The following is a 144179-nucleotide window of genomic DNA, read 5'->3' on the forward strand; positions in this document are numbered from 1 at the left end:
GGGATAATAATACTTATGTTGCAGGGATTTTGTAAAAGATTAAATGAGATAATATATACTTGGCACATGAAAGCTTGATAAAGATTGGTTGAACCTGAATCCCAGAATGTAAACACTGTAGGAGCTGAGGTGTAGCTTAGTGGTAGAGTGTATGTTTATCACGGGCAATATATATATATAATATATATATATATATATATATATATATATATATATATATAGAGAGAGAGAGAGAGAGAGAGAGAGAGAGAGAGTTTTAAAGTTTCTCCTTACCTTATATTTTTTTCTATTTCCTCCAATTCCTAGTACCCATAAGAATGGAAACATATAATAAATGCCAATGGCCCTGGCATAGTGTACACACCTGGAATCCCAACCAGCAGGGAGGCTGAGGCAGAAGGATCACACCTCAGAGATCAGCCTTGGCAATGAAGCCAGACCCTGTCACAAAAATAAAAAGTAAAAAGGATTGGGGAGGTAGCTTAGAGGTAGAGCACCCCTGGTTCAATCCCCAGTGACACACACACGGAAAAAAAAAAGAAAAAAAAAAACAATCCACATGCTTTCATTTTTAGTATATCTTTTTGGGTCAGAAATCCTTAGCAAATAGGTAATTTGGGGCATTAACAACTTACAATGACAATGGCATAACATCATTTGATAATCTAGCCTTCCTATGACCCTCAGAGGTTGGGAGGGGAAGTGGGAGCCACCTTCAGTGGCACTTCAGGGCCAAGGCAAGCAAAGGAACACATTGGGATGCTCTTCTGTTCTTACTCAGCTGACATTCCACTAGTTAATTCCTTTGGTGGTGTTAAGGAATAAAGATGTGTGATAAGGTGAGAGCTGATAATAACACAAGGGCCAGTCTAACTTGTTTAACCAGGCCTCTTGTCACACCTGCAAAGTGGCCTCCCAGAGATGAAATCCTGCTTCCATTTGAAAGAAAGGTTTTATGTGGGACCAGAAAGGAGCAAGGCGGGCTGGGACCTGCTCAGTGGTAGGGTGTGTGCTCAGCATGTGTGAGGACTTGGGTTCAATCCTCTGCACCAAAAAGGAAAAAAGAAAGCAGTGAGAGAGAGGCAATGCTGCCCACCATTAAGGTCAGTGAGACACAGAATGAGGTTTCTTGAGTGGAGTGGTAGGCAAGACATCACCTCCTAACCCTGCCCCTTCAGGTCCTTACTGACATCTCTTAATCTGTTGCTGGGAGACCAAACCACAGGGACTCAGTCTATGAACGTCTCACAGATTCCCATTCACCTCACTTCTTGGCACTTCTAGAAGGGAAAACTTCAGAAATCTGACCCTTCAGCTAGGTACAGTGTTACACACCTGTAATCTTGTAATCCCAGCTATTTCAGAGGCTAAAACAGGAGGATCACAAATTCAGGCCAACCTGAGCCATTTAGTGAGACCCTGTCACAAAAATAAAAAAGGGCTGGAGTTGAAGCTCAGTGGTAGAGCATCCCTGGGTTTGGTCCCCAGTAATGAGAAAGAAAGAAGGTAAGGAAAGAAAGAAGGAAGGAAGGAAGGAAGGGAGGGAGGGAGGGAGGGAGGAAAGGGAGGGGAGAAGGAAGGAAAGAGAAAGAAGTAGAAGAGCCAAGGCTGTCCTGGAAAAGCCGTTCTCCACTATATACAAGTTGCTCCAGCAAATCCAGCCTTACCAAATCTTTTCAACTTCAGGCACTGATGCCTTCAATTCAAAAGCCTGACTCCATTCCATTCCTATACCTGCAGATTGAATTAAGCAAGAGAGAAACTAGAGATCTTTCTATCCTAGTCTTGGAAGCAAGGCCCTAGGCAACCAGGTAACCCCAAATCTGCAAACTCCCTTCCTCCTTTTCCTTGCCTAAAAGGACCAAGCATTTTCCTCCTTGGTACACCAGTTCTCCTTCTGGGGTGGCACCCATTGTAAAGCCTCACTTTTTGGTGGGGCCTCAATCACAGTACCTCTTGCTAGATCCTTCTCCAGTGGAATTGGCCTCTGCTCTCACTATCCCTGGCCACTTGCTGAGATCCTGATTCAACCATTCCTGTCCCCGGAGTAACTCTAAATTCTTGATGTCTATCATCCCTACCGTGCCTCCGTAGCCTGTCTCAGTCTAATGCTTGGTTCAGCTTGGAGTCTTCCCCACAGCCCTTATCCCTAGTTGGACTGTGGGCCCTTCTAGCAGGCCACAGTGCTGTATGGGTTTCTGTTGTCTGCTTGCTCACGACCATTTACATCACACCGACTATGGTAGCTCCATTTGAAGTACGTTGCTGCTCAAGACCAACTCCTATCCCCACCCTATGGTCTTGGCGATTCAGTCGGACTTTTCATGTCTAACTGCGCAAATCTGGAAATCTTCCTAATTTTTTCCATCCTATGTGCACCTTGGTTCTTCTCTCCAACTTGTGGCGACATCACCCATCTGTTTGATGTTCCTATCATTTCAGGAGAAGGATCCCTGCTGCACTTCCTAGAACTTCAGAAATCCTCATTCCTTCCCCTGGCCAGCTCTCGTCGTGTCTCAGTCAGTCTGCCATCTCTCCATTGCAACTCTGCTTGACACTATGGTATGATGTCTGAATAGGTCCCTTAACTAACTAGGATGGAAAAAAGGACACCTTCAATCTTGGCCTTATCTTTGTCCAATTTCCTCATCCTCCCTTATAGCTAAGGCTTTGGTTGACTCTTTTTGTTGGTAGTTTGTTTTGGTGCTGGGGATTGAATCCAGGGCCTAGTGCATTTGAATCATGTGCTGACTATTTTAAAAACTGTAGCAAGCATGCAATCTTATATTCTGTTGTGTGTATATTAAAAAAAAAATCAGTCCTAAGCTTAATTATTTATTTGCCATGCCTTAAACTTTGAGTTTTGGTTGAGAAAAGTTCATCACTGCCAGTGTGCTGAGACTGTACTCACTAAATATCTCATATATCCCTCCCCACCATTTCCAAGTACCCCCTTGCAGTTATAGAAGGAATATGAGTGAGTTCTGGTTAATAAACTGTGAATGAAAATGTCTTCTTTCTACCCCCACAGTGACCTTGATAACTGCAAGTTGAGATGGATCCCTGACCCAACAGATGAAAGAACGTCCTTACTAGCACACACTGGACTTTATATGAATAAGAAATACGCCTTTGATGTGTTAAGTCACTGAGTTTTTAGGTTTAGCATAACTTGACATTAATACAATATAGAAACCTTAACCAAGTGTGTGGGCTTCTCTCACCACTCAAGAATTGGTTTTTAAAGAACTTAAAATTTATACAAATCAAATGTGTTTATTACACAAAATTATAAAATATAGAGGCGGGGGTGTAGCTCAGTGGTAGAGCACTTGCCAAACATGAGCAAGGCCCTGGGTTCAATCCCTAGCACCACAAATGAAATAAAAAACGAAGGAAGTAAAAATCACCTATAATTCTCTTGGTCAGAGATAAATATTGTTAATATTTTGATATCTATACTTTATATTCTTTCTACAATATAGAAATAGAAATATATATGCATGTATATATACAAACACATATATACATACAGTTATATTTACATATGGTCCTGGAGCATAATTTTTTCTTTGACAAAATATCCTGTCCATTTTCCCAAAGCAATAAATATTATTCTAGAACACAATCCGTAATTATTGTGTAACATTGCATTATTATGGTATAATAATTTATATACTGTTGGACAGTACTATATTCCTCCACCTAAATTGCTTCAATAATATTTTTCTCCTTTTCGACATATTTTATCACTGGCTTCCTCTCCCACTCACAGACTGACTCTTAATCATGTACATTCATAGAATGCAAATGAGATAATCCAAAAATAATAAAAGCAGGCATGAAATTCACAATGTGATATTTTGGGATGGGAAAGGAAGAAGCAAAGTTTTTGCAATACATTCTTCTTCTTCTTCTTCTTCTTCTTCTTCTTCTTCTTCTTCTTCTTCTTCTTCTTCTTTATTGTTATTATTCTGATTTGCTTGGTACATCTTAATTTTTATTCTCTGAGTAGTAATAAATGACTTGGAAAAGCAAAGGATATGGCAGAGTAGGAGGCAACAGGAAGCTGTTTGAGTTATAATTACGCATGATTGCAACAAACAAAAAGTAATAACAAACTCAGAACAATGGCTTAAACAAGATAGATGCTTATGTCACTTTCACATAAATGTCTAGAGGCAGGCATTCCCACATTGCACTGCATCAAGTGAGTAGCAGGGTCCCAGGATTCTTCTGCATATTCCCCTGAGCACTTTTTCCATTCCCAAGGTCATCTCAAGAGGTTTCAAATGATTACTTTAATTCTAGCTCTCACATTAATATTCCACCAAGAAGAGAGGATGCAAAGGAAAGAGAAGAAAATATTATTATTTTGGGAGGTGGGCACTGGGGATTGAACCGGGGCACTTTCCCACTGAGCTACACCTTTTTTATTTTTTATTTTGAGACAGGGTCTCACTAAATTTCTGAGTCTGGCCTTGAACTTAAGATCCTCATGCCTCAGTCTCCCCAGTCATTGGAATTATAGCTGTGTGCCACCACACATAGTGAAAATATCGTTCTTTTAAAATGAATTTTTTGGGGGAGTTGAATATACCAAGTCTACTTAGTCACTTTATCTCTTTATTCTGAGTGACCATGTACTCACATAAAAAATTCAGAGATGTTACTGCTTTAGAAGAAAGAATGGATACCAGGGGACAAGCAGCTATGGCTGCTGGAAGAACTACCAGGAGATTTATCATTTTCAAAAGTAAACAATCCAGCCCTTGATTGAGGAGGAGCCAATGAAAGGAAAATATCTATTACATCAACAATAAAATGTAATCACACTCTGGCAATGAACAGATGGGCTAAATAAACACATGTTCCATTCCTAATCCCTGCTGGATTTCTGAAATCAGCCAACTTCTTTGGAGTGAACATGTGCTAAAGGAAAGAATGACTGACTAGTAATCCCTGGAGCATCTTACTGCACACCTGGCTTCATCAGAAGCTGACCACAGTAGTTTCTACTGCACATCTAGGTTCAATCCCTAAGACCCTCAAATAAAGAATGTGAGAATAGTGGAGTTTTTGTAGGGAAAACCAGTCACTGTCACGTTCCTGAGGCTTTGCTTTGGTTCCTTCAGCTGCCTAGAATCCTTCATCCCTTCTCCATGTGAAGAAATGCTGCTCTTCTTTCTCATTCCTCAAGGTACTACTCAAATCTTGTTCTTTCACCATTTAGTTTGGTCATCTATTCATTCATCAAGCCCTGACAGTCTATCATGTACCAGGCACTGTGTTGCATTATAGAGCTGGGCATTGCCAAACTGGATGAGGATGTGCCCTCAGATTACAAATTACACTGATTAGGTTGACTGGTATAACATTTTCCCCAATGTGCTACACTGTCTGACTGTAAAAGAAAAGAGCTTCCAGAGGGTTTACACCTGATATTTTAATTAGCAAATACTTATAGAGTTCCTGCTATGAGCCAAGCACTGTTCTGTTCTTGTGCATTGAGTGTATTGATTCTTCTAAATTTTATGACAACCCCATGAGTATGTATTTACTGTCACCCTTTTTATACAAATGACTAAACTGAAGCATGAAGAAGTTAAGTAACTTGCCCAATGTCAAACAGCTAGTAAGTAGTGGAGTTAAAATGGAATCCAGGGAAATAGGCTATGGAGTGCATGCTTAGCTAAAATACTACACTGTCTTATTATTCACTCTATTCTATATCTGTAGTGTTTAATAGGACACCTAGAATGTAGTAAGTCCTCAATAAATGTGTGTTGAGTGGATCTGAGCTAGCTGCTTAACACTGAGCAAGTTATCTTTTTTGAGCCACAGTTTCTACAAAGATAAAAAGAAGTGGGACTGTAAGTACCCTAAGAGCCTGGATTAGGTAAAGATCCTTTTAGTTTATCAAGCCCTTTACGATAGTCCACCTTTTGGGGACCAAGGAATAGAAGATTCACTTTTTTTTTTTTTTTCTGTACTAGATATTAAACCCATGGGCACTTAACCACTGAGCCACATCCCCAGCCCTTTTTTGTCTCAGTGAGTTGCTTAGTGCCTTGCTAAGTTGCTGAGGCTGGCTTTGAACTGTAGTACTCTTTCCTCAACCTCCTGAGCTGCTGGGATTACAGGGGTGCGCCACCACACCTGGCTTCACAGATTTTTTTTTTTTCAGTTGTAGCTAAACACAATACTTTTATTTTATTTATTGATTTTTATGTGGTACTGAGGATCAAACCCAGCGCCTCGCATGTGCTAGGCCAGTGCTCTACCACTGAGCCACAACCCCAGCCCCATGGCTTCACAGATTTTTAAGAAAGGGACACCCAAAAAGTTCTTTCATGAAGTGGGAAGAGAAAGTGCTTTCTTTTTGCTGGGTGCAGTAAGGTACACCTATAATCCCAGAGATTCTGGAGGCTGAGGGAGAAGAATTTCAAGTTTGAGGCCAGTCTCAGCAAATCAGGGAGACCCTGTCCCAAAATAAAAATGAAAAAGGGCTGGAGGTGTAGCTCCGTGATAGAATACCCCTGGGTTTAATCCCTAGTACTGCAAGAAAAAAAAAGTGCTTTCTTCTTGTATAGAAGTTTCATAACAAAGAAATCTTGATACATTTCAATTTAATATTAGACCTCAGATTAGCTGCTCCTATATTTGTAATAGGACACTATAACACTTCTCAGACTTCTGTCCTTTGAAAATTTGGCTACAATATATTATCCCCCAAAGATTTCTCTAAATTACTCTTTCAGATTATACTATAATATGACATTGTTTCCCAAAAGCTGAAGTGTACACAGCACCAGACCTTTGATCAAAGGCCAGTGAAATCTGCAGGATCTGACCAAATGCCAGTTTAGGTCATTATGCTTTGGCCAGTCTCCTGTTCCCTGCCGTGTCAGTTGGCTACGTTTGTCTTCATCACCCAGCTCATGCTGCCTGGTAATCAGTGAACTGGCAGGACTGAAGGATGGCTTCCCTGGTGAGCAATGGCCAGAAAAGGATGTTGAGTCGGGCTAAGACTAACATAAGGGAGAGCACTAGTGGTAATGAGTTTCCCTAACCTGAAATCAACAGATTTATTATTTTCTCTGTGATACGACTGTGCACCCTTGTATTTTAGGATTTGACTACTGTATGTGCTTTTGAATATTTGCTTGACTCTGAAAGTCCACGATGGAATGATTTATCATTTTGCTGAAGCAGGAATTGAACAAAAGACTATGAGAGAGGTGTGAAGCTCACAGTGAGTCACCTCACCAGCCAGTGAGCTCAGCCACTCACCCAAGCATCTGGGTATGACTCCATTTGGGTATCTCATTTGTGATCTTTAATTTTCCTGACAGGCCAGTCAGATTTTACTTATTATCCCCATTTACCCACGACAGAAGTATACGTCCTAGTGTTGTTCATACTTTTAAAAATATTAAGAGATCTAACAATGTTTTCTTTCCCTCAAAGTTTGGTTTTGTGGGGAGCAGGGCTGGGGACAAACTTTAGGTATGGAGAGTAAGTTCATAACACATACATTGTCATTAGTATTCGAAGGCTTCTCTATGGACTGATGAATCAATTTTTTCCTTCATCCTCAAATTCTACTTTCACTCCTTTCTCTGCAAATTCTTTTAAATATAGTCTCCTATGTCTATGTGTTTTAATTTACATAAATTATATTATATTTATATCTCATCTCTGTCTCAGTCTCTTTTTTTTCTGTGCTGGGGATTCAGTCAGGGTCTTGTCCCTACTAGGGAAGCACTTTATCACTGAGCTACACCTTCTGTCCTTTTCTTTATTCTTAAACTCAAAACTATATTTTAATATCAATTCAGGCCACCAAATGTATATCTTTTTCATTGCTTTAAGCTTTAAGCTGCAACATATTCCATAGTATGTATTTTTTTTAAAAATGTATATGATATTATTGGTGCATAATTACACATAATAGTGGGATTCATTGTTAGATATTCATATGTGCACACAATATAAAAATATAATGTGGTCAATATCACTCTCCAGTCCTTTCCCTTCTCTCCTCCATTGTCCTGATCCTCCTCCTTTACTCTACTGGTATCCCTTCTATTTCATGAGATCCTCACATACTTTTCCCCCCTTTTATCTCTCTAGCTTCCATATGAGAGAAAATACATAGTTGTTACTTATCCATTCCCCTTTTTATAGACAACAGAACAATTAATACACACACATATACATATGTATAACACATACACACGTATATATATATGATTACTATTATGTGAACATATGTGTTATATTACCTTTTCTATATATGTGAAAATTGATGTGTCATACCAGTTTACTAAGTAGTGCCAGATGGCTTTCCAAATGGTTCTACCTGTTTATATTCCCACCAGCAATGCATACTAGTCTTGATATTATTCATCAAAGTTTTAGTTGATTTGAATTTTTGTATAGTTGGACAATTAATTAAAAATATTAACAAAAAGAAAGGAGAGTTAGGTGACTTAGACTCTCCTGGTCCCCTCACTGATAATTTACCTCTCCTGTCCTATGTTCTATATTCCCTTCAGGTTATTCCAGTCCTTGCTAGAGGAAATTTTTCTTCTGAAACTTCTCCCCAAGTTACTTCCTTCCTTTCATCAGAGTTTTACCATACTTTAATAGAATGTTCATCTTGTTCTCTGTTCTCAGCATCCATGTTTTCCCCATTTTGTGAGTTTTGATTTACGATCTGGTTCCTCCACGAATCCCTCTCTAATTGCTCTAGCCTATGCTTGACACCTCTCACTTTGACTATATTTCTCAGACTTGGGGGACTTGTTTATATCCAATTTAACTTTATTTTATGTTCTATGTTGTTTCAAAATGAGATCATCCCAATGGAATGTGTAAGATTTGCTCAACCTCATCATTCTAGCAGGTCAGTAGTTTTGAACCACAGCCTCATTTGACCCTTACTTTCCCATCTTCTGTGGAAAAATCAGATATATGGACTAGGCAGTGTTACCTACCACCTAGAGCTAATCTTCCATAGACTTATAGAGAGATTTCACTAGTAGAAGAAATATAAAACAAACATTATATCTGCAAAGTATGTATCCAGGCAGTCTTGCAAAATCCCTCTCTCACTGAGTTACATCTTTATTGACTCAGAGTTCATGGAGCTAACAAGTATGAGCAGGATCTCAGGAGCATCTGTGGAACTCTCTATTGAGCTTTGCCTGTTCCTGGCAGGTGCTGTCATCATTGATCTTTCAACAACTACCTGCTAATTTCTTGAACAACCATCCATCAAAATGAAATGAACTGGGAAACCAGGTGCGGTGACACATGCCTATAATCCCAGTGGCTTGGGAGGCTGAGGCAGGAGGATTGTGAGTTCAAAGCCAGTCTCAACAATTTAGCGAGGCAATAAGCAACTCAGTGAGACCCTGTCTCTAAGTAAAGTGGCTGGGGATGTGGCTCAGTGGTTAAGTGCCCCTGGGGGTCCAATCCCCAGTATCAAAAAAAAAGAAAAGAAATGAACAGGGGAAAGTGCCCTTTCCCACTACTGTCTCCTTATACTATTTTGCATTCTGCATTTTCACATAAAAGCCCCACTTTGTAACAAAAGTATCTAGTTGCTTGACCAAAATTCTTTTTTTTTCTTTCTTATAATCAGAACTTTGACATAATTCAGAATGGCATTGGTCTAGCTGTAAAACTACATTTCTCAAAGTATTTGGCAGTTGGAGATTAATATGACAGTTATTGCCATTAAAATGAAAGACAAAGGTAGTGTGTGACACTTTCAGGAATGATCGTAAAAGGGAAATAACTCAGTTGGCATCCACTGATGCCCTTGTCCTTTGTTCTTCTTTCTGCCTGCAATGTAGCCATGATGCCTGAGGGTGGGGGTAGAACAGGTGCCACTTTGGTATCACAAAGATTCAGACAACATGCTCTAAGGGTGGCCCAATAGAGTCTGAGTCCCTGATGACCTCACAGAGCTACCATCACCATCCTGGACTGAATGATCTTCTAGGTGGTTTGTAATGTAAAAAAGAAAAGAGAGAATTAAAAAAAAAAAAAAAGACAAAACCCTTAAGATTAGTTCAACCACTGTTTTTGCATTTTTGTTATTTATTGAATGCTTGTAAACTCAAATCCTGATTGGTGTTTGTTTACTTTTGCCAAATATCTTCTCCCTAAGAATCTTGCACTGGTTTGAAGTCAGCCTGACAGGAAAACCATCTTAGTACGGTTTAAGAGAGCCTGATGTCGCTTCTAGTCAGAGCCCTTTTAAGAGAGCCTGATGTCACTTCTGGTCAGTGTCCACTTATCAAGCTTGAGCATTCTGCTGCTTTCCTATCTTATGAGCCTTCTGTAGGTGACAGAGGATACATGGCTTAGGGATTTGTGGTTTAGAGCTTTGTGGCAGGCCAACTCTTTCTTCCTTGCTCCTGGAGACTTCCTAGCAGGATAGATAGAAAGTGCCACATGCTTATTTTCCTACTCTCCTGAGCAGTGAAGATATGAACATGTGACCTAATTCTCTCCAAAGAGACCTGAAGGGAAAACCAACTGGGAAGACTTTATAATTAAAAAAGACAAATGGAAACAAATGTCCTTTTGTCTTCCTTGTAAATGATGCCTAGAAATGCTGAGTCATCTTGTGGTCAATGATGTGGTAAGGATGGCAGAACATGGATGAGCAGCTCCTAGGTCCTTGGCATTTCTCCTAGTCACATCACCAACCCTGGATGCTAACAGCCTTTACACATCTGGTTATTATTTATAACTTTTTTTTTAATTTTTTCTTTCTTTTTTTTTTTTTTGATACTGGGGATTGAATCCAGGGGCACTCTACTACTGAAATACATTCCCAGCCCTTTTTATTTTTTAGTTTGAAACGTGGTCTTGCTAAATTGCTGAGGCTGGCCTCCAACTGTGATCCCTCTGAATCAGCCTCCCAAGTCTCTGGGAACACAAGCATACACCACTGTACCCAGCAAAAAAAAAAAAAAATTAATTTTCAATTGACATTCAAAAATCATATATATTTATGTGATGTTTCAATACACTGTATAATGTTCAAATCAGATTAGACAGATTTATGTGAAAACATTCAAAAACTTTTTTTCCAGTTGTTTGTACCATTTTGGATGATATTATGTTATTGGCACTTGAAAGAACTCTAACTGGTGTAGTGATGACAGAATATCTCTGGTCACTCACTCCAGCTTCTAGGTCTCTTTTGATCCGATTCCTCAGTTCCTTAGCCAAGGAGATCTCTGAACAAACTAATTGGCTGGCCATTCCAACATGTCCAGACAGGTCTGAATCCACAAAGTGAACCTTCAGGTTTTGTACTGAGACTCCTGCTTTACAGGCCTGATGGAATCCTCATTTAGTGTTGCAAACTTCAGTACAGTAACCACTGTGTGGTATGATGTTATTTTCTTAAGTAGTAAAACAGATTTTATGCCAAATGGAAAATATTTATAAGGAAAATATGATTTTTTAAAAAAATAAGTACTATATATTTGGGGGGGAGGTACTAGGGATCAAACGCATGGCACTCAACCACTGAGCCACATCCCCAGCCCTATTTTGTGTTTATTTAGAGACAGGGTCTCACTGAATTGCTTTGAGCCTTGCTTTGGATGAGGCTGGCTTTGAACTTGCAATCCTCCTGCCTCAGCCTCCCAAGCTGCTGAAATTACAGGCATGTGCCACTGCACCTGGCACTATACATTTGAAAATTTCATAAACGTCAATTCATATAGATGGAAGCAAACATAACCCTAAACCTTTTTTTTTTTTTTTTTTGAGGCAGGGTACCAGGATTGAACTCAGGGGCACTCTCCCATTGAGCCACATTCCCAGTGGTATTTTATATTTTACTTACAGACAGGGTCTCACTGAGTTGCTTAATGTCCCTCTTTTTGCTGAGGCTGGCTTTGAATTTGCAATCCTCCTGTCTCAGCCTCCCAAGCCACTGGGATTACAGGTATACACCACCACCCCTGGCAATCCTAAACTTTTTATTAATTAAAATATTTTAAAATAGCTTGCAGAGTTTTTAGGTACAACCAATAGCAAAGAAGATGCCAATTCGATAGATATTTTACTTGTTACAAATAAGTATTGTATTTCCATTGACACACCCTAGTACATCTCCAGATGCCATCAAGCCCTCTGTATCCCCAGGTTCTGCACCTGCATACTCAAAAACTACAGATAGAAAATATACAGGAAAAAAAATTATATCTGTATTGAATGTGTACAGACTTTTTCTTTGAATATTCCCTTACAACACAATGTAGCAACTATTTGCATCACATTGCCATTGTACTAGGTGTTATAAATCAGTATATATGTACACTATACATAAGTATAAGTATAGAGGAGAATGTGCACAGGCTATATGCAAATGCTATGCCATCATCATTTTACATTAGGGACTTGACCACCCACAAATTCTGGTATCAGTGAAGCTCTTAGACCAAACTCCCACAGATACTGAGGAATGACTGTATTGGCTCCTACTTAATCTGGTGGTGTTAATTTGTGTTGTAGATCAGATGGAGATTACAGGACAAACAGGCTGAGTATTTAATATTTCCATCCAAACCCTCAAGATGCATGTCAATTTTAAATTGTTCTTCCACTTATTTTCACTCTGTGATGGCAAAAGTGTTGCTTAGATGGTCAACTCTAAAATTGCTTTATCCAACTCACACAAAATACTCGAATGAAAAGTGAAATTTTCAGTCAATCATCCAAATGTTTTCAGACTCACACGCAAAGAATTGGAATGATTACTTTTAAAAAACTTTTCATAGAGATTTGGGCAACATTGAGAAACATTATTTGTTTTTTTGTTCTCCCCCCAACCCCCGAAGATGACACCAAATGACCAAGATAAAATCTCTGACTTGTTATAATTAAGAGGAAAAAAAAAACCTACACATTTGTTTATTACAACCATACACTGTTATAGAAGATGCTAAATTTCCTGAATGATGAAGTTGTATCCCAAGACTGCTAGATATAGATTCTGGAACTGTCTTTTAGAAGTGATAACCAGTTTAGTAAAAAACAGTGGGTTGGACTGGGGTTCTTCTCCTATCTAAATAAGAATTAGGGGGGCTGGAGTTGTAGCTCAGTGGTAGAGCACTTGCCTTGCAAGCGTGAGGCCCTGAGTTCTATCCTCAGCACCACATAAAAATAAATAAACATATTTAAAAAATAAATGAATAAAAATTAGACAAATTCTTAGTGAAGCTATTATTAGAAAGCTAATGTTACCAATGCTCATGGAGTTCTTTCACTCAATTAGAGATAGAAATCATGAAGAGTACAGCTTTTTTTTGATGTTACCACTTCATTTTGGTATTACTAGCTCTTCGAGTCACTGATTCATATGAGACCTTTGTGCAATTCGAGATAGAAATCACGTAGAGGCGAGCAATACCAGCCAAATGAGGCTTTATTGGGGCTCGTAATGGAACATGAGGGAGACAGGGCCTGAGGTAAGGTTCCTGGGCTGCTGGCTGAGGGTAGGAGGAGCAGAACCTACATAGACACAAAGGGCAGGTTTGTGCAGATGTACAGTAAACTACTGCACACAATTTCAGGGTTTCTACTCACATCTTGTCAGTTCCTAGCTCTCAGCATCGGGGGTGTGTGTTGGGTTGGGCTACACTAGGCTTAGGAAATATGATAAAGGTGCTCACTACCCCCACCTCCTGAAGATCACATATGGGTCAAGTTAGGGCCTATTATACATGAGGGTGTTGCTGGAAAACTTGGGGGAGGGGTCAGCATCTCCTAAATCTGGTCATTGATGGAAATGAGTCTTTGAAAAGCCTTGTATTTGGTGGGAAACCTTAGTGGGGGAATCAGGGTCCTTCCTGCTCTCACTTGGATCCCTATTCAAAAACTCTTGATTTTTTTTTTTTAATTCTGTTAGCAAGAACCCTAAGGTGGGGATGAGTAATTAGTACCCTTGACCAGACCCCAACAGTGACATTGCCATTGTTAAAGTCCAAGAGGTATAGGAGAAAGAACTTCTAAGAATATCAGTACTGTTCAGACCATAGGGGAATATGCAATTGACAAACAATAGTCATAGAACCAGAGCAGAAAGGAATTCCAAGAGTCACATCATCTTAAATTTTACAAGTGAGAAAAAGCGTACTTTTTTTTTCTTTGCAGTACCAGGTACCAGGGATGGAACCCATGCCATCGCACATGCTAGGTAAGCATTCTATTACTGAGCTATATCCCCAGCCCTGCAGTCTTATGTTTATTGAAGATTCTATATGAAATTTGAGAAATATCTTCTATTTTTTCATCTCAGTGCTTTTCCAGCATACCATTTGGCCAAATGGCTCCTAAGAAAATGAAGGGAGGGAGGAGGAGATGTTGGATTTTTGTGTATCTATGATGTGTATAAATTTATTTCTATGACTAAAGGAAAATAAGAAGAAATTTGCTACAGGTACTTAAATCTCAGAAAAGACTTCACCCAAAATGCTAAAATATTCTCCAAAATAAAAGTATCACTTGGATGAGAAAGACAACTACAAACATCATGATCCCTGTAAGAAATGTCATTCACTTGTCCCCAACTTCAGGGTTCTGGCAGATAGCAAATAAAGACAAAGAACTGGGCCAAAAGGGAATCAAAGGATAAGCATTGTTAGAAATTTAGTGGTGGTTGGATTGGAAAGGTTTGGGCTGGGTGTACTGGAAGGGGCAAAAAGGAGAGCCACTCAGCAATTCGGAGACAGAGTGAAAGAGGGGGGGGGGGAGGGAGGAAGGGGAGGGGCTCAAGGAAGCATGCATTGACCAGGCTTTGAAGCAAGGACAGCTGGTAGAAATGGATGTCACTGTCACTGATCTCCCTAGGAAGGTAAGTCATGCCTCCTGTTTATTTTATGCCTTGTTTAAATATAAAGCAAATTGCCCTTCCCTTCTGTTTTATTTTGTTTTTACCCTGTTACCCACAAGTTTATTTTTTCAATAAACTTTAGAATTTTCAGAAAATTATCCAACTCCTGGAAAAAAGACAAAAGTGGGTGACACTTCCTTTTAAATGCTATATGGGACCACTTTAGAATTTAGGGGAAATATACTTGATTTAAGGTACCAGACTTAGTGACATTACTTCGTAAGTTGTAGATCTGAAGTTGTTAGAGATGTAAACAATTTCTGTTATTGAAGTAGATCATCTCAAACATTTATGGCCTTGTTGGGCATAAGTCAACTTTTAAAAAAATCAAACTTGGCAATTTACATTGACATTTCTTGTTAGATTGATTATATATACTGAATTTTTGAAATGCTTTCTGAGACAGTCATAACATCTATTGTTTATTAATTAATGAGTTAAATAAAATCTTTGACATGAGGTCCTTTTTTTTCAGTGTGTGTGGTACTGAGGATTAAACCCAGTGGGATTCCACTATTGTGCTATATCGCCAGCCCTTTTTTACTTTTTTATTTTGAGACTGGGCCTTGCTAAGTTGCTCAGGCTGGCCTTGAACTTGCAATCCTCTTGCCTTAGCTTTACAGGTAGCTGGGATTGTAGGCATGTATTTATGTGGGCTCCTTTAATATTCGCTGCATAGTCATGGTGTTACCTTTTTGAAAATCATCCTTTAAGCCACATTTTTTTCTTTCTAGTACTACATCCAAAAAATAGCTTATTGGAATTTTGGTTGGAATTTTTGCCAATTTTTGATTCATTTGGAGAAGAATTTACATTCTTACCATACTGAGATTACTACCCAGGAAGTAGTCTCCTCCCACCTTTCCAAAGAATTTTAGTTTCCTTCATTTGGATACTGCATATTTTTTGTTCAGCTCATTCTTGGCTAGTTTATATTTTTTTGTGATTGTTAATGGGAATTGTTTTAATTTTATTTTCTAACTAGTTATTTTTTTAGAATATAAGAAAGGTTTTTGGGGTGTACATTTATTCTATAGTCTACCATCTTACTGAATTCTCATATTACTTCCTTTTTTTTTACCTTTTTAATTTTTTTAGATGTTGATGAACCTGTATTTTATTCATTTACTTATATATGGTGCTGAGAATTGAACCAAGTACCTCACACATGCTAGGCAAGCGCTCTACCATTGAGCCCCAGCCCCAGCTCCCCTTTTTAATTTTTTTATTTAATTAGTTATATGTGACAGTAGAATGCATTTATACACTTTTATATATCATACATAGATGGAATTTACTTTCTCATTTTCTGTGTGTACATGTTGTAATAGTTTAAAAATTTTATTGCAGATATACAATAATTTTATAGCCCAATGAAGATAATTTTGCTGCCCTTTTGGCAATATTTATAGTTCTTATCTTCATGAAACACCTTTAGAACAGTGTTGAATCAGGCAATGGTAAGCATCATTTTTTTGCGCTACATTATCATAATTCCTATTCTGTGAGGGCTTGGGGGTGTGGCTTGGTGGTAAAGTATTTGCTGGCATGCAGGAGGTCCTGGGTTCTAAACCTCAGCACTTCAGAATATGAAAGAAAAAGTGAAAAGGTGAAATTCCTGAAAAGCCTTTAGAGGAAAAGCACAAATTTAACACATAAGGAAGTTATTATTAGTGCAACCTGTCTTGTCACACATTTCCCTTCTGCCAATATACCTGAAGCCTGGCTTTCTCTCCTATTGAAGGCAGGAAGGAAATTCTGTTTGAGACTAACGTGTTGTTTAGTTATCTTTATGCTAATATTTCCACAGATAGCAACTGTTAATGTTTTCTGAATTTACCTGGCATCTCAAAACAAAACAAAACAAAACAAACAAACAAACAAAAAAACAAAGACAAAAACTGCTGTTTGAGGGGTGAAAGATGTTTTTTAAAGTTCGAAGTGAACTTGGAGGAGGTGGTTGGACAGGATGCCCCTCTCCTGCAGCACTTCCCACTAGTATGCTGTGGCTGTCCAGGTAAAGGGAAGGGGCCAAACAAGCAGCATTTCTGTTCCTGCCAAATGGCCCTGGTCACTTGTTTTGGATTTGCCAAAGGCAGGGCCCCCACCATAGACTGTGTGGAGCTGAAAGCTGAATACAGAACACTTTTCTGTGCCTCTTGCCTGTGGAGCAGGCTTGTCTGCCCCAGATCACACTTGAGTAGATGAAAAGAATCCATTTTTTGCCTTGGCCCAAGGCCTGCAGTGGAGGCCACAAAGGCGCTTACAGACAAACTGGAGTGGAAGAGCAGCAAAGAAAGTGCAGAGAAGACTTAGGAAAGTGTAAGAGGAAATGAACAAGAACATTTCCAGCTGATGTAGATTATCAGTTTTTCAAATAGCCCCTGTGCTCCCATTTGGAGAAATGAAATTGCAAAGCAACTAGTTCCAGCCTCCTGTGCTTTTCCTGGAATCGGGTCTCCCACTACTTTGAGGAAATCTAGGTGAAAATCTGTTAGCCCCAAAATTGGGATCCTGGAAGACAAGGAAACATCCTGAGCAAGACGGATTTCTCCCCTGAAGCTGGATTCCAGGAATTTAAGAGTTTAACCAAAAGTAAGAAAAATGCCGATTCATGCATGATAATGATGTTGGGAAATTAGCAGTGATATTTTTTTTTAAATCAGTATGATGCTTTGTTTGGTGGGAAATTGTGAAAACTGGTTCCTTTGTTTAAGAGTTGTCTTTTGGAGTAGCTGGAAAGGTAGGTCCTTAACTCTCAACTCTAGTTAGAAATGGGATTCTCACAGCTGAGAAATGACCACTTCTAATATACCTGTCCCCAGAATACATTCCCAGGGATGTTTAGGAGGGATTAGTCTTTAACTCTTATCCAGGATTGAACAAGGAATAGAATCTGTGTGGGTAAGGGAGCTGGATTCTTCTAAGTCTTGGATGGATTAACTTTTGACTGTTTCTGAACAGATATTTTTGGGAAAAAATAAGTAGACTATCAGGATTATAATAAATTATCAGGTCTATAAATATTATTTTTTAAAAAAATTTTGTGATGCTGGATATGAAACCCCGTATGCTAGGCAAATTCTCTGCCACTGAGCTACACCCCCAACCCCCAGGTCTGATTTTGATGGCAAATCCTACATTTTTTCCCTATAATTTTACTTCTACTGTCTTTTCCAATTGCTTGTTTCTCATCTTCGCTGATGTGCATGCTGCCTGGCACCAGTATCTAAGCAGTACTACTGGTACCACCAGGAACCACATCTTTAAATGCAAACCCCCAGGCCCCACCTCAAAACTACGGAATCAGAATATCGGGGAAGGAGAAGGAATGTATCTAATTCTTTTAACCTGGAGAAGACCTGGGGCTTTGAAGGCACAAAGATCTAAGTTTAAACCATAGTGTTGCAGATTCCTGTGTGATATCAGGCAAATTAATTCAACCTTTGTCTCAGCTCTCTGGGCTGGAAAGCAGGGATAATTATACCTACTTGAAACTATTGTTGCAAATATTAAGTGACATATTTATAATTAATGAGAGCAGCTTAGTATGGAACAAATGTTCCATGTATGTGAACAATTGTATTTTGTGGAACATTTCCTTTGGTCCATGCCTAGTTGTTAGAAAGCCGCAAATCAGCCTAGTTTATGCCTTACCTCTCTGTTCCTCCTTAACCCTTCAATAGCCAGTTTTTCCCACACACTCTGTTTTATAAGCAAGGAGGAGCCAGCTGTGATGAGCCATTGTCCTGAATATTTGCCCAGGAGGATCTTCCCTGTTGCTCTGGACTGCTCCCTGTGGTGTTCTCCTTGTCTATGTTCTCTGGCTTTCACTTCCTCAGCCTTCTTCAACTTGGTGGCCTCTTCAGGCTCTGTTTGCTGGCTCATGATCTTCACCTCTTTTTAATGTGCATGCTGTCTTTATTTTGACACTACCTACAATTCTCTCTAAAAGACTCTTCCTAGGGGCTGGGGATGTGGCTCAAGCGGTAGCGCGCTCACCTGGCATGCGTGCAGCCCGGGTTCGATCCTCAGCACCACATACATACAAAGATGTTGTGACCGCCAAATACTAAAAAAAAATAAATAAATATTAAAAAATTCTCTCTCTCTCTCTCTCTCTCTCTCTCTCTCTCTCTCTCTCACTCTCTCTTAAAAAAAAAAAATGACTCTTCCTAGCTGATGTGATGGTAATCCCAGCTATTTGGGAGGCTGTGGCAGGAGCATTGAAAGTTCAAAGCCAGCCTGAGCAATTTAGCAAGACCCTGTCTCAAAATAAGTACATAAAAAGGGTGGGGGATGTAGCTTGGTGGTAAATCCTCTCTGGATTCAATTTCCAGTGCCAAAAAGAAAAAAAAAAAGCAAACAGAAGATTCTTCCTCATTCCTCCCATTTCCTGTGAAACTCTCATTCTCCCAGTGGTAGTGATAAGGTTCCCAATCCCTTGCCAGGAAAGGGACCCTGACAAACTGCTTTGGAAACCCAAATTCCCTGTGAACAGACACATGCAAAGAAACAGAAAACAATTGAGGTATTTGCTTGAAAATACTGGTCTCCTGATGAGACCCTTCAGTCCTCACTCCATTTTATGAAAGCCTTTATACTTACTTTTAAACTGCATTCCACTCCTTTGCCTCTCAAGGCTGGAAAGTGGATTTGTATGAACCTTTTCTGGAAAGAAGTTGGGCTCAGTAAGGTGTGCAAAGAACAATTAAAACAGCCTTGTGAGCATGACAGTTTCCAGCTCAAGGAGTTGGTTATTAATTGCTCAACACTTGAAATGCTAAATATGTGTGAGTGGGTGGTTGTGTGTTCTCTCTCTCTCCCTCTCTCTCTCTCCCCACCTCCCCTTTCTCATATTTGTTAATTTTCAGTAATTGGGTACTGTCCCCAGGAGAGCAGTTTTGAAAGGAGACATCTCTAACATAACTAACACTCCTTAATGGTTGAGTGAACATATAAGTGATATAAAAGGTAGCCCAAATAACAACATAAACTTATTCACTCTTACACCTTAGTAACAGAAGGAGTTAGAAAATAGTATTGTCCTTGGTATTCAGGTGTGATATTGGAGAAATGAGAGTATTCAATCATTTCCCCAAGGTTGCTCTCGATGAGTCTCTGGTGGAAACCAACTTCAGTAAAAGTGCAATTAGCACTTTTGGTGGAGGTGGAGGGGTGGGGAGGTGTACTGGGGATTAAACCCAGGGGGACTTAATCACTGAGCCACAGCTTTAGTCCTTTTTTGTATTTTATTTAGAGTCAGATCTCTCTAAATTGTTTAGGGACTTGCTAAATTGCTAAGGCTGGATTTGAACTCATGATCCTCCTGCCTCAGTCTCCCGAGCCGCTGGGATTACCTTGCCTGGGTACAATTAGCACTTTTAAGTACCTGGTAGCCCTTGACATTGCTGCCCTTCAGTCCCTGGAGATGTGTACCAGTTCTTGAGAAAAATAACTTTCTCTCTCTCTCTCTCTCTCTCCCTTTCTCTCTCTCCTCTCTCTCTCTCTCTCTCTCTCTCTCTCTCTCTCTCTCTCTCACACACACACACACACACACACACACACACACACATACACACTCGCTGCATAGAAACAGGAAACTTTATTTCTTCTAGGCTCTGTTTTTCATAGCGTAACTGGTGTACTCTAATAACAAAGCTCAGAGACATATTTGTTGAGTTAAATCAAGTCCTGAATTTGTAGATAAAAAGAGCTATTCCCTGTCTATGGGGATTACAGTGTACCAACTCTGAATTCTGGGGACAATTCATCACAGTTATATTGCTTGGAAGCAAAAAATTGAGGTGTCGATATGGTTAAATCAATGACCATGCAGTCAGGAAGATAAAATATGATATAAATAGATGTATATTTACAGAAAACTAAACAAATACAATGTGTATGAAACTTTTGAGTAAGATTAATGAATATTTGGACCAGGTCCTGAAGGAATATGCTGAGAACTGAACTCGTTTCCTATAATAAACTGAATTTAGGCAGTAATTAGTACCAGACAGCATTAACTGTGTTCCCAACTGCTCAAGAATTTTAGTCAATTATAAAAGTATAACAGTCCTACAAAAACATGTGTGAACATTGGAACTTTTCTGGTTTGACCAGCCAATACCCAGGGATTAGGCCTGAGCATCAGATCAGTCTGTGAGACCCTCTGACTTCCAAAGGGAAATGGGAAATAAGTGCCAGAGAAGTTTTTAAGACACATCTCTTCTGAGCTCTCACTTTTTAACTAACCAAAATTCTTAAGCTAAATGGCTGATGTGCTAAGAATCTTGGTTATCATCCAATAGATGAAGGAAATTTATTTTGTTTTGTGGGTTTGGAGATTAAACCCTGTGAATATTAGGCAAATGCTCTACCATTGCTATATGCTGGGAGCCATCAGCCAAGTAGGTATGACAAATTCCTTGCCAGCTTACTCCCATGCTGTCTAGTGGAAGGACTTCTGAAAGGTGACCTTGCTCAAGGACCAGGGCAGATCCGTGTTTAGGGTGTTCCCCCTTTAGAATAGGGTGGTTTAGCATAATAGGAGATTAGGGTGTTCCCCCTTTAGAATAGGGCGTATCCTGCTGCCTGAGGTCCTCTTGAGTTCTTAGGGTCAGAGAGTATATTTTGGGAGACAGAAGCCCAGTGGGTGGATTTGGGCAGAGTGTGGATTTGGGCAGAGAACGTGGATTCCCCCAGAACGTGTTTGTAGACGGCCGGTGTGAGTTCGGGAATAAAGAATTGCTGTTTGAATCTACAAGCTGTGTGGTGGCCCGTGATTTGTGCCCAGCCAGAGACTGCGGCAGCTATAGCCCCAGCCTGAGGAAAGAGTTCTGATTCTCAGAAGTCTTTAATATGCACATACATTTAGCAAAAAGATGATCTACCAGCCATTGCCATAGGGTATTGGGGACTGAATTCAGGGCCTGGCATACTGGCACTTTACCACTGCGATATGTCTCTAGCCCCATAGGACTATTAAAGTATAGCCTAGCATGTGTGAGGGCCTGGATTCTATCCTCAGTGCCTAAAACAGAGAAAGAAAAGAAAAATTATGTTATGACATATGATTATATAAAAATGATGCATGGATAAATATGTATTGTCATGAAAAGCTAAATATATTAGGGGAAAAGTAGATTGCACACATTATTATTGTTATTATTTTAAATATATATTTTAGTTGTAGTTGGACACAATACCTTTATTTTATTTATTTTTATGTGGTGCTGAAGATTGAACCCAGTGCTTTGGACATGCTAGGCAAGCACTCTACCACTGAGCCACAACCTCAGCCCACACATTATTTTCAATATGATTGTGTTGGCTGTTAAAATATAAAATGTATACAGATATGTACCAAAATATTGATAGTAATTATCTCTGAATTTTGATTATGGGTTTTTCTATATACATGCCTTTTCTAATTTTTTAATGAGGAGCTTTTATTGTTTTATCTCTTTTTAAATACTATTTATTTATTTATTTACTTATTTATACATATCAGGGATTGAACCCGGGTCACTTAACCACTAAGTCGCATTCCCAGCCCTTTTTATTTTTATTTTGAGACATGGTCTCGGTAAGTCGGTAAGGGTCTTGCTAAATTGTTGAAGCTGGCCTCACACTTGTGGTTCTCCTGCCTCAGCCTCCCAAGTTGCTGGAATTACAGGCATGTCACCATTCCCAGTTCTCTTTTTAAAATCTTTACTGGTTTCCAAATTGTATAATATATGTATTCTATAGAAAATTACATACATTTCTGAGGAAAAATATTTTCATATAAAATAAACAGAAAGCCATCCTCTCTTCCACCTCCTAAAGTAAGGAGAGATTTGTGAGCAGCTTAGTAATTCATCAATCATTCATGCATCCTGTGTTTCAGGAGTTGAATATGGGAATCTAGGCTAAATAAAACCTGTCCTGCATCCTGAGTTTGTCCATAAGGAAGACGGAGGACATTTCCATAGTGCCAGGCTATCAGCAAGTATCCAGTGGAGTAGGTATTGTAGTTCTTTTTATTTCATCCTGGGAACATGTAGACTATCAAGCTATTCTTTGACATATGACAGTTCTCCTGGCATCTCTCAGGTCACTTCACTGGTTCCTGCTGTTGCTGGTCACTGGGGCTATCTATGACACTTTAAAATTAGTTACTGACACAGATTCTTAAAAGCATAGCCCAATATATAGAAGTTATTTCTGAGAAACAAAGTCAGTTCATTCTGAAGACCAAGTTTAGAGGTTGTGCACCAGCAGACAACGGTTTATGTAATAGTTTGTCTGTTCCTGGAGCCATGTGTGACCTTTCTGCTCTTTCCTGCTGACACCATCTCCAACAGAAAAATACAATCTGTTTAGCTTAATGTCCCTCCTTTCCTCCTGAGCCTTAGTAGAGAATAATAACAGCAGCTGCATGACTTTTACATAACAAAAATACTTTATTTACTTTTGTATTTAATTTATGCATCTGTCCAATGTTTGCACAGCTGTTTGATGTCTGTATGCCCCATAGATTAGTCCTTGCTGATTTCATCTCTCTTAAACTGTAGGCATTGAAAACCAGAGGTACCTTCCTGTTCACTTTTCTTTGCCCTGCCTCAAGCTGGTATGGTATCATCTGTGTGGTACCAGGCAGATGAAAATTTAATTAAGAAGGATTCTTCTGAGCTGAGGATGTAGCTTGGTGGTAATGCACTTGCTTAGCATGTGTGACGCCCTAGGTTCGATCTCCAGCATTTCCAATAAAAACGCCAAAAAGGTTTTTAATGTGTCTCAAGAAACTGTACCAGGATTAGGGAGGTGTAGGATGTGAGAGCCAGCCCAGAAACAGAGCTAGTACAATGTTTGGGATGGAAAAATGGCCCTCTTACTCAAGTTTAGCTGCCTTTCGAACACCAATAAGAACTGAGCATTTGATATGCCAATGTTTTGCCTAATCAATGCACCAGAGAGTATCTTTTTTTTTTATTTGAAGTCCTAACTTAAGAATGTGAGTTTATTTGGAAATAGGGTTATTTTAGATATAATAAGGTAATATGATGTTATATTGAAATAGGGGGCTCTTAATCCAATATGACTGGTGTCCTTTTAAGAAGATGGCCCTGTGAAGACACAGATACATGGTGAGAATGCCATATGACAATGAATGCACAGATTGGAGTTACACAGCTGCAAACCAAGAAACACCAAAGATTGCCAGTGAACGATCAGAAGCTAAGAAGAGGCAAAGAAGGAGCCCCGCCTTGGTGAGTAAGGCAAGAAACTTATTCCTCTTATAAATGAACTCTTTGACTAATATCTCCCCATTTCCTCTACCCCCAGCCCCTGGCAGCCACCATTCTATTCTTTTTTTTTTTAATTAATTTTTATTGTTGGTTGTTCAAAACATTATATAGTTCTTGATATATCATATTTCACACTTTGATTCAAGTGGGATATGAACTCCCATTTTTACCCCGTATACAGATTGCAGGTATACAAAATTACATACAAGAGGAAGTGAGGGGAAAGGGGGAAAAATATAAGGGGGAGAAATGAATTACAGTAGAGGGGGTAGAGAGAGAAGAGGGGAGGGGAGGGGGGAGGGGGGATAGTAGAGGATAGGAAAGGCAGCAGAATACAACAGACACTAGTATGGCAATATGTAAATCAACAGAGAGTATCTTTAGTTGCTGAATTTGAATATGAATTCATCTTCCATGTTGTTTTCTTGTAAGTCCTGGGAAGAGTTAGGGCCAACCGCAGCAGGTGAAAATGTTAACACAAGACCATTTGTTTTCTTCCCTCTAGGGGAAGAAAGGGAGTACAAAGGGAATGTTCTCTTTTGAGGGATTGTCTCCTTCCATGTATTGGAATGTATGGTGTGTTAATCAGCTTTCCATTTATATCCACTATCTGAGATAAATCATGAAGATAATTATAAAGGTTTGTTTTGTCTTATACTTTCTAAAGGTTCTAGTCAATGATCAATTGGTCTTGTTACTTTGGATCTGTGACAGCACATCATAGCCACAATGGGTGGTGGAACAAAACCAGTCACCTCAAGGCCAAGAACCAAAAGGAAGAGGAAGGGGCTGAGGCCCCATTATACCCTTCAAGGCACATCCCCAACGACCTAAGGACCTCCCACTTGTCCCCACTTCTTAAAGGTTCCACCATGTCTGAATAGTGCCAAACAGGAGACCAAACTTTTTAAGCACATGGGTCTTTGGGGGGATCCTTAAGATTCAAATTATACCACATGGGTAACATTATTTTTTCTTTGTTGGTACTGGGGATTTGAACCCAGGGGTACTCTACTACTGATCTATTCCCTTTCTTCCTTTCATCAGGGATTAAACTCAGGGGCACTCTATCAATGAGTTATATCTCCAGCCCTTTTTATTTTTTGAAACACTGTCTCACTAAGTTGTAGAGGCTGGCCTGGAACTTGTGATCCTCCTACCTCAGTCTCCCAGGCAGCTGGGATTATAGGTGTGCTCTACTCTGCCTGGTTATATTCTTATCCAGTTTGTGCTATCCAGCCATCAATATATATTTACCAAAAAAAAAAGTAATATGTCTTTTATTATCATAAAGCATAGACCAAATTTTAGCTGGATTTTGAATCTTTCCATGTTTCAGTCTCTGTTAAAGTCAACAGTCTTATACTTGATGAAACATTGGTCTTCTATTGAAAAATATACAGAGGTGCACTCTGAATTAACTAAATTATATTTTTTTAACTAGCTTAATTCTATTACTTCTATAGTAGTACTGTATAATGTTGCCATGAGTAAGGGGGTGTTGTTTGCTTTTTTAAAAAATCCATCAAGGACTACAGAGAAATTGAGCCCAGGGGCACCCTACTACTGAACTACGTCCCCAACCCTTTTTATTTCTTACAAGACAGGGTCTTGCTAAGTTGCCTGGGCTGGCCTCGAGTTTGTAATAGTCCTGCCTCAGCCTCCAAAATTGATGGGATTACAGATCTGTGCCACTGTGCTCAGCTCAGAGAAATAATTTTTAAATTAGACCATGATCTGAGAAAGAAGGAATGAACTAGTAAGTTTGAGTTTGCTATCAGCTCTGCTTGAGATTGACTTTTTATATCACTCTGAGGAGTAATGCTGTTTGTTTTCAACATGAAATACATAAGAGGAAAAATTGAGTGGGGAACAGGGGAATAATATTTTGATAGGGTAGTTTTATTGTTTTGTTTGATACATTATGACCCCCAGCCCCAGTATATACAGGGATCATCCATACTTAAAGTTAAATACAAAATAACTTCTCAAGATAAGTACACGTGATTTAAAAAAAAATTAATAAAATATCATATAGGATTTTCTACACAGTTCTTCTCAAGTTGCCTGGGAAACCTTATATCTACTGCATTCAGTGTTAGAAACATAGGTAAATTCTCAGCCAGTACGTATTTTGAATATAGCAGGAAAACACAGATGTTTTAGACTTTCTGAGCTACATTAAATTCTGGAAACTAGAAGCTATAAAAGACAAAATCGTGGGAGGGGAATTGCAGGGAGCACTCTGGAAAAGCAGCAGCTCCAGAGTTGAGTGACCTCTCTTTGATCTCTTGCTTTCCCAAGTCACTTTCCCATGCATTTCCTCAACATTGGCTTCAGTTCTTTAGATCTAATAAAAGGCTTTGGGGTTGGGAGCATCACCACGTGTCTGAGTAGAGTGCTGATTCAGGCCAGCTTTCAGAGAGGAGTGGAGGATTCCATGTGTTTAGAGTAAAATGTGTGTGTGTGAGGGTGTGTGTATGTGTGAGTCTGTTTTCTCATGAGCAGTAAGAACATCTCATGACTATCACAGCCAACAATAAGAGAGTTAGCTTCTTCCAAGTCACTTCAATTAAACACATACTCTAAATAAAGTAGCATGCTTCCTGGGAATAGAGTTTCAAAAAGTTCCTATACCCTACTCCTTTTCCAGACAATTTACTGCTCCTTAAAGATCTAATTATACAAATGTATTTTACTCTGTTTGTACATTAATGCTTTCTCGAACCTCCACATAATTTTGCTTGATAGGAAGCAGAATTAATGGGTCTGGGGTTGTAACTCAGTGGTTGAGCACTTGTCTCTCATGTGTGAGGCACTGGGTTTGATCTGCAATACCACATAAAAAAATAAATAAATAAAAAAATAAAGATATTGTGTCCATCTACAACTAAAAAAATTAATAATAATAAAGGAAAAGAAAAAGCAGAATTAAGCCAATTGCAACAGCACAGAGCTGTAATCCCAGCCACTTAGGAGGCTGAGGCAGAAGGACTGCAGATTCAGGGTCAGCCTCAGCAATTTAGCAAGACTCTGTGTCAAAATAAAAACTAATAAATGCTGTAGCTGTAGCTCGTGGTAGAACCCCTTGGGTTCAATCCTCAGTATGGGGATGGGGAGAAGCAGAATTCATCTTTTATGCAAATATTTACATTTTAATGCTTTTTCTTTCATTTTCTGGATCAAGTTCAAATCTGACTATAAAATGGATTGTGTGTTATTCTCATGATGCTGCAGAGTATAAAACCTCAAACAGTAGATGATATATTTAGATGACTGTACAGGTTGTTTTGTGTGTTTTTTGTCTTTTTTTTTTTTTTTTTTTGGTCTGTGTGTTAATTAGCTTTCTGTTGCTGTGACAAAATACTGGAGAATAACTACTTAAAGGAGAAAAGGTTTATTTTGGCTCACAGTTTCAATCCATGGTCAGCTGGCTCTATTGCTTTTATGCCTGTAGAAAGGCAGAAACATCATGATGAAAAGGCATGGTGGAGTATATCTGCTTATGGCAGCCAGGAAATACATAAGGAGGAAGAGACTGGGAACAAGATACAACTCAAAGGGCATACTCCCAAGGATCTACTCCCTTCAACCACCTCCCACCTCCTACAGTTTCTACCACCTCCTGATATTCATTCAGCTATGAGTCCATCAATGAGGTCAGAGCCATCATGATTCAATGACTTTCCCACAGCCTCACCTCCGAACATTTCTGTACTGGGGACATTCCAGATCCAAAACATAACAATTTGTTTTCTTTTGATATAATGAAATAACTGAGGCTGGGTAATTTATAAAGAAAAGAAGTTTATTTAGCTCATAGTTTTGGAGGCTAAAAGTCCAAATAGCATGTGCTGTCTCTAGCACCCCACCTGCAGCTGTATCATATGATGGCAGATGGCATCATGGTTAGAGCGGATACTAACAGGAGAGCCAGGGTGTGGTGACGCACGCCTATAAACAGAAGCTCAGGAGGCTGAGGCAGGAGGATTGCCAGTTCAAAGCCAGCTTCAGCAACTTAGCATTGCCCTAAGCAACTTAGCAAGACTTTGTCTCAAAATAAAAAATAAAAAAGTGTTGGTGATGTGACTCTGTGGTTAAGCACTCCTGGAGCAGGCTCACCCTCTAATAATCACTTGTGTTTAAGAGGACTAATTCAGGTTCCCATGAGAGTTATTTTAATCCCTTCTAGTATAGCACCCCCAATGACCTAACTAACTCTCCCTAGGCTTTGCCTCTTTAAATGTCTCAGTAGCCAGCTATGGTGATTTATATCTGCAGTTCCAGCTGCTTAGGAAGCTGAGGCAGGAGGTTCACTTGAGCTCACAATCTTGAGACCAGCCTGGTTGGGCAACATAGAGAGACTTCATCTAAAGAAAAAAAAAAGGGCTGGGGCTGTGGCTCAGAGGTAGAGCGCTTGCCTGCCATGCATGAGGCATTGGGTTTGATCCTCAACACCACATAAAAATAAAATGAAGATACTGGATCCACCTATAACTAAAAATAAATATTAAAAAAAAAGAAAAAAAAGTCCCATCACCTTACCTCTTTACATTTTTACACTGGGAATCAAGATTCTAATACACGAAACATTGGGAGGCACACTCAAATCATGTCCAAACTGTAGTACTTTGCTACCTAAATTTCCTAAATTTTTTTCTGATAATTTTAGAGATGCTGAATGATTTAGAAATGCTGATTTTTGCAGTGTTTAGATAAATTTTTAAAAATATTTATTTCTTGTAGCTTCTCAAAATTCTAGACAAAGAAAAAAATTGGGATAGTAGTCACTGTTAATTTCCAAATTTTATTTCTTCCAAAGAATTTTCATAATAATTAAATCATTCTACCTTTATGATACTTACTCAAGAAGAAAGAGAGAAAGCCCATTTTACAGATGAAAACACCACTTATGACTTATGCAAGTTTACATGATGGGGCAAGAAAAAACATGAAAGGGAAGTTTTGCATTTCCTAAAATTTACCATGTTCCTTTACAACATGGTGATTATTTCATTTAGGAATGAGAAGGCACTTGATATAATTTAACTTTAATTTTTTGGTCTTTACTTCTACAAATCAAGTCTAACTGCCAGGTAAGACTTTCCTATAAGCATTAAATTAACCATTTAATATGTACCTTTCTTTGCTAAATCTTGATATTTTCTTAGATTTCCAGTATAGTTTGTTTTGATTTGATTTGGAGTAAATTCCCATTTGTAATAAGTATAAAGATAGATCCATAGCAATACGAAACAGCAGATAAGAAGTGAGCAAATAAATTTTGTATTCTGGTAGTACCATTCATTCATTCATTCATTCAATGATGTGGTACAATGGGGAATAATCAAAGCTCCTGCCCTTAATGATCTTATATTTTACTAAGAGAGACAAATAATAAATATTGATTACACAACTTAATCCCATAGTTATAAGTGCTGTGGGAAGAAAAAAGCAGAGTAAGTAAGTGGACAGAGAAGGCAGAACTATTTTTGTTACAGTCAGTCAAAAGGTTAGTTTAAAAGACTGGAGGGTGAGGCCCCCCTTGCAGATTTGAGGGAAGGTAGGAGGTGGTTGTGGGTGGAGCAGAATGAATGGCAAGAGAATAAAGATTAGAGAAGTGAGCAGGACTGAAGGGACTGGAAATACCAGAAGGGACTTTGGATTTTATTTCAGTGTGATTAAAAGCTTAGAATCCTAGAGGGTTTTAAGCAGGGAGAATGATATTGTCACACTAGTGTCTTAAAAACAAATTATTCGGTGGCGGTGTTGAGAATAGGCCACAGAGAGTAACAACTGGAAACAGGGAGATCACTTAGGGACTTTTGCAGTCACACGGGAGAGTGATCATGGGGAGAGATGTGGTGTGCACAGCTAAGAGGGAGGGAAAAGATTGAGTTCAGGGTTTTTTGTTTGTTTGTTTTGGTGAGAGAGTGGATGTGTATGTGGTGGCGGCGGAGAGGGCTTTACTAGGGACTGAACCCAGATTCTAGCACATACTAGGCAAGCATGTTACCACTGAGCTACATTCCCTAGCTGTTTTTATTTTTATTTTGAGACAGGATCTCACTAAGGTGTCCAGGCTGGCCTTGAACTTGTGATCCTCCTGCCTCAGCCACCTGAGTAGCTGGGTTTATAAGCATGCTGCTTGTATTGGTTTCAGTTTTTAGGATAGAACTGGAAGGATTTGCTGCCAAAATGAATATGATGGTGGAAAGAGGTACGTTAGTTATTAGATAGGCAAGACTTGGAGGAAGCAATTTTGGGGTTATTTTGAATATGGACAGTCAAGAGCTCTGTTTTAGATACATTAAGTTTGAGTTATCCAAGTGGAAATGTCAGTGAGGCAGCTGGATATATGAGCCTGGAGCCCTGGGGAGAGGTTGGGGTTAAAAGTATACATACATCAGTGAGTGGAAGCTATTTAAAGCCTTAGGCTGGAAGAGATTCTGGCAGGATGGGAATGTAGAAAGACAATAGGAAGGGCCCAAGGTCAGAACCCCTGGGCAATCAACATTTAGAATTCTGGAAGAGGAGAAGGATCCAGAGGAGGAGCCTACAAAGGAGCTGAAGGATTCCAAAATAGGCATATAGATAGGTGGTATTACAGTTTAAAGATGGAAACAAACTCTTCATGAGAGAATAACTAAAAGTTCTAAATTATTGTGATAGAAGTTAATAAACCAAAATGTGATGGGAGAGGAAAGAAAATGGAAAGTTTATCATTTCAATGAACACAACACCGATTTGTCAAATCGCGGCAAATAGGACTACTAATGTTTCTTAAAATGCTTTCCAAGAGTAGTTTTGTTGTTGTTTTAAAGGGTTCAATGTTTAGAGAGGCTATTCCTTGGACATTGATATTAGCTAGGAGAATGCTACAGAGAGACAACATGTATTTTTCTTCAAAAACCTTTTTGGTTGTCCTGTTTTATAGGGGTGCAATATTAAGCTGTCCCCTTGGTGGGGGCAGGGAGAGGGGCATGCAGGAAGCAAAGCAATGTCAATTGTCACTTTGGAAAAATTCTTGATTAAACCTGGCCCACTCTCAGCAACTTATTTTTCTTATGCCAGCTATTGGGCATTCAGTTTGGGGATGTAAATAAGCTTCTTCTATCTCTTGCTCAGTCCCAGACTCACTGAAACTCAAGGTTAGGTAAGTGTTGCAGTCATTTGTGTAGCTTCCTTCCTGGCTGGCTTCACTTTTCTGCACCATAATGCTGCTTCAGTGCCTATAGGGAACTGCAATGCAACAGATCTGAGATGCGGGGAGTGAGTCCAGATGCCACCTCCTGGAAGATGACAGTGCCAAGGCCGAGAAAGGAGGCCAGCCTGAGGCCTCCAACACCTTCAGAGAGATGGGGAGTCTGTCTACCCTCTTTCCTGCCCCCTCACCTTGTAAATATTGAATCAAACCATAAACAGCAAATTCAGTTATTTAACATTATTTTATGGTTGAACAGATGTTTTCTTTTTGGGGGGATGTTTGTGATTTATGTATTTATGATTATTTATGTATTTATGATTTATGATTATGCAATTTTTGTGATTTATGTATTTAATCACTGAAGGTGTTATTAGGACAGAGGTAATTGATTACAAACATCTGAAACACCAAGGTCAGATGGCTGCAGAGTTGCCTAGCGATTACAACCTTGAGTTTATATGCAGGTTTAGCAGCAATAAGTACTGATTCATAGGACATTTGGATAGTTCTATCCCAGGAAAGGGAGTGCTGGCTCAGAACAGATTAAGGAGTATCAACACCCTTGAACTTGCTTAAACACCTCTGGCATTTGGAAAACATATGTGCAATACATTTGTTCTTTCTCTGAACTAGATCTAATATAAACAGGGGGATATTTACCACAATGTTTTTAGGATCTAAAGCAAAATATATGCATCATCCAATGTATATACATCATTATGGTTTGGATCATAAATGTCTCCAAAAGTCCTATATGCTGAATGTTTGTTCCCCAGCCTGTGGTGCTATTGGGAGGTGGTGGAATCTTTAGGAGGTGGGGCCTAGTGGAATGAAGTTAGGCCTTGGGGGTCTGTCCTTGAAGGAAATATCTAGACACCAGCCCTTTCTTCTCTCTCCTCTTTGTCTTTTGTTACTTCCATGAGATGTGCAGCTTTGCTTCCCGCCATGGTGTTCTACCTTGCCTCCAAAAGCAATGGAGCCAACTGACCTTGGGAACAATGAGTCAAAATAACTCTTTTTCCTCCTAAGTTAAATATCTAAGGTATTTTTTCATAGTGATAGAAAGTTGACACAGAAATTCTAGATTTTTATATATTACCTCTACCACCCAAACCCAAACCATTTAACATTCAGTAGCTGCAGCTAAATTTCAAGATTTTATGTAAAACTTCAGGATATGAATGAAGGCATTCCAAAAAGAATGCAATATCATGATCTTAACTGAGAGTAGCCAAGAGACTGCAGCCTTTGGCAGAACTTGTTTTCCATGATGATGTACTTTCTTTCCCACACAGACCTCCTCTTAGTATCACAGGATACTTGCATGTAAGTTCACCAAACCCTGGGAATGATGCAAGCTACCAAATACACACTTGTTCCTCTAAGGCAGAGATGACTCTATGGTCCAAGGGTGAATCCCATGCTGCTGCTGCAATTTGATAAAAGATAATTTTTAAACATAGTTTAAATAATTTTAAACTATGGTTTTACTTTGAAGTTCTCTAGTTTTCATTGTTTACCTTGGTGTTTCCCTATCTCTTAAGAAGTATCACAAAGACTATGCATCCCAAATGCATCTATTTTCAGTAGAGGGTTGAGATGCACTCATTGAAAGTTGGCTTCTTTATATTTTTCCCATCTGTTTGTGTCTCTGCAAACCTTTTCATTCTGTTTCTTTGGTTCTGTGCTAGAAAACATGCAGAATCTTGTTCTGTAATTTCAGTTATGCCGAAATTGGCAGAATAGGATTATTGTTCATGTTCACTCCCGAATTTGTCTCCAGAATGTGGTGAAATCCTGGTTTATGTATGCCCTTGAAATTTTGCTAATTGTAGTCAAGGCCATGTTTTATTTTCAACAACTCCCATTGAAATGACTAAATGCTGAGTGGACCCAAATCGCTGCGGTGACATTAGATGATGCAGTATTTGGCATTAATAGGCTTGAGAATAAGAGTAAATTATATAGGTTAATCACCCTTCTTCCCCCCCCCCCAACATTTTGATACAGAATGAGACATAAGGATTGAAAGATACACATATAAAAGAAAAATAAAATTGGAAAACAGTAGAATATCAAGATGTCTTTCCTGCATTCTGTCACACTGATGGTCGTTGCAGCTGGAACTGCTGCACAGTCTTTGGAGGCTGAACAAAAGGAACAAGAACCAAGGGCAGGGGGATTCCTGGAAGCTCCTTCACTTGCTTCCAAAATCTCTTTTCAGTCTAGCCATGCACCTTCAGGTTTGCTACTCTTTCACCCTTTCTTGTCTTTACTCTCCCTGGATCAGATATGCCACTTTCAATTATCTGGTCTATAACTCTGAATGAAGAAACCAACTGAAGGGAACTTTTAGGCATTTCTCCATCCCGATTCTAAATAATAAGCAGCGCGAGTTGATTGCGCACCCAAATAAGCAAGGGAGGGTGAAGGCAAAGATCTTCCACTTGCGGCAACACCCCCTCTCCTCCCCGGTGCGGCAACAGTATTCTGGGGTCAGCTGGGAGTGAAGAGGAGCCACTGCCTTAGTCTCCCAGGATGCCTTTTCCTGGTGTTGCTAGTGTTGCAGGTTTTTAATTTTTGTACGACAGCACGATGCAGAGGCCGAGGCAAAAGACCACTTTCGACCCCTGGGGCAGCATCTCATCCCCAGTCCAGTTCTCGGCTCGCTCCGCCACCCCATCCTACCCTACTCCGAGGAGGGGTTCCTGCTTCCCCTTCGCCGCGCGCCCCCGCAGCGCACGTGCGCTCCCGGGACAACAGCAGGCGAGGCCTTGGCGCGCCCCCGCCTCACGGCCCCGCGCGCGCTCCGCCCGCCCTCCCCGCGCGTGCTCGTGCCCGCGGTCGCGGAGGCGCTCCTCTTCTCCCTGCTGCGGGCGTCGCGGGTGCGGGAGGAGGCGGAGTGGAGGAGTAGGAGGCTGGGCGGGCGGCGGGCTCTGGCGGGGGTCCGCGCCGGCCGGAAGGCGTCGGTGTGAGGGGCTCTGGAGCCCGAGAACCCGCGTCCCCCGGGGCTGATCCGCCGCGGGAGGGCGAGCGTGGTGCGCGCCGGAGGACTTCGAGGCCGCGGCCGGGAGCCCGGCTCCCCCGCCCCCGAGCCTGACGGGGTGGCGAGGCGGGATGCGGCTCTGGCGCAGGGAGAGGCCGGCCGAGCCCCCGCGGCGGCCCTGGGCGGCCAGGCTGTAGGAGCGGCGGCGTCGGCGGAGGCGGGCGGAGGGCGTCCGGCCCGGCCCCGGCCCCGGCCCGCGGAGGGCAGACACGGAGCAGCGAGCGGGGCGCAGCGACGCCGCGGTGCGGCGGGGCCGCGGGGCTCGGTAAGGCGGGGGCGCGGGCGGGCCGGGGGCGCAGGTGACGTGGGCTTGCGCCGCGGGGAAGGCTGCGGGGGCCTTTCTTTCTCTTTTAGAAAAAAATCTTTTAAAAGTAGAACCTCCTGATCGAATATTATTGAGGGACCATCTCGGGTTTCTCCTGGTTCCTCCTCCCCGGGACTCTTCTCCCGGCCTCCCGGGGCGCCCGGGGCTGCGGGCCCACAGCCTCCCGCGCTCGCATCCCGCTTTTCCTCACGGCCTCAGCGAATGAGACGTTGGGATAGGTTCCTGGCCTGCTGCAGTGCTCTGCGCCCCAGACTGAAGTCAGGCAACAGCCGCGCTCCCCGGGAATGGCTTAGTGTGGGAGCCTTGGGGACCCGGGTGCTGCCACAGGAGCCCGCGCGCGAGCGTTCCTCTAGGTTGTCCACTGTCGACAGCGCAGGTCTCGGCCCCCTGTGTGTGTGTGATGTCTCCGCTCCCTGGGACTCTGGTGGAGTTTGTCCTCTTATCTTTCTAATTGGCTGAAGTTGGCGCTACATGTTGGACGATAGTGATGACTTAGTGCCTTTTCCCCCCTCGATTTCCCCCGCCACCCCTGCAGGGTGCCTTTCTCATTTTGTTGACTAGATAGAGTAACTGTTTATGTTAAAGATTTTCATAAACCACACACAGGACAAGGTAGGGAGAGAAAGACATACTTGATTTCTTAGCTCTAGTCTGCCTCTGGATCCTGTGTAACCTCACCTTCTGGGGCTGAATCTTAGAGAAGGAGGGGAGGTGGACGCCCAGAGCAGGATGCTTGGGGTGCAGTTTAATAGTTATCTAATAGGAAACAGAATTTGGATAATTATAATTTTGATCTACACTCAGAATTAAAATCAGCTCTTAAAATGCTTGGGACACTGCATGATGTTACATGGATAACTAGCAGCAGGACGGTGGCATTGTTGCCAGCATCTCTTATTTTCCATTCTTTCAGAGTCTTATTTGGCACAGATTTAGACCTTTTAAGTAAGTCTGAATGGGAGTAATTTTACCGATGCATTGGTTGCTTTTGTAAAAGTTGTCTGTATTTATATTTCTGTGAGAAGAAGAAAAAGCTAATGATGCTATAGTACAGTGGCTTTGAAAATACCCAGATGTGCCAGTTTGATTCAGTAATTGGATCTTTTTGTGATATTTTTGAATAGTGATGGTTGTGGTTTAATTTTGCATTTTTTCTTATTGTGTGAATTAATGTTCAATTTAGAATCTACCATTGTTCCTTGGACTTAAGCATGAAAGAAATAGAAACAATAATTGCTGTTATAACACAACTTCAGAGTTTTCCTAGCACTCCTTGGTGTGTATTCTTTTTCACAGGGTTATTTGTGAAGTTGAGGTATTATTATGATGTGATTTCCATTTTCAGGAATGGACATGTGGACATAAAATTGGACATGTGGTGATGTTTTTATACAACAGGATCTGTAATGGTGTGAGGTTGGAATTGTGTTTAAACCAGTTATCTTCCTAACATGTCACTTTAGCAGTCATGGAATAAAGCAGCACTTTGGACAGAGACTTGTCCAGACTGCTAGGGTGGTAGCCCAGTTTACTTAGGATCCTGCACATGGAGGTGGGGGACAGGATTAAGTAGTGGGGCAGAAAAGATGTCAGTGGGACAGAGAGGAAATGCTAGTTGAAGAATGTTCTTTCCTTATATAACTGTTTTGTTTTCCAGGGAGAAACTAAGAACCAGTGAGGTAGGCTCAACTATCATTAGAGCCTTTGATGTTGGTTTGAATTCCAGTAGTAGTTATGTTCCTTTTATTTCCTTTGCCCAGCCCCACATAATTTTCCAGTCACCAAAACTTTTCTGCAGTTGGGCTGAGACTTTAATGGCAATACATTCATCTTTCATCTCCATTTCAACACACACATATCTATCTCTCTCCCTCCCTCCCCCTCCCACCCTCTTTCTTTCTTTCTCTCTCTGCAACAATCAAAGATTTTTGTTGTTGTTGCTAGTTTATTCTTTGGATGACATATTCAACAGTGTTTTCCCTTCCCAAGCTGATCTGGACATAGTATCTGCAGAGTGTACATAGATACTCTTGCCTATAAATGTATAGATGCGTTTAATAAATGTCAGGCACTAGTAGCTGTTTTCATCATAAGACTGTGGTAGCAAAAGAAAAATAAAATGCACTAAACATAGTTGTATTTTTAAAGGCCAAAACTAGCATCTTTGAGAAACTTTAGTCTCTAACCCATGAATATATAATCTGATGTCCATGGAAGTGGTCAAGAGACAGCCAGGACTTGAAGTTGAGCTGCCTTTGGGTTTCTGTCACTTCATAGATGAGTGCACCTTTTCTGGGCACATCTTTGAGCTTGTTTTCCTTATCTGTAAAATAGCGATCAGAAAGCTTGCATTGTCTTCCTCATAGTGTTGTGAAGGATCAGACAATAGTAAGAATGTGGAAATGCTTTGTATATCTGTTTTCATCTGTTTAAGATATTACTGTTATTACATATAAACTTAGTATTGAATACAGTCTTATTTCACTTGGCAAATTGACCTGGTAAACTGTTTTATTTATTTATTTTTGCAGTGCAGGGCATTGAATCCAGAGTCTCATGCCTGCTAGGCAAACACAGAATCACTGAGCTACATCCTTGGTCCTTGACAAACTGTCTTAAATGTTTTAACAGCAATTTTAAAAATGTAGATAAGGGGCAAGAATGCATTAAATTTCTTCCAGTTCCAAAATTTGTGATTTTTATCTCATTATTGAGAAAATTCTTATACCTACAGTTTTAGACTCTTTGGAATTTTCAGTTACTTCGGGACAGGACAAATTTATTGAGATTTTTTTGAGATTCTTAAAAGTTCCAGTTCATAATACCCAAGGAAGTTACAAGTTAGAATGTGTGAATGGTAAAAACTATTTTGTATTTGTCTGCATTATTTAGTGGGATTGGTTGAAAAATCTCAAAAGAGTAATATTTCTTGATGTGCAAATTATGTGAAACTCCAGTTTCAGTGTCCTTAAAGAAAGTTTTATGGGGACAGATTCACCCTTACTTGTTTTTGTTGTCTATGGCTAGTTTGGTGTACAACAGCAGACTCAAGCACTCTTGAGAGACTGCATGGACTGGAAAGCCTAAAATATTCATTATCTGGCCCTTGACAGAAAAAAATTGTCAACTCTGATTTAGGACTTCAGATGTTTTGCTTAATTAGTACACATAATATTTCCTGTCATAGCAGTATAAAGTTAAGAGTTGTGGAAAGGTATGATTTTTACTTTGGAACAAGAGAGAATTGGATTCAAATGCTAGCAGTGATATTTATAAACTTTGGTCCTGGACAAACTCTCATCTTGGTGCTTCAGGTACCTTCATTGTCATCAAGGAATAGCAGTACCTTAGAAGGTCTTAGTGAGGTTGAAATGAACGGGTCAAGGCTTAACAAAATATCAGGCAATTTAGTAAGTACACAGTAAGTGATACATGATGATTGTAAATTCTAGCCTAACAGCATGCCTGAAGTATTGTATATTCTACGTTTGTCCTTAGCTGAGTAGTGTGCTACTTGTTCTGAAATTTTCTCCTTTACTGAAACCATTATTTAATTAATAGCTAATAATTGGAATAACTTGAGAAATTTCCTATATGTTGTACTATATATTTTTAAATACCTATATATTTTAGATAATTAAGAATGAGGGGAAAAAGTAATTCTGTTATTCATAGATCCTGGTTCTTGGTAATTTCCTGGTAATGTTCTTAAGTTTGCAGGGTAAGTTTAAAAACTACTTTTATTCTAATACTGGCTTTTTTTCCTTAATATTTAAAACTTTTTTTTTAGTTGTAGATGGACACAATACCTTTATTTTTATGTGATGCTGAGGATTGAACCTAGTGTCTCACAAGTGCTGGGCAAGTGCTCTACCACTGAGCCACACCCCTAGCCCCTGGCTTTATCTTTTTTTTGAGAAAGTTATGTGGGAAAACCCTCTTTTAATTAAACTAAGTCTAGATAACCTTCCTGGTGTGTGTAATACACTCTTCAGTCTTCCTTATGATTTACATTAACCTCTGGAACATCTTCTTTATAGAAGAAATAATAAAAGCTATTGTTCCCCCAGTGGTCGACCTAGTTTACTATTTACAGATTTTGATATTAAGCCCCCCTCCCTTTTTTTTTCTTAAGTATTTGGCTTAAATTACTTTACAGTTGAGAAATTTGGTGTGCTGCTAGACCTCAGATGCTGATTTATTTAATCCCAAAGGAAGAGTGAGCAAATAAAAAAAGGCCATTGTTCTGACTGAGTTAAACAAAACAGAATTGGAGTCATTGTGACTCTTGTAGGCCTACAAATCATGTGGTTTTTGTGGCCTTAGATGATGCTTAAATGCAGTGGGATGATCCTGGTGAGGTAGTAGGGGGTATTAAATTCCCACACTGTCTTTGGTGGAATAGTGCATTAGAGACAGAGGGGTTCTTCCATGTAGCCGTAGAGCCCTGCACTAGAATAATACAGGGCTCTAATTTAACCTCTTTAAAAAGGAGAGATCTAAAGAAAACACATGTCAAGATGAGATTGTATTTTCTTTTGAGGTTAAAAAACAAACAAAACCAGAGGTTTCCTATCTGGCAGATGAAAGTTGAACAGGGATATTCCCTACGGTAGTATAATGTAGATTGTGTAAAATAGATAATTACAAATTTTCAGTATACTTAGACAAGGGGACTTTCCCTGGTATTTAAGAGAGATTGTTTTAGAGGAACAGGTAAAAGGAAGTGAGAAATGGGATGTTTGGCTTAATTTCTCATGAGAAGGATATGTATTAGAATATTCAGAGTGGATGTAAGATTTTGATTTTTAAGGGCATCCAATTACTTTCCTTATGGCTTTCTGTCTTTTAGAATATTTTATACTTTGAATTATCATGTCATTAACATTGGAGTTTGCATGGATGGAAACATTGAAAGGAAATGCATATGTGACTCAGCCCTTTGGAAATGTTATGTGTGTTTAAATTGTCCCTATAGGCACCATACTCAGATTTTCCTCCATTTGTCCTAAAACATTAAAGGTTTTGTTATAGTTGTGGGCAGGCCATTTGACTGCATTGTTGTTTTATTCCCTTGTGTTCCTCTTTTCGTTGGAAAAATAAGTAGTCAAAAGGTCTCTTAAGATGAGTAGCATTTTCAGTGATTTTGAAGAACATACCACGTCAAGTTCAGTAATTACCTAGAATCTTAAAGGCAGACAAAAAAAAAAAGCAATTTTTAATAGGAAAAGGAGTTTTGAACCTGGTGCTGGAGGACCTGGGTATTTGTCTTGGCTGTGCTATAAACAGTCCATGACTTAAGTAATTCATTTTCCTCATACATAAAATGAAGGGACAGATTGGAGGTCTCTAAGGTCCCTTTATGTTTCAATGCCATTATTATCATTTTGTCTGTGATGTTGGGGATCGAACTCAGGATCTCAGGCTTGCTAAACAAGTGCTCTGTTATTGATGTATACCTCAGCCTTTTTACTAAAAAATTCTGTGATTATTTTATTTTATTTTTTGGTGATACTGAGGATTAAACCCAGGGGTGCTCTCCCACTGAGCCACATCCCTAGCTGTTCTTTAATTTTGTATTTTGAATTTGTGATCTTCCTACCTTAGCCTCCTGAACTGATGGGATTACAGGTGTGTGCTACTGTGCCTGGCTAATTTTTTTTTTTAAAGTAGGGACATCATCTTGCATTTGCCCCATTTTCTGTTCTTACCCAAGGAGAACCCGACGGGACTTGCTCATTGCTTTTTATCCAGTGGTCATTCACATTCCGCAGCAATCCTGAGCCCAATTAGGATGAGGGAAACCAAATTTTTCTTCTCTTTTTTAAAATATTTTTTAATTGTAAGTGGACACAATACCTTTATTTTATTTATTTATTTTTATGAGGTGCTGAGGATTGAACTCAGTGCCCCACACATGCTTGACAAGTGCTCTACTACTGAGTTAAAACCCCAGTCCTCTGTCTTCTCTTTTTAAGTACTGGGGTTTGAAACCAGAGAAGCTTTACCACTGAGTTACATCCCTAGCCCTTTTTTATTTTTTTATTTTGAGACAGGGCCTCACTGAGTTGCCAAGTCTGGTCTTGAACTTGTGATCCTTCTGCTTCAGCTTTTCAAATTTCTGGGATTACAGTGGTGTGCCACTGCATCTAGCTCCACATCTCTATTATCAGTAGCAATTGAGTACATCTGTGTATCTTGTACCATGCTAAATGTGGTGGAAAATAGAGATGAGAGAAGGTGCCATTGAGTCTCTGCCCTTGGGAGGTGTTCATTTGATTAGGATAATAAAACTATATTAGGAAATAGACTATTACAAAATAGTAGATAGGGAGACAGTTAAATTAATCAGCAGTTTGAGGATTTGGGATGTACTATTGGAGAAGATGCTTTGTGGTCTTGTGAGTTTGAACATACGTAAGATGAGTTTGTAGACTGCCTCTAAAATTTGATCATTCTCAGAGAAACAACAGCTCTGATCAACCTGTTGATAGTGCACTCTCAAGTCTAGATTTTTATACTCATTTTGCGTAACTGCTTAGTTTACTAGATGAAAGGAAAAAGCTACTTACTTCAATTCAGTACAAATGTGTTCAGGGGCATCCTTTCTTTTGAAAAGCCAAGCATGTGAGAAGTGACAGGAGACCAAAGTGACCCTGAGGCAATAAATTTGTGCCTTGAATCTCATCTTTCTGTTTTAAGGCTTTAAACCCTACAATTATTTATTTCCTAAATTATTATTCCATGTTTATTGGATCATCTCTTATAGTAGGCACACATAGCTTATGTTTTAGGTAGTGTGATAACTAATTGTCCATTGGATGCTATTGCCCCAAGATTTCCTCAGGTTTTATTTGAAGGAATAAATAAAAACTACATTGTTTAGTTAGAGACTACATTTCCTAACCTCTCTGTTCAAGATGCATGTGGCTATGTGACTCAATTTTGGCTAAATGGATGTGAATGGAAGTGCTATGTAAGGTTTCTGGGTCATGGCCTTAGAAAGAAAGCTAATTTCCTTCTACTTCTTCCTTCCCTGTTTTGTGATGAGAATATAGGATGTTAACATGGTACTGGGTCCGATTACTCTACCTTCAAGGTTAGAGCAGGACTCTAGAGGGAGATGGATGAATGCAATAGCTTCCTGCATAATCTCTTGCTCATTTTCTGTTGGTGATTGAGAGAGGAATAAAATTCTGTCTTTTCAGATATTTATACTTTAAATGAATAAATCACTTGTCTTAAATCATCCTATCCTTCACATTATGAGCCTTTCTACTATGACCCAATTAATTTTTTTTAAACTTTAAAAAATTTGCTATTTTTATTGTACCAGGGATTGAACACAGTGGTGTTAAACCACTGAGCCATATTCCCAGCCCTTTTTATTTTGTATTTTGAGACAGGGTCTTGCTAAGTTGCTAAGGACCACAAAGTTGCTGAGGCTGGCTTTGAACTTGCTGTCTTCCTTTCTCAGACCCCTCCCTACAGCTGCTGTGGCCTTTTTTTTTTTTTCCCAGCAGAAATTTTCAGTAGTTGTTTCTATTTGCTGACTCTCCTTCCTTACCACTGATTCTTTCTTTGGCCAGATCTATTTGAAGTCTTGTTCTGTTACTCTGTTGAAATTGTTTTCATTTTTAAAAAATGTTTTTGTGGTGTTGGGGAACCCAGGGCCTTGTGCATGCTAGGCAAGTGCTCTATTACTGAGTTACTTTCTGAAATTGGTTTTAATCAAAATGTATAATGGCCCATATCTTGCCTGAGCTAATGGCCATTTATTTCAGTGTCTATATCTTATTGATCTCTCACCAGCATTTCATACTGATTACTACTTCTGACCCCTTAGCTATGCATTTTTATTTCTATATTCTTTTTTGTGAGTTTATCTCTAACCCTCTTATCTCTACCCCTCTCCTTATCTTCACTTGAAACATATCCCTGATCTCTAAAGTAATTCACCCATTTTTCTGATTGCAGAGATCAGTTATATGTAGAAGAAGTTCAGATTCTTGTCTCTAGTACTGCTTTTTTCCCTTTGAGTGCTGGACTCATTCTATTTCACACCACCTCTTGGCATGAAGAAAGCAGGACTATAAGTTCTTCCTTTGATTTACACTGTCCTTAGCCTCCCTCATGCCTTCATAATCTCAGTGAGTGGCACCATCATCTGCCCACTTGTGGAGGCCAAAACCCCTGGAGTCATCCTTGATTTTTTTTTTTCTTAGTCATCTCATGTTAGGTCTAGTCAGCTCCATCTTTATTTAGAATATAAACTGAACCTGATCCCATCTCTTCTCCCCACCCATATTAAAACCTAAGCTAATTTCTTTTCTCAATATCTACCAACACTTTTCCTTTTCTCTACTCTTTTAATTTTTTTAAAATATGTATTTTTTAGTTATAGTTGGACACAACACCTTTATTATTTATTTATTTTATGTAGTGCTGAGGATTGAACCCAGGCCCCGAATGCGCTAGGCCAGTGCTTTACTGCTGAGCCACAATCCTAGCCCCCTTTCCTTTACTCTTGATGTCATCCTTCCCCTCATTTTCCCAACATAGGAGCCAAAATAATGTTAATCAGATTTTAACATTGTCTTATTTACTAGCTTTTCACTACACACTATACTAAAACTTAAGAAATTTTTCATGGAAACAAAACCATCATCTTGGTCATGTGTGAGGTTTATTATATAATTATTAGTGATAATCTTCCAGTGGAGGTTTTGTCTTTAGGGGTCTTTTGTAACTGCCAGGAGACATTTTTGGTGGTGACAAGTTGGAAGAGGGGGAGTTTCTACTGGCATTTCTCAGACAGAGGCCAGGGAGGGTGTTGAGCATTCTACAATGTTCAAAACAACCTCCAACAGTAAAAATTTATGTTGTCCAGAACGTCAAAAGTATATGATCTGGTTTCTGGCCTCCTTTTCCAACCTCATCTTTCTCTGTCCTTCTTCTGCAGTCAAACCGATTTCCTTTTCTTTTTTTCTGTAGACTTAAATTTTTTTTTTAATATACATATATTTTTTTGCAGTGAATCCAGGGCCTTGTGCATGCCAGGCAAACACTTTACTATTAAACAATACTCGTAGCCCTTGTAGACTTAAATTTTAGGCTCACAGCAAAACGGAGTAGATGGTGCAGAGATTTCCCATATAGTCCTGTCCTCATACCTACACAGCTTTATCCGTTATCTATATTTCTCACTAGAGTGGTACATTTGTCACAGTTGATGAGCTTAAATTGACACTCCCAGTCAGTAGTTTATAGTAGGGGTCACTCTTGGTGCTGTATATTCTGTGGATTTGGGCAAATGTAAAATGATGTATGTCTACCACTAAAGTATCATGAAGTAGAGTTTTGCTGGGTAAAAAGCCCTCTGTGCTCTGCATGTTCTTCCCTCCATCCCTTCTGTACTCTGGTAACCACAGATCTTTTTATTGTTTCTATAGTTTTGTCTTTTCTCGACTGTCATATAGTTGGAATCATATACTATGTAGTTTTTCACATTGGCTTCTTTCACTTAGTAGAATGCATTTACGATTCCTCCATACCTTTTTGTTGCTTGATGGTCCATTTCTTTTTAGCACCAGATGATATCCCATTGTCTGGTTGCACCATAATTTAACTGTTTACCTGTGGAAGATCAACTGGGTTGCCTCCATGCTTTGGCAATGTAAATAGAACTGTGATAAGTATCCATATGCAGGTTTTATGTGGACATAAGTTTTCAAGTTTTCTGAGTAAATACCAAGGAGCACAATTGTTGGATCATATAGTAAGGGTATATTCAGTTTTGCCAAATACTGCAAAATTATCTTCCCAAGTGGCCATTGTTATCAGCAGTGAATGAGAATTCCCATTGTTCTACATTCTTGTCAGCCTTTGGTAGCGTTTGTGTCCTTATTTCAGTCATTCTTATAGTTGTGTATTGGGTGACGTTCTTTCTTTCCCTTGAATAAGATAAACACATACTTTGTAAGGGATATGTACTTGCTATTCTTTTTGCTTAGAATGTACTTATTTATTTTGGTGCTGGAAATCGAACCCAGGGCCTCATGCTTGTCAGGCAATTGAGTCACATCCCCAGCCCCCTTTTAGGTCTGTGTGTGGTTGCTTTCCCTTTTCCCCGTTTTGGTGCTGAGTGAACCCTATACCACTAAGCTACATCTCTAGCTCCTAAGGACTTTGTGATTGATTACCTGTATATAGCACCCCCACCTCTCTCTTCCATATCTTGTTTTATCTTTTTCTTTTTTAATATTTATTTTTTAGTTGTAGTTGGACACAATACCTTTATTTTATTTGCTTTTTTTAATATGGTGCTGAGGATTGAACCCAGGGCCTCTCATGTGCTAGGCGAATGCTCTACCACTGAGCCACACCACCAGCCCCTTGTTTTATCTTCTTGTTAGCTTATTATTTATTTGTATATGTGGTTAATGTACAATGACCCTCTCTATAAACTTCTGAAGGGGCAAGCACCTGTCAGGGTACCTGCTATATTTCTAACATTCCTCCTTAATAAATACCTATTGATGATAGAAAGGTGCCTGAGTCTCTTGTAGGAATAGAACAGGGTTTTTAGCAATTGTGGAAAGTCAGAGGACCTGACTAGAAGTGATAGAGAAGGTTATAATTTTTTGGAAGGTGGGAAAAAAAGTTTCCACCTTATGAGACAGTGTTGCTTCAGTCTAAAGACTGAAATATTAAAGTAATTTCTTTTGTAGAATGGAGGAATTCACCTTCATGTTTTTGTGAGGAGGCAGATAGCAAAAGAATCAGCTAATGGGGCTGGAGTTGAACCTCAGTGGTAGAGCGCTCAACTAGCACGTGTGGGGCGCTGGGTTCGATTCTCAGCACCACATAAAAATAAATAAATAAAGGTATTGTGTCCAACTACAACTAAAACAAAATATTAAAAAAAAAAGAATCAGTTGATGCGAGCTTCTTTTTAAATTTATTTTTTAGTTGTAGTTAGATACAACACCTTCATTTTATTTATTTATTTTTATGTGGTGCTGAGAATACAACACAGGGCCTCGCACATGTGAGGCAAGCAGTTTGCCCCTGAGCCACAACCCCAGCCCCTGATGGGAGCTTTTTAAGGATGAAAAGTTACTTCAGGGTTTAACTGTCTCATACCACTTGTCTCTTGGAGATTAGTGAATGCCACATTACACAGGCCTCTAGAGAATCTGTGGCCTAACCTTTCTTCAGACTTTGGGAAGTGACCACCTACCCTTACTTTTTTTCTTTCTCTCTCTCTCTCTCTCTCTCTCTCTCTCTCTCTCTCTCTCTTTTTAACAATGTAAGATATAAGTATTTTGTTTTTTATTAACATCATGATTTCTTGCCATAGTGAAGAGTAAATAAAACATTATGGTTTAATAAAGATTTTTCAGAGGACCTAGAGATTTTTTTTTTTTTGGTATATTAAGTTTCTGAAAACTAACTTATTCACCAGACAGACCAGTTTTTCAGAAAAGGATTCTTACTGTTAAAATAAAATTACTCATTTTGTTAAATTGGAATATCCCTCCTTGCATTTCCAACACCAGACAGATTTGCTTTATTTTTTGCAAGATAGCTCTATAAATGTCATTTGAAAGATGGCTGGTTCTCTTATCTTTTCACTAGCCTTTTCTCTTTCCAGGCTAAATGTACTAATTTTCTTCAGTTATTTCTCATGTGACAGGGTTTTTAGATCCTTTTTAAGGTCTGTCCCTAACACTTTTGGGACTGGGGCAAGAATACAAATGGAAATCTGTATGCTATGTGTCTGAAAATTTATAAGTTGTAAATCAAGCTGAGAAAGATGTCCTGTTGCCTGCCTTAACAAACAAAGCTTCATAGTGACATAGGTCAGAGTAAGAGGATTCAGATTCCTCTGTTCTGCTTGAGAACAGGGTAAAGTGCAAGGAGGGCCCCAATATCCTCATCTATTCTCCAGGCTCCTTATATATGAGGCACTTTATGGGACTTGCATATATTTTTGTCATACCCCCACATATCATTAAGACAGCAGATCTTTGACCATTAGTCTAGGGTGATATATATTAGTGGTGGGGATGTCTACCCTTGGAAAAATCAACCCAGAGAAAAGCAGACCTGGAAGCAAGTAAGAAATTCTGGGTTCCTGCTCAAGATGAGGGCCTGTAGGCTGTATATGAGCACATTGTCAGGTCCCGAGAACAGCTGGCGGCATGATCAAGCTATGGACGTGGAAGACCAATGTATGCTTCTCCAAAGCTTGAGGTCTAGGACAGGGCCCTGTTGCTTAGGTCCAACAAAACATTATTCTTTCTTAGTCAAACTGAATTTGACCTTGTTTGCCAGAGTCTTTTTTGGGGAAAAATGTTAAGTTGCCTCTTAGAGTGCTTCAAATTATAGCTGGCATTTTAGCTAGAGCTTCCTAACTGATGATGCAGATGGGCCAGAAATACTCATTCTTTTAAATCATCAGAGAGGACTGTCAGGGACAGAGTGTCAAGAACTTCTAGGTTGATTAGGTTTGGGCTCCAGCAGCATGACCTATTTACCCCAGGGTGCCTGTACTAGTACTGTCAGTTTTGGTATATATCATAAGGAAAAAAAAGATTGGGAAATCCTCCTCTAAATTGATATGTGGTGACCCTGCAGGTCTCATTGTACCAACTATTTTATGTACAACTTTAAAAGTATTTTTTTATGATACTTATTTGGCCCAGTTGACAACATTGGAGGTGTCAAAGTAGGTTTCGTGCTCTTATTAATAAGGAAATAAATCCAGGTTAAATGATTTTTTTCTAACAACATATTCTCAAGTAGGGCAACTCAAACTAGAACTCCATTCTTTTGGCTCTTATTTTGGTATATTCTCTCTATTAACCCAAATTATGTTCCTTGTGCCTTTACTTATTTATTTATTTTGGACCACTTATAACCTCTGGTTCATTTGGGGACTTGGAGGCAGTTACATTTTTTAGAACTTTTCTGTCATAACTTCCATTATGTGGTCTCCCTTTATTGTTAGTTTTTGATCTAAGTATCCAGCTTTACATTTAATCTTTATTAAACAATATTATTTTTTTAAAGAATTTTTTTAGTTGTACCTTTATTTTATTTATTTATTTTTTTTATATGGTGCTGAGGATTAAACCCGGTGCTTCATACATGCTAGGTGAGCACTATACCACTGAGCCAAAACCCCAGCCCAAACAGTATTATTTTTATGATACGCAACCAGTTGATCCAGCATCTTGAAACTTTTTTTTTAAAGAGAGAGTGAGAGAGGGAGAGAGAGAGAGAGAATTTTTAATATTTAATTTTTAGTTTTCGGAGGACACAACATCTTTGTTTGTATGTGGTGTTGAGGATCGAACCCGGGCCACATGCACACCAGGCGAGCGCGCTACTGCTTGAGCCACATCCCCAGCCCAGCATCTTGAAACTTGATTTCGTATATTACCCATTTTCATAGCTCTCTTCCTTGGATTAATATTATATTTAGTTATTACAGTGATATTTGTCTGAAATGATTATTCCAAAGTCATTTTTAGAAGGTTAAGTTATTTCTAAGGTAGGAAAACAAGGAAAATGTATTTCTTTCATAAAACAGTTGTGATAAAATTCTGGCAATGTAAATGTAAATTCCCTTTCTTTTAATTTAGTGCCCATTTTGTACTAATCTTTACAAATGACCTTTTAGTTGAACCTTATATCAACACTGGGAGCATTCTTTTGTAGGAAGGGAACTAGGCCTGGAGAAATGTAGTTACTTGCTCAGGTTTTCCCATCTGGGTTGTGGGTTGTTGCAGAATTTGTATCTGGATCTGTTTAGCCTTGAAGTACCCGTATTTTCCTCATACTACTTTATAATGAAAAAGTGATTTCTAAACATTTAACTTGATGTCGCAAAAGAGTGTTTTCCAGAATTATGTTCTTATCATTTATAGTAATGAATTCTTGAATATTACTCATGCACAGGACAATTTCCCTCACTAACAAAGAAATATCTGGTCAGAGATGTTAGTAGTGCCAAAGTTGAGAAACCCTGTTAAGAGTTTTGAGAAGTCAACGTTTTGCTTTGTGTATACGCCACTTGTATTTTTATTCTTTATCATGGTGATAGATATTGGAATGCATGGAAGATTCTGAACTTTTTTTGTGCATCTAGTTCATATTCTTAATTTGTCCTCCTTCCTTCATCCCTACTTGGGAACAGGTAATAAATGATTATAAAGCATGATATTTATTCCTTCCAACTCTTTATTGCTTCCTGAGGATCAGGGATTTAATGCTAAAAGGCTTTCTGAGTGGTGATGGTTAGACTTCTTATGTTTTAGTTCTTATTTTTGTTATAACATTTGATAGGAAAAAGGTGTTTTGAAACATGCAGCTAAGCTGGCCTTTGTGTATTGACTCAATAACCAGTTTTAACTTGTGTGAGAATTTATTTATTAGTTAAAACATGGGTGTAAAGGAATGATTGTTCAGCATTCTAGTATGAGTTTCTTTTTTGGTACCAGGGATGTTGAACCTTAGGGGTGCTGAACTGCTGGACAGGGTCTCAAAAAAAAAAAAAAGTTGCTTAGGTTCTTGCTAAGTTGCTGAGACTGGCCTTGAACTTGTGCTCTTCCTGCCTCAGCCTCCTGAGTTGCTGGAGTTACCCCAAGCTTGATTTTGTATCCCTGTGGTCCAGATTACCATAACCACCTCCTTAAATTTAATTTTCATTGTGTCATTTTGAGTGTCCAAGAACTGTCAGAAGTTTCCAGTTTCATACTGTACAAGTTCAGCTTATTTGGATTTAGTGTCATTAAATGGGAAATAGCTGCCTTATCAGTATTACCAAGTTATTATTAATGCTAGCAGTTATTTTTGATGTGCTAGTAACTATTTCAAGCCCCTTACATGTATTATCTGGTTTAAATTCCCCATGATATAGTTACTTACATTTTTTTTGGTGATAAAATATATATAACAAATTTTTCTGTCAATTGTTTTTTTGTGTTAAATTCAGTAGTGTTAAGTATTTACATTGTTGAGCAACAGATATCTAGAGTGTTTTAATCTTGCAACAATAATTGTTCTTTTTCTGTTTTTGCTAGTAGCCACCTGATGGTTGTGAAAGGATGCCTCATTGTGGTTTTGATTTGCATTTCTCTAATGATAGTGATACTGAACATTTTTTCATTTTGTTGGGTTTGTTCGCATTTTATCTTTGCAGAAAGGCCTTTACCCATTTTTAAATAATTTTTTTTTGTGGGGGATTGTTGAGTTGTAGAATTTGTCATATGTTCTAGTTATATCAATCTCTGATTTCATTTTGTCCCATTCAGTGGTTTGTTTTTTTCTCTATTGATAGTGTCCTGTGTTTTTGATGTCATATGCAAGAAATCATTATCAGATCCAGTGTCATGAAGTTCCCTGTTGTCCTTTAAGAGTTTTATAGTTTTAGTTCTTATATTTAGATTGTAGAATCAATTTGAGTTAATTTTTATACCTAGTATAAGGGTCCAATTTATTTTTTATGTGAATGACCAGTGTTTCAAGTAACATTTCTGTAATCTTGTTTTTTCCAATTGAATGGTCTTAGCACTCTGTCAAAAATCATTTGAGGGGCTGGGATTGTAGTTCAGTGGTAGAGAGCTTGCCTAGCACGTGTGAGGCACTGGATTTTATCCTTAGAACCACATAAAAATAAAATAAAGGTATTATGTCCATCTACAACTAAAAAATTTTTTTTGAAAAAAATCGTTTGACAGTTGGGAGTGATGGTACATGCTTATAATCCTAACTACTTAGGAAGCTTAGGCACGAGGATCACAAGTTGGAGTCCAGCCTGGGCAATTTAGTGAGGACCCTGTCTTAAAATAATAAAAGGGGGGTGTGACTGGTGATATAACTCAGTGGTAGAGTGAGTCTCTGGGTTCCATTCTCAGTACTTCAGGGTAGTAAAATCATTTGACTGTATGTATGAGTACTCATACTAATTTTTAGATGAGGTGATTAACACTGAGATGTGACAGACAATATTCAGATTTTTTTTTTAAAAAAGAATTAGTTCACTCTGAAGTAATTTATATTTGGAACAGTAAAATGAGGATGGTTTTTAGGGGTCTTCAGGTCTTTTTTGTGTTGTAGTCTTCCCAGGAGAAAATATCAGTATCTTGGTATCCCAATTCTGATAGGTTGTCAACCCTGTGCAATAAGCCAGTGATTTTAAACTCTTTGATCAATAAAACACCCTTTTACCTAAAGTGTTAGATGGACCTTCAGCATTTCTACTGATTATTAGTAATATATTGTTGGAATTTGTGCATCTTAAAAATCAATGTACATTTTGTACTTGCGTGTGTGTGTGTGTGTGTGTGTGTGTGTGGTGCTTGGGATTAAACCCAAGGCTTTGCACATGACAGTCAAGTGCTCTACTAGTGAACTAACATACACACCCTCCCTTTATTTACTTCTTTTTGCAAAATTTGAAGATAATGCAGGTTCATGTCATTGTTCATTGTGTTAAAAACAGCATATATGATTTTAGAGTTTGTGCCTGTTATAGTTTTAAAAAATACTTAATAATGCATGGGAATGCCTTCAAATCAAATGTTTGCAGTAGGCCTCAATCTCTGCCATGGTGATCAGTGAAACAAATGCTATCTTGTGTAAGTATATTTGAGGTTCATCCTGTGATTATGAAGAACCATTTTTTCTCTGTGCAGAGTTAACTGAAGTGTTAAAGAACAGATGTGAAGATCTTGACTTTTTTAGTGATGAAACATGGGCTAATTGAAAAACTGAACAACTAGCTTAGATGGACACTTTATCCCCCCTCTCTCCTAAGGTTGTAAAGATGCAATGTCCAAAGACATTTCATTTTTTGTGTGTGTCCTGAATGGTTAAAACATAAGGCCAATTCATGTCTTATATTTTAAGATACTTAGATTGATAAAGAGATCACAGTTTTTGTCATTTGTTTTAGAGTAAGAATTTTATTCTTGGAGATTTGTTGTAAGTATGATAGCAGCATTTGTTAACTTGTAGTGGAAAATAGTAATTTTGGGTTTTAGCATTCATAGATAAAGTAAGGTCTTTAAGAAACACGTTGTACAACCCCCCATACAAAGTCTTTATGAGCTTACTGTATTTATAATGAAATGTGCGATTTTTTTAAAGCTTTGATCATTGTCTTGTTGCTTTGCAATGGCATTAATAATTTTGTTGAGCCCAAGATGTTTAAAAATTGGTGTATCTTAGTGATGTGGTGATGTTTTATATTTAGCAACAATAAGACATACTCTTACTCAGGATATATAATACAAGTTTTGAAAAATGTTTTAGTTTTTAGTTTGGTTTATCCATTCATCTGTTGAAGGACATCTAGGTTGGTTCCATAGTTTGACTATTGTGAATTGAGCTACTATAAACATTGATATGTCTGCATCACTGTAGTGTGCTATTTTTAAGTCCTTTTGGTATAGACCCAGGAGGAGTGGGATAGCTGGGTCAAATGGTGGTTCCATTCCAAGTTTTATAAGGAATCTCCATACTACTTTCCAGATTGGTTGCACAAATTTGCAGTCCCACCAACAGTGTATGAGTGTGCCTTTTCCCCTACATCCTTGCCTGAAGTTGCCTTTTTAACAATTGCATCATTACTATTCTTTGGACCACTTAAAGAGATGTTTAAATCAAGATTACTTTAACAGAACAAATTGATATTTCAACTTTGATCCTGGTAGGAAGCATTTTCATACATTTATTTGCTTAATAATATTTCCTGAAAACTATCTGATAAATTCCTCACTATCCAATTGCTGAACATAGGAGAGAGTTGGAAACAGAAAAAATATATTTTTGAGTTTGTTATGTGAAAATAGGAATTTATTTGAAAAATGGGTGCTTTGTACAGTTTTATCAGTTAAATGTAATCAATCAAAGGTCCTGGTTTTCTTTTAGTCCTTCTTTCTTTCTTTGACATGATACCTTTATTTTGTTTATTTATTTTTATGTGTTGCTGAGGATCCAACCCAGTGCCTCATAAGTAATAGGTGAGCACTCTACCACTGAGCCACAACCCCAGCCCTTCTTTTAGAATTTCTGTGTAATCAAAATGGGAGCCAGGCTTTTGCATGTGAAGAACTGATTTCATATAACTGGAGTTGTTGTGCTATAGGCCAACCTCTTCAAAGATATGAAGGGAGTCTGAACAGGAGCAAAGTCTTAGCAGATCTTTCAGATTACTTTTAGCTAGCTTTGTAACAGGGAAAAATTATGTTATTCTTAGTTTCTAGGGTTATGGATTTTAGTAGATGCAGGACAGCTTATTGGTTAAATGATCCTGAACAGGCAACAATGGTTTGGAAGTACTTCTGAGTAACTGAATTTTATGCAGTAAAATCTGAAATAACTTTTTTCCTTTTCTACTTTAGATCTTTTATTTTTATATATTTAATACATGTATATTTTAGATATTGATAGACCTTTATTTTATTCATTTATTTTTATGCAGTGCTGAGAATTGCATCCAGTGCTTCACACGTGGTAGGCAGTGTTCTCCGATTGAACCACAACCCCAGACTCCCCAGAACTTTTATTTTTATATAACTCAGTGCAGAGCCACTGTATACTTAATTTCATTCACCACATTTCTGTATTTTTGGGTCTTTGCCATTTGACCTTTGTGTCAGTTTTTGCTGCTTTCAGCTATATTTCTCTTCAAGATCATTAAATTAAAACAAAATAAGAAATTGGACTCATTTTCTTTGGGGAGTACGGTGTTTCTCTCACTACTGGTAATGTATGTTTTAAGTAGTATTTTTAAACATCTACAGGTGTTTTTTTTTTTTTTTTTTGATTAGAAATTGTTGTGGAAAGTTCTGTGTGAAGGAAACTTAAAACTTTGTACTGGGAAAACCCTTTTCATCCTTTCATGGTCATGATCCAGTCACTTTGTATTTATGTAGGAGTGTGTAGTTTTGCTGCTAAAACACTTATTTCAGATGTTCATGGACCTTGGTTTTGGAGATTAGTTACTAGCTAGTTTTTTGGGAATAATTCTTTTTTGGTTAATTATTCAGCTATAATAACTATTATGTTGGGCTAAAATATATTTTTGAGTTTGTTATGTGAAAATAGGAATTTATTTGAAAAATGGGTGTGCTTTGTACAGTTTGATCAATTGAATGTATGCTTAAAGAGTTAAATTTAAGTGTATAAATAAAGACACTATTGTTTGTATTCTGTTATACTAAGTAAGATTTTTAAAAAATATTTATTTTTTAGTTTTAGGTGGACATAATATATTTATTTTTATGTGGTGCTGAGGATTGAACCTAGGTCCTCATGCATGCTAGCCAAGCACTCTACTACTGAGCTACAAACACAGCCCCACTAAGATGTTTATTAGTTATAAAATGAGAAGTGATCTTTTTAGGCTCTTAAAATGTCAAAACTTTGATTCTTTATTTAGCTATATTCATTATTACACTTTAAGAAATAACTTTTAGATTTATAACTATGTATAAAAGCTTACAATAAATTTCTTTACTTTTTTTTAATCATGTATGACTTAAATAGAGAAAGATAACAAAGATGAGAAAACTCTGAGAAACAAAATCCATAAAAGTGGGGCTGGGGCTGTAGCTCAGTGGTAAAGCACTTGCCTTGTTGTAGTTCATCTACAACTGAAAAATATTTTTAAAAAAATCCACAAAAGCTTTCAAATAATGTTATATAAGAAGTATAATATTTATGATAAGAAATCTTAAGGCCATTTTTGTCAGTGATATTGTTTGTGTTTGACTAGAATTATCATTCCTTTATGCCCAGGTAAACAAATTATTTTTTCCACAAAAGAGGTTTAATAATTTATGGATAAACTGTACATGAAATACTGTGGCCCTTAAGTTGAGTAATGCTCATGCAGGCCTCAAATGTAAAGGTTCAATCAGCCTAGTTATTGCAGCTCATTTCATTGAAGGAGTGGGGACAAAAGTCTGTTTGTAACTACTGTGGAACTGAGTACAAAGATGCCAGTGACCTTTGAACTTCTGTGGCTGTGTATCTGAACAAGGAATTGTTTGAGAATTAGAAAAGCTGCCAGTATACTTTCTCCTTGTTTTCTGCAGAATTGTTGAATGACCCTGGCTCCAGAAAAACAAAGCAAAATGAACCAAAAAAGCCAAAAAAACTTCACTGGAGGAAATTCTTAGTCTCAGAAGAATCTTGTGCCTGCACAGCAAAATCTAATTACATATTCATATTCTAAAGTGATAGTCATTAAAAATATTGTTGCTACTTAAAAAAATGGCAACATTAATTATTGCCATGTTATTCTTTGACAAGGCTGGTAGAAGCCTGTGGTTCCTTTCTCTGTAATTCTTGTTGTATTTGTATTAAAACTGTCTAACGTCTCTAATGGCTGAAAAGTCCTGTATCTGGGTCACACTAATTCCTTGGCTTTCTTTTACATTGTTTAAATGTTGGACATTATTCTGAGAATGAAATATTTGTCATAGAATGAGTGAAGTAATAATCTACAGGAAAAGTGGTTTTGTGTGAGAACGTTAGGACTAATGATATTTGCAGTACTTTTTTTTTTTTTTCCTTCCAAATGATAGAGTAGCTTATCCTTTGAGTATACATCTCCTGTTTGCACTGGTCAGTGATCAAATTTGGCCCAGTTTACTAAGTTTTCTTTCAAATTTGTTGTCCTTGGAATGGCTTGAAGAATCAATACTGCTTTTTCTGGTTTGAAGAGAGGATGGTCCTGGTTTATACTGTTGCATGTTTCTCTTGCCCACGATTAGTAAAATAAGATGTTTGTATTTGAAATTCACATGCTAGTTTACCACGAAATAATTCATGTGCTTTGAAGTGTTTCCTCTTTTTCATCAATAATGCGTTTTTACATATCTTTTCATATTATTTTAGGAGGTTCTTTTTATGAGTATTCACTGCCATAGTCTGACTTATACATTATGATATATTGCAGAAATTTATGATCATATTGCTTAACTAGAGTTATGAGATTGAGGGTATGACTTCATTAGCATCTTTGTCTTGATAAGTGTTAAGGGGTAAGGTGGGAAAAGTTAGTATGAAAGTTATGATAAGAAAGTGGTTGACTTCATAATAACTTTTTGAAATGTGTTGACATATATATTAAAATACTGCCAGAAGTGGTAGTGCATGCCTGTAATCTCAGCAGTTTGGGAGGCTGAGGCAGGAGGATGGCAGGTTCAAAGCCAGCCTCAGCAACTTAACAAGACTCTAAGCAACTTAGTGAGATCCTGTAGCTCAGTGGTTAAGCGCCCTTGGGTTCAATCCCTGGTACCAAAACAACAACAACAACAACAACAACAGCAACAACAACAACAACAACAAAACCCAAACCTTATGTATTAGAAATTTAATAAAATCATAGCCAACTGGTACTTGGTGAATTTTATTCATCATACTCATAGAAAAAATTACTTTGGAAATTCAGCCTTGGGTCTTGATTTATCAGCTTATTTTATGAAATATAAACTGGAACAGGTTCTTTAAAATCTTTGTGCTTTTGTGTTCAGTGCCTAAGACAAGTAGATCTCCAGGAACAGGTTACTTGAGACCAGTTCCTCAGGAGGCAAAGGTGTGAAGTAGAGGGGACTACAGCTGTGAAGGGAAGTGTTTGGCTCTTAGGAAAAATGGGTGTGAAAGAATGGGAGCTTAGATCCTGAAAGGGATGAACAGGGACATAGAAGATAACATATTGCTGCAGATGAACAGCTTTTCAGACTCTTGAAAGGATATGAGAGAATGGTGTCAGAACTAGCATCTATAGGCATCACATGATCTTTATCTGGTGGAGGAGGCAGGAAGCCTTAAATGGTTCACAGATTTAAGAAACAGAAGTTAACTGCCTTGGGTTAATCAATGTGTCATTCACTCAATTTTTGCTTTGGCATATTTAAAGCAATCCTGTGATATATATTTAACTTCATTTCGATTTTAATATAATAGTTGTTTGAGAATAAACACACCATAATACAGAATAGAAAATATATTTGACAAAATGCTGTAAAACTGCCAAATAACACTTAGTGAATTGAAAATTCCCTTTTAAAAAATCTAGCATGAGGCTGGGATGTAGCTCAGTAGTAAAGTAGCAAAATAGAATATAATCCTGGCTGTTTTGTACTTCAGAGTGTTGGTATTACTGCCTCTAGGTGTTTTCATAAAAAGTAACAATTTATTTTTAAAGGGTCACAAGCTTCAGTGGATAGTAAATGTTTCTGTTTCTACATTTGTTTCCTTATTTAGTCATATTTCTTGAATGAGTAAGTTGGATTTTGCTGTGGTTGTCTTTCTTCTTACGTTTGAATTGTAGCCCTTCAAGAATGCATATATTGAAAAATAGTTTCGAGATAGGCTCATTCAAAGCCTACTTTTGGGAAACCACTTTGCCTGTGTGACTGTGAGTCAGAAGCAGTGTCTGTGCTTGGAGGCTGCAGTTGTGACCTGGCACCAACATCTCATTTCTGAAGTGTCTGATAGTTACTGAAATTGTAGGCTTTTTTTTTTTTTTTTTTTTTTGGTACCAGGGATTTAACTTAACCACTGAGCCATATCCCTATCCCTTTTTTATTTTGAGACATGGCCTCACTAAGTTGCTTAGGGCCTCGATAAGATGCTGCGGCTCTTTGAAGTTGCAATCCTCCTGCCTCAGGCTCCGGAGCCACTGGGATTATAGGCGTGTGCCAGTAGGCTTGGCGAAATCTCACTTTTAATACCAGTTCATAGTGCTTTCAGTAACTGAAATCCCTTGGGATTGATCCCTCTGAATTCTTTTCTACTCTGGTATTTGTTTTTGTTATGATTTTTTTTCCCCACTAAAAAAGCTGCAAATCTCCCCTGAATATGTTATCTTTTCAGTGAAAACAAATGTTACCATTGTATAGTCTGATCAAAAAAATGTTTTTCTCAATAGTGTCTTTATGTGTAGATACCTACATCGGTAAGTATCTGTCTCTATATATTTTTCTTCAGTACTGGAAATTGAATCCAGGGACTTATCTTCCACGGAGCTATATCTCCAGCTAGTGTCTTTATTTTCTAACTTGTCATGTACAGATAATCTCCAATTTATGGTGATTTGACAGTTTCCGATTTTAGAATGGGGCAAAAATGATATACATTAAGTAGAAACTGTACTTGGAATTTGGATTTTTTCCTGGGCTAGCAGTGTGTAGTGTGATACTCTTTGCCATTCTGGGCATCAGCATGGAGCTGCATATCCTGGTCAGCCATGTGATCACAAGGGGAAACAAAACAAGCTATACTCTATAGTTGCTGTGTTGCCAGAGTTTTTTGGATATTGTATTTTGTTTTCACAATCTACCATTTCTACAAAAATGCCCATCTGTGTGTATTCATGAGATATTCCACACTTTGTTATAAAATAAGCTTCTACAGTTTGCCAAACTGGAGGCTAATCTAAGTGTTCTGAGCATGTTTAAGGTACTGAAGCTAAGTAATGATATAAATGGTAGGTTAGGTATATTATGTGTGTTTTCAACTTGTGATATTTTCACTTAAGCGCATTTCTCAGGACATAATCCTATGGTAAGTCAAAGTTCCTCTGTAGTTGCTTGGCTCATTGTAGATTGTCTAGGCAATTTCGTGCTGTTTTTAAGGAATTCTTGAGTAGGTCTCTTTTGAATGTTTCCTTTGTCTGTTGGAAATTAGTTAACCTCCTTATCTAATTCAGTGTATTCTTGTCATCTTTGTATCACATTTATTATGAGAGCTAATCAGATTGACATTTTGTTTTCCCTTTGGTTTGTTAAATGACCATGTTAGAGAGCAAGTGCACTCGAAGCTCCACAAGGGCAAAGACCATGTCTGCTTTATTTACTGTATACTGTGTGGGCCCTGGTGATGCATGCCTGTAATCCCAGAAATTTGGAAGGCTGAGGCAGGAGGATCATAAATTCAGGGTCAGCCTCAGCAATTTAATGAGACCCAGTCTCAAAAAAAAAAAAAATAAATAAATAAAATAAATAAATAAATAAATAAATAAAAGGGCTGGGAATGTAGCTCTGTGGTAGAGTACCCCAGGGTTCAATTCCTATACCAGGAAAAAAAAAAAAGGTAACATTTCATGTACAGTGTCTGGCACACAGTAGATATACAGTAAAATTAAAGACTCAAGAATATGGCTAAGAATAATATAGCAGAAAAATCTCAGGGTCATGGTTATCTTCAGCCTGAGTTATCAGCAGTATTGATAGGAGTTGGGTACAAAAAATGGAGGAGAAGGAAGATTCAACTAGATTTTAGAAAGTGTGTAAGAAACTAGTAATAGTAATAATCATATTTTTGAAGACACATATTCTGGGTTCTGTGTTAGGAGCTTTACAAGTACATCTTATTTTAGAGAGTCCAGATAGTAATACCACATCAAAAGAATTAATCAAAGGTAGGAAAATATTCTCATTAATTTAAGAGGAGGATAAAAGTGATTTAGGTGCAAGAGAGCTGCTTACAAAGATGCTTTGTGTAGCTATTGAAGTGTTGGTGAAAGATAGCAAAATGATTTTCACTTAGATTTTGATTAGAAGGAAATTTAAAATATTTAGATAACACAAATTTAAAAAAATTAAGATAATGAGAGTCAAGACATAAAATCATTTGAATCTCATCCCAAGGAATTCAGTCATTCTTGGTATAAAGTGATGTGAGGCAGATATTGTAAAATGTTAAGTTTATACAGACTAAAAGAAAATGAGATGGATCAGATAAGATTTCAGAGTTTCCTTTTAATTGGATTCGATGAACTTGATCAAATTGGATCTAAATGACTTGCGGAAGGTGAGTTGTTTTTTGTGGTACTAGGGATTCACCCCAGGATGTTCTACCACTAAGTTACACCTCCAGCCCCCCCCCCTTTTTTTGAGATAGTTTCTCTTAAAGTTGCCCAGTCTGGTCTTGACCTTGCAATTCTTTTCTCCAGTTTAGTTTCCTGAGTAGCTGGGATTATGGGTATGTGACATTGCTTTTATTAAGTAAATTTAGAATTGATTTTAACTGAAGATAGGATAAAACAGTAATAGAAAAATTTCATTAACTCAGTTTCATTTCAGGACCCACAGTGGGTGTAGCCCACTCTATGCCTTGTCTTACTTTGTAACACTTCAGTACTCTATTATTTGTAGTTAATATGCATACTTTTTCCCATTTTGCAATTGCAAGATTTTTTATCTTCTAGAAAGCACTTTTATCAGAATGCAAAGGTTGTGCTTATAAATTGTGCAGAGTTTTAGTATGTTAAGATGACCTTCAAAAGATGGATGGAAAATTGCTGTATCATGTCTTTTGTATTTTATGAAAGAAAGTCTTTTTCTTCCTTTAATGTAAAATTGGAAGATGAAATAAACTGATTTTTAAAGATAAATTTCTTTGAAGGCAGATTAGTAAAATTGGTACATTTTTCTTCTGGAGGAAGTATTGTCAGAATAGTTTTATATTTGTCCTCCTTTGATGTGTGTATGCTATTTGTGAGGTCTTTTTTAAAATCTTTTAAAAAGTCTCATAGGTTACTTTGAAGTCATGAAACAGGAAGTATGAATGCTTGAGAAGATAAAACTATGAATGAACTTAATTAATCAACTTAAAATCTTAACTTCTGGCAACTTGCCTTGAACGATGAATAGAACTGGATCTGCACATCATTTGCATTTTTAATGAACAGACACCCTTGGTCTTTAACCAAGGTTTGTTTACACAGGAATGTGATAATTTTCTGCTTAATTCTGAGAATTGTGGAATAAGTGTTTTGTTGCTGGTTTTAGTTTCATGTTCATTATTAACCATTTGCTGGTTGCTAAAGCTTTTTGGACTTATAGGAGGATGATGAATAAGATTCAGCCCTAGCACTTCAGTATAGAAGATCCTACTAGTGAGGAGAAAAAGAGGGTCTCCTTGTGGGAAATGCTGTCTTTGAGCTGAAAGTGAAGTCACCCACCGTCAAATGCTAATATGCTATACTCCTTTTCTTATAAGATCCATTTTAGTAACATGGTTTATGATAGAAATAAACTTTGAGAGGACACAAACAGAGGCAATATTATAAAGTCCTATCCCAGTGTTACGATTGATCACCCTGGAGAATTAATTTGGAATGCTCACAGAGGTAGAGGATTGAGTGAGAATTTGCTAAAATGGATGATACCAAAAGTTTTATCTCAATATTCAATTGCCACTAATCACCTATGGTTAAAAATAGTCCCAGTGCCATGGGAGAGCATGATTTTCATGTCCCTTAGTTCCTTAAATAAGGTTAAGTATTGCCCTGTTTCTTTGAAGTGGTGGTTTATTGCTTTGTCTCATTTTTTTCCCAGACCCTCTTTGGTTTATTTTCTATATCTGTGAAGTATTTCTGATCCATGAACCAACTCCTGCAAGCTCAAGATGACTTTGATATTTAAACAAACTGTGATCTTGGGCTAGGTTGTGGCTTAGTGGTAGAGTGCTTGCCTAGCATGCGTGAGGCACTGGGTTTGATCCGTGGTACCACATAAAAATAAACAAATAAAATAAAGGTATTGTGCCCATTTACACTAAAAAAAATATTCAAAACAAAACAAAACCAAAACCAACTCTGATCTTCTTGAAGGCAGGGATTTTATTTTATTGGTTTATGCCCAGGAACTAGTATAGTACCTTGTTCTAGTGTGCTGTAAATAAGAGTTTGTTGACTAAATGGATGATAGGAATGTTGTCAAAGCTTTAATGAATATCTGAGTAGATTAAGTGCTTGATTTTCTTTTATCTATGTAAATGTTGTGAAATAACTTCCAATAAATTAGTTAGGCACAGTATCTGTTATATCATTGTTTATAACTGTAACAACAACTGCCCAAATACTGTTAGTTAAGATCAAGAATTATGCATATCATCATTTGCCTGCTTAAAATAGGAAAATGGGAAAATAATGGTGATGAGCCAATCTGATGAGGAGGCAGTGAAATTGTTAACCTCATACATGATTGGAGGCTTTATAAAATGGTTAACCCTTTTATAAAATGCATAAAAAATAACTATGAACAACCATCAGAACAACTATACTATATGACTGAATGTTATAATTTTAGAGACTAATGAAATAGTCCAAAGTAAGGAACTGTATGAACTAACCGTGTATATAGAAATGTTAATTTCAGATTTATGCAAGTTGAAGATTTGTATTACACCTCGAGTAAGTTAATTATTTGTCAGCCTTAGTTTTCTTATTGTTACAGGGAAGATTATACAAGTTGAGTATTTCCAATTCAAAATCCAAAATATTCCCAAACCTGAAACTTCCTGAACTCCAACATGATGCCCCAAGTAGAAAGTTCCACACTTGACCTCATGTGGTAGGTTGTAGTCAGAATGCTTGACCTCATGTAGTAGGTTGTAGTCAAAATGCTGGCACACTAAAAATATAGTATTAAAATTATCTTCATACTGTGTAAAAAGATGTAGTGAACATAAATGAATTTTGTATTTAGACTTGGGTCCTGTCCCAAGGATACCTCATTGTGTATATGCAAATATTCCAAAATCTGAAAAAAATCTTAAAACTGAAAAACTTCTGGCCTCAAAAATTTTGTATAAGGATTTATATTCTCAACCTGTAGTACCTTCCTCATAGAACTGCTGTGGGTAATAAATGAACTAATACACATGAAGTGCTTCACAAAAAGTCTGACATTTGTAAAGCTCTCAAATTTACTGCTACTGCTGTTGTATTTTATTATTAATGCACATGTCTCATTTCCTGGAGACTTTATTATGTTATTGTGCCAGGCATTATGTTAAGAGCTATGGGAAATAAAGTGGTTTTGTTCACAAGGAATTTACAATTCATTTGATGATAAATATAATATATTGAGAAATAATTTTAATTATAGATTCATGTGGTAAATGATGCAAGAAAGTTACAAAATGCTCTGAGCTCTAATATAGGACAACATGGATTACTTTGGGTTTATAGGGTTAAGAGGATATCCAGTGAGTTTTGAAGGATAGATAAAAATTGAGTTAAAACTATGGCGAATGGCATTTCATGGGGCCTGTGAGAAAAGCGAGTGGGGGAAAAAAAAGATATCTCAAGTAGATATGGGGTGTAAGGCTAAGGAGAGAGCATCCTCAAAATGGGATGGTTTGATTGACAAGTTGAGGAATTTTTATTTTATTCATGTAACACTGGTAAGTGAAGGCTCTTTTGACCTGATAAGAACTAGTTTTAGGAAGACTGAATAACTGTTTGGTGAAGGAAGCAGAGATGGGGAATGGAAAGACTGTTTTTGTTTCTCCATTTATTCATTCAGTTTTTCAAAAAACGTTTGTTGGGTTTGGGATGTAACTCAGTGGTAGAGTACTTACCTGGCATGCATGAGACTCTAGGTACCATCTCCAATACTGAAAAAAATATTTACTTTTGCATACGAGGCGCCTGGCTTGTCTCACTCTAATCATGTCCCTATGTGTGAAACAATTGTGATTGTAAACTTTCTTTTATAATTACTTTGTATTTTTGTCAACCAAATCATACATGTAATTGTAAAAAGCAGTTGTACTGTAAGGCTTTTAAAGGAAACAGTGGTCTCCTGAGCCTGTTTCATCTCATCTAACATAGCCACATTTTCTTTCCTATTTCTATCTGTGGAAGTAACCATGTTCATAGTTCCTTTAGCTTTTCTCCACTGAGATTTAGCACCTTGTTTCTAAATGTGATGCTTTTAATGGTAGTTCTTGGTTTATTATATTTAAGCATTAGTTCATTTAGACTTCATTGAGTTAAATTTGAGTTAAAACTATGGAGAAGCCATACTTTTTTTGGGGGGAGGGTGGTTACTGGCTCTTTTTTTAAAAAGACATATTTTTTTGTAGATGTTGATGGACCTTTATTTTATTCATTTATTTATATGCGGTTGCTCAGAATCAAACTCAGTGCCTCAAACATGCTATGCAAGTGCTCTTCTACTGAGCCACAACCCCAGCTCCTGCTATTGGCTCTTTTATTATTTAGTAATTAAGCCAAAATTATTTTTGGCTTAATTACTTTGAAGGGCCTTTATGTAAGAGTTTGGTACATAGGCTTTATTTTAACTAAATTCACCAGAATATTCAATTTGTTTAACATGTACAGTATCAAAATTGACTATGTTCTGGAGATGTCATTTTTTTCCCCTTTTCCATGCAAAAGAAAATCTAATGAAATTTTAATTAAGTGTAAATTACCATGGACCTATATCCCTTACTTAAAATGTTTAAGAAAATGTTTTTCTTAAGTTCCTTTATTAAATTTTAGCTATGTGTCAGGTATTGACGTATGCTTTTTGTGCACATGATCTCATTTATTCCTTATAATTTAGAGGTGCCAGGATTCCAGGGTGTGGAAAAGTTAGAGAAATTAAATAAATTGCCCAAAGTCAAAATGTGGGTAAACAGTGGAACAAGAATTCACTTAGGAGTATCTCCCATGTTCTGAACCACTAAGTTAAGCTTTACATGGCCCTGTCATTTGATTTCCCAGATTTCTGCAGGAATGCTCCTTTTAAATGCTGTCATTAAAATTTACACAAAATTGCCATTTGCAGACTCAAACTTTTTAATTAATTCATGTAAAAGATAGAAAAGATTTGCATAATAGTTTCTTATAAAGACTAAAAATAGAGTATGGTGTGTGTAGCTTTGTGGTAGAGTGCTTGTGTAGCAAGCACAAGAACCTGGGTTAGATCCCCAGCAAACCCTTCCCCCTATTGCACACACACATACATGTACACATACATATATGTAAATATCAAAGAAAATGTAAATTTCATGCTTTAGCATTTGGGACCTGGGAGAAAGAAGAAAATCCAATTAATCAAATTATTTACATAAATCTTTAACATTTAAGGCCCTTTGACATGTATTTCAAGGAATTTTGAGATAAATAGGATTGTCTTGGCTCTTAAGAATACTTCAAGTGAAGGTAAGTATGCCATAAAGTAATACAAATGTTCTATGAGAAGAGTAAGTTAGGTATTGTGAGAATTTGTGGAAGACACCAGGAAGACTTATAGAAAAGTAAATGATAAGCCTGCTCAAGGAAGGATAGCACAGTTATGGAAGGGTCATTTCAGTGGGAATTTAAAGAGAGGAAATTTTGGGGATGTGTTTGTGGAACAGCATGTAGGTTAGTTTGACTAGAAAGTTTCCGTCCCAAGTTCACATATCTAGTAAGTGCTAGAATTAGAAGTGGAATCTCTAGCAGTCAGACTCCAGAGTCTGCAGTAATCACTGTCATTCAAAACAACTATATAGTTACCAAGAGTCTTGCCTGTCTGGTCACCAGTAAGGCCAGAGTGAGATGGGATTCTGTAAGGAAGCTGAGAGCATAGGGGAAATTATTTGTATTGTAAAAATTCTGGAGAAATCACAGGGAAGAGATTAAGAGAGGAGGGGCAGTAATGGGGAAGGAAAGTGATGGATTCATTGAGGGATTAGTGCCCTCCAGGTTTCTAGTGGATTTGCTTTGCCTCTCTTTATTAAAGGAAGCATTTAAATTAGGTCAAGAACTTTTCTTCTGTCATAAATTTAAAAAATGCTACTTTCAGTACAATCTTAGTTGTTTCAAGGTTAGTATTGTGTTAACAATAACAACTAGTATTATAAAAAGACAAATTGCTAGACAAATTGTAGCTCCTGTCTTTAAACAGAATTGCACAGCTGTGTTTTCAAGAAGGTTCATTCAGGGAAAGATAGAAAGCATATTATCTGTAAAGAGATGTTTCAGGAACTTAATAGTGTCCAAGTATTTCAAACCTAGTAATGCTGGTATATACTCGCTTCTGAATAGGAAAGAGTTTGATTCTGTTAATTTTACCTGTTGTTGGCCACTAATAGGGGAAATCCATTTGCAGGATAAAATCCTTAATAAATAGAATTGGAAAGTGAGATACAGACATTAAAAACTTAATATTTATGCTTAGACTTAATTCTACAAACAAGTTATGTGCAGTTAATTTGTAGGAAATGGAGATTACAAACAATGGTTCCTGCCTTGGACTTCATGAGGTGAGAGAAGAAATTTTTACAGACAAGATAGAATTAACAGTGGTCCGAGAAATTACAGAAATGTTTTGTGATCTTCCAAGGGAAGAAGCTATCTTAAAAATAACTTGTGTGTCAATACTAGACCTTAAATTATACTATAGAGCTATAGTAACAAAAGTGGCATGGTGTTGGTACAAAAATAGACTTGAAGACCAGTGGAACAGAATATAAGACACAGAGATATACCCACATAAATACAGTTGTCTCATACTAGACAAAGGCACCATAAACATACATCGGAGAAAAGATAGCTTCTTCAACAAATGGCACTGGGAAAACTGGAAATTCATATATAGTAGAATGAAACATAAACACATATTGGAGGAAAGATAGCCTCTTCAACAAGTGGTGCTAGGAAAACTGAAAATCCATATGCAGTAGATTGCAATTGAACCCCTGTGTCTCAACTTGCACAAAACTCAACTCAAAGTGGATCAAGGACCTAGGCATTAGACCAGAGACCCTGTGCCTACTAGAAGAAAAAGTTGGCCCACTCTTCATCGTGTTGGCTTAGAAATGGACTTCCTCAATTAGACTCCTAAGGTCAAAAAGTAAAATTAAGAATTAATAAATGGGATGGTATCAAACTAAAGTTTCTTCAAAGCAAAGGAAAAAAATCAAGAATGTGAATAGAGAGCACACAGAATGGAAGAAAACCTTTGCCACCTGCACTTCAGATAGAGCATTAATCTCGAGAATATACAAAGAACTCCAAAAACTTAACACCAAAACAAAAAACCCCACCCCAAACAACCCAATCAATAGGGCAAAGGAATTGAACAGGCACTTCACAGAAGAAATATGAATGATCAAAAAATACATGAAAAAATGTTCAACATCTCTAGCAATTAGAGAAATGCAAATTAAAACAACACAGAGAAGCCACCTCACTCCAGTCAGAATGTCTATTATCAAGAATACAAATAACAATAAATGTTGGTGAGGATGTGGGGGAAAAGGTGGTTCATTCATACATTGCTGGTAGGACTGCAAATTGATGCAACCACTCTGGAAAGTAGTATGGAGAGTCCTTAGAAAATCTGGAATGGAACCACCATTTGATCCAGTTATTCCACTCATTAGCTTATCCCCGCAAAACTTAGAATACTGAAGTGACCCAGCCATATGAATATTTATACCAGCTCAGTTCACTATTGCCAAGCTGTGGAACCGACCTAGGTGCCCTTCAACAGATGAATAGATAAAGAAAATGTGGTAAATAACACATAATGGAATGTTAGCCATAAAGAAGAATGAAATAATGGCATTTGCCAGTAAATGGATGGAGCTGGAGACTATAATTCTAAGTGAAATAAGCCAATCCCCGCAAACCAAAGGCTGAATGTTCTTTCTGATATGTGGATGTTAACCCATAACAAGGGAGGGTAGAGAGGGGAAGTATAGAAGTTTATTGGATTAGACAAAGGAGAATGAAGGGAAGGGAGGGGGGATAGAAATAGGAAAGACAGTAGAATGAATCGGATATAGCTTTCCTGTGCTTATACATGAATACAGGACCAGTGTAATTCTACATCGTGTACAACCACAAGAATGGGATCCTAATTGGAATGTGTTGCACTCCATGTATGTATGTCAAAATATACCCTATTATCATGTATATCTACAAACAACAAATAAAAAATAACTCTCCTACTTTCTCCTGAAGCAGGAGGATTGCAAGTTTGAGGCCAACCTGGCAACTCAATGAGATCCTTAGCAACTTAGTAAGACCCTTCCTGAATATAAAGTGCCCCTTGGTTTAATCTCTAGTACCATAAAAAACAATTGTGAGTGTATGTGTTATAGGTGTTTGGAAAAAATTTCTTAAAGAGTGGCATTTGAATTGATTTTAGAGAGATGACTGTTTTCAGCAGATCAAGGATGGAAGGAAGGATTTTATGGGTTAATTAATTAATTTAAGTTGACACAGGTGAAATAGCATAGAACATATTTGGAAGATGACTGGAAGTCTATGTTGGTAATAATGTGGGATGAGAGGGTTTAATTGGAGATGATGCTATGTCTAATGTGTTAAGGAATTTGGACTCATTTTGTGAGTGGTTGAAAGCACTTGAAGTCATTTTATTTTATCAGAGCTGATATCATCCAGTTTGTATTTTTGGGAGGTTATCCTAGGTTGACTAAGAAGTGGTTGGTGTGATGGTAGTTAGGAGCATGATATTGGGAGTCATTTCTCCTGGGTCACCTCCTGGCTATCTCACCCTGGCTAATTTAGGTAATCTGACCTATCCTGAGATTACTCATCTGCAAAATGAGAGTAATGATAGTACCTACCTTCTAGACCTGCTATGAGGAATAAACAAAGTTATGCAGTAGATTGCTGATCTCTTAGCATAGAAAGATGTTAACTATAAAACTATCATTCTAAGTGAAATAAAAGAATATCATTCTGGGCTGGGGTTATGGCTCGGTGGTACAATGCTTGCCTAGCGTGTGTGAGACACTGGGTCCGATTCTCAGCACCATATATAAATAAATGAATAAAATAAAGTCCATCAACAACTAAAAAAAAGAAGAAAAAAATATCATTCTGTTAAAGGGAAAAGGTTGGAGGTAGAAGGACCACATAGAAAGTAGGAAAGTCATCTTTCACTATTTAATAAGCTATATTAATATTTAGAGCTTTAAAATTTGTAAAAATAATATTTCATTGTAATATAAAAATCTTAATTGTGTTTGTTTACTGTGTGTGTTTAAAATATAGTCTACATATAAAAAGGCAATCAGTTGTTTTGTAGCCCTCTGGTTAATATTGTGGTCTTAGTCTCATATGATTTTTTTCAAAGTTACAATTTTTTAGGCCATATAATATTTATTTAGAAGTTTCAGTCTTTAAACAGATTTTATATAAACCAAGTTTTCACACATGTTCAGAATCTCAGTTCCAAATGTCATAGAACTATATGAATGTGGTTGAATAACAAACATAGCAAATACAGTGATCCTTGCTGTCATTACATACATTTGAATTCTGGCTCCTTTTTTTAAAAAAACAGTGTCATGGGGCTGGGGTTGTGGTGGTAGAGTGCTTGCCTGGCATGTGTGGGGCACTGGGTTCAATCCTCAGCAAGCACCACATAAAAATGAAATAAAGATGTTGTGTTCACCTACAGCTTAAAAAAAAAAAAGATAGTGTCATGATTTTTAAAGAAGTTACTTAATCTTTTTTGAGTCAGTTTTCCTAAAGAGTAAAATGGGAATGATATTACCTGGCTTCCATACAGTATTGGTATGTGAATTAAATTATGAACATATATGTATCATATAGTTGGTATATAATAAGTGGGGCATAGTATTTATATGCATGGACTACTGAGTGCATGTGTTTTTATAGTTTGATAATTGTTATATATTCTAATTTTCCAAAAGCATTTAGCAATATTAGTTTACATTTAAGAATTCATTCAGTTTTCATGAAATCTGGCTACTTTCTTTTTTTTTTGTGGGGGGTACTGAGGATTAAACAGGGTCTCACCCATGCTATCCAGGTACTCTACCACTGAGTACATCCTCACCCCTTTTTAAATTTTATTTGAGGCATGGTCTTGTTAATTTGCGGGGGCTGGTACTGAACTTGTGATCCTCCTTGCCTTAGCCTCCCAAGTAGCCAGAATTACAGGTGTAAGCCACTGTACCCAGCCTTAGTAATTTCTTTATAAATAATTCATGTAGGTTAGGAATTCAGTGATTTTTTTTTTATTATTCTTTGCTCTTATTTTGGGAAATTAACTATATAAAGTTTATTTAAAGCTAAATTTGTTTTGTATTTTTATTTTAGTAAGCACCTAATTTTGTATTAATGTGTCATCTAAAACAATACTTATTGATATGAGAATGAGACATCATTCTGTTTTTAAAAATTAAAAAAATTTAAGTTGTATATTTTTGAAGTTCTATAATTTCCATACATGCTAGGCTTCGTACATGTTAGGCAAGCACTCTACCACTGAGCTATATCCCCAGCCCCTGTTCTCACCTGCTTTTTGAGACAGGGTCTGGTTAAGTTGCCCCAGTTGGCCTCAAGGTTTATATGCCTTCTGCCTCAGCCTCTAAAGTTACAGGAACCTACCACCATACTCCAGCCTGTAACTGCATTTTTTTTTTGTGTGTGTGTGTGTGTGTGTGCGCGCGCCAGGGATTGAATCCAGGGTTGTTTAACCACTGAGCTACATCCTTAGTCCTTTTTAATTTTTATTTTAAGTTGCTTAGAGTCTCACTAAGATGCTGAGGCTGGCTTTAAACTTACAAACCTCCTGCCTCAGGTGCCTGAGTTGCTGGGATTACAGGTATGCACCACCAAGTCTGGTGAATTGTAACTGCATTTAAAAAGTTATACTATGGTTGTGTTTGAATATCTTATGGATCTTAGTGTGAGCTAAACACACAATATGGTTTAGTGAAATGAAATCATGTTACAGTTTTTGAGTTTTTTACTTTTTGAGTAGATATCTTTATTAGGTAATCTTTACGTTTCTTAAGGTTCTTATTATTTTTTTTTCCTTGGTTTTTCTTTTTTTGGTGTAGTTATACTCCTTAGATGCTTTTATAATGTTGTGTCTCTCAGGTGAGATAACTAGCTTCATTGCATGAAATACAGATTTTAATAAACCAAGAGGCAACAAGAAGGAAAAAAAAACATTATTTCTTCTGAGTCTTCTGAATATGAATTAAGAGTCAATAAGATGTACATAGTGGTCTTATGAAAACAATGCTGCAATAATGACAGATAAAAAACCACCCAGTTGTTTATAACTTATTTAATATAATAACTCTTAATGGCAGTATTCTGGTCATTACCTATAGAAAAGGAACTACTTAGAAACTTCCATTGACTCTTGATATCCTACTCCTTTCTCTGCTCTGTGATAAGAAATGTTAAAAAAAATGGTTAAGAAAAATCAGTGGGTGAGAAAATGCACTAGACATTGAGGAAATAATATGAGAAACAGTTAATTTTAATTTTGCCTTAGAATCATCGAGAATGACCTGTGCAGGAATTTTGCAAATTTCATTAGGATTTGTGCAAATGTAAATGCAAATATTGAATTCTTTTGATAGTTTGCTCTCTTAAGCACTATACACAGCAGTATACTGATGGCAGCTGTTGCAACAGAAGTACCATTAGAGCTATAATATTGTACTAAAATGTATAGCACTGGAAAATAATAGCAGGGAAAGCAGTCAAAAAGGTAGCAGTCAGTGTTTGTTTAGAGGAAGTCACTTGAAAAAACTAACCAAAACAGTGCAGAAGGTGCTCAAGAGGCACTTGCTTAGCATGCACGGGGCCCTAGGTTAGATCCCTAAACCACCTGAACAATGTATGCTTTATGTGTATGAAACAATGTATTCTCTTGGTTTCTGTAGATATAAAAATAAAGGTGATTGGTTACCAGCATTGGTTTTAAGGTTAAGAATAAAGACTTGGTAAGTAGAATCTTATTTTCTCATTTGTATACATTTTTACAAAACTAGGAAAAAATCCAACTGATAGTAGGCTAACAAGTTATAAACTTTTCACTGTGCTATACCTAAGTCACCTGTGAGTTAAATAGCTCTGAATTTTTTGAAATTTTGTGTTTATCTTTATAATACCCATATCTTTTATATAATTTATGTATCATAATATTTTCATTTTATGTAAATATAACAGTGTTTAAAATTGACCCTCCAGGAAGATGTTCCATTTGAGTAGAAATTACAGGTGATTTGATAGATAAATACTTGGCTGTTTAACACCAAGCACTCCTGCCCTCTGCCTACCAAAGTTCTTCATTAGATAGCAAGTGGAGACTCTGTACTCCAAAAAACAAATAAGGCTGATTTATTTTTTTCCAGTTAAAAATATGAACTGTCTTACTAGTGATTTCAGAAGTTGGATATGGAATACTATAGATTGGTTGTATGGTTTCGGTAATACGAATAAATATTTTTTAAGCTGAAATAGATAAAATTTATATATAGATAAGAAATATTGCCTTCTAAATGTGAAGAGAGTTAACTCACTTGGTGAAATCTAACTTAAAATTCTTAAAAAGCTTCAAATAAGATTTGTCAGAACCATTGAACAATATATTCTTTTTCTGCTGACAGTATTTTTGTCATCCAGATTGTGAGTATACAAAATTAAGATGGTAAGAATAGCTGCCTTTTAATGGTTTCTCTTTTGAAAAACACATTGAGACTCATGGTAGTCTTCAGAATACATGTTTTTCATTGTAATCTCTTATTTTCAAATTTAAAATTATTTTTGAAGAGTTGAAATATTCAAATGGTTCAAGATTCAAAAGAAATTTAATTGTTTAAAATATCTAGAGATATTTTAAGCACTGGCAAGTGTGTGTGTATAATTATTATATATTTCCTTTACCTCCTTAAAATAGAAATGGTAGCTTATTATATATATTTCAAGGAAGAAATGAGCTTTTAATTTTTGTTTTGTACTTTGGAATAAAAAGTTTTTATATGTTACATAATTCACAATCTGTATGAAATGTGCCTCTGTCATCTTTTTTTAGGACTGCCTGGTATTCTTTTGAGTGTAGATGTCCCCATTTTTTTTTTTTTTTTTTGGTACCAGGTATTCAGCTTAGGGGAGCTTAACCACTGAGCCACTGCCTCAGCTTCCCAAGCTTCTGGGATTACAGGCGTGTGCCACTGTTCTTGGCATGTCTCCATTTCCCACCCCTGCAACCAGTGGTTGGTGTTAGACTTCTACTAGATTGTTGCATAATAGTCTTCACTTCATAAAATATCTCAGTGTTGAGAATCATTTGTTTCTCATTCAGCCAGAAATGTTATAGAGTTATAAAAAGAATGAAGACGAATGTTGGGGAGCTGGATTAAGGAAGTGTAGTCTTGAGGTACTTTCTAATGATGAAAGGTAAGGACTGGCAAGAGGTTAGGAAGAGTTTTTTTTATGGATAGGCAAGGCCTCCGGGAGAGTAGGACATTAAACTAACTTGGATGAAGAGGCTTCTGGGTAAAAATCAGGGTCTTCTGGTGAGGGAATACTGAACACAGAGTTCCTGGAGAAGAAGTGAATGAGGTCTACAGCAGAACTGGATGGAGAACCCTTGTGGTTGAAATTGAAGAAAGTGAGAGGAGACTGGCAGGCACCAGAGCACTACTGTGTCTGGAGTAATTGAAACAGGTGAGTGATATGATCTTCCTTGGAGTTTGAAAATATCTCTGTCTCTGCTAGGCAGTGGAAATCAGGAGCTCAAGTAGAAGTTGTTGCTAATTTAGACAAAAAAATTACAGCTTGGACTGTGGTGGAAATAATGGAAAAGAGAACTAGATTTGGGGTATGTTTTATAAGTAGAGCAGTTGGGATTTGCTCATAAGTTTTGGATTTTGAGGGAGAGATGAGCTTTCAGTATTTAAGACATGCTCTGTAATGGTAAAAAAGCAGAATATTAATTTATAAGCAATTTGCTCTATGATTTTAGTAGTGTTGACTGAAGGTCACTTGTTCACTTGAGTTGATTCTTTTGAATATTGAGCAAATATAGAAACTGGCTTTTGAATTTCCAGTCCTTTCCTATATGGTTTCTACCACTGCTTTTTTCTATGGTAGAAACCCTGGTTCTCCCACTGCCTGTCTTCTTGTAGGCCCTATTCTGGCCTCTAGCTGGGAACATCTGCCCTTGTTCCACCAGCTATTTCTTGCTCTCTTTTTCTACATTACTGTCCTGTGTTCCGATGCTGGGATGTACAGTTGCTTCTTTATCAGTAGAGCAAGAGCATTGCAGCCCATCCTGAACTGTGTTTAGAGGGTGATATCACAATTCCCAGGGATCTTGGAGATTTGGGTGACTGAAAGCAGTGGAGTATCAGCTATCAGAATTTCTGCATAATCCTATTATTTATGATTTTGTGTAGTTAGATAAGAAACCATTTGTGAACTGATCTTAGGTTTATAAACATCTTTTAATACAACCACCACATTTCAATTAGTTTGATTTTTTTAAAAAATATTTTTTACTTATAGACAGATGCAATATCTTTATTTTGTTTATTCATTTTTGTGTGGTGCTGAGGATTGAACCCAGTGCCTCACATGTGTGAAGCAAGTGCTCTGCCACTGAGCCACAACCCCTACCCCACAATTGGATTGATTTTTATAATCACATCATGTTATATTTTCTTCCAAAGTCTGTAGTTTCTCTTAACCAGATACTGTACTTCAATAATATCAGTTACTCTTGGGTTTCTTTGTTATATAACTACTGCCCAAGGGTAGTGTGTGTGTGTTTGTGTGTGTGTGTGTGTGTGTGTGTGTGTGTGTGTGTGTGTATGTGTGTATTTCCTTTTCTTATTGGAAGAGCAGGCTCAGTAGTGGTTGTCTTCTCACTCATACACTGTAATTTTGTGCATGGTGCTCTTTTATTTAGCCACTCCTGAATTCCGGTAGATAACAGCAAAAATGGTACAAACTCACTTTTGCTGTAGAAGATTGAAGTTTCAGAACAGATTATAGATATTTACATACATAGCCTCTAAGGGTAGGGACTCAGGAAAGAGTATAGGAGGAGCTCAGTGGATGTAGGAAGAAATTGTGGAGCAGGTGAAGTCCGTGGTAGGTGCTATGTATGTTAGGTAGTTGAATTAGTAGGGGAATGTTTGGGAAGTTGCCATAACCAATTATCACAAGGACAATTTAAAGCCACAAAGTTTATTCTTTTAGAGTTCTAGAAGGCAGAAGTCTGAAATGAAGATGTTTTCAGGGCTACACTCCCTCTGAAGGCTGGAGAGTTGTATTAGGGTTCTCACAGAAGGGAATATATTAGAATCAACTCACATGATCAGAAGCTGGATAGTCCCATAATGGCAGACTGTAGGCTAGAGAACCAAAGGAACCAGTAGCTGCTCAGTTCAAGAAGTTGGAGCCTCAGAACAAGAGGGACCAATAAAACAGCCCATGTCTGACCTGAAGGCCTGAAAAGTCCCTGAAGAATTGCTGGTTAGAGTCCACATTAGAAAAGTGAAGGAGCTAGAGTCTGATGTCCTCAGTCAATTGGTAGCAGCAGTAGACACACCCACTCAAGAAGAATTGAACTTGCATCTGCCATAGCTTTCTCTTTTTCTGATTGTGTTGTCTCTTTACCTCACAGCCTATTGGATGGTGCCACCCACATTCAAGGCTGATCTCCCCACTCAGTTTGCTGTCCTACATGCAGATGATTGGTCTCTGGAAACCATAGATGAACCTAGAATTCTTTTAATCCTAGGCATCTCCCAATGCAATCAAGTTGACCATCCAGATTAACTCTCAAAAAGGTTCTTTGCCTCTTGTATCTCCTGGGTGTTCCAGGTGTTCTTTGACTTGTGACTGTATCTTTCCATCAACGCCTCTGTCTCCACATGGCTTCTCTTTTTTATGTTTATTCCTTCTTCTCTCTTTTAAGGATGCTTCTCATTGAATTTAGAACCCACCTGTAATTCAGGAAGATTTCATTCCAAGATCTGTAACTTAAATCTGTAAAGATCCTTTTTCCAAATAATATAATATTCGTAGGTACCAGGTATTAGGGCGCAATGTTGACACCACATTTTTGGACTTAGTTATTCATTTTCTAAAATAATGTATTATATGTATATTGTTGGTATTGTCACAGGGCTTTCTTTAAATCACTGTTCAATTGTGTATTTTGAAATCAGATAGTTTACAGTTATGAAATAGCATGCATCAACTAGGTAACATTTGAAAAGTAAAAGAAAATCTTAGCTAAACACTTCAGAATTAGATAATTTGTGAAGTAATTTCTCCTGAATGGTTGCAGTATCATTTTTTTGGGCTTTTTAAAAAAATTTTGAAATATTCAAATATCAAAATGTTCAATATTCAATATTCAAAATATCAAATATTCAAAAATCAGCATGCCAGCTCTATTCTATTTCCCAATCTTCACATTTTGTTTAAAAAAAAGCATCACTTATATAGTTGAACTCTGATATTGTTTTCCTTTCTTTTTACCTATGAGCAAACATTATTCTGAATTTAGTACATTGTCATACTCATTCATGATACCCTCTCCATTAAGTATATAGTTCCATCCATGAACAATATATAGCAGTGTGTAGCATGCATAAAACTGTATATTGTGCAGTATTAGGCTATGAATACACAGTACATATACAGATACACATGTTTGGATATGTGTGTACATATGTTTTTAAAAAAGTTTTAAAATTTAGAGTATTATATTGATACATAGTATCTGGATTCCTTTTGACATAATTATACATACAAGGAATTTGATTGGTCCCCATTTCTCCTCCTCTTTCTTATACCCTTACCTCTTTCTCTTTTCCCTCCTCTACCCCACTGATCTTCCTTTTACACCTTTATTTATTAATTTTTGGTTGATACTTTTTTTTACATGTACATAAAAGACACTCCCTTTGGTACATTTAATATGTATATAACATGATTCTGTTAGATTAATTTCATATTTCTCTTCCCTCCCTTCTTCCCTTTTTCCTTTTTCTTTTACTCCTCTGATGTTCTCTGTATCTTTGTGATCTCTTCCTCCCACTTCTTTCTTTTAATTTTTCCCTAACTTCTTCATATGAAAGAAAATATTTGACCCTTGATCTTCTGAGTCTGGCTTATTTCACTTAGCATGATTTTCTCTATTTCCATCCATTTAAAAGCAAATGCCATTATTTCATTCTTTTTTATGGCTGAGTGAAACTCCATTGTGTATATATACCACATTTTCTCTATCCATTCATCTGTTGATGGGCATCTGGGTTGATTCCATAATTTGACTATGGTGAATTGTACTGCTCTAAACATTGTAGTGACTATATTGCTGTAGTATTCCGATTTTAGTTCATTTGGTTAGATGCCAAGTGTGGGATAAATGGATCACATGGTGGTTCCATTCTTAGGTTTTTGAGGAATATCTACACTGCTTTCGAAAGTAATTGTACTAATTTGCAGTCTCACCAACAATGTATGTATGTACCTTTCCCCCGCATCCTCACCAGCATTTTATTTTTATTCATATTTCTGATAATTGGCATTCTTACTGGAGTGAGATGAAACCTTAAAGTAGTTTTGATGATTTTCATTTCCCTGATTGCTAGAGATGTTGAATATCTTTGTGGTATTTGTGTTTCTTCTTTTTAGAAATTTCTGTTTAGTTCTTTTGCCCATTTGTTGATTTGGTTGTTTATTTTTCTGGCATTGAGTTAATTTGTTTGGTACTAGGGATTTAACCCAGGGGCACATAACCATTGAGCCACATCCCCAGTCCATTTTTGTATTTTATTTAGGGAGAGGGTCTCACTGAGTTGCTTAAGACCTTGCTAAGTTGTTGAGGCTAGCTTTGAATTTGTGATCCTCCTACTTCAGCCTCCCGAGCTGCTGGGATAACAGGTGTGCACCACCACGCCCAGCTGGCATTGAGATTTTTGAAAAATTTTTAATGTATTCTGGATATTAACCTCTTGTCAGAGGAGTAGTTGGCAAGATTTTTTTCCCATTCTGTTGGCTGTCTTCATCCTTGTGTTTTGTTTGCTGTGCAGAAGCTTGTTAATTTAATGGTATCCCATAGCACCTGTAAGATTTCTGGTCTAACTTCTAAATCTTTGATTCATTTTGATTTGATTTTTGTGCAGGTTAAAGATATGGATCTAATTTCATTCTTCTACATATAGATATCCACTTTTCCCGGCACCATTTGTTAAAAAGTCTGTCTTTTCTCTAGTATGTTTTAGTTCAGTTTTTCACTGACATTACCAAAAAACCTGAGAAGAACAATTAGAGGAGGAAAAATTTATTTTGGAGCTCAGGATTTTGGAGATCTCAATCCATAGATGGCTGACTCTGTTGGTTTGGGCCCAAGGTGAGGTAGAACATTAAGGTGAAAAAGTCGTGGAGGAGGAAAGTAGCTCAGGACATTCCACCAGGAATCAAGGGGTGGGGGGAGAGAAAGAGGGAGCGTTGCTTGCCCACGTGCTCTCCTCATCGTGGACTAAATATAAATTCCACGGGTATGCCTGGAATGCCTGGATCAACCCAGTTTCTCTAGTCACACACTACCTACCTACAGTTCCTATTCTGTTACTCCCAATCAGGATTAATGCACTGGTTAGATTAAGACTTTCTTAACCCAATCATTTCACCTCTAATCTTTCTTGCATTGTTTCACACATGAGCTTTTGAGAAATACCGCAAATCTAAACCATAAGATATTTTTTGCACCTTTGTCAAGTATCAAATGACTCTGTATGTGGCTTTGCCTTTGTGTCTTCTGTTCCATTGGTTTTTATATCTACTTTGATGCTGATATTATTGCTATTTTTGTTATTATGAGATTGGGTATTGTGATGCCTCCTGCATCACTTTTCTTATTCAGAATTGCTTTGGCTACTCTGGGTCTTCCCAATGAATTGAAGGATTCCTCCCGCCCCCATTTTAATAGGTGAAGAATGTCATTGATGTTTTGTTGGGAATTGAATTGAATCTGTATATTGGTTTTGGTAGTGTAGCCATTTTGACAATATTAATTTTGCCTCTCCAAGAACATGGGAGATGTTTTCATCTTCTGAGGTCTTCTTCAACTTCTTTCTTCAGTGTTCTTTAGCTTTCATTGTAGATATCTTTTACTTCCTGTTAGATTGATTCCCAAGTTTTTTTTTTTTTTTGACAACATTGTGAAGGGGATATTTTTCCTGATTTTCTCAGCTGAATCATGTTAGAGTATAGAATAATGTTGATTTTTTAAAAATTTTTATTGTTGGTTGTTCAAAACATTACATAGTTCTTGACATATCATATTTCATACTTTGATTCAAGTGGGTTATGAACTCCCATTTTTACCCCGTATACAGATTGCAGCATCATATCGGTTACACATCCACTGTTTTACATATTGCCATACTTGTGTCTGTTGTATTCTGCTGCCTTTCGTATCTTCTACTATCCCCCCTCCCCTCCCTTCCCCTCCCCTCCCATCCCCTCCCATCTTCTCTCTCTACCCCATCTACTGTAATTCATTTCTCCCCCTTGTTTTTTTTTTCCCCTTTCCCCTCACTTCCTCTTGTATGTAATTTTGTATAACCATGAGGGTCTTCTTCCATTTCCATGCAATTTCCCTTCTCTCTCCAAGAATGTTGATTTTTGAATGTTGATCTTATATCCTACTACTTTGCTAAATTCTTTTATGAGCTCTAGGAGTCTTCTGGTAGAATTTTTTGGGTCTTCTCGGTATAGGATCAAGTCATTGGCAAACAGTGATAGTTTGACTTCCTTCTTTTCCTATTGTATCCTTTTCATTTCCTTCTCTTACCTGATTGCTCTGTCCTGAGTTTCAAGGATTATATTGAATAGAACTGGTGAGAGTGTACATTCTTGTTGGGTTCCTGATTTGAGAGGAAATGCTTTTAGTTTTTCTCCATTTGGTATGATGTTGGCTTTGGGTTTATAATGTTGAGATAAGTGTCTTCTATCCCTAGTTTCTCCAATGTATTTTTAGTTCTTTTTTATTTTGCTGAGGATTGAACCCATGGCTTTGCACTTGCTAAACAAGTACTTTACCATTGAGCTACAATTCCAGCCTCTTTATATTTTTGTACAGCAGTAAAACTATACAGTATATTTTAGAACTTTACAAGTCTCATTTATCATTCTGTAGTTTTTGTTTGTTTGTTTGTTTGTTTTTTATACTAGGGATTGAACCCCAGGGTCTTGTGCATGCCAGGCAAATGTTCTACCACTGAACTATATCCCCAACCCTTCTCATCACTTTAAAAAATTTAGCCAGATGAGTTGGCACACGCCTATAATCCCTTCAGCTAGGGAGGTTGAGACACAAGGATCGTGAATTCAAAGCCAGCTTCAACAAAAGTGAGGCACTAAGTAACTCAGTGAGACCCTGTCTGTAAATAAAATACAAAATAGGGCTGAGAATGTGGTTCGATGGCCAAGTGCCCCTGAATTCAATCCCTGGTACCTCTCCCTCTTGAAAATTTAAATGACGTTCATTTTAACTGATATATAAAAACATAAAAAAGCATATTTATTGGTGAACTTGATATTTCAATACATGTATAGTTTGTGTGTAATATTTCAGTTCTTTAAAAATCTACTCAAACATTGAATTTTCTTTTTTATGGGGGCAGTGCATGCTAGGCATGTAGTCTACCACTAAGTTATACCCCCACCCCCTGCTTACTACTTCCTTATGCTCTCCTCTAGCTATTTGAAATACACAGTATATTATTGATATCTAGAGTCACCCTACAATGTAAAACGGCACACTAGAACTTCTTATTCTTAATAACTTAGTAACCATTATTCAACCTCTGCTTTACTTCTCCCTTCTCTTTCCAGTCTCTGGTAACCACCATTCTATTCTAAATTTCTCTGAGATCAACTGTTTTTTTTTTTTAATTCCATATATAAGTGATGACATGCAGTATTTCTTTTTCTGTGTCTGGCGTGTTTCACTTAGCACAGTGATCTTCAGTTCCATCCATTTTGATACAAATAATAAGATTTTATTTTATTTTTAATGGTGAAATAGTATTCTGTGGTATGTATGTACCACATTGAATTTACCCATTCATCACCTGATGGAAGCTTAGTTGTTTCTGCTTCTTGACTATTGTGAATAGCATTGCAGTGAACATGGGACTGCAGATGTCTCTTTTGATGTACAGTTTCATTTCCTTTGAATATATATCCAGTAGTGCAATTACTAGACCATATGGTAGTTCTATTTTTAATTTTTTGAGAAACAATTATATTGTTTTTTTTAATGTGTGTACTGAGTTACATTTCCATCAACAATATGGCCTCTCTTTTTTTCATTCCCTTGCCACCATTTATTTCTAGTGTTTTAATAATAGTCATTCTTACCGGAGTGAGAACTTCATTGTGATTTTGATGTGCATTTTTCTGATGATTACTGGTGTTGAGCATTTTTTCATATACCTGTTGTCCATTTTGTGTTTGCTTTTGAGAATGGCCTGTGAGGGTCTGTTGCTAAGTAATGTGATTTTCTGCTTTGAGATTTTGAGTTCCTTATCTGTTCTGGACATTAACCCTTTGAAAGATGTATAATTTCTAAATATTTATAATTTCTAAATATTTACCCTCATTTTCTAAGTTGTCTCTGTACTCTTCTGATTTTTTTCCTTTGCTATGCAGAAGCTTTTTAGTTTGATGTAGTATCATTTGTCTATGCTTTTTTTCCCACGTGTTTCTGGGTTTTGTCCAAAAAATTCCTGCCTTGAATAGATCTAAGAGGGAAGATTAGACAAAGTCTGACTTTCCAGTTCCTTCATGGCTTGGGATTCAAGCAATGGGAGTACTGCTCTTCAGCAAGGTGGTTGACAGAGGAATTTCACTAAATTACTAAAATTCAGTATTGGACAGAGAATCTCAGAAACTCAGAAATTTTTGTGCATTGAACAAAGAAAAAGAATGAGTGCTGATTGTGGTAAACAGGTACTGGTCTTCCATAGAGGGTAGGGATAACAGAGAGAAACAATGGATAGATTTGGTACATAAAAACCAGAGATCTGAAAAGCTGCTGTGAACTTAATTGATCCAGAGGCTATATCACAAGCTGGTATTTGAAATGTGCTCTGTTTTCTCAACTAGAAAATGAAGAGCTGAGATGGAAGCTATATTGAAGTGGCCACACTCCAGCTGCTACTATGGGAGCCCAGGAGATCATAGCAGACATTTCCATACTGCCCCGGCTAGTGCATAGGTGTACCTAGCAGAACTTGAGTGAAACAGTTACAGAGATATTGTACCCATTGGGATTCAAGTTAGAAAAATGAAGGGAGTCCAGCTTCCTTTTCCCCTTGAGTCTGGCAGCTCATATGCTCAGCTTGAAGAGCGTTGGGAATGTGAACAGGTGAATGTGAATACCCTTGGGGACTAAACTTGTGAAGATTGTGTTCATGAATATCAGAATGTGGAGGATTGGTTCCTTGCCCTATGAGCCGCTGGGCGTCTCCTCTTAGGAGTCTCCAGACTTTTCAGCAGAGATTGGCACCTACCTGGGCTTTAGGGGTGTCTTGATCTTATTTGCCCAGAGCAGATTTCACCAAACAAAGCCCTTAAGACCTTATTAGACCAGAATCCCAGTGGGAGTGTATTGATCTGGTCTGTGCAGACAAAACTCAAATTGACAGTAGTATACATTCCACTCTACCTTATACTGATGAGAATGGAAATTGAGAGCTATTTCAACCAGCTCCAGTCTTAGGTCACTCCAACTGTTAACTTGGTGAGCAACACAAAGAGAGAAAGGGTTTAATAACATTCTGGTAGACTGTTTTGACCACCTCTGTGGAGACAAGTCCTTCATTTACCATTAAGGGAACCCTGCCCCCTTTTTGTTGTTCTTGTTGTGCTGATTGGTATTTGTCTCTTTTCCCCTCATTTTTAGCATTTAAAAACTGTAGTTGTTTTTCCTTGCCTTGTGTTTTGAGGGTTAGAGTTTTTGGTTTATTGTGGTTTGGTTTTGTTTGTCTCTTTTTCCTTTCTTCTCCTGCTAACAGCCAAATTTGCTTGTTCTTTCTCTTTCCCTTTGTTTTTCCTCCTCTTCCTTTGTAACTGCCACCTGTTACATTCCTTCTGCTTACATTTTGAACATTGTAAACCCTCTTCTACCTTCCTATCACATTTTTTTTCTGTTAATGAACTGTTTTTTTATCATTTTTTTAGAGCTAATTAGTTTATGTAAATCCTGCCCTCACCATTCATGTTGCAATTACTGCTGCTGTGGAAGACATAGTTGACACCTTCAGTGTGCTTTTATGCCAGATAAAGTTCATGGTTATTTTTTTATTTTTGTTGTTGGCAATTGCTAACCCACCTTTCCTGTTTTTGTGGTAATTAGTGTTATAGATGTTATAGTGGGAACTGGGTATTTCTTTTAATTCTGTATATTGTTTGCATCAGTTGTTACCTCCTATTTGTTTCCCCCTTTTCTGTGTGATGCTAGAAGCCTTTAGGGACTCTTTAAGTTCACACCAAGTATGTGGATAAGCTTCCGAGGGGGTTTCAATCTAGATCACTCTAGGACACTTTGGCAAGAGAAGACTGTGCCCTCAAAAGGCTCACACATAAGAGTGGAAGAGAAATCCATCCCAAAAAATGCAGCAAACACAACACAGGAATAAAAGAAATATGAAAATACAAGGTGAATAATACTTCCTAAAGTTCATAATTCATCAGCAACTGACTCCAAAAGTATTAAAGTGGATGAAATATTAGATAAAGAATTCAGAAGAAAGATTATGAAAATGATAAATGAATTTCAGGAGAACATAGAAAAGCAGCCAAATGCATTAAGAAAATCAGTACAGGCTATGAATTTGAAATATAATAAAAAGATAAAGATAGAGAAAGAACTAAACAGAAATTTTGGAAGTGAGAGACACAATAAATCAAATAATATGTTCAGTTGAAAAATCACTCTAATAGAGTAAACTGTGATAAAGACAGAATTTCATTGCTGGAAGACAAAATGGCCAGCCTTGAACATTCAAACAGTATTTTAAAAAAGAAAAATAGTATCCATGATTAGAATACAAGAATTCTGGGACAACATTAACAGACCAAATTTAAGAATCACTGGAATTGAAGAAGGTCATGAGATGTAGGCTGATGGAAAAGATAACCTCTCTAGGGAAATAATAACAGAAAAATTTCCAAACATATAAAATGAGATGACCATCTAGATAAATGAGGCATTCAGAACCCTGTATTGACAAGATCAAAAAAGAACCTTCCTACAACACATTTTAATTGAAATACCTAATGTACAGAACACAGATAGAATTTTAAAAGCCTCAAGAAAAATGTGAGGTCACGTGAAGAGGGTAACCAATCATAATTAACTTCTAATTTCTTAGCACAAACTTTAAAACCAAGCAGGCTTGGGATGATGTGTTCAAAGTCCTGGAAGAAAATAACTGTCAACTAAGACTACTATATCCAGTAAAACTATCTTTCAAAATTGAATAAGAAATAAAAACATTCTAAGATAATAAAGTAAAAGAATTTCTCACTGCTAAGTTGGCACTACAGAACTTATTTTTTTAAGTATTTATTTTTTAGAAGTAGTCAGACACAATACCTTTATTTATTTATTTTTATGTGGTGCTGAGGATCGAACCCAGGGCCTCGCATGTGCTAGACGAGTGCTCTACCTCTGAGCCACAATCCCAGCCCCCAGAACTTATTTAAGTAGTTCACACATTAGAAATAAAAAATAAACTGCACATCTCACAGATGAACAAATGTCATTTGAAGTATAGCTAAGCAAATGAGACACAGTCAAACATAAGAAATTAATAAAAATGGCAGGAATTAACAAACATCTCTATAATAGCATAGAATGTAAAAATGGTCTCAACTCTCTAAAATAAAAGACACAAATTGGCAGAATGCTTTAAAAAACAAGACCCAACTATATGTTATTTGCACTTTTCAGGAAAAGACAGACTCAGACTGAAAATGAAAGGATAGAAATTGATATACCATGTGAATGGGACCCCCAAACAAGAGAGAGAAGCTCCTCTCATGTCTGTCAGAGCAGAATTCAAATAAAAATTAATCAGAGTGTCAAAGAAGGTCACCTCATACTGGTAAAGGGAACAATCCAACAAGAAGATATACCTATAGTAAATATTACACAATAAGTAAAATGTGAGCACACCTAATTACATAGAAGAGACACTACTTGAATTAAAGCCTTAGAGAGACCCCAGTACAAAAGTAGTGGATGATTTTAACCCACTTCTGTCACTAGTATGTGATCTAGACATGAACTCCATAAATTCAGTAAAGACTCTTTGAACCTAAAAAATATTTTAAATAATATTTTAAATAAAATGGACCTAACAGACATCTGTAGAATATTTCATCCAACAATAGCTGAATACACCTTCTTGTCAGTGACTCAAGGACCTTGCCCCTAAATGGATCCTATTTTGGGCTACAAAGCAACTCTTAGCAAATACAAAAAGACTGATACTATTCCTTGTGCCTTATCAGAACATAATGGAATGAAATTAGAAATCAATTCCAAACAACCCAACAGAAGCTATGGAAACACATGGAGACTCAATGATATACTTTAAAAAAATGTTTTTTTGGTACTGGGGATTAAACTCAGGGACACTCAACCACTGAGCCACATTCCTAGCCCTATTTTGTATTTTATTTAGAGACAAGGTCTCACTGAGTTGCCTAGTACCTTGTTTTTGCTGAGGCTGGCTTTGAACTTGTGATCCTCCTGCTTCACCCTCCCGAGCCACTGGGATTACAGGCGTGTGCCACTGTGCCTGGTGAATGATACAATTTTGAATGATAGAAAAAACCAGGGGAGAAATTTAAAAATTCTTAGACTCTAATGAGAATAGTGATAGAACATACCATAAATTTGGGATGCTATGAAGGCAGTCTAAGGGGAAAACTTATAGCTATAAGTACACAAAAAATAAAAAAATCAGAAAGATCCAAATAAACAACCTAATGATGCATCTCAAGGCCCTTGAATAAAAAGGACAAACCAATTCCAAAACTAGTAGAAGGAAGAAATAATTAAGAATAGAGATGAAATCAATGAAATTGAGAATGAAGAAAAGATATAAAGGATCAATGAATTGAAGAGTTGACTCATTGAAAAGATAACATTGGTAAACCCTTAGCTAAACTAACCAAAAGAAAAAGAAGACCCAAATTAATAAAATTATAGATGAAAAAGGAGAAATCACCACAGACATCAAAGAAATCCAGATGATCATTAGGAAAACGTAGAAGAAATGTATACATTTCTAAACAAATACAACCTACCAAAATTGGATCAAGAAGACATAGAAAACCTAAGCAAACCATAACTAGCAATGAGACAGAAGCAGTAATAAAAAGTCTTCCAACAAAGAACAGCCTAGTGCCAGATGGATTCTCAGCTGAATTCTACCAGATCTTTAAAGAAGAACTAATGCCATTGCTCTTTAGATTATTCTATGAAATAGAAAGGGATGGAACAATCCCAAGTTTGTTCTATGAAGCCAGTATCACATTCATATGAAAACCAGATAAGGATGCATCAAAGGAAGAAAACTATATACTAGTATTCCTAATGAAATGAGATATGAAAATCCTTAAAATATGAGCAAATCATATTCACCAGTATGTAAGAAGATTGTACATCATGACCAAGTTCGTTTCATCCCAGGGATGCAATCATATGCAAATAAATAAATATAATTCCTCACATAAATAGAATTAAGGACAAAAATTACTCAGGCATCTCAACAGATGCAGAGAAAATCTTCAACAAAATTCAGACCCATTCATGTTAAAAGCACTGGGTAGGGATAGAAGGAATATATCTCAACACCTTAAGGCTATGTATGAAAAAACCCAAAGCCAATATCATAGTGCATTAGGGAAAAACTGAATGTGTTTTCTTTAAAATCTGGACTAAGACAAGGATGTTTACTCTTACAATTCCTATTTAATATGGTACTAGATATTTTAGCCAGAGAAGTTAGGTAAGAGAAGGAAATAAAATGGCTAAAAATAGGAAAGGAAGACATTAAATTATCACTTCTATTCTTAGAAGATCCCAAAAGTGCCACCAGAAGACTGCTAGTGCCAATAAATTCAGCAAAGTAGGAGGTTAGAAAATCAACATAACAAAAGTCAATGACTTTACTATATACCAATAATGAATTTGTTATGTGAAAGATATCAGGAAAACAATTCCATTCACAATTGTCAAAAAATATATAAACAAAAAAGAACAGAAAGAAAAGGCAAGACAAAAATGTAGGAATAAATCTTACCAAGGAGGTGAAAGACCTCTACAATGAAAACTATAGAACACTGAAGAAAGAAATTGAAGAAGACACAAGATGGAAAGATCCCATGTTCATGGATAGGCAGAAATAATACTGTTTAAATGGCTATATTACCAAAATCAACATACAGGCAGTTCTCATCAAAATACAATTACAGGGCTGGAGATATAGCTCAGTTGGTAGAATACTTCCCTCACATGCACAGGCCCTGGGTTCAACCCCCAGTGCGTATGTGTGCGCACAACCCCCACCCCCCCAACTCCCACCCCCAACATAGTGACGTTCTTCACAGAACTAGGAAAAACAGCCATAGAATTTATTTGGAAGAATAAAAGATTCAGAATAGCCAAAGCAATTTTAAACCAAAAAGCAGTGCTAGATGAGTCACAATATCTGAGCCAAAATTATTCTGCAGATCTATAGTAATAAAAACTGTATGGAACTGGAATATAAACAGACTTATAGATCAATTATACAGAAGTCACAGGACAGACCCTCTCAGATGCAGTTACCTAATCTTTGTGGTCTCAAAAACAAACATTGGAGAAAAGACAGTCTTCTTAAGAAATAGTGCTGGGAAAACTGGTTATCCATATGTAGAAGAATGAAATCAAATCCTTAACTCTTACCCTGCACAAAAACAAAGTGGGTCAAAGACCTAGGAATTAGACCAGAAGCTCTGCAACTCCTAGAAGAAAACGTAGGATCAACACTTCAAATATGGGTACAGGCAATGACTTTCTCAAGAGGACTCTTGAAGCTTGAGAAGTAATGCCAAAAGTTAATAAACGGATGGCATCAAACTAAAAAGTTTCTGCACAGCTAAAGAAACAGTTAAGAATGTGAAGAGAGAATCTGCAGAATGGCAGAAAATCTTGGTAGCTATACTAATGACAGAGGATTAATATCTAGAATGTATAAAGAACTTAAAAAATAGCCAAAAACCCCAAAATGCCTATAATCCTAGTGGCTTGGGAGGCTGAGGCAGGAGGATCGTGAGTTCAAAGCCAGCCTCAACAACAGTGAGGTTCTAAGCAACTCATTGAGACCCTGTCTCTAAATAAAAAAACAAAATAGGGATGGGGATGTGGCTCAGTGGTTGAATGTCCCTGAGTTCAATCCCTGCTTACCGCCCCCTTCCAAAAAAAAAAAAAAAAGAATAAATGGACAAATGAATTCAATATTAATTTTTCAAATGAATAAGTTCAAGTGGCCAAAAAATATGTGAAGAAATGTTCAACATCAATAGCATTTAGGGAAATTCAATTCAAAACTACACTGAAATTTTATCTCAAGTTAGAATGGCAGCCATCAAGAATACAAATAATAAGAGGTTTTCAAATGGTGGAATAGAGGAGGTGGAATGAAACCAAGAAAGCAGACAGGTAGCTTTTTAGTAAGTGAGGTACTGGAAACCTCAGGGTCACTAAGTCCACAGGAAAGAAACTCTACTTCCTCAGATCCAAACTGGGTTGACATACAACATGAAAAAGCAAGGGAACAGATTGCTCCAAACAAACCAGGATTCTCCAATAAAAGAATCCATTTATACCAAAGGAAAAAATGTCAGAGAAGGAGTTTAAAATGTACAGAGTTAAATCGATCTGTGAAGTAAAGGATGGTATAAGAAATGATATCAGAAAATATAAGAAGTGAAATCACTTTAATAAAGAGGCAGAGATTCAGGGGGGAAAAAAGCAGAAATCCTCGAAATGAAGGAAAAAATAAAACAAATGAAAAATTCAATAGCAAGCATCACCAACAAACTAGACCACTTGGAAAACATAGCCTCATAGACAAAATATATAATCTTGAAAATAGAGTTGACTATGGAGAGAAGATATTAAGAAACCATGAACATAACTTTCAAGAACTGTGGGATAACATGAAAAGACCAAATTTAAGATTTATCAGGATAGATGAAAGCGTGGAGATACAAACCAAAGTTATGCACAATATTTTTAATGAAATATCAGAAAACTTTCCAAACCTAAAGAATAAAATGGAAAATAAACTACAAGAGGTTTACAGGACCCCAAATTACAACAGACACAAATCAAGGCTCGTTATGATGAAAATGCCGACATGAAGGATAAGGATAGAATTTTAAAGGCTGTGAGAAAAAAATATCAGATTAAGTGTAGGGGGAAATCAATTTGGATCTCAGTTGATTTCTTAACACAGACGCTCAAAGCTAGGAGGTTCTGAAGAACATATTCCAAGTTCTGAAAGAAAAGGAACGCCAATCAAGAATCCTATTCCAGCAAAATTAAGCTTCAGATTTGAAGATGAAATAAAAACCTTTTATGACAAACAAAAGTTAAAAGAATTTGCAACTAGAAAGTCTGCACAATAGAACAGTCTCAACAAAATATTCCATGAAGATGAAATGAAAAAAATGAAAAAGTTAAAACCAGCAAAGGGAGGAGCTACACTAAAGGAATAGTCAATCAAAGAAGAAAGTAATTCAAATTAAAAACTAGAAATAAAATGATTGGGAATGCAAAATCATATCTCAATAATAACCTTGAGCAGTATGGCCTAAACTTATCAATCAAAAGACCCAACAACATTTTGTCTCTAAGAGACTCACCTCAGGCAAAGACATCCACAGACTGAAGGTGACAGGATGGGAAAAAATATATCACTGACATGGACCATGTAAACAAGCAGTGGTTTCCATCCTCATATCAGATAAACTGGACTTAAAACAAAAGTCTGTGAAAAGGGATAAAGAGAGACAATTCATACTATTTAAGGGAATTAGACATCAACAAGACATAACAACTGTAAATATTTTGCCCCCCAAAATGGAGCATCTGTGTACATCAAACAGAGCCTTTTCAATTTCAAGAATCAAATAGACCACAACACATTAATAATGCATGACTTTTACATGCCTCTGTCACCACTGGATAGATCCTTTAAACAAAAACTAAGAAGTGGTAGAAGTGAAAAATACAATTGCTAATTTAGACTTAACAGATATATGCAAAATATTTCATCCATTGATGAATGATTACACTTTCTTCTCAGCATCACACAGATCCTTTTCTAACATAGACCATATTATGTAAGCTATCATGAATTTTGGCATATAATTATAATATTACCTTAATATATTTTTAGCATCTATAGGGTTATTTTGAAATATTTCCATTTCCATTGATATTAATTTTTGTGTTCTTGCTTTTTTCTTGATTAGACTTGTTTGATTTTCATCAAATTTTAGCTGTATTATTTCTTCTCTGTTTCATATATTTCTGCTTCTACTCTTTTTTTTCCCTTTCTACTACATAATTTGAAGACAACTTTATTGTTATTCTAGCTTCTTTCTAATACAGGTAATTTAAGATATAAATGTTCATCTGAGTACTGTTTCATTTCACAGATCCTGATTTTAAGTTTTTATTATCACTTACTTAGTTCAAAGCGCTTTTTATTTACCTTTCTTGTGCTTTCTTCCTTGACCTCTGAGATGTTTATAAGTGTGCCATTTAATTTTGAAATAGTTGACATGTAAGGATGGGATTCTATGTATATATCTTAAGGTAATTGATTTCTAATGTAGTAAATCATGCAGTAAACAGTCTGCATGATTTCACGTAAAGAAAAAGTAATGAAAATGCTTTTTATGTTGATTATATTGGTTACATACATATGAAAACTGATCAAATTGCATACTTTAATATGTGCATCTTTTTGTAATTCAGTTTTACCTCAATAAAGCTATGGGGGAAGAATAAAATACAAATAATAATAAATGGTGAAGAGAATAGCGAAAAGCACTTTTATATTGTTGGTGGAACTGCAAATTAGTAATTGTAAATTAGTACAAACACTATGGAACTCAGTATGGTGTTTCTCAGAAGACTAGGCGTGGATCTACCATTTGACCCAGCTATACCATGCCTTGGTATTATCATTGTATAGTGATAGATGCATATCCACGTTTATAGCCTAATTATGGAACCAAATCAGTCTAGGTGTCTATCAGTGGATGAATGGATAAAAGAAATACGGTGTATATACACACAGTAGAGTTTGCAATTTTTTTCACTGCATTGAGCAGTCTCTTATGGGTGTTTCCTTGTACGTGAGTGCGTGACTTCTCTGGAGGATTCTAATAGTGAGTTTGTGGGTTGAATAGTATGGGTAATTTCAGCATTGCAGATTTTAGATAGTGGGATCTATAAAGATTGGTTGTACCAAATTGTATTTAACAATGTGTATTAGTAAATGGGGGAGAAAACAATTTTGTCATTGTGTTTTCAATGCTAGAAGTTGGTAGGTCACAGATCTTTTTATTACAGAAGCCTTCAAATATATACAAAGGTAAAGTTAGAGTATAATGAGTTCCCATGTATTCCTCACCTAGCTTCAATGGTCTTTATTACATAACCAATTTTGTTTTATTCAAAGCCACCCCCACTATGCAGGATTATTTTGAAGCATATCTCTGATATAACATGATTTCATCCTATTTCAATGCATATCCCTAAAAAAAGGGCTCCTTTCTTACTAACATTGATATTTATTTAGCATATATTTTTTATTATAAAATAATTTTCATATACCAAAATGCATGTCTTACATGTGTACAGTTTGATAAGTACAGTTTACAGTTGAATATTTTTGAGTTATCGGTACCTCAATCAAGATATACAACACTTTGATCACTCCAACTGGAAGAAATCTATGCAAATCTGGCCCCTGTGAAAGAGAGGAAGTGAAGAAGATTGCATAAGAAAACCCTCAGACCAAAGTGCAGTTTCTGAAAGTTTTGCTAAAGTTGGTGGGGAATCTGTGAGAGAACCCACATGCTTCTCCCAAGTAGTCTTGCTTTTATATTCTCATGACTTTGAGTTGTTGACCAATAACAACTTGTGATAGTGTGTTAGTAATCTGAGGATATCCCCTGCCATTCTGATTCCTTGTTTTTCAAACACTAATCTAGGTACTGCTTGGAAGGGATTTTTCAAGGTATAATTAAAGTCCCAAATCAGTTGGCCTTAAGAAGATTATCTTAAATTTAATGACATGGACCCTTTAAAAGGAAATATTCTGAGCTTGTTTGCAAAGAGATTGGAAATTGAGAAGGGTGGCATGCATACTGGCTGAAAGGGATATGTGACAAGGAATGCCAGTGCCTTTTGGAAGTGAAGTGTTCCCTGGCTGACAGCCTGTAAGGAATCTCCAGTTTACAACTACAAGGGACTGAATTTTGGCAACAGCCTGGATACAATTGGAAGCAAATATTTTTCAGAACCTTCAGATCGAGTACCAAGACTGATTGACACTTTGATTTTGGCCTTGTCAGATCTTTCACTAATATCATTAATACCATTAGTGATCTTATTAAGCTGTTAGGGTCATGGCATCAGATAAAAGTTTTCCAAAATTTTAACTTACCTGAAAGTTTAAATTTTGTCGGTTGTAATGAATAGTGACAATTGTTTTCCTTTAATGACAGACTCACTTCATTCATTTTTAAGAAAATATCTGCCATGTCTAATTATTTGAGATACCCTAATTTGTCTGTCCTCCTTTCAAATAAAAATGGTATTTCATGAAAATGGAGCTAATTCATCTTGTATGTCAGTCCACTCAGGTGCTTTGTTTTGAGATAATCTTCCGTTGTACACTCTTGTATAAAATGGTATATGTATACTTTCTGTTTCACCACACAGGATATCAAAGACTTACATGTATTCAGAGGTCAATATGGGATAAAACTAATAATTTTTCTGCTTCATGAAGAAACTAGATTTTGTGTTTTGAAAGTGTTGGTGACTTACTAGTACAGTTTAATATGTTGTCTTTATTCATGCTTGCATCAACATTTTTCTTTTGTTTTTCCACCCCGAGTACAAATAGCAACATAGTAGTAAAGATTGGAAGTTTTTATGACAAGAGTTTACTTGGCAGATCTCTGAAGGGTCTTGGAATCTTCAACTGTACTTTGAGAACTGCTGCTGCCTACATCTTTACCAGCATTCCTACTGTAAGGTTTTTTTTTTTTAACCTTTGTAGGAAGTATACAGTTATATTTTGTGGTTTAATTTTCATTTCTTAGATGACTAATTGAATGCCATTTTATTTTAGATGCACATGACATTTTATTTTAGATACACATGACAGTAGAGTATATTTTGTTATTATACATATATGGAGTATAACTTAGGATCCCATTTTTGAGGTTATACATGATGTGGAGTTATATCTGATTGATTCTACTATCTTTCCTATTCCCATCCCTCCTCCCTTCCCTTCATTCACCTTTGTCTAATCCAGTGAACTTCTGTACTTCCCTTCCTCTGTTTATTGTGTTTCAGTATCCACATATCAGAGAGAACTTTTGGCCTTTGGGATTGGCTTATTTCATTTAGCATGATAATCTCCAGTTCTGTTCATTTACTGACAAATGTCATAATTTCATTTTTCTTTATGGCTGAATAATATTCCATTGTTTTATATATACATATAACATTAAAAAAACCTGTTCATCTGTTGAAGGCCACCTAGGTTGGTTCCTTAGATTAACAGTTGTGAGTTGAGCTGCCATAAACATTCATGTGTCTGTGTCACTGTAGTATGCTGATTTTGAGTCTTTTGGGTATATGCTGAGGAGTGGTATAACTGAGTGGTTCCATTCCATGATTTCTGAGGAATCTTCATACTGTTTTCCATTCCAGAGTGGTTGCACCAGTTTGCAGTCCCACCAACAATATGTGAATGAACCTTTTCTCCCACATCCTTGCAAACATTTATTATTACTTGTATCCTTGATTGTTGTATTTGCTCTCATTTGAGTGAGGTACAGTGTCAGTGTAGTTTTAATTTGCATTTCTCCAATTGCTAGAGATGATGAACACTTTTTCATATATTTATTGACCAACTGAATGCCATTTTATAGTCTTATTGATTATTTGGATATCCTCTTTGTAAAGTGCCAGTATGTTTTTGAAGTGCCTTTTCTGAACTCTCTGATGGAAGTAGTCCTGAAGAGCCTAGCTTTAGACCCAGTGCTCTTATTATATCCAGTGGGCATCTGGAAGTCAGGAAAAAATGTCATTTTAAGTAATTACAAATAAAGTTATAATTTTGTTTTCAAAATTTCTACTGTTTTTCATTGTTATTATTTTTTAAGTTTACTGATTTTCTATTTCATTACTACCCCCCTCCACCATACACAGTTTTTTTTTTTTTTTTTTTTTTTTTTTTTTTTTTTTTTGGTGTGGTGCTGGAAATTGAACCCAGGGCTTTATAAAGGCAAGACAAGTCCTCTACCACTGAGCTACATCCAAAGCCCTCTTTTTTCCCCCATTTATTTTGCCTTGTCTTCCTTCCCCTTAGATTATGTATATAAAATAGATGACTGATTTTAATGCATTTTCTTTTAAAATTTTGGCAATGAAAGCAACAAATTTCTCTCTACACACTGTTTTAGTTGCATTCTACACATTGCGATATAGTATAGTTTGGCTATTATTATAAAATATTTAAAAGGTTTTTTTCAGTTTCTTTTTTGACCAATTGGTTACTTATGGTCTTTTCTAGATATCTTACTGTTATTGATTCCTAATTTAATCATGTTGTTATCACATATTTTACTTTGTAAAAATTCAGTGTTTTGAAATTTGAGAGCTGGTTTTTATAGCATAATGTGTGCTTTACTCTGGTGAACATTCCATGTGCTTTTGAAAAAAATTTGCTGAAATTGGGTGTAGTGTTCATTGATGTCTATGAAAGCAAGTTGATTTAATATGCTATTATTCTATATCTTTAATTCTTTTTGTCCAGGATTTTCTAGAGTGGGAGAGTGGGGTTAAATTTTCTGGGTATGGTATAGATATTATTTCTCTTTAATTTCTATCAGTATTTGCTTTAATGTCTTGAATTTATTTGGAGTACATACACTTATGATTATTATGATTATTATATTTCCTTGAGGATTTAACATTTTATTATTTCCAAATATCCTTTTACCTTATGTAATACTTTTTTCTTGAAGCCTTTCTACTTTGTTGTATACTGATAATACTTAGTCAAACAGCTTTTCTGTGTTGCTTATATTTTTCTGTCCTTTTATTCTTAACCTGCCTGTACCTTTATTTTTAAAATGTATTGCTTGTTAACACCATATTTTTGGATAATACTTTTTAAAATCCAGTTTGGTGATCTCTGTATTTTAATTAGAGTGTTTAGTTTACTTTTATTTATAGGAGTTATAAATTTCAAGTCATTGCATAGTTTTTTTCTATTGGCAGTATTTTGTGTTTACTGTGGCTTAGTTATTTTTTATTATAAACTAGTACCTGATCTTTTGTTATCTTTCTTGAAGTATTAATTTGTCTCTAGTGAGTAGTTAAGTTACTAAGTGTTCACATTGAACATTTAGTATTGGTTTTATAATGTGCCATTATGGGTTAGTTTTGCCTATTCCTTTAGTTTTGGAACATAGTTCTACTCCTAAGGTATACACTACAAAGCCTGAAGTTTTACTCAGCAGTTTAGTTTTTCTTGACTCAAATTAAACACTGTTTTCCTGCAGTAGACAGCCGCTGAGATACTGTTTGACTTTTTTCCCAATGATTTTTGCTGGCTTTTGGTTGTCCTTGCAGATTGGAAGCAAACCTTTATGGAACCAAGATTAATATGAAGGAAGTTGATTATAATGATGATATCAATACTTGTGGGCAGTAAAGAGGAAATGGGAAGAGATAAGAGTTCACAACTTTAGGAAAGTCCTTTCTCTGCTGCCTCTGCAGAGAATTCTGAAATAGGGTGGTCCTTCACAGTTGTCTGTAGTGGACATATAGGCCAAATCTTTATGTCCCTTTATTAGATGTATAGTCACTTGGCACTTAATGGTGGGAATACATTTTCAGAAATGTGTTGTTATGTAATTTTGTCATGTGTAAACATTATAGGGTTTATTTAAGCAAACTAGATAATATAGCTTGTATAGCTTACTACACACCTAGTGTACAGAATTATGTATGCTGTATTTATATGTGATTGATAGTGCAGTAGGTTTGTTTGCACCAGCAGCATCACAAACACATGAGAACTGCATTGAACTACAAATTTTTAATGGCTATGATATTATTAGATGATAGGAGGTTTTCAGCTACATGATAATCTCATGGAACCACCCTCAGATGTACTGCCTGTTGTCCACTGAAATGTCATTATGCTCATGACTGTACTACTACTTTTATAGTCACTCTTCAGTCTTTTCAAGTAGTTTTCTCATGTTTTGTCTAGTCGATAGTTTTTAAGGTGTTAGAGATACAGAGTCTGTTATAGAAGTAGAAGCTCTTCCATCTTTAATAGAACCAGAACTTTCCCTAGGTTTTTTTTTAAAAAATTAAGTTATATTTAATTTAAAATTATTTATATTTTGAGTGTGTGAAGATATTCAAGGTATTGTGTATTTACTTAAATTACTTTTTTCATAGTGTATTTAACAGAAAAGTTCCTCTGTACTGAGGTTTCATCTGTATTTATGTGCCATTTAAGTATTAAAACTTTTATTTCATTTGTATTGGTTGAATGTTACATTTTAGTATCTTAATTTGATAGATTTTTACATTTTCCAAGTTAGCCAATCATTGGTTTTATATAATATAGTATTTGATACAGTTCCTATTGAAATGATTTAACTCAAAGATACACACCTTTACACACATGTACATATATACATATATGTATACATATACATATATATCTATTATTGGGAATGGAACCAAGGCCATTTAACTTCTGAGTGACATTTTCGGTTTTTTTTTTTTCCTTTTTGGGAGACAGGTTCTTGCTCAGTTGCCCACATGCTGACCTTGAACTTGTCATCCTCTTGCCTCAGCCCCCTGAGTAGCTGGAATCACAGATATGTACCATTGTGCCTAGCTACCCAAAGATATGTCAGTCTTATTTTTCTAACAGATTTTACTCTCAGATATTACTTATGAGAAAAAATATTTTAGAAATATATTCTACTTTAATTTGGTGTAACAAATTTAGAGCAGACGGAAATGCCTAAATGAACCAATTGTTTGTTTTCCTGCCATATTCTAACAAAAATGCCTTATATTTTGTAACCAAATTAAAAAAAATAAATAGAACAAACTAGTAAATATAGAGTACAAATGCATTATATGTTTTTGCTTGTGTTCTCATTGTAAACTCAGAAATAGCTTTTTGGGGGAGAGAAAGTGAAAGCTTCCTTTTATCCAGGTTCAGTAGCATCTGGAACATTTCCTCAAAGATATGTATTTTGGATTTGGAAAAATTTAGTAATTTATTTTAAAGAACGTTTTCTAAGATAATCTGGAATGGTCAGGCAGCATAATGTTAAACTTTAGGCTTATTTCCTCAGCTTTATGTCATAGTAGTTATTTCCTTTAGCAGAGTGCCACCTTATGTTCTAGTTCTTTAGTAGCAGTGAGCTGCATATTATTTCATTTAGCAGCTTAAAAATATTTTGTTGCTTGGTATCTGGCCACATTAATGTTACACCTGTGTATCTCATAATATTCAGTTGGCCTGTTCTAGCAAAGTTGATAAAAATTAAAATCTTCTGGTAAGGTAATTTTATTCTTACCCTGAAATTTCTGCTACTGTTTCTCGTGTCTTTGGAGAGTTGAATTAACATTTTGTTTTGGGGCTGGGGATGTGGCTCAAGCGGTAGTGCGCTCGCCTGGCATGCGTGCTTCCCGGGTTCGATCCTAAGCACCACATACAAAGATGTTGTGTCCGCCGAGAACTAAAATAAATAAATATTAAAATAAAAAAAAAGACTTAAAAAAAAACATTTTGTTTTGTTGTAAATCAGCTTTTACTTCTTTAGCTCGCTTTTTAAAAAATGAATCTTTGATTATTAATCAAGTTTTTATGTTAGATTTTTTAAAGGCCAATAAGGAAGTCTATATTCATAAAACTAAGAAGATATCTTCTCCCCCCTAAATTATGCCTGGATCATATCTTTTAAAATGTCACTTTCCTTTTCCCACTATTATTCATGTCTTTAACCAGCTTTCAGCCTCTTCCTTTCATATATTCTGAAGATTTGACTGCTTTTATTATGTTTTTCCTGGGCTTCAATGGTCAGTCATGGATTGTTTGGGATAAAAGGAAAATGTAAGCAATAAAAAACAAGCATTCTTCTATTCCACTGATACCACAGATTAATGACTAAGCTTTTATGAAGTTGGCTAATGGTAAATTTTTAGCATTTAAATATTCTAAGCAAGCTAGAGATATAGAATATTTGAAATTGAATATACTAGAGCTATTCTGTTCAGTAAGGTCTCCATGAGCCATATAGTGACCTTATGAGCCCTAGAGTTGTGGCTGCTCAAAATTAGGATGTGTACTGTGAGAGGAAAATTCTTGCTGGATTTAAAAACTTAGTATGGCAAAAGAATGTAAAATACTGATAATTTTAAAATACTGATTTCATGTAAAATATTGTTAATTTTAAAATACTGATTTCATGTTGAATTTGTAATGGCTTGAAATTTTTTATTTATTATTTTGGATTATGTCATGAAAATTAATTTTACCTGCTTTAAGAAGTTTTATTAATGTGGCTACTAGAACATTAAAAATAATGTCACATGCACTGTTTCTGTAGGACAACATAGTGTTGTGCTAGGCTCTTGATAATTAAGAAGATACTGCAGTTTCCTCCAAGTTTTTTGTTAGAAATGCAGAATCTTTTTCCTTTCCACCATAGTGAATCAGACTGCATTTTAACAGGATTCCCATATGATTTAGTTTGTACATTAAAGTTTGCAAAGAAGCATCACAATACTATATTATTAAAGGGTAAGTAGATATCCTCGTGAATTTTTTTTTTTTTTTTTGTAGAATTAGTTGCCAAAGATATTGCATTCAAAGAATGTTAAAAAAGTAGCTTGTGAATGATAACATTGACAACATATTTTCCCATGTACATTTTTATTTAAATGTATGACTTTAGAAATGAGGTTAGGCAGTCCCTCATTCCCCCTGCCAGCCTGCCCCTTTTTGTGGGACTGGGGATTAAACCCAGTGGTGCTTTACAATTCAGCTACATCCTCAGTCTTTTTTTGTTGTTTGTTTTGAGATGGGTCTTGTTAAGCTGCTGAGGTTCTCACTAATTTGTTGAGGCTGGCCTTGAATTTTGACTGTCCTATCTCAGTCTCCCTAGTCACTGGGATTTCAGGTATGTGCTGTTGTTACCAGCTCCTCTTCCCGCTTTTTTTTTTTTTTTTTTTTTTTTTAAAGAGAGAGTGAGAGAGGAGAGAGAGAGAGAGAGAGAATTTTTTTAATATTTATTTTTTAGTTATCGGCGGACACAACATCTTTGTTTGTACATGGTGCTGAGAATCGAACCCGGGCCGCACGCATGCCAGGCGAGCTCGCTACCACTTGAGCCACATCCCCAGCCCCTCTTCCCGCTTTTGTTATAACTTTATTCCCTGGATATAGCTGTTCTGGAGCATACAGAAATCTCTTTTCTTTGAGATATATTTATACTTTACATGTCATAGAACTTGGTATATTTCAGTTTCCCATGTCTTTTTGGTGTAGGAGGGAATAGCATTTGGAATTAAAAGATCAAGATTTAAGTTCTCGCTTTCTCACTTTGTAGCAATGTGTCCTTGGGAAAATTGTTTAATCTGTCTGGACCTGAATACTAAAGAAAAGATTAAGATGTCAGCTTTCATATACTTACTGGTAAAATTTGACCAACTAAATTACCACATTATATAAAGTCCCTTGTGATCCTTCTGTAACTCCTAGGTTCACTTGTCATATTTCTTGATAGTTACCAGGGGGGAATATGCTGTTGAGTAGCAGAAAGCCATATAAAAGAGACCATGCCTGCTTAAAATATTTGATTAATGCTGACAAGTAAATATGTGTTTCACACAGGGTGTCATTTTTTCCTCTTCTTGCTCTGTAAACTCTGGAAGTAGCTGTAGTTGTCAGTATTCCAGAAGTCATTGATACCACAATGGCCATCAATAGGACGCTTTGGGTTATGAACTTAGTGCAGAGAAGGCCAGTGACTTCGTGGGATCATGGAAGGAAAGAGGAGATATCAAGGCCTGCAATAAAACTGTGGGCACATCTGGAAGGAGCAGAGGAAGTGGTTTTGGAGCACAGGGTCCCTTGCACACTCCACTGTTGATGCTAGTTTTAGGCTGAAGCTCTCCTGCCTGCACTTCTTTTTTTCCCCATTCTCCTAGAATTCATCCATGTAGGATGAATACAGAGAGCCCCAGAGCTGAAACACACACACACACACACACACACACACACACACACACACATACACACAAATGCATACATGCATACACACACAGTAACAATTCAAAACCTAATTCTGGTTTTAGGAGGGAGAAAAATTGAAATGTATTTTCAACCCATCCTCTTCCATGTAGAAATCAAGTTCATTTTCTGATTACTCTAATTTTTTTTTACTAAATGGAAATTTATGATGTATTATTGAAATTTTGACTCCTTAAATAAGACTTCATGGTTTTGCATTGACTTGTGTATATGTGTCTGTGATTGTATGTGTGTGCATGTGCGTGTGTGACAGCAATGTAATTTTATGATTTTCTTTATATTGTCACTGGGAAAATTGTGTGTACATCACTGTCTTCAGTTTCTAGGCTTTTTTTTCTTTTCTTTTTTTAATTCTGTGAACTTTCTCCTTAATAGAATGTATAACATCTTCTAACTGACTGGTCTTAAGATATGGCCTCACCTTCAATCACTTGGGGAACTTTTAATACATACTGATGCCATCTGCTTGCCCTATAAAATCTTATTTAGTTGGTAAGTCTTAGGTTTTGGTCTGTTTTAAAAGCATGTCAGATAATTTTTAACTTGTGGTTAGGCTTCAGAACTGTTGTAACATTCAGTTCAGTTTAATCTGTTAAGTAGTTATTGTAGAAAATGAATATAACTTGGAGCAAATATGTTACCTTTACAAATTCTACACAGAAACGGTTGTTAGACTATAATCGGTGAAGGAATCATCTAGGAGTTATTCAACAATGCAGAATTCTGAGGTTTAATTAATTTTCTAGTTCTAGTGTTGATCTGAGAAAAGTGAATTTTTAGTGGCTTTGAAGGTTATTGTGATGCAGATGGTCCATAAGCCATTGCATGATATCATTCTGGATTCTCATCAGAGCAAATGTGTTTATTGAGGAGTCTGTATCTTCTCATGTTGAGGTAAAAATTTAAATATATATTTTTTTCTCACTTTGCTAGTGTTTGTATTAGTTTTAAGTTTTCTGTAATGGTTTCTTTCTATACTAATTATTAAAAAGCTGGAGAGCTGGGACTGGGGTTGTGGCTCAGCGGTAGAGCACTGGCCTAGCCTGTGGGAGGCCCTGGGTTCGATCCTCAGTACCACATAAAAAATAAATAAAGATATTAAAAATATTTAAAAAATAAATAAAAAGCTGGAGAGGGCCGGGGTTGTGGCTCAGTGGTAGAGCGCTCACTTGCCTACCATGTGTGAGGTGCTGGGTTTGAGCCTCACACCACATAAAAATAAATAAATAAATAAAAATAAAGGTATTTTAAAAAAACTGGAGAATTTGATAATGTTTTGCTATTTCTATTAAATACTAAGTGATGAGATATGAGTTGGGGTGTGATTGTAGTTCACAATTTACAATTCTATTTTAATTGAATATTCCTAGTAGTCTTATTTGGGGCCAGAGAGTAACTTTTACATCATCCTAAATGGAACACATAACCGAATAACATTTGGGCTTTCCTGTTAAGAATGCTATACACATTTTTAAGTTAATAAATCCCTTCTAGAAAGCATTTTAAAATTTTGACTGGAAGTGAGAGATGACCTTTTATTTTCTGTTGTATTTTACTTAGACCAAAATTATTTTTCTTCTCCTCCCTTTGTTCCCAAAGCTTATTAATGAATATTCTTGTGAGTATTATAGTTCTCAAAACTCCTGATCCCATGCTATACAAGGACCCTTCTATTTGTCTTATAATTCAACTCCATTGTTACCATTTTGTTTTGTTCATTTTATGTTCTCCTGGATAAGCCAAATGGCACGTAAACATTCTAGAGGGATTTAAACTAATATCTCAGTTGATGATACTCTGGTTTTAAATGTTAATCCATTTTAGACAATGTTCCAGATACAGGAAAAACATATTTATTGTTAAATGATCCGGTCTGTCTGGTCTAGTTTTCGTAAGCAATTCATGCAAGTGCTATAGCTATAAAGTCTTCATTTGTCCAGAATATAATTCCTTTTTACTGTTTGCTCATGAGCTTTAAAAAGATGTGACTGAAAGCAGGCTTGTCAGCCTTTATTTTTTCATGGCAATGTGTTACAGAGCCCTCTGTTTGAACCTTAAGTTTGAAGCCTAAATTATGTGGGATTTAGAATGAACATTGTATATGTGGGTAGTTAGTATGAATATTAATAATATCTGGATTTTAGGATCTTTTTATTTATAAGTGGGAGCATGTCTCTTTTTTTCATTCTGAGAGACTGAATGTTAATTATTATATGGCAGAAAATAAAGCTATGTTCTGGCCTGTAAGAACTTGAGGTTAGGAGTCTTACTGCCTATCTTTACAAATAATATTCTAATGTTATTGAAGTTATCTATCAAAAATTATAAAAGTTTGAAAGCTTTTGGAGAAATGATATTTCCATGCCAGATTAATTAGAGAGTATAACCAGTCTAAGAGGTTGCCTGAGAAAGTGATTTCTGCTGCTGGGTGATTTGAACTCTCTTCTGTACTTTGTGTGAAACAGATTACATTACAGATTTCAGAAAAAGCCAAAACATAGGTTTAAGTTTAAGCTTTCTTATTTATCATTTGTGAGAAAATTTACAGAAAGGGCGCCACAGCCTAAATTCAGTAAAACAAGAAGAACAGATGGAAAAGATATGCTTTATAAGTCCTTCACCATTTTTATAGTAGATAATTACAACTATCTAAACATTATGGATTAAGTATGAGAAAATAATGTTTGTATCTCTGTTCCCATTTATAGACACATGAAATTTCTATTTATTTCTGGTAGGAAAATACAGTTTCCAAAACATTTCTTTTGAAAATTATGCTTTAAATAGGAAAGGTAAAGAATCTCAAAATTCAGTTAACACTTTTCAAGAGTGTGATCTGCATTTGAGATCTAGTTAGTGTGTTTGTGAATGCAGCCCAGTGTGGCCAACAATGAGTTGATGTGAGATATAAAGGGCCTCTTCTTGCTTTGCTTGGTTCTGAGGGTCACACTAACTCCAGGGCTCCCTGAGACTTTATCTGTGTCTCTTATAGAGTCTACAGTGAAGTCCAGCTAATTTCTTTGATCAATTCTGATTTCTTCTGCTTCCTACCACAGAAGTTCTTCTCACTGGTACTCCCTAATAAGCATTCCACATGCCTGTATGACAACTTCCAGGAGGCTCTAACCTGCTAACACCCACCTTGTGTTATCATCAGGTCTTAACATTTCGTTGCAAGGAACTATAATCCTGAAAAGTGTTTAAATATATATATATTAAAATTTTGACATGAGATGAGGGTTCTTCCTTTACCTTACCAGCACACATTCAGATAATATTTTCCTCGGTCCCCTTCATTCCCAATCTGCCTTCCTTTGGTAGTTTTCCCTTTCTTTTTCTGTCTCCTCTGTCTTGCCTCATTTTATAGTTCAGACATTGCCATTTATTATTTATATAAATTTATATCTGAGGGACATCTTCTCCGTGGTGATGACACTGAACTAATTTAGAAGGACAGATAGAATTTTGTATAGGGGTGTGTGTGTGTGTGTGTGTGTGTGTGTGTGTGTGTGTATTGGGGGGAGAGGGCGAGGGCAAAACAGTGAGATATTGTGATGGAGGATATCTCATGTGAAAGGTATAAGGAATTACCATTATAAGGAACATGAAATGGCATGGTAAGGGTGAAGAACTATAAGCAGTTGCTATGGCTGATTGATAGAAACGACAAGCATGTAAGGACCAGGTCATGCATACCATATAAGGAAGTTTATATTTCATTCTTTTGCACTGGGGTACCATCATTAAGTTCGTGTATGTTCTTGGTACTAGCTTTATAACAAGTAGATGTTACTTAATAGGCTAAATACTCCACATATTTAAAACCATGTAATGATAGCATTCAGAATTTGAATTTAGTGTTGGCAGGTTTTAAAAGTAAATGTCAAAGTTGGTTTTGATATTTTTGTAACAGTCTGCACAGTAACAAGAAAATTTTATTTTAGCACTGACTGTGTTGTAGGCACAATGCTAAGTCCATTGTACATATTGTCACATTTAATTCTTCCAGTGTCTTTTTCAGGTTTGTGGTGTGTTTGTCCGGTTTTGCAGATAAAGAAATTGAGGCTTAGGTTAAGTAGTTTGCCCAAAGCCCCACAGTAATCAGATTGGGATTTAACTCAGGTTTGACTCCCAAACTAATTCTTTTAGCTACTTTACAAAGCTGACTGTAATGATATTTGTTTATCTATATGTATATTGACATAGGCTTTTTTCTTTTGACTGGAGTAATTTTTTAAAAAGTGAGACTAGGGGCTGGAGTTGTAGCCCAGAGGTAAAGCACTTGCTTCATACTTGTGAGGCACTGGGTTTGATTCCCAGCACCACATATAAATAAGCAAATAAAATAAAGGTCCATCAACAACTTAAAAAAATATTTAAAAAGTGAGACTAATCCTCCGTGACTATTCACTAGTTATTTTACTAGTCATTTTTAACATTACAATTTTCAGATATCAGAAATGAAGAATAGTATTGAATTTGTTCCTTTTTTTTTTGGACTGTGTTTTTCTAGGGAAAGTGGAAAGATATCTTAGAAGCATGTATTATGTGATTGATGAAATATAAATTGTAGAGCATATATGTATGTAGTTATAAAGGAAGATAGCTCTAGAAAATGCTCACAGCAGGGAAATACTTTTCATATTGAACTTAAAAAACAAAACAAAACAAATTAAAAAAAAAACAAAACACCAAAACAGTAGTGCTTGGGATTTAACATTTTCCTACCCTGGATGCAGTGTTAATTTTTGACAAGACATAGATTGTGGCTGACTCGGCCCCAAGAGTACCTATCTTCAGTTTCTTTATTGACTTTATATTCTTGCTTCTAGTTATTCATGACAGTTTTATTTTCAGAGCATAGAAGAAAGTTTTCTGGATTAATTGACGCAATAGCTAAGAAGAAACGAGGAGTATAGGTTTTGATATCAGACATGGTTGACAGTAGTGGACAAAATCATCAGAATTAGAAGCTGGTTAATATAAGGTAAGTCTAATTAAAATACTTAGCATTATGCTTAATAATAGAACACACTTTCTTTTCAAATTCTTTTGGAATATTATGAAAACTGATTGTATGCTTGGTCCACAAAAAAAGATCTTCCAGTAAGTTCCCCCAAATAGAAATAGTTGAAGTAGTATTCTTGGTCATATTATAATGTAGAAATTAATAATTATGAAAAAAACTAACTGTAAAACAAAAAAAAATCACTATAACCTGGAAATTTATCCTTCACTAGTCTTTGGACTAAAGAGGAAATAAAAAATAGAAAATTATAATAAAATAAAATGTATTTGAACCTGTGGGAACCTAGCTAAACCATATGTATAGAAATATTATTTGCATTAAATATGTACATTAATAAGCAAGAAATAACTGAAAAATAAATTACCCATCAAACTCAAGGGGAGAGAAAAAGAATACCAAAATATATCTAAAGAGACTAGGAGGAAATGAATAGCAATTGGTAGGCTAAATAACAGCTCTTCAATATGTTCACCCCGATAACTAGATCCTGTGATCCTTACTTTACATTGTGTATTAGTTTGCTGCAACAATAACCACTAATATGGTGACTATTTACATTAACTAGTATGGTACAGTTGTCACATATCATGAACCAGTATTGATATACTGCTGTTAACTAAAGCCTGCATTTGAAATTCTTTAGTTTATTCGTTTTCTGTTCTAAGATCTCATCCAGGTACCATTATTTTTAGCTATTCTGTTTCCGCTTGCTTGGGGTGGTTTCTCAGGCTTTACTTAGTTTTGTTGACCTTGACAATTTTGATTAGTCCCGAATAATTATTTTACAGAATGTTCCTTAGTTTGTTTTTGGCTGTTTTTTTTTTTTTTCCCCCTCAGGGTTATGTAACCAAACTATGGATTTGCCCCTCGGTGAGTACAAAACCAAGAAGCACAACCACGAATAAAAGATTGAAATGAAGAGTTTTTTTAGAGGTTTGGGGGTGCAGCTCAGTGGTAAAGCCTATGGCTAGCTTTAAGATGCAATGTGGGAGGCCCTGGATGCAATCCCCAGTACCACCAAAAAATGGAGGAGAGGTTTATTGCTTGTATGAATATCAATAAGAAGTAAGAAGAGAAGTATTGGGGATCAGTTCCCAAATCCATATCTCCCTGAACAAAGAAAGCAAGAGAATTTTATTGGGGCAACTTATGCATATTTATACTGGGTAGGCTTGTTATCACAAGTAGAGGTGGGTGCATATTCCTCAGCTTGTTCAAAAAATGGCAGGGGGGAATGCCTGCTGGGTAGAGAATTTTGCATTCTAATGAGATTCTAATGAGCAAAGTTCACTCTAGGTCACCTACTAGAGTGAGTAGAGTGACTCAGGGATTTGGCTGGTTTCTTGTGGATTTCTCCAGAGGTCTTATCTGAAGCAGCAGAGCAACTCAAAGGAGTGCTAGCAATCATTAAGGGGGCAGCAGTTTTTCCCCTGCCTCTTTTCCCCCTGGAAGTGCCTGCCTAGCAGCTAACATTTAGACTAAAGTTAGGGATTTTGGGAGAATAATGATTCTCTTTGAAAAATTGCTTCTTGAGGTACAAGTGTGTAACAAGATAAATATTTTTACTTTTCATCATTTTATAATTTTTATTTGAAAACTCATTTAAAACATACTAACCCATTTTCCCTTCACAGAACTGTAGACTATTCTTTCCTCTCGTTTCCTGTTTTTATTTGATGCCTTAATTCATCAGCCTCATAATATCAATAAAGATTTGTCATTTTGGCTCCCACAGTGCATTAATATCTTTCTGAAATAAATCTGTTTTTAAATAGCTTATGTAACATTATAAAAATGTTATACTGTTAAGAATGTTATCTACATCATGAAATTTAATTCAAGATAAGGGGAATATTTTTAGGAGTTTTAGTCCACTATTTCAGTAATGCAGAATTCATTTAATGCAGTTGAGAGGCCTGCAATATCTTTTAAGGTCCCTGTAAAGACATCTTGGATTTCTGTCATAGTCGCTTTTCTCCATTAACTAGTACTGCACCTGCTGCCAGATGCAGGGAATTTCATTACTATATGATGTCATTTGCCTTTGGCACATTGTTCTAACAAATTAAAGATTAAAATTTAGCTGCTATGCAAAACCACATCCTTTGTATCAGTTTAAATACCTATTAGACTTTTTTTTCTGATTTAACTGAAGAAGCAGTGATTTTTTTGAAATGTGAATCTCATTGAGCACAACAGCATATAAGTGTCTTAGGGACATATCTTGATTACTCTGTCTCAGTTGACATAATTTAAATTTCAAGCAGTAGAAAGACCAAGTGACTTTTCAGACACCAAAACATATAGATTTTTTAATTATACTTTATTGTATTTTAAATGTAATGTCAAAAAATAAATTTTTATATATAGTATATATTTTTATATGTTATATATATATATTGCTTGAGCAATAAAAATTAAGACATTATGTATATTTTTGTGAACAACTAAGTAAAGGTAAATTAAAACTGAGGTCCAAATTAATCATGTTTTATAGCTCAAATAAGGTTTGTTTCTTTATATATATAAATTGAGCAATTATTTTGCCCCCCAAATTAAAACTTTGTTGTTGCCATCTAGGGATTTTGGATCACCATTATTTATGTACATGTGATACCAATGAAGTATCCTACAGCATTTTGTTTGCATAAGCTTATCATACTTTTATTGCCATCTAGCATATTCCAATTGTACTATACCATTATGGACTGTAGTAGTGATAACATTTGGCAACTGTGGTAGATTTTTGTCACTTAAATAGCAAATGTTAATAAAGAAATAAGTGTAAATTATATTGAGTTAAATTAAGCAGTCTGGGGGCTAGGGATGTGGCTCAAGCAGTAGTGCGCTCGCCTGACATGCGTGCAGCCTGAGTTCGATCCTCAGCACCACATACAAACAAAGATGTTGTGTCTGTCGAAAACTAAAAAATAAATATTAAAAAAAAATCAAGCAGTCTGGTTAGTAATGGTGTAAATTATATTTATACAAATATAATAAGAATAATTTGCCTCAAAAGTCTTGATTCCAAAGTAAAAAAGTCAAGAGAAAATAGTTGACTTCTTTCAGATTGCTAGAGCTTTGTGCCAAGAAAATAGAATTTCTTGTATGTGTACTATATTACAAACATCAAGAAATTTGCTCTCATTTCCCATAGTGAGAGCTTTATTTACATATTAGGCAACTAGTTGGAGGGGATAGCTAATAGTCATGTTACTATTTCCACTCATTGAAGTCTCTTAATAATCATATGTGGCTAATGAACAGTCCTTCCATATTGATCATTTCTGAGATACATGATTTTAAAATGGCCATTTATATAATTTTAATACTCATTATTTAGGAATAATATTTTATTCACTGTGTATTTATCATTGCAGAGAGTAAAAGCAAGTTTAGGAATCAGTCTTAGTATGATTGTGCACTGCTCTTATATATATTCTGAGGAACTTTTGACTTTTGATGTATGTAGACATCATTGAGATGAAAAGGGAATGTGTAACTTCTGTTGTGCTAGATGCTCAGAATTTTTGATGGTAGCCATTTTATTTGGTAGAAAGATTTGAAAGATTTGACTGGCCATAGGAATATAAAGGGAATATTGACAAGTGTTTTTTAAAATTAAGAGTTTGGGGTGATGTGAGGAAGGGACCATGATGAGGCAAGGAATGAAAATGACCTGTAGAAACTGAAAAAGGCAAGGAAACAGATGGATTCTCCACTCCATAAAAGCAGCCAACCATGTTCACACCTTAGCTCTAGCCCAGTGAGGTTGATTTCTTTTTCTGACCTCTAGGACTGTGAGATAAGTTTGTGTTGTATTTTTTAAAAATATTTTTCTTTAGTTGTAGGTGACACAATAACTATTTTATTTATTTATTTTTATGTGGTGCTGAGAATCAAACCCAGTGCTTCACATGTGCTAGGCGAGCACTTTACCACTGAGCCACAACCCTAAACAGAGCGATAACTGCAACCTTTGTGTTGTGTCAAGCCACTAAGTTTTCAATGATTTGATAAAACAGCAACTGAAAACTTAATACAACAATCAAAGCAGAAATTAATACACATAGAAAGAACTGAGTATTAGGATATGTTCCAAGTGTTTTTGTATATATGAATTCATCAAAGTTTTCACAATAATCTTATTAGGTAGGAACTCTGATACCTAAACTGAGGCACTGAAACCCTGACTCTAACCAGATCCCAAGGAAATCCTAATCCTTGGGTCAGGAAAGAGAGAAAAATCAGAATGGAGGGCTTGGGGTTATGGCCACCTTTGGGTTGGAAGGACAGCAGCTTGTGCATTGGGATTTTTAAAACTGAGATTTTTAAAAAAACTTTTTCCAAAAAATTCACTTGGTATAATGTGATAATTTGATACACATCTGAATAATCTTGTGTCTTTATAAATTATTCACTAAAAACAAAAGGTCTGAGAAAATATAGTTGTACTAATCACTTAAAATCTATGTAGCTTTGCATATAGAGTATTAATAAGGGTGTAGTTTAAAAAACATGTCAACATTACCATTACTAATAAGCAGAGAAACATTACACTCGATGTAGAATTTTACCTTTAAAGGTGAAGGTTGCTCGATGGAAAGGGTTGTAATGAAGGATTGAGGCTATGATAACAGACAAGGAAAAAAGATATAGTAACAAGGAAGTACCATTCAAAAGCAGCAAAGCAGCATGAATGTGCATTGTACAGTATTTGGTTTATGTTAGTGGACTTTGTTAAAGTGTAAACAAACACACTTTGTAAAGCACATTAAAGTGTAGGAAGGATTGTGGTGTGCAATTTTAGTTTCATAGACATCATTCCCCTATTTATTGGCCTTGTGTGAACTCATTCACATTACAGAAGAAATCATACTTCAGGGATAAATTTGGGGAATATTTTAGTGGGTTAACGCATAATCCCTGGAGTCAGACCTCCAGCCCCACCTGTATCCTTGGGGGAAATCAAACTTTATATTTTTTTATTTTTTTTTTTGTATTTTTGAAAATATTTTGAAAGTATTTGAAAACAGTATTTTTGAAAGTATGTAGGAAAGTAGAAAGAAGAATGCTTTGGATTGGCAAATAATTTGAAAATTTCTCAGTGAAGGAGATAGGTTAGGTGTTTCTTTACAAGTAACCTGAGAGGTAAATATCAGTTGTTAATTGTGTAACCGTGATCAAGCATCAGTTTCCTCTTATGTAATACAGGAACAGTGTTGTCCTTATCACATCCTGGGTTCTTGTGGATTCCATAATCAAAATGAATTTTGATTGAAAATTTACTGTAGAATGTTAAGATAGAAAGAAGAAAATATGAATTTGTAGGATTTAGTTTTCTTGTTGACTTCAAAATAGATGATTTCCAAAGTTTCTTCTAACTGAAAATATGCGAATCTATGAAATCACGTGTTAACTGTGTTTAGTTCCATTGTTTAAAGTTCTTGAGTTGTCTGACACAAATGTTTCTTTGGCACTTCATTGTTTTCAGTGGTAAGTGGTCACTGTCTGTCATATGCATCAGATAATCAGTTAGGGAAATGTTCCATTTAAATTTTTTTTTTTTTTTAAATTTGAGATGGAGTCTCACTGTGATGTTCAGACTGACCCTCAACACTTGGACTCAAGAGATTTCCCTACCTAAGTTGCTTGCATAGCCGGGACTAAAGGCATATGCTATTAAACCTGACTGCAGTGATCTAATTTCGGAATGATAGTCTAGCAGAAATTTCAATAATAGCATAAGAAATACCTCCATATTGACTCAAAAATGGGGTCTGAGCAGTTGAGCATCCAGTCACCTTGGTGTTATTTCCAGAATGTTTGGGGAAGAATATTGGTATCCTTACTTATATTCTAGACATTCTGGTTAATGATTTATGTTTGTTTCATCTGTGAATTTTCAAAGATTATATAAAAAACTTTTCAGTTTATAGGTGGTGTGTCATTTTCTAAAAAGTACATTTTGATTAAATTTAATTGTCTTCATTTAATAAATTGAGTTTTAGTCTTCAGTTTTATGCTTTTAGAAGTTGCTAATGGAGAAGAAAAATTATTCTTATTTTTCTTTGCCATTTCTTCTGTTGCTTTTTTTTCCCCAAAACTTTTTATAGCTTTATTTTTTCTTTCATGAGATTTGTAAACCACAAATAGAATCAGTGTTTCAGTTTTGAAAACCTGTAGTTTTGACCTTGGTATATTTTTTTGTTTACAGCTTTTTAACCCATTTCTGACCTAAGAATTCAGGCCCTGTCCAGGCCTCTACAACAAAGAATGTCTGGGTATATTTATTGTCTTACTTCCTTTTCTTCTCAATTCTACTTCCTTTTTTATGCATTCATATTGCCCTTAGCTGACCAAAGACTCCAAGTCATCCTGTCCCATCTTCTCTAGTCTTTACCTTCTTCTGTGCTGCTGAGTTGAACTGAATTAAGTTCTAATTAATTTTCATCTTGAGATTTGAATATTCAACAAGCTTGATACTCTCAAAGATAATTTGCTTTATAAAAATTGTTAGTCAAAATAAATCTCTAAGTAGGTTTTGAGTTATTGTTACTAATAAGAGTGTTCATATCCTTAAACTCTTTTGGGGCAGGAAGATAAAAAGACTGAGAGTCTCTGTTCTAAAGCCATTTTTTTTTTTTTTTGAGGAAATTGTCTTAGTTTCTTCCTTTGACAACATACAACACAGCATGTATGGTAACACACTTTTATTGTAGCATACTTATTTCTTGGAATGGTTTGTACCTGTTTTATTATTAAGCTCTTTAATGTTAGACTGTAGTTATTGAAGGGTTATAGTAAATTCAATTCTGAATGCTTCTTGTTTTCTTAAAAATTTAGTTCCCTGAAATCTGTTTTAGATGCAAAATTCCCGCCATTCCCTTGGTTTTGTTTCTTTTTTGTCACTTGTCATTTGTTTTCAAATGGGAGAGTACTTTAAAAATAATAGGCTGCTATACTAGTTTAAGGTGATATTTTTATTATTCTGGTATATAGTTTGTATTTTATAGTTCATATTTGATTTTTTGGTGGTGAGGGTACCCAGGATTAAACCCAGGCACTTAACCACTCAACCACATCCCCAGTCCTTTTTAAAAAATATTTTGAGATGGGGTCTCCCTAAGTTGCTGAATCTGGCTTTGCATTTGTGATCTTCCTGCTTCAGACTCCTAAGACACCAAGATTACAGGCTTGCACCATTGTACCTGCCTATATTTAATATTCAAAAACAACATAATGTTTGGTGGTGATCATTGCCTGGTGTTTAGAAGGCAGTCAGACTAGTCCATGAATTGTCTTTCTCTTTGCTCACTGAAGAACTGATTGTTAGTTTGTGAATACTAACAACATTCACATATTTCATAATAAATAAAATTTTACATCTAATATTCTGATACTTCCAGAATCTATTGCCATTGTAACTTTCTGGTACTTTCTAAAGCATGGGTCAAATAATAACAATTTTCTTGGAGTGGGGAACAAGAAAACGACTAGTTCTCCTTGGCAAAACTATGTTACTTGGGTCCCATATGTCGAACTTCTATGCTCATGAAGGTTTTTAATTTTTATTCCTCTACTTTATATTACAAATCCATGTATTCTTAGATATGTAGCCTATTATGTTAAATCTTTCTCTGGCCTCTTAATTCCTACTAGTCATTTAATCTCTAGCATTTAAGAGTTAATACAAGCCTGGCATGGTGGTGCATGCCTGTAACCCAGCGGCTTGGGAGATTGAGGCAGGAGGATCATGAGTTCAAAGCCAACCTCAGCAATAGCAAGGTGCTGAGCAACTCAGTGAGACACTGTCTCTAAATAAAATACAAAATAGGGCTGGGGATGTGTGGTTGAGTACCCCTGAATTCAATCCTCGGCACCCCCTACCCCCAAAGAAAAGAAAAAGAGTTAGTGCAAGATGTTATTTTAGTTATGTTTAAAAAGAGTTTATTTTTTTTTTACAGATACATGCTGAATTATTTTAAGGGTAACATATCTGTGATTTGCTTATGAAATCCAGCAAGATGGCAGAATGGAAGTAGACATGAGATTTGCCATTGTTAATTTTTAAAGCCAGATAATGGACACCTGTTGGTTTGTAATTCTGTTTTTTGTACTTTTTTTAATTCTTTTTTTTTTTTGTTTTTTCTTCAGCTACTTGGGTAGGAAAACTCTAATAAATTTTATGCAATACCCTGAGCTTTTTAAGGCATGCAGCCTAAATTTTGCCAGTTTTTCATCTTGACCCTCCCTGACCTTTCCCTAGCTGAAGTGAGTCAGCTTAGATAATTTGCTTTCTCCCCTTATTATTATTTAATTTTTAATTTTTTAAATTTATATATGACAGCAAAATGCATCACAACTGTCATTACACATACAGAGCACAATTTTTCATATCTCTGGTTGTATACAAAGCACATTCACACCAATTTGTGTCTTCATAATGCACTTTGGATAATAATGATCATCACATTCCACCATCATTTCTAACCTCATGCCCCTTCCCTTCCCCTTTAACCCCTCTGCCATATCTAGCGTTTGTCCACTCCTCCCATGCTCTCTTCCTATCCCACTATGAATCAGCCTCCCTACATCACAGGCATTTGTTTCCCTGGGATTTGTTAACTTCACTTAACATTATCTTCCCCAACTCCATCCATTTACCTGCAAATGCCATGATCTCATTCTCTTTTATTGCTGAGTAATATTCCATTGTGTATATATGCCATATTTTTTTTTATCCATTTATCTATTGAAGGGCATCTAGGTTGGTTCCACAGTTTAGCTATTGTGAATTGTGCTGCTGTAAACATTGATGTGGTTGTGTCCCTGTAGTATGCTGTTTCTAGGGCCTTTTCTCCCCTGATTATTATTGTTTACATGAACATTTATTACTGCAGTAGCATTGGGAGGAGGCCCAATTGCAGCAGTGAACAGGAGTACCATATGTACAGTTCAGTTTTTGCCATGACCATTATATTCAAGGGCCCTAAATTTCTGAAAGCAATAAAGCCTTCTTCCTCTGAGTATAGCATTTTCAAGAAAAATTATACCTCAAAAATATTATTCTCAACATCATGTTCAAGAATATTCAACCTTCATTATCCTTACAAAAGCTTTGAGTAAATCATTTGTGACAAAAGTTGTCCCTAATTTTCTATAATAATATATTAATTAATTGTGTCTTACTTCCTTTGGTCCTGTAGATTTCCTTTCAAATAGAAATACTGTTTTGTTATCCAATGGGCATTCAAAAAGATGATTGATTCTGTTGAGGTTTATATATTAATGCTTTACTAGTGTTTTTGTTATTTTTACTTAATCACTACATATAAATGATGTCTTTTAGTAACCTTAAACTCATTGCTAGAAAATTGTAACTTGTTTCAGATTTTACTAACAATTGTATCATTTTGATTTGCTTTATCTGTGGATTGATATAAAAATGAATAGTCTCAGACGGAGGAGACCGTTGCTCAGATAGTGAGAAGGATTTTCTAAGATATCTCAAAAACTTTATTTTATTTTTGGTATGGGGGATTGAACCCAGGGCACTCTACCACTGAGCTACATCCACAGCCTTTTTAATTTTATCTTGAGATAGGGTTTCACTCAATTGCCTAGGCTGACCTCAAATTCGCAGATCCTTCTTCCTCAGCTTCCCAAGTTGCTGGATTACAGGCATGTGTTCACTGTGCCTAGCATAGGTCTCAATTCTAATATATCTGATAAAACAAATTTTTTTTGGTTATTTATTGGGTCTGCCAGTGGTATTCTGAAGTTAATACAATGTTCTTGTTCTGTGTATCCATGGCTAGGTAGATATATGAGTTGTTCTCTGTAGGCTTTATAATTTTATTTGGAAGAATATGGTAATGCTGATGTCATGTTCTTTTTTCTCCTTGCACAATAGTACCTTGTACTCTTGAGTGTTAAAGTATTTCTGGAATAAATTTTGTGAACTTATTGAATTGAACAGTAAGTAGATATAGTCTCTGCACTCACGTAGATACTGTGAGCATTGGATTTATTAATATGATTTGTTTCATTGAGTTTGATTCTTCATGGGTTGGAATGGAAAATATTTAGAAAAGGAATTGAATTCTTTAGTCCTGACATAAATTTATTTAATTATTCTAAGATTCTGACATGAAAAAAATCTATTTAGAGAGTTTCTTAGTAATTTATGTTTGTTTTTACTTTTTTTAAAAAATTTACTTTGGTCTGTATAAGAAAATTGTCTTCTTCAAAATGCACATTGCCATTATTTTTGAACTTACAGTCCCTATTTCTGGGACCTATTTTTTTTTTTTTGTCAAATGACTTTAATTTTTCAGTATGTGTGACTGAAATATACATGTTTTCAATAAACATTTGTTATTGACTTCTATTAGGTGGAAAAACAGCCTCCAGCTGTTCAGGAGCAGAAAGTAGAGTGGATCTTCATGCTATTAAACAGCTAATACATTTTTTCATGTCAAAATTGAAGAGTGTGCATAAGTTTTTTTTAAAAGCAATTAACTTTATAAAATACCTTTTATTTATTTATTTTTATGTTGTGCTGAAATTCAAACCCAGTGCTGCACACATGCTAGGTGAGTGCTCTACCACTGAGCTATAACACTAGCCCTCAAAGCATAAATAACTTTAAAGAAGGAAATAAAAATCATCCCAATAATCTTTGTTTTTAGTTTACCAAACTTTTAAAAATGTACATGTATATTAAAAATACTGTTTTTCTTGGACTGGGTTGTGGCTCAGTGGTAGAGTGCTTGCCTAGCATGTGTGAGGCACGGGGTTCAAATCTCAGCACCACATACAAATAAATAAAAGGAAACGTCTATTGACACCTTAAAAAACAAATAAATAAATAAGACTACTGTTTTTCTTAAAAAAGGAAATCACATTCTTTATAGTGTTTTCTAATTTTTTTTTCATTTACTGATACTAAATACACTGTAGAGCAGAGGTTAAAAATTATGTTAAGGGAATCTATTTACACTGTCATAGTATTTTTCTTAAATATTTTATGACATGATTTTTTTTGTGTGTGTGTGGTGCTGGGGATTGAACCCAGGACCTTGTGCATGCAAGGCAAGCACTCTACCAACTGAGTTATATCCCCAACCTATGACATAATTTTTGAATGTGTAATAATTGAGCATAGTTGATCTGTGATCTAATGGAAGAAATACTGAAATTATGTATTTATTGAAAGTAATTTTCTAAATCAATAATAAACATTGTATACTTTTCAAACTTGAATACCAGAAGTTTTGCTTTTAATTTTTGCTTATTGAATTGAAAGTTAAAAACAAAAAAAAAATTTCAGTTGGATATTCAGAGAACTTACTCATACAGTTGTGATGTTTTCAGTTACTTGTGGTCAGCCTGGGTCTGAAATATTACGCGGAAAGTTCCAGAAATAATTTGAAAGCTTTAAATTGTGTGTAGTTCTGAGAAGTACAGTGAAATCTCTGACCATCTTGCTCTTGGGGTTATGAAATTGACACTGTGGTATAGGAGTGCTTATGTTCAAGTAGCCCTTATTTTATTTTATTTAATAATGGCCTCAGAGCACAAGAGTAATGATGCAGGAAATTTGGATATGCCAGAGAAAACCTGTAATAGACTTCCTTTAAGTGAAAAGGTAGATAGAAACAAATCACACCTTGAAGTTACTAAGATCTATAGTAAGTTGTTGTTAATCTCTCACTATGCCTAATTTATAAATTAAACTTTATCATAGGTATGTATGCATAGAAAAAACATAGTATATGTGGGTTTTGGTACTCTCAGTTTCAGACATCCACCCATTGGGGTCTTGGAACCCATGCAAATAAGGGACACTACTGTACTTTGTAACCTTTGTATTAATGCAGTATGGGTAGAAGATGAGCTTTTTGTTGTAATTGTTTGTCTCCTTCACAATTATTAAAGTATTTAAATAATCAGAAAACATTTTAACTTAATTGGGATTTGTTTCCTTTTATTTACTAGATTACTATTCTCTTGTAAATTGTAGAAATTAGTATTTTAAAAAGCCAAAGATTTATAGATTAGATATTTCTAAGTTTTTATATAACCACAATAATGAAAAGATTTTATGGTTTTAGTCATGTTGATAATGATCATGACTGTCATTTATTGAGGACCTCTGTTCTGCCATATGACAGTTTTATTATATGTGTTATTTCTTACCCATATCTTAACCTTACTAAGTTGTTATTTTTCCTGTTGGAGATTTTCAAACTAAGACTAAATTTAAGTTACTGAGACTACAGTATTTATAAATGGCATAGTTGAGTTTTGAGCCCAAGTCCATTTGGGTTTAAATTAGGTCCTTTTTATGGAAATTTTTTTTATAGATTTATAAATAGCATTTTGAAATTGAACATATTTTTTAGGCATACCTTCCTGCAGTGGGAATGGTGTGTTAAGGTAGCCATTCAGAAAATTTATTTAGCTTTTTGAACACGTCAAAATTAGGTCTGTTGGTCAATAGATGTATATAATATAGCAAAATTTTCTCTAGTATAAAATATTCCATTATCTCATCAGGTAGACCTTTTCTCTTATGTTTAATGTGACCAGTACAGGATTGTGTTAAATCAGTTAGATTATTTGATAGTTTTTGAAATAAATTTGCCATAGTGTACACAAGAATTGTTTGCCCTTTAGATAGAGCTGTGAATTAAAGCAAATCTCAAATCTAGCATACATTATTATTCTGTAAAAAGAAGGAAATAAATTTAATTATTCCAATGTAGGAAATATCTACAAAGATTATTGTCAGAAAAATAAAGACATAAATAATCTAACATTTACAATGAATATTTAGCTAGTTTAAAAATGGTTAATGAAAGATGACATTTGTGCATTATGAATTATTTTGTATATTTGTAGGAAACTCTTTAACATGACTAAAATTGATTCTAAAATATTTAGAATAGAACAGAAATGTAAATTAGATTAGAATAGGAATTATTCTTAAATAATTTCTCTTTCCAGTTCATTTACTTGGTATATATCTACATTACACACAGTGTACATTGTTCATATTTAGAATATAACTTCTGAGGAGTGTATTTGATATATCTCTGTTTAGAGTCATAGTTGTTGAACATTCTGTGGATAAAGTCTGGTGCCATTTAAAGAGACATTTACTGACCATGCACCATGGACTGTATTGAATAATTTTGATAAAAACTGTTCCGTATTACGGTATGAAAAAAGGAACACTGAAATGAGAATATTAAGGCTGGAGTTCTACTCCTGCTTGGCTGCTGCTTTGCTGTGTGATCTCCTGTGTGTGCTTCTTCCTTGTAGTAAAGCTAATACAAACTGTGTTCAGCCACATCTAGTACAAATGAGGGAGGGATAAAGAATTGAATGTAAGTCAGCAGCATCATTCCTAAATCCCTAACAGAGTAAAATAACTGAGACCAGGAAGGTCAGGCTAATCAGCTGAATGTGGACCAAAATGGAAACCATGGTCTTTCAACAGAAATAATATTCTATATGGTGGTTTTGGATCAATTTTTGAAAAGTATTTTCGTTTATGTTTTAGGTCTAGGGATCAAAACCCAGCCCTACACATGCCAGGCAAACATTCTGCCATTGACTGAGCCACATCCCCAGCTCTTGAAAAGTATTTTCAATGCAAATTTATGAGCCAAGTAACCCTGAACAGGGCAATTATGCTAAGCCTTGGTTTCTTCACCTGTAATATGAGGAACATGATGGCTCCTACCTCATAAGGTGCATGTGAGAATTAAGAAATCATCATGAAAAGGGCTTGGCACATACAGTAAGTGCTCAGTACTTGCTGTTGTTATTATTGCTTTACTACTGCTACTAGAAAGCTTGAAGCCACTTTCAAACCAAATTTATTTTGAAAACAATTCATTTTAAGTTGGGGTTCCTCCTTGCCTCTACAGGGTTAAGCATTTCTCCTTTCTTCACCTTTTTTAACTCATGGGTAGAGGAGGCAAGAATCAACTGGTTCTAAACTACTGCTGGTGACTTCTGGTAAAATGTTTCACCGAAGCTTATTGGAGAAGTGAAGCTTGCTCAGTGTTTAAACACATCAGGAATAAAGAGGTTCAGAGCCATCCTGTGGTCTTCAGGAGTATTTGGTCCTGCTGACATTTAGTACCAATTTAGGTTGTTTTTGCTGCTGTTTTGTTATGTACTACAATGAATTTTTATCTTATATCTACCTGTGAAAGTAACATAATTTTCTAGAAGAAAGGATTACTGGGCTAAAAAGATGTGCTTTTTGTATCTTGTTAGATTTTGCAAAGTTGTCCTAAACAGAGGTTGTACTGGTTTAAACTTACACCAACATTGCATTTTTATTTTCCCATATTTCCTTCCAGTTTGTTGAAAGCTTTTATTTTGTTTATAATAATCTCGGTAGTCTGGTAATCTTATTTTTTTTAATAACATGTCTGTCACAGTGAAATATTTTTTGATGTGTTTTAAAATTCTCTCTCACTCTCTCTCTCTCTCTCTCACACACACACACACACACACACACACAAACACTCACACACATATATAAATATAAATATATGCTTTGCCTATTTATCTTTTGGCTTATTGTATCCTAAGAGATTTGTAGAAATTTTATATATTTTAAACAATTAACCCTTTGTGATATGTTCCAGTTTTTTTCTTAGTGTGTTTGATTTTGGCTTTTTTCATAATGTTTGTTGTTGTAACAGAAGATTTAAAAATCTTCATATAGTAAGATGTATTTTATAGTTTAAGGGCTTTATTGAATTATTCTTGGAACTTTAACACTGTGAGATAATAAAATAGCTTTTCCATGATATTCTTTTTAAAAATTTTATTAGTTGTTAATGGATCTTTATTTGTTTATTTATATGTAGTGCTGATAATTGAACCCAGTGCCTCACACTTGCTAGGCAAGTGCTCTACCACTGAGCCACATATTTTATATCTAAATTTCTGAACTATTGGGAATTTATTTTGATTAAGTAAAATTTGGTTTTTATGGTTTTGATCCTTACTCCTGTCTCTGACCTGATATCTTACTCCCTTATTACTCTACTCCCAAGTCTTTCTGTATTTTTTTTAAACTCTCTTGTAGTAATTTACAATTAAAGTTTTCAAGTATACCTCCTGGGTAAGCAGCCCTCAGAGTTTAGTGGCATTGTTTAGCAAAGAGGTCTTACCATCTTATAGAAACAGTGCCAATTTATTATTTCTGTTGTACTATTACAGTATTTAGGAGGCAATATTCTTGCTCTTCTTTTTCATACTTGATGCTTTCAGAGGCATTAAAAAAATCTCTGGATGAAGTTTAAAGTTTGTGCTACATATTATCACTGCCACCCAAGTGGGCAATTAAAAATCTTTTACAATTTTATGATGACTGCTTGGGGTATGATTTTCATCACATACTGTCTTTATGTTTATTGTTCAAAAAGAGTCTCAAGTTCAAGGATTACTTAATCCAGAGTTTATCTTTTAAAGTCTGTTTTTAATGATAGGATGAATTAAATATTAGGAACTCTTGGTAACCACATTGAATTTGTTAATTAAGGGTTAAAATAAATGAGAAATCTATTTAAAAATTTAAAAGAATAAATTAATGTTCAAAGTATGAAAGTGAATTGTTTCATTACCACATCTTTTTGTCTCAGTGTTCTTATTCTCCCATAATTTCATTAAACCTTTCATATTTGATCAAATCTTGAATCTTCCAAGATGTTCTGATGTTACACATGATCCTCATTTTTAATATGGTCTCTCACTAGCAGTATTTGTTGGTTTTATTTGTACTGAAACTGTTTAACCTGATTTGTTTAAGTTATTTTGGGATATTTGTCAAAGGAAAAAACAACTTGGAATTTAATTTTATTGCTGCTTTACAACAGATTTGGTACTGTAATGCTAGATTTATTTGTGAAGCACCTTCAGTCTCTCTGGGATTTTCTTTTGACACTTAAAAGCAAATCTGTGTAAGGTTGAGTTTGTCTTTTCCTGGGGAATATGTAACAGCATATTGATTCTGAGAAACTGAGCTAGCATTTGCATTGTTTTAGGAAATTATGATACCACAGGAATTTCTTTTCTATTTATATTTCCTACCACCATAACTCTCCCAAACCGAATATGTCTTTGAGATTTGATCTTAATTTAAATACAAATGCCAGAAAGAGATGTGGGTAAAACCTGATTTCTCACCTATTCAGCAGTAAGGCACGAGGAAATGTGGCTGCAGAGGGCTTTCACAACATCTACAGTATGTCCTGTAGAAATGCACAACAGAAAAAATGCATGTGGGTGTAGTTTATAATATCATCTTGTTTAAGCTGCATTTGTAACTTGGGGAAACTAAATAGTAAACTCTGTATTGTATGAGAGTTGTTTTTATAAAATTATTTTAATTAAAATATATACAACAGAATTTTAATGTGTCTTTAAAATTTGTGCTAGTTACCTATTAATTAAAACTATTATGTTGGTTGTATTTGTACACATGTACATGTGTGCACTCACACAGTTAATGAGATGAAGGCAAAACATTGTGCACTCTTTCCCGGAATAGCTTCTAAGCTAGGTTTTAAATTTACTCATAGCACCATGTCTCATAGCTAGGAGAGGGAAGTCATCCTGCACATAGAAGGTAGGTTCCTGTAGTGCCAGCCTCCACTGCTTTGGGAGGAAGTATATTGTTCTTTAGTTAATATTTGTCCATTAGCTTTTAGAATATCTTTTATTTTTGGACATAATTGAAGGAAAAGATGTTCTTATTTCTAGCACTGTAAGACATTGCCTAGTCTCTTTCATGGCAGTCATTCAAAGTTTTACTACTGACTCACAGATATCTCATTTTCTTTTTTTAAATTGATTTTATTTTTTAAATGCATGACAGCATACATTGCAATTCTTATTACCCATAAAGAGCACAATTTTTCATATCTCTGTATATAAAGTATGTTTACACCAATTCATATCTTCATACATGTCCTTTGGATAATGATGTCCATCACATTCCACCATCATTGCTAACCCCCTGCCCCCTCCCTTCCCCTCCCATCTGTCTGCCCTATCTAGAGTTCCTCTGTTCTTCCCATGCTGTGATTTCTTGTGTGCACTATGAAGTTAATAATCTGTTCTTATCTTATCACTCTGGTAGAATAGTTCTTAGACTATTTAGACTCCTTAGAATGTACTAAGTAGTCTTTAAGAACATTAGAGGATTCCTGTAAACAGGAAGGGGCAATATAAAGCAGAAAATTAAAAAAGTATTAATTCTTCAAAGGATGAACAATTTCTCCCCTTCTACCCCTCTCCCCACTCCACTACAGAATCTTGCTGAATTGCCCAAACAGGCCTTGAAATTGTGATCACCCCACATCAGTCTTCCAAGTAGCTAGGTGGTACAGATGTACACCACCACAACTGGCTTAGAAATAAAACCTTTATTTAGGGGTTATTACATGCAGTGTCCTAGGCCAAATATGGTAAGTACAGTAATTTATCTGTGAGCTGCTTATCAAGCTTATAAAGTAAATATTTTTCTATTTTCCAGATGAGGAATTTATGGCTCGGTGAGTCACATACTTCACATTGTCATAGTAGAGTCAAATTTTAGTTATCTTAGATATTTTAGTTTTTTTCTTATTTAGTTTTTTTTAATTTGTTCTTTTTAGATATTCATGACAGTAGAGTGTGTTTTGACATATTTTGACATACACAGAGTATAACTTATTCCAATTAGGATCCCATTCTTGTGGTTGTACACAATGTGGAGTTAAGTTGGTCATGGATTCTTATGTGAACAAGGAAAGTTATGTCTGATTCATTCTATTGTCTTTCTTATTCCCATGCCCTCCCTTCCTTGGATTTCTTATTATCTAATCCATTGAGCTTCTATTATCCCTCTCCCTACACTATCTTGTTATGTGTTAGCATCCACAATATCAGAGAGAACATTCACCCTTTGGTTTTTGGTGACTGGCTTATTTCACTTAGCATGACATTCTCTAGTTCTATCCATTTCACAGCAAATGTCATAATCTCATTTTTCTTTATGGCTGAGTAATATTTCATTGTGAAAGTCTACCACATTTTCTTTATCCATTAATCTGTTGTAGGGCACCTAGGTTGGTTCTATAGCTTGATATCTTGGTTTTGAAATTCTTTCTTTGAGGCTTTTCTTTGCACAGTGATGTATAGAATATGTTGATAACATAAAAGTCATGAATACAATATTGCCTTAATTTTAAAGATTCAATTTCTAGGCCTGATGTCTAATATCATTAAGTTTATAATCTCATCTTGTTTAATGTTCTTTAATATCATGTTATTGGTTGATGGACAATCTGGCATTTGAAACAGGGATAATATAGTGCATAATTGAACTGTGTTTTTTCAATTTGTGTACTTTTAATTTATAGAAGCCCAAATCCCTCAGTCATGTTTTCACTTGTATCTGCTTTTAAGAATCAGTTTTAAGTGAGAAGAGAAACTTCTGATTCCAGTTAAGCTGGATGATTTAGTGATGAGCATGCTTTAAATTTTGGGGGAATTCCTTTAATGGTTTGTAGCATTATAGGACTAATATTTGATGCACTTGATTAACTGAGTTCTTTATTACTTCTCTTCTTACTTGGAATGATGCAATAAGTTAGAAGATACTACCCAATCCAAATAGATAATAAGGGCCTGGAAAATAGTATTAACATTTCTTGTGGGTTCTTGCTTTCTTCTAGGATGATTACTTTAATGACTAATTCATCTGGAAACTCTAGAAGCTCTTTCATAGTTCCCTGCTTTTATTACTGTGACACTTTTGTCTTCTGCAGAAATTCTTGATTTTGGGATTCCCAACCAGTTTTTATAAGCATGGGAAAATGGAGAGTTAGTATTAACACTTAACCATGTTAAAAAAATATATATTACATATTTATTTATTTATTTAACAGTATCACACCCAGGACCATTGTACGTGGTATTGTTCTTCATGGGCATTTCACTCTTAATAATCAGTTATGTACAATGTCAAAAATGGTGTGTACTTTACCAAGGTATTTCTTTGCTTTATAACCTTGAAGATAAGATCTTGGAGTTAGTTTAGTTAAATAGTTTTTAGTTGTGTTACATATTCTTTCAACACACTCAATATAACCTTATTAGTGTTAGAAAAATAATGATTTTAATTGTAATCAACAGAGTTGGATGGGAACATCCCTTAATCTTTGAAAATTTTATGCAGTACTGGAGTTTAGCCATTGGTCTGTCTTTATAATTTGTGAAGTGAATCTGTCTTAACCATGAGGCATGCTTGTACAAGACTTTCCTGGTGTTTCAGTAATTAAGCCCTGTAGGATGAAGTCCAATGTGGGCCTTTCTTAACATCTGTCTATTTGAGTGTTTTGATGTTCAGGAGGGGTCTCGGAGCAGAGCAACTATCTTAAACTATATATGAGTTCCTGGTTTATTAAATTGGTTATTTAAATTTAAAACCCTTATAACCTATTTTTCCTTGATCTTTGCATTCAGCTTAAATATTGAAGTTACCCTTAAGTGGTCACTTGTACTTTCAACATTATTAAATTAAAATCTATGACACACATATGTTTTTTAAAGTTATAGTTGGACACAATACATTTATTTATTTATTTATTTATATGTGGTACTGGGGATTGAACCCAGTGCCTCATATAAGTGAGGCAAGTGCTCTGCCGCTGAGCCATGATCCCAGCCCCAAATCTCTGACACATTTGAAGTTCTGTTTATAAATATGACATAGTCTATCTTTTCGTTTTAAAATAAAATTTATCAAGTGACTAGCTTAGCAAGATTATCATCAGACTAAGCAAAACCTTCTTGGAAACTTAATTTTGGAAGTTTTGCTATATGTTTACTTTTCATTGATGATTAATTTTCCCTTCCATATTCATTTGAATTTTCTCTGTTATTATTTGAAATTAAATAATTCTTCTACTCTATTTTTTTTCTGTTTTAACTCCTTTTTCTCTTTTCCTCCCTTCCTCATCAAATAAAATCTTTAGAATATTTTACTTTCATTAGTTTTCAATTCTGTCCCCCTAAGATGAGACTTTTGAAACTCTTGCTTATCCCCATTCAACCCCAACCCTAGACCTTAGTTTTTTGTTGAGATACTATAGTATTTTCTTTTTATCATTTATTTAGATATAATTATGTATATCATCATTCAGCACTTATTATTATTTCTTCTTATCCTCAGTACATCCTATCTTAAGGTGTCTGTTCCAGAACATTTGTTACTAGGTTGTTAGTTTGTTGAATATTTTTTGTAGATAAGCTCTGTGGGTGATGTCCTCTGACTTCTTGTATACACTCAAATAGCAATCTATTTCCTCTTTTCCTTCGTGTATTAACTTTATAATGCTCTAACATATTTGAATTGAAAATCATTCTAAAAGGAGGAAAGGTTTATTTTGGCTCAAGGTTTCAGTCCATGGTCTGCTTTTATCAGTCCATGGACTGCTTTTTCAGCCCGTGACCTGCTGCTTTTGGGCCAGTGATGAGGAACTACATCATGCTGGGGAATAAATAGGTGGTGGGAAAGACTGCTCACCTAATGGCAACTAGGAAGCAAAGAGGAAGACAGGAAGGGCTAGGGGTCTCAATATCTCTTTCAAGCACACACCCACAGAGGCCTAACTTCCTTCTGCTGGGCCCAACCTTCTAAAGGTTCTGCCACCTCCCAGTAGTGCCACAGGCTGGGAACAAGTCTTCAATCTGTGGGTCTTTGGGGATGTTCAAGATACAAGTTAGCAGTTTGTAGCTTGTTCTTTCTGCCTGAATATGTGTAAGCATCTGTTAAATTTATTACATATGTTTTGTTATCCATTTTCAACTGTGAGTTCAGTGATTTTTTTTTGGTCTACAGAGTCAAATTTTTGTGTTAAAGAAGAAATTTTGTTATTTACTATTAGTAATTTAATTACTGCCTTCTTTCTATCTATAAAAGTTTTCTCTTTGTGGAACCTGTTTTTTTTTTTCCTTATTAGGTCTCTATAATCCTTTCTTTCTTGATAAATTTCTCTTTACATTTTTATTTTGTGGTTTAAAGTATTTTTGTACTTGTTTCCTTCCCTTCTTCCTTCCTTTGTCTACACTGAGGATTGAACCCAAAAGTGCTTAACCACTGAGCGATATCCCCAGCTCTTTTTATTTTTTAAATTTTTTTATTGGTTGTTCAAAATATTACAAAGCTCATGATATATCATCTTTCATACATTTGACTCAAGTGGGTTATGAACTCCCATTTTTACCCCAAATACAAATTGCAGAATCATATCGGTTACACACTCACATTTTTACATAATGGCATATTAGTTACTGTCTGCTACCTTTCCTATCCCCTACTATTCCCCCTCCCCTCCCCTCCCATCTTCCCTCTCTACCTCATCTGCTGTTGTTCAATTCTCTCCCTTGTTTCCCGCCCCCCCTTTCCCCTCACAACCTCTTATATGTAATTTTGTGTAACATTGAGGGTCTCCTACCATTTCCATATGATTTCCCTTCTCTCTCCCTTTCTCTCCCCCCACTTGACTCTGTTTAATGTTAATCTTTTCCTCATGCTCTTCCTGTTCTGTTCTTAGTTGCTCTCTTTATATCAAATAAGACATTTGGCATTTGTTTTTTAAGGATTGTCTAGCTTCCCTTAGCATAATCTGCTCTAATGCCATCCATTTCCCTGCAAATTCCATGATTTTGTCATTTTTTAGTGCTGCGTAATACTCCATTGTGTATAAATGCCACATTTTTTTTTATCGATTCATCTATTGAAGGGCATCTAGGTTGGTTCCACAGTCTAGCTATTGTAATTGTGCCACTACGATCATTGATGTGGCAGTATCCCTATAGTATGCTCTTACAGAGGTAGTGATTGTAGTGGCAGGTTGTTGAAATGTTTTGGCTAGCATTTGATATTTAGCATCACAGCCCTTTTCATCTCTGCCATTGTACACCTTGAAGGCCTCCTCAAGCACTTGAGCATGTGGAGTGAGGGGACCTTGCTCCAACTTATTAAGTTTAGCTTTAATGTCAGGAAGCTTTGGGAGAAGAAGTAGGTCATGAGTAAGTTATGACCATCAGGTGACTCGGGATCAAATTGGTGTACTGGAGCAGGGCCTGAGTCAGGCAGTTTGAAAAGGAAGAGGGGTTTTCATTTTTATCTTGACTGACCTCTTGGAGTTTATCATAACTAATGGCTTTATGAGCTGCCCTTTTTAAAACTGTCAGTAAGCAGGTTAAAAATCAGTCCCTTTTTGTTTGGCCTCCAGGGAAATTTTTTAGTCCCAATTGGTGGGCTTGATTGGCAAAGTTCCAGGCTTGTTCCCAGACTCATCTGCACTCCTCTAGGAGGAGGGTGTTGGATAGGATCACGAGCATATCATGAAAGGTGTGGTTTTGGACTATGTTATGTAATGTACTCCTTGATATATGAACTAGGGTTGGAGGTAATGGAATCTAGGCATTACTCTCTTTGGGACAGATCACCTACAAAGAAGGACACATGGACTCTGCCTACCCCCTGAGACCCAGCACTTCCTGGAGAGGGAGTAAAGGGACAGGCTCCCAAATGGTTGTGTGACATTGGGTGATGGAAGGGCTGAAGAGTGGTTGGGATGATGGTGTGGAGGGAACAGGTGGGTTTGGTGGAACTCAGTAAGGGGGAGGCTCATCAGTGGGGTTGAAAGGAGGGTTTGGGTCTCTTGTTTGTGTAGAAATAGGGTCTCTGGAGGAGACAAGTAAAAGCTGGTAGGAGAGCAAAAAGAGCAAAGGGAAGGCTTAGAACAGAGAATGGTGAAGGATGCTGGGCAGGTGGAGCAGTGGAAGCCAATGCAGCTGGCTCAGAGGCTTCTTGCCCCTCATTGCTGGCATGATTCTCAGAGTCTGGAGTCCAGTAGTGTTGACCATGAGATGTCTAATGTCTGGTATCATTTGGTTAAAATAACACAGTATTTTATCATCTTGTGAGTTTTTAGAACAGGTATGAAAGTACAATTTTAACATTTAATCATCTTGGTTTTAGTAAGGCCAGAAATAAAGCAATCTTAAACTTTCCATTGAACAAAAATTTATGGAAATAATTTTTATAATGTTATTTATGTTAAATTATTTATGTTAAATCTGATTTATCTATTTTAACTTAGATTATCCATGAAAACCAATTTAGTTAACATTTTAAGGCATTTTGTTGTTGTTGAAAAAACCTAGAAGAAACAATGGATATTATACTTAAAATATTTACTAGAAAATAAGATTTTTACATTGTCTGATCATTTGCATTAGTGATTTTGAAGACATCATTACCTTTTGTTTTTTTACCCAATTTAAAATGAAGTTTAAATCATGTGATAAGGTATTTGCCTCCATTTTTTTGAATTTTAGTTTATGAGTGCTCTGTATGTTGATTTTGATAGACACACACACATGTAGATAAGATAGTACACAGAACAAACAAGTAAAGGCCTTATAACTTTTAAAACTTATTAGATTAAGAGTCAACCCTTGTAAATTGGCCTCTGAAGAAAGCAGAGTGTAAAAAAAAAAACAACTTTTGTAGTTGGATAAAATGGGTCTGAACAGAAAGTATAATTTAGGCATTCAGGATCAAAATTATGAGCTCAAAAACAGAATTTTTTTAAAAAAAGAAGAGTCCTAGGGGCTGGGGTTGTGGCTCACCGGTAGAGTGTTTGCCTAGAATATGCGAGGCCATGGGTTTGATCCTCAATAGCACATGAAAATAAATAAATAAAAATAAAAGTATTGTGTTCAACTACAACTAAAAAATAAATATTAAAAAAAGAAGATGTGGGAGGCCATCCTCGCACGTGATTTGAGTTACCTCCCTGGCTGGGTGAGAGGCACTTGGATGCAACTGTGTCAGAGCCTTCCCCACCCTGACCCAGGTACGAGAGCTTGTCCGTGTGGAGGTGTGCCTGGCCACTGACCCGAAGACCAATTGCTGGCCCTGACCTTGGGATGCTGCCCCCTTGACCTTCATTGGATGGCATTTTCCCTTGAATTTTTGGTTCCCCAATAAAAGCTCACTCCCTGGCATGGTATCCCTCTCTCACTAGCCTCTTCTGTAAACCTGGCCACCGCATTAGGTGGCTGGAGGCGGGAGCCAGGAGAAGCCGTCTCTGGAGCTGGGAATTAAAGGTAATGAGAGTATGTCTCTTTAATTTTAAAACTCACTAGTAAATTTCTATGCTTCTAACCTTCTTTTATAAAGCGGCAGAAGAAGAGTCCTAGGAAAAAAATGATATGGCCATTAATTATTTTATTAAAGCATATAAGAGAAAAAGAGAGAGGAAGAGGGAAAGGGAGAGGGGGAGAGAGAGAGTTATTTTTGAGTGATTTTTCTGTTTGCAGCCAAGGGAAAAGTTAAAATGACACTTTTTTTTTTCCATTAGTCTTAGGCCTCTTATCAAGCCTGCTGAGTCTTTGTATTTCAATGTTAGCTTCAGTGTGTACTTGGCCAGGGATATTGCTGCCTATGGATTAACCCTCTTTTTTTTCCAGTTGGCAAATTGGCCGTGTTTGAATGTAGAAAATTATGAAACATTATTAGTGGAGCTGAGGAAGAGTGGTACCATTAGGAGAGTGAGGGGGGCTGTTGAAGTTGTCAGGTGAGGCCCATGAAAGTGAATATGAGGAGAAAAGAAAGGGAGAAGGAGAGGTGGGAGTAGGCTATGTGATGTTGAGGTCAGAAAAAGGAAGACTCCCTATGTAGTGAAGGTGCATCCGAGCAAGGTGATGAAAGTGTGGCTGGGTGGTGGCATAGCAATATAGGGTGGAGGTCAAGAAAGTGAAAAGTTATCTTATAGGTTAGAAAGGGGAGCAGAATACAACAGTCACTAATATGCCATTATGTAAAAAGGTGAGTGTATAACCGATGGGATTCTGCAATATGTACTTGGGGTAAAAATGGGAGTTCATAACCCAATTGAGTCAAATGTATGAAAGATGATTTATCTTGAGCTTTGTAATGTTTTGAACAACCAATAAAAAAAAGGGGGAAACCTGGTGGGATTGGGAGGGGTAAAGGGTTTACGGAGAGTAAGAAAGTAGTACCTGTGTAGGGTAGGATTGACACGGAGAGTAAGAACAAAGGGAATGTTTCAAATGGAGAAAAGAGAAAGATTGCATGTAAGGGATTTCCTTCCATTTATCCAAGCACTCCCAAAAGTTGTAAAGATCCCACAAAATGTTGGGATTGAAGGTGTCATTAGGTAGCCATTTGAATCCATTGTCCAGGTCATAGAAAGGCCATGACTTTGTGGAAAAATTGAATCAGTTGATGGGCCTTTAGATCTGGAGTCAAATGGAGCAGAGGTGAGGAGGCAGCTGATAGGTGAGTCAGATGGGGTTTTGGATTGAGAGTTCCCCAATGCAAGTTGGAGTGCTAAAGTGGCTAGAGGCAGGCATACCTGGCTCTAGGAAAAACCAGAGTAGAATGAGAAGGGACAAGAGTGAAGGGGGGGTTGTCACCACATGACTCACTGGCCCAGGGATAAAGTCATTCTGGGACTGAGAGAAGGGGGTCATCAACCACTACTTCACTAGTCCCAGGCTTGTGAAGCCCGTCAAGAGTCTTGGTGCCTGTTACCAGAGCTCTTGTAGCTCTCCCAGAGAGCCAAGTAGACCCCAACGGCACAAAGCCAAGACTATAGTAGAAAATCACCAAAGGGGATGGGATGAGAAAGTAGTGTCACTTGTAGTGAGTCTTGGTGCTGAGCCAAGACTTAAGATTAGTGAGTCTCCAGAGTGGAAATTTGTGAGGAGGAGGGCAGGTGAAGGGCAAGCTCACCTACCCATATAAGACCAGTGTGGAGTGGTAGAAAGAGCCCTCAGTGAATGGAAGGAGGTGTCCTGTGACCATCCTGGGCCTTCAGGCCAGGATCTTGAAGGAGTTCAAATCCCTAGAGGAGAAAGAAAGGTTGAGGGGAGAGCCTGTATCAGAGCTTGTATCCAAGTCACTGGCATCAAAAAGTGGTGCAGGACCGACCACAGGAACACCAACTGTGGAGGCATAAGCAGACTTATTGTCAGGCACCTGACAAGGCTGTCTCACACAGAGATATCAACAAGAGAGGGAGAGCAGGAGAGAGCAAAGGAGAGGGAAAGCAGCAGCAACTCCCCTTGAGCATTACCTTTTACAGGACAGAATCATAGCTGCCTGTTAGGGGCAGATTTAGCCTTTGTGACTGGCTTAGCAAGCATCACCTGATTTTGCAAAAGGCAAGTTATTGTTTCTTTTCTTTTCTCTTAATGGCATTTATTTATTTATTAAATATTTATTTATTTATTTTTTGTGCCAGGGATTGAACTCAGGGACACTTGACCACTGAGCCAAATCCCCAGCCCTTTTCTGTATTTTATTTTAGAGACAGGGTCTGAATTGCTTATCACCTCAATTTGCTGAGGCTGGCTTTGAACTCCCAATCTTCCTGCCTCAGCCTCTCAAGCTGCTGGGATTACAGGCATGTGTCACCACCCCTAGCTAAGTTACTGTTTCTTAAGCACCAAGAAGAACGATTTTTGATCTCTCAAGGAGAGAACAGAGACCCTTGGGTTTTTCTTTCTTGAGAATAAGAACAGTATTCATAAAGAGAGCAAGGAGTAAGGAAGATGGCTGCAGTTATGCCAACAGGGGTCCTCTCCCAAGGCTGCCCCACCTGGCAGATTGCCTAGTTTCAGAGGCCATAGCAGGGGATGGGGGGAGCAGCTGCCCAGTGGGATATGGCCAGTTCCAGGTGGGTCAGGTGTGGGCAGCATAAGGTCCTTAGAGGCTGCCTGGGTACCACTGCCTCCCCTGTCCTGCTTTCTGAGTAGGCTGGTTCTGCCAGGAGCAAGACCAAGGGCCTGGAGCAGCCACAGTGGAAGCCATCCCAGCTACTGGTTACATCTGACTCAGATGCTTAATGCCCCAAGCCCTCACCACTGCTGCCAGCCTGGAGCTCCTCACTACAGCCACTGGACTCCCCACATGGCTGCCAGATGCTGCCTTCACCGCCACTGCAGTTGGATTCCTGTCACTGCTGCAGGATGAAGATACTCAGGGCTGGATGCTCTATTGCTGCTGCACCAGCTTCCAGACTCTCTGGTGCCACCACTTCTGCACAGCAACAAAACTCCCAGGCCCTAGCTGGACACCAACACTGCCCCCTATGCCCCAATGTCAATGCATTGCACTCCATGCCCACACCCGCAAAGGTCCTAAACCTGACACCAGGCTCTGATGCAACTGCATGTTTCTGCTGCCACATCAGACTCTGGAGCTTCACACTTCTGCCACCAGACTCCAACATAGACACCAGAGACAATCAGCACTGTATGCCAACTTTATTGCAACTGAAGCTGGACTCCTGTCAGCACTGCAGGACAAAAATGCTCATGGTTGGAAGACTTTGTTGCCCCTAGCACTGCAACCAAACTCCCAAACCGTCCAACTGATGCCTCCACAGATGCCCCAATGCCAATGCTCAACTCCCTACTCAGGAAGTAGCTGCTTGTTGCTGTCACCAGAGGCTACCATTCCATGCTGTTGCTGCTGCTGTAGAAACTCAACCCCAAGGCTGCTGCTATGCTGCCCAAGACCACAGAAGCTGGGGAAGCTGGGCATTCTACATGACAGTGGCCTCACTACCATCCACCACATGCCATCTGGTTTTTCTCCCCTAAGGTGAGCCCCCAGTCCTTCTGGACCCTTGAGGAATTGTGGCACTGAGGGAACTCATCCTAGGGAAACAAGTGAGTACATTAAATAAAGGCTGCAGTCCTCACAGCAGGCAATAGGCTGGGCTAGGTGGGTCCAGCCAGCAGGTGAGGGGCCAGGGTGAAGCCTGGGGACTGCTGGCCAGGTCTGGACCTTGACCGTGTGGGGAAACCTGGAGAGAGATCTCTGGCTGCTCTGGGAGCACCTTCTGGTCTTTTCTCCTGAGTTTACTACCCTGGCCCCTTCCCCCACCCCCACTCCTCCCTGAACAGAACTCTGGGTCCTGGAGGCAGGGCTGATGGGCATTGAGCCTCTGGACAGTGGGGTGGAGCTGGGTACATTGCAACTCTGTGGACAGCCAGACTGGCCAGACTCCAAAAACCTGGAGTGGGGAAAAGCAGTCTCTTGGGAAAATACCCTCCTAGACCTACAAAATTTAGCCTGGCATAGATTTATTCCAAGAGATTATCAAGAAAGGAAAAATATAAGTTAGTGAGTTTCATCTTGTTAAAGGATAGTGTGAGGAGAGTCCAAGTCTTCAGAGGTGGTAGACATGGATTCAAATCCCTCTTAACCGGGTGACTTTGACCAGGGTACAGAACTAGGTACAACCTTGGTTTTACATTTTGTAAAATAAAGATGGTGAGGATGCTAAGCCTGGGGTAAATTAAGCTGCTGAGCACTACCTTAATTTGGGAGCCAGGGAGGCATTCAGCATTATTTACCCACAGAAATATATTCTGAGATTAAATGTGACACTTAGAAATGCACCTTTTGAAGAAAGCTGACATCTGAGGTAGGAAATTAAAATTTACTTCATGTTTTTAGATTAAATAAATAATAATATATGAAAGATCATAAGCCAAAGCATGAAAAGTTGGATCAGGCTTATAAAAGTGTAGGCCTATTTACAAATTTGTTTAAAGTTACATTGTATTTTTAATGGCATTTCTTTGATGATTAATGGCATTGAGTCATTTTTTTTAACCTATTCTACTGCAGGTACCAAATCTAGCCTGCACCTGCAACTGGTAATGCCACCTTATTAATTTGATATTAGAACACCAGAATCTGCCATCATCTGTTTTCTTCAGGGGTTAAAATAATGAATTATATGAGAAGATTACTGAGAAAATATTTCCTAAATCACTTAAGTCAAAGCTAGTATCACTAATATCTATCCTTCCTTTATACCCCCAGTTTGTATCTGATTTACAATTTTCTGTAGAATGAAGAATGTAATTTCAGGGTTTTCACTTGGCAACCTGAACTTTCAATCATTATGGCTTTTACTAAATACAGGCTAACAAAGTAAGGTGATTATTAGACCAGCAGATAAACTATCTGTACAGATCACATATTCAGAAACTGGGGAAATATCTGAGTATGTAACATATATGAGAAGACAATATTCTGCAGACTCATTGGATCCACTGGTCTGAAACTTGCTGTTTTAAATGTTTGTATCCCTAAAGGGTACTTCATGATTAAAAACACGGTCCTCATGGTGGCACTGTTAGGAAATGGCTGAATAGTTGGGAAGTGGGCCCCAGTTGGGAGGTCCTAAGATCATTTGGGGCATGAAACAATATGCAATCCATCTTTAGTGGTTTTCATAAGAACCCTAAATTCTCTCTGAGTATTGTTATAAAAGGAGCAATCCTGGCCCTACCCATTTCTCTCCATTCATGGCTGAAGATGTGACCACTTACTCCAACATGAACTTTTATCATTGCAATCTGTCACTTGTCATGAAGTCATACAGTCAACAACCAGCCTTTGCTGAGATTGTGATAAACAGGACTTAGAGACTCCAAAACTGTGAGTCAAATAAACATTTTTCTCTTCATAAAAAAAAGTTACATTGAGATAAATCTATGTAGTTTAAGCCTCCTGAGATATCCCCCACCTCTACCACACATACATGGAGCATTGACCACAATTCCATATTCTTCTTTACAGTGTCACCAAATATATCAACATATGTATATACATATACACAGATGTACATTTTGTAATATTTTGTTTCTTTTGGCATGTTTTGGGACCTTCTGAAAATATAATCTTATATTGTCATATACATTCTTTTGCAGCTTTCCCCCTTAATTTCCATCCCTTCAGCTGACCATCAGGAAGAAGGAAACAATAGACAATTGAGAATCAGAAGGACACCATCCCTGCTCTAGTCACTCTGGAAGCTGAAAAGCCTGCACACACCCAAAGCTTGAGGAAACATCAGCCCTGCTTCAGCCACTTGGGGGCTGGCTGATCACTGCAAGGTGGAAGATAAACCAACCAACAGGACAAATGGACTGTTTCATCTGCTGAGATGGCTCTTGTGCTATGATTTATTACTTCTGGCATGCACATGGTCATTTCCTTGGTGCTTACTACAGGACTGATAACAATCAAACACACAACTGACAATATCAGAAAACCAGTACATGTACCAGTTCAAACCTCAGAGGGCATTAAGGATTAGGATCCAAGCTCACGATTTGGATAATGGTTTTCTATTCTTTGTGGATTCAAAAGCATAATTGACATAGTAGAGATTATGTTATTAACTTGTTCATTGCTTCCATGTTTGTCTTCCCTTTACATTAAAACTATTAGGTCTACTCTAGAAGCAGATAGAGAGAGAGAGAGAGAGAGAGAGAGAGAGAGAGAGAGAGAGAGAGACAGACTAAGATATAACATCACATGAAGCTTTAAACCAAGAAGATAATGATGGCCTTAGATTTAAAAGATTAAATAATGAATATCAAAGAGAGAGTAATGGTGTACTCTCCCAAAGACTCCAAATGATGTGGTCCCCAAAGGACCCTCACCAATTGTAACATATAAGCCTCCTTTCTAGCCAAGAAGATATTTTTTTAAAAGTCAGCAGGATTTCTAGAGCGTTCATTGTGGTATGAGCTCCATTTTGTTTTAAATGTCAGGTTTCTCTTTCTTGTAAAACTCAACAGGGTTGGGGTTGTACCTCAGTAGTAAAGCACTTGCCTACATATGTGAGACACTGGTTTTGATTCTCAGTACCATATAAAAATAAATAATAAAATAAAGGTATTGTGCCCATCTACAACCAAAAAAAAGAAAAAAACAGTCTGCAATCAAGCTTTTTGATGTGCAAAATTTTCTGTTTCTGTTTTCTTAGTTAAAAACTTGTAAAATGTCTGTCTAACCTAAGATAAGAACATAGAAGAAACAGTAACTGTTATGTTAACCACCCTGTTGTGTAACCACCGACTATAAATCTCAGAGAACTTCCTCACCTAGGGTCCAGAGATTTCTTGGAATTAGTCCCTCTGGATTGCTGCAACTTAAATAAAACTGCATCCCCAAAATTCCACAGGTGATCAGCCACATCTGCCCTGCATCAATGCCTGTTTGAAATGCTCTAATGTCTCCATTCTTGAAGGGTACAAAGAGACAGTTTCTCTGACTCTGCCACAGTATGAATTCTATGCAAAGTCATTAGTTACAAAAACAAAACAAAACAAAAAAAAAAAAAACTAAAGGGAGATTACACTCTAGTGACCTCCTGGGAGTAAAGTTAATGTTGCATGATAAAACTTGTATACATATATTGAATTGCTGTGTTATACCCCATAAAGATATACAAATGCTACATCTGAATAAAATATTTTTAATCTGGAGGAAAATGTGTTTTATGAGAAATATGAATGCCATATTTGCATTTTTTGTTGTTTCTAATATTATGCTTTAACAATATTTAATTATGTCATTATATTTTTTAAATCTGAAAAATTATTCAAATTTTATATTGTAATATTGTTAGTAAAGGGAATATTACAGTGATTAGAATTTATGGTTTCCTGTTTTTAAAGCAAATATGTTGAATTAGAGGTTTGTGGCAGACACCAACTCCATCAGAACCTCAGTCTGGTGAAGCCACAACTTGGTGCCTGCCCAGGCCCAAGTGTGCCAGGCTCTTGCCACCCAGTAGAGAGGTGCCCTGACCCAGGGTGGTGGGACCTGCATTCTGGTCCCCTCACTTGCCTGGGGCAACCTTGACTTCTGTGCTCTGCTTTAATTCCTCATCTGTGAGGATTTTGCCCAATTTGCCCATGGAGCTGTTGAAGATCAGTGAGAAAATTCATCATGTTTAACAAAGTCTGGCTGGTTCAGTGTGAGGAGGGGAATCCTGCCAAAACTGGCTCTGTGACTAACCCCCGCCCTCTACCTGCTTTCCTGTGTGGTCCCAGAACGTGGCAGGTGGAATCCTATTCATCTGCCATTTAGCCTGCCAGCCCCAATACAAAAGGACCCTCTTCCTACCTTTACAAACCAAAGGTTATCATTGTCAGTTCTCTCAGGGGGTGGGAGACATTAAATAGTAGTGAGTAGTGAAATGCAATGCAATGTAATGCAGACCAATAACAGGGAAAGATCATAGATTTTCTCTAAGTTACTTAAAGATTTTCTTTATTTTTTAAGGCAAATGGGTAATCAGAAAATGCAGAAAAACAATAATTATACAAATAAACAGAACAAAGGGAGCCAATTAGAAATACATCAAGTAAGATTAGTGGGGCAATTACAAACTCTTGACAGGGTCAGCTGGTGTCATTGTAAAGCTAGTCAATGGGATCTCCTGAAAATAGGATCTTATATTCATATATACATTCTTATGGCCATAGGTGTCTCAAAATATTCCTGAAGACAAATTTTCTTAGAAATCCAGGAGCACAAAGGTAAATTCTGTCTAGTCACTGATCCCAAAACTCACATTAACATAGGATTGACTTGTAAATAAATCCCCCCTTTAATAGGATGGCCACCATGACAGTTCTGGGGAGGACCAACTAGGAACAAAAACTCTACCACCTGATGTGAAGGAGTTGAACAATCAATTGGCAAAGAGTGATGAAGGTGAACCCCAGTTCTCTAGGCAACCATAAAACAGCAGTACATTTACAAACAGCACTATTTCATTTCTCATTTTCTGATGGGAGATGACCCACTCTCATGAGAGGGCTCTTTGAGCCTTACTTTACTTTCTACTTATAATAAAGTTCTCTTGCATGGCTTTCAGTGTCTGGCTTTCTTTCTTTGGAACATAAGAACTGAAGTTTGGAGCTTCAACTTTCCACTCTCCTGTGACTTCTAACCTGGTGCCTCCATTCAGATCAACTGCCATCTACAGGACAGGTATATGAACTTCACCTTGTTCCTCTCACAGCTTTGGTTGAGATGATATGTAACTTAACCCCTGATATCTTGCCTTTTGCTTTGAGCTTTTCTGTGTACACTTTCCTCTGCCAAAAATCTCTTCCATATGTCACACCAGTGCCATCTTTTCTTACAGTAAATAACTGCAGCGGCACCTTTTTTTATCCTCTTGACATGCAGATGTACTCTCTCTCTTGCTTTTTGTGGCATCTTTTTGAGCAAGGCCACTAGAGAGGCAATGAGACTCCAATGTTTGGCTGTTACTTTTTAGTAACCTCTGACTCTCTTCAGTAATGAGCATCATACCATCTTCTATTAGAGGCTATGTTCAGAAATTGGAGGACAATGAGTTCACCATCTTTACCTACTTGCAAATCACCTCATGGGGCACTAGTTAGTTTAAGGTATCTTATAGCTAAGAAACCTTTTCTCAGCTGGTATCTTCACCAAAATGGTACTTTTTGTCCTTACTGTATAATGACTCTGCATGGACATTATGTCCCCTTGCAGTTTATATTCCAAGGGAAAAAACAGGCCATACAATGATCCTTCCTCTTTTCTATGACACTTATTGTTACTTTTGGCCTTGCTATGTTTCCAAGAGGGTGACAGAAAAACCTCTGGCTCCCTCCACTTTTCAACATCAAGTTCATCGTAATCTTCAAATTAACTGCAAAAGGGTTAAGGGTCACTCCCCAAGTCATATCAATCGTCTGGTATAAGGTTATTAAACATGTTTAATAAATAAGATTAAAGGCTTGAGAAACAGAGTTGAGCAGACAAGGCATGAGTTGCTGAACTTGGACACACATGCTACACTACATTCTAGGGAACTACACAGGGATGGCTCCTGATTCTGGGTTTAAATTGCAATGTATGTGAGGGATATCTTCATACAGTCATCTCTCTTGCAGGTCAGTACTACTGAGGAACTCCTGGGGTATCAACAGGCTGTTAATTCTTTAATTACTTATTTAGTATTTGTGTGTGTGTGTGTGTGTGTGTGTGTGTGTTGTAACAGGAATTGAACACAGGGGCACTTAACCACTGAGCCAATCCGCAGCCCTTTTTATTGTTTTATTTTGAGGCAGTCTTGCTAAGTTGCTTAGGGCCTTGCTGTGTTGCTGAGCTGGCCTTGAACTTGCACTCCTCCTGCCTTACCCTCCCTTGTCCCTGAGATTATAGGAGTATGCCATCACACCTGGCTGGCTTTTTTCACAGACAGGAAATCAACCATTGATACAAGCTACCACCTCCTTGGGGTACATCCTATGAAACTAGGATCATTTTTTTTTGCCTGGAGTCCCTCAAGAAGAGATTAATTTTATTTTATAATATTGATTGGCCTCAGTATGAATTAGGGGATAAAAAGAAATGGCCCATTAATGGAAGTCTAAACTATAATACTCTTATGAGATTCATGTTGCAGAAAGGAAGTAAAATGGCAGAAGTTCCCTATCTACAGGCTTTCTTTTTACTAAGGTACCAAAAAAATTGATGTGATAACTGCAACATTGATAAGGCCCTTCTAGCAATGATGAGTCAAAACATTACTGGCCTAGGGGACCCCTCAAACTACCTCTTCCTCTCTCTCAACAATGTACTTCACACAAAGCTGTCAAAACCTAATTCTTCCACTTTCCTCTGTACCCACCATTACCTATTGCTCCCACTCCTCCCATTGTGGTTTCCTTCACCATGAGCCTATCCGTGCCAAACCCATTGCCAGTTTACACCCATTACAAGAGACAAATGGAGAATCTGGACCAGTCAGAATGCAGGTGTCTTTTTCTATGCAAGATCTAAAGTAAATCAAGAGGATTTCAGAAGGTTTCCTGATGACCAACATTTAACCCAGGCTTTGAGTGGTGTACCTGTAATTTTGAATCAACCACTAACAGATACAGAGTGATATCAGGGCACAGAAGCTTCTAGGGTTTGGGGGGAATGATTTACATATTACTAACACTTTATACCCTGTGGTCCTTCCACTGTTGCAACTTAGCATCATCAATGGAATTATGATGAATCACCCAGAAGGTGGAACAGCAATCACATGGTTATTTATCTCAAGGCAGAAAAAACAGTAGGATGAAACATTAATTGTATGAAACTGGCAACAATTGATCAGGGGTTGGAGTGAAATCCCAGGGCTTTTGTAGAAAGATTGAAGAAGGCTTAGTAAAATATACACCCTTAGATCCTACATGTCTTGAAGGACAATTTATTTTAAAAGATAAGTTCATTCTTCAACTTGCTCCAAAATTTACATAGAAATTAGAAAATTGGTATTTTGTATGCCCTGGAATTTCCCTTGAAGGTGGCTACACAGGTCTTTTATGATTAGACCAGGAGGAACATTTAAGGGATAGATAAAAGGAAAAATGAGGGACAAGAGATCAGTCAATTATTGACTGCATTTCTTAATGTCCACCCCTTTCTTCCTCCACAGACCCTCGAACCTCTGAAAATGTTTGTCATTGTTACAGAAAGTAAGGACATTAGAAGAAAGATCACTCCATTAAGGGTAGGCTTCAAAGACTTCTTGCTCTATATGTGGCAGAAGAGGCCACTGGAAAGTTCACTCCCCTAAGGCTGAAGAAACCTCAGGTCAGACACTCAAAATGATGGCCCAAGAATGAGGAAGCCCTTTGGAATCAGCCAGCACCCCAGACAGTCACCGTCACTGGGGCTGTACTGAGGGTAACCTGAGGTAGGAAATAGGGTCATTAATTTCCTTTAGGATACTGGCACCACATATTGTGTCCCAACCTTGTTCCCTGGACACTTTTCTGCTGATTCCTGCAGAATACGCAATATAAGACATTTTATTTCTTTTCCATGTTGCAATTGGGAAGATACAATATTTACTTATTCTCTTTTGGTAATGGTTAAATATCCAACTCCATTATTGGGTCATGGTATCTTAAATTTAGGTGCTTGTCTGTTTTTCACTCAAGGTACATAGTTCTTTTGATGTCAGTAGTTTAACAATCAGAACATGGATTGACCCTAGCTTGTTGGTATGACTAGGTAAAATTATGGTCTCTAATGCTAGATCAAAGGGGAAAGATGGACTCATTATGAACCACTGCTTGTGCAGATGTTAAATTATGTCCTATAAATGAGACTTTGTCACATCCAGGTCATGGAAAAAACTTCACTGTAGAGCGAACCAATTTCCAAACTTTTGCGGTCATTAAGCCACATTTGAGTCCATCTTCACCTTATCTTCCATTATAAATGCCAGAATAGCAAAGATATAAGGAAGGTTACTATCAAATTTGGGGTTAATGGGGTTGGGGTTATGATAAAGAGCTTGCCTCACATGTATGAGGCCCTGGGTTTAATCCTCAGTACCACATTAAAAGAACTAAATAAATAGAGGTATTTTGTCCATCTACAACTAAAAATATTTTTAAAAAATTTGGGATGAATATATATGGCTTATGCCCACCAGAGGACATCTCAATCAGAAGACCACAATGTGTTGTGAATAACATAACAACACTTAGGATATGTGGCCTAGTTCCATTTGGGAGTCAGGATAGACCTCAAAATCTCAATGTCAACATATTGTGATTTCACAGGCTTATGATCGGTTTGGGACTAGATGGTACTACAGACCTGGAATTAGATGATAAGCACCCAATGGGACCTAGTGGATATGTGGGACTAACTTATGGCCCTGGCTTCCTCTAGGCTGCATGGAAAGATGTACTGTTGTATACCCTTGGATGCAAGGGAAGTAGACACAAAAAATAAGTCAACCTGCAAACATCCCCAGTCACAAGCATAGATGGGGACAATCTTTTTTTCACTGGTATAATCATTTAACTTTACTGTTTATCTCAAAAATTGGTCTAGAGGATGTAAATGTAGTACATAGAAGCTGTAGACAATTATATTCAAAAAGCTCTCAAGGACACTGAGAAAGGTAGTTCTTTCCTTAAGGCAGAGATGGTACTAATCAAAAAGCTGTTTTACAACACTAAATGGCCTTAACTGCTCTTACAGTAGCTCAGGGTGGCACTTGTGCCATCATTCAAACTGAGTGTTGCATTTACAGTCTTAACAACTCAAAGATCTGCATTTCTGGCTGGGTGCAATGGGGCATGTCTGTAATCCCATCAATTGCGAAAGCTGAGGGAGGAGGATTGCAAGTTCAAAGACAGCTTTAGCAAATTTGTTTCTGTTGTTTTATGCCATCCAGATTGTGGTGTTTTATTACATCAGCTTTATGATACTAATACACCAAGAGGGTCTGGGTGCATTTTGTCTTTCTCTAGTGCAAAATTATTATCATCTTCTAAAAAATCTACTAGGGAACTTTTAGAAAAGTTTAAATAAGACCAGGGTCATGCTAAGTGAAGTGTAGCCTGAGAATCTAGAATCATCCATACAGGAGCCTACCTGGGAATTAATGATGCCAATATCAGAACTGAAAGTCCCCCTCACATGGTCCCCAAGGCCTGAAGTGAACATCTGGGGTAAAAATAGGGAATCAGAAAGACAGGCACTTCTACAAGTTTCTACACCCACAATGGAAGCCATAGGGAAATATGCTGGCTTCAGGTCAGTGTAGTGAGTGTGGCAGGGCTATCCACCATGGAGACTCAGAAAGACTATAGATGATGAAGCAGAACACCACCACTGAGAATGCTTAGGTGTTTAACAGCATGAATTCCTGCAGAGCTGAGAACAAGATAGCATGAGTCAATCCATGGATGAGGGCTGCCTGCAGGTCCACCAAGGCAGAGCTTGCCCAAGAAAAAGCAGAAGAGTCACCTTTAGACTTCCTTCCCTGCAAACTCAAGAGCCTGGCTCCCCTCAGGCCCTGAAATACTCATTTCCTTCTCTTCTGCAGCAGTTGGGCATTGGGCTGGCTCCCTGAAGCTGGATGCCAAAGGAAATTTCCCAACAGTCCAGGAACTGTATGCTCAAGATCCACTGAAGGGAAAAGAAGATACTGACCCAGTAAGTAAAGGGTTCTGTGACGAATACTCACACTGTGAGCAAGAAAGGAAAAGGGGGCAGCACTGGGCAGGGCCATCACCAGCATACTTGGATTTGAGGGACTGCAACCCATTAGCATTTACTAAATGCTCCACTGAAGCCAGCATAAGCCACAGGCCTCACAGGAAGCATGGAGTAACCTCCAGGAAAGTGTTGTCCCAGCAGACAACACTGATGTGCAAGATAAGCTCCTATCTAATGTGCTGTGATCTGGACACACCACTGATTACATGTTGCAAAAAATCCCTGGAGTAAGTGCAGTTATGATCCCATTTTACAAGAAAAAAAAATAGGTGAGTCAGAGATCAGAAAACAAGACTGGGGAGAATCCAGCAAGGTCTGGCCCCAAAATCTGTATTTTCCCCCACAGGATATATGGTCTTGAATTTGAGATGAAGAAAAAAGAAATTAATAAGATATCCTAGGGATGAGTAAGGGCATGCCTAGAGTTACCTGAGACACTTAAAAACAAATTTATAAAATGACTCAATTAGAAAAGAAGCAACACAGAGGTGCATACACCTAGGTCTTAGATTTCCTCCTGACCATGAATGCTGGGAGTAGGTGGGTCTTTTCATTCTAAAGTGTTTGATGGGCAGTGTTAAACCACAGTGATAGTCTCTATCTAGACTCTTCTAGGGGCTGGTTTTGTTTCCAGAAGCTCAACTCCTTCAGGGGGCATTTGGAGTCCAGCACTTCAAAATGGCTTTCCAGGAAGAACCACGACCTGCAGGAAAATGAAAAATTAACTCCCATGACAAGGCACATGCCTGAGCAGAAACAGGGAGTACTGTGAGAGGCTGTGCAGCAGGAAAAGAAAGCCCACATCTCCTGGCTCACAGGACTCCAGGTGGCTTCAGTGGTCCCTAGGAAGTAAGGGGCTGCCATCATGAAGTACCTTGAACTGAGTGGCACACAGCAGAAAGCTCCACTAACATTAGAGGACAGAGACTGAAATCAAGTCTTCAGCTGGGATGTGGTCCCCCTGAGACTCTGGGTAGAAGGGTTCCTTGCCACTCCCTGGCTTTTGGTGGCAGCTGC

General features: G+C 36.8%; 1 long non-coding RNA gene across 1 annotated transcript; it reads left to right on the forward strand.

Moving 5' to 3' along the window:
- Positions 1 to 34375: 34375 nt before the first annotated feature.
- On the forward strand, positions 34376 to 106059 carry LOC143638100 (uncharacterized). Its single transcript, XR_013154545.1, has 3 exons — positions 34376 to 34743; positions 104989 to 105118; positions 105998 to 106059. It is a non-coding gene; the product is annotated as an uncharacterized LOC143638100 (long non-coding RNA).
- The last annotated feature ends 38120 nt before the right edge of the window (positions 106060 to 144179 follow it).

Source organism: Callospermophilus lateralis, chromosome 17 (genome assembly GCF_048772815.1).
Source record: "Callospermophilus lateralis isolate mCalLat2 chromosome 17, mCalLat2.hap1, whole genome shotgun sequence".
Classification (NCBI taxonomy): Eukaryota; Metazoa; Chordata; class Mammalia; order Rodentia; family Sciuridae; genus Callospermophilus; species Callospermophilus lateralis.